The following is a 144,179-nucleotide window of genomic DNA, read 5'->3' on the forward strand; positions in this document are numbered from 1 at the left end:
GCAGATAATCGCCCGGCCGCCTTGTTTAGGGTGACTCGCTCCCTTCTTAATCAGGAGGTGAGGGAGGATCCCTTGCAGGGTCGTGCCGAGGAGTTTGGTCAACATCTGTCGGATAAAATCGCTCGGATTCGGACCGGTTTGGACTCCAGCTGGGCAGAGTCTGACGATCAGGACACGGGCGGTCTTGTCAATGTTATCTGGGAGGAGTTTGATTCTGTGACCCCTGATGAAGTGGACAGGATTATGGGGAAGCTGAGTTCCACCACATGTTTATTGGACCCGTGCCCTTCTTGGCTGGTTTATGCAGCTAGGGAGAGGACACGAGGCTGGCTCCAGGCGGTTATATCTGCTTCTTTGAGTGAGGGTTGTTTCCCCACCATCTTGAAGGAGGCGGTGGTGAGACCTCTCCTCAAGAAGCCTGCCTTGGACCCAGCTGTATTGAACAACTTTCGTCCAGTCTCCAACCTTCGCTTTCTTGCGAAGGTTGTTGAGAGTGTGGTGGCGCATCAGCTCCCTCTGGTCCTGGATGAAGCGGATTATCTGGACCCTTACCAATCGGGTTTCAGGCCCGGGCACAGCACGGAGACGGCATTGGTCGCTCTGGTGAATGATCTCTGGAGGGCTCGGGATAGGGGGTATTCCTCTGTCCTAGTCCTATTAGACCTCTCGGCGGCTTTCGATACCATCGACCATGGTATCCTGCTGCAGCGTCTCAGGGGATTGGGAGTGGGAGGCACGGTTTTTCAGTGGTTCTCCTCCTATCTCCTGGGACGCTCGCAGTCGGTGTTGGCAGGGGGGCAGAGGTCGACCCCTAGGACTCTCGCTTGTGGAGTTCCTCAGGGGTCGGTCCTCTCGCCTCTCCTGTTCAACATCTATATGAAACCGCTGGGTGAGATCATTCGTGGTTTTGGAGTTGGGTATCATCAATATGCTGATGATACCCAACTTTTTATTTCGACCCCAAACCACCCCAGTGATGCCCTCGCTGTGATGTCCCGTTGCCTGGAGGCGGTTCGGGTCTGGATGGGGAGGAACAGACTTCAACTCAACCCTGACAAGACTGAGTGGCTGTACATTCCGGCTTCCCGAGACACCTGGGATGTTCCACCTCTTTCTATGGGGGGTGAGCTTTTACCCCCTGTGGATAGGGCTCGCAACTTGGGAGTCCTCCTAGATTCACGACTCACTTTAGAGGATCACATAGTGGCCGTGACTAGGGGGGCTTTTGCCCAGGTTCGCCTGGTGCGCCAGTTGCGGCCCTATCTGGACCGGGAGGCCTTGTGTACGGTCACTCATGCGCTCGTGACCTCTCGCCTAGACTACTGTAACGCTCTCTACATGGGACTTCCCTTGAAGACTACTCGGAGGCTCCAACTGGTACAGAATGCGGCCGCGAGAGTTGTCTTGGGAGTTTCCCGGTACTCCCATGTTACACCTTTGCTCCGTGAGCTGCATTGGTTACCAGTTGTCTTCCGGGTAAGGTTCAAGGTTTTGGTTATGATCTTTAAGTCCCTACATGGCATGGGTCCGCGATACCTCGAGGACCACCTGCTGCCGGCGTCGACTCCCCTCCGCCCTGTGCGCGCCCACAGAGAGGGCCTCCTCAGGGTGCCTCCTGTCAAGGAATGTCGACTGGTGGCCCCCAGGGGGAGGGCCTTCTCTGTGGGTGCTCCGGCGTTATGGAACCAACTGCCGGTTGAGCTCCGGATGGCATCAGACCTCCGATCCTTCCGTCGCAGGTTGAAGACCCATTTATTCGAACTAGCGGGTCTGGCCTGATGGGGGTACTTGGGTTTTTTATAGGTTTGTTTTATTATTCTGGTTTTAACTTGGGCATTAATTTAATTATCTTTTAATGTTTGTACTGTTGTTTATATTTATGCCCTGTGAACCGCCCTGAGTCCCTTTGGGAGAAGGGCGGTATAAAAATCTCAATAAATCTTAAATCTTAAATCTTAAATGAATCAAGGATATACCAAGAAATTCCTTGTTTGCTAAATTTATCTGTCTTTTTCTTGCCTTTAATTGGTAACTTGCAGGATCCCGGGAGCTACCAATATTCATCAAAAACAGATTTCTGTAGAGCTAGGAAAGTAGCTAGAGAAATCCTACATTGCAATTTTTTTTAAAAAAAAAAACCTGCGGAGTAATTCAGAGAATTAAATGGAAAACTCAAAATTTTTACTATCAAGCGAATTATACTTATGATTGTCTAATAGTTTTATGGGCATCATGAAAGCACATTTTACTAATCCTAACTAATATTTAATAATATTGTGACAAAAATAGTAAACTTTCAGGGGTCTGGTAGCCAGTTCCTGGCGTTTCTTAAACAGATTTCCAGATATGTGCACTATATACTTGCAGAATATTTGCTCTCTATTGTAGAAGTAGAAATGTCTATTTGCAATGTGCTTATTTATTTTAAAATAAATACCACTGAACTCAGTGGGACCTTCTTCAAATGTAGAGGGTTGCATTGCTAGTTTCCTATGCAGAAAAAGAACTCTGAATATGATCCTTATCAACAGACTGGTGATTCTGTTGATGAAACTGATTTGCTTATTTCACTATTTTAAATATGTAATACTGTAGTCCCTAATTACAGTCTTTATACTTGCATATTTTAATTTTTAGTTTAAAAAGAGCCATATTACTGCCAAAATAGTTTATGTAATTTATGTATCAATTCTGAACTATTGTTCAGATTATAAATTAGCATTACAGCAATAAACTACTATTTTATTGTAAGTAACAAAGCTAGAACCTACATATTGCGGTTTCATAAGGATTTAAATCTAGGATACTGCATAGAGTACAAGATATATAGAAACTGGTCAGGTAAAAATGTAAAGAAAAAGGCTCCTAAACATTTTATTTACCAAGGGAAAATCTGTAACACCTGTATTTAAGCGCAGAGAAAAATATGGGCCATAAGATTTGGGTTGGCAGTAGAAATAGATTTGTTATTAGATTTAGGCAGCATCTCCTCCTTTATCCCACATACCATTACATCGATGAGGTTGCATTGTCCTAAAGAAACTCAGTGCATAACTCACATTTCTTGGACTCTTGGCTCCTGCCTGTGGCAGCTCTAACTAGTAGGCCCTTTGCACATTTTGGGTACTGACAGTCACTCATGCTCTTGTGACATCTTATCTGGATTACTCTACATGAGACTGCCCTTGAAGAGCACTTGGAAGCTTCAACTGGTGGAGAATGCACTTGCACAAGTGGTAAATGGTATCAGTTATTAGACACATATAACACCATTTCTTCGTGAGCTGTGTTGTCAGTGTGTTTCCAGATGCAATTCAAGAACGTTAAATTTAGAGTTTATTATTAAGAATTCAGTCCTTTATATGTTTATCTGAAGGGAAGTTTTACTAAAATTTTTTACAAAACTGCATTTGATTTCTACGTCAAGAGAATAATGGACATTTTAAATAGACATTGATAACATCACATTGATATCCACAGAGTTCAGTCTGCAGCAAAGACTTCTTTATTATTCCATAACATTGTTTCATATCCTAAAAGCAATCTTATAGTACTGATGAAGCCAAGCAATTAACCCAGAAAGTGCATACCCAACATTTGCCATCCATAGACAATTTAAAATTGGCACAAGACAGCAATTATTGGGGATTGTTGACAAATATAGTTATTGTCCATGAATTGAGAAGTATTTGGAAACTGATTCATGGGAGCTAATATGATCACTACCTTCATGAATAACATGTAGACATTCTTTTGTCATGCTTATGCTGTGTGCTTGTAAGGGGTGCTGAATCAAACCCAATCCTGACAAGCAGTCACAATTACTGTATGCTGTGAACCTTTAACACTACCAAGGATAGATTTGTCATTTTTAAAACTGTGTTCAACACTTTTGGAATACATTAAAATGGTTTCACTTTTTAAATTTAGATATTTGCCATTGTACATTATATTCTAATTTAGATTTCAACATGTTCATTACATTCTAATTCACATAGTCCCTGCAGTGATTTATAGTGATCAAAATTATTTAGTGTATAATCCTCTATCTACTACTACTACTGAGTTCAACAGAAGTTATTTGCAGTTGAATTTTCCAAACCTGTAACCATTTTCATTTGTTCAAAATGCCCAGCTTAGCGAGTGATGCTAACTAGAAGTCCTAGGTACTAAGTATCCAAAATAAGGAAGCCAACAGATGGTAAATCTGATGCATTGTGAGCTTACTTGCATAAAATTTGCATCCATTGAAGTAAAGGTACCCTATCTTCATTCAATTTTAATGGGCAGACTGCCATTTTTTAAAGTTTCAAACTATACAATTATATCCAGAACACTTGCATATTCAATGTTGAAATACTTATCTTTCATCTAGAAACATACACCTGCTTTATATAATTGTCACAGGGAAGTTACATCAGTTCAGGGGTACTCCATATTTTAAGTGAATATTTAATAAAATGGTCATATGTTCAATTTAAAATCTGACTGATAAAGGAGAATATTTGTAGCTTGGGTTTGAAATGAGGGGTCCGTGGTGATCTGTGAGCATCATTGTTTTCTTGAAGATGTTTCATTACCCAAACTAGGTAACATCATCAGTGCACATCAGCTCACCAATAATAAAGTTACCTTGTTTAGATAATGAAATGTCTGTAAGAAAACAACCAAACTCAGAGAGCACCAAAGACCCCTCAAAAACCTGATTAGATTTTTTAAAAAATTACATTCTCTCTACTGCTTTTTCTCTCTCTGAACTTTCTGTGGAACTTCCCTATTGTAACTTATGTAAGCTTCTAGCAGAAATCTACTTCCTTGACTTAGAAAAAAACTCCTTAGCCTAGTGGAATGACTTCTTTTTCCTCAGATGAGACTTATTTTGTGTTGGGTTAGGTCGGTGTATTTATAAAACTTTCAATAATATATTAACTATTACTCAGTGACCTAAAACAAAATAATTGTACTTTATTTATGGACTTTGTTTACTATACATTGAACACACTGAACACATTGTGAAAGAAATAGAATAATGTCTCTGAGGGAAAATTGCTTTATCCTGCATTGTGAAAATAAAGTATTATATGAATTGTTGTGACACAGTTTTTCCCATTTCTTACATTATCTATGATAGTAAGTGTTAAATTGATAACTTGGTTTACATCTGGCCAAACCTGAACATTGATGGAAAGCAAAAAAGGGCAGATTTTTCATGGTGTTTTAGTCTCCATTTCAACATGTATCTTATTGTATTATTTTGTATTAGTTTTCTGCCCTTTATCAATATTTTAAAATTTAGTTGTGTGTTATTAAACATTATTTTGAGCAAAATAATTCAAGAATACATACAGAGAATCTTCAATTTCTGGACCAACCCAAGAATAATTATTAATTTAGTGCAGATACAAAATAAGATGATTATCTCTATGAAAATATTTATCTTGACCTACATAGTGGGGGAAATAAGTGATAAGTTAACTATGATGTTGAAAAAGTAGACTCAAATAAATTCATGCTATGGTGAATGTATATGGTTATAGTGCATTATAATTCCAAGATCAATTTATCATGACCCTTCTTTGACTAATCCCTTAGGTTTTCCTTTCAACATTAAAGCATGTTTTTTATGGAATTTAATTTATGAGATTTATTATGATAGGCAACCAGAGGCTTTTCTTTCTATCTTCAGACAAACTGTTTAAGCCTAGCTTAGAATCAAATTTTGGATAATTCCATAGTGGAAAAAATGTTAATTAGATAGATGCTAAATATTGCAGAGTTTATAAATTAAAATACATTTCTGACACCCAAATCTGGCTGATATAAAAAAATATGTCAAGTTGTCTTCTGTGCTGCCAGTTGTCATCAACTGGCCATTTATGTTCTGTTTTCGCCAAACAATGAGAACTTCAAACTTCCATGAGCACTACAGGTGAAACTTGAAAAATTAGAATATCATGCAAAAGTTCATTTATTTCAGTAATGCAACTTAAAAGGGGAAACTAATATATGAGATAGACTCATTACATGCAAAGCAAGATAGTTCAAGCCGTGATTTGTCATAATTGTGATGATTATGGCTTACAGCTCATGAAAACCCCAAATCCACAATCTCAGAAAATTAGAATATTGTGAAAAGGTGCAATATTCCAGGCTCAAAGTGTCCCACTCTAATCATCTAATTAAGCCATAACACCTGCAAAGGGTTCTTGAGCCTTTAAATGGTCTCTCAGTCTGGTTCAGTAGGAATCACAATCACGGGGAAGACTGCTGACCTGACAGTTGTGCAGAAAACCATCATTGACACCCTCCATAAGGAGGGAAAGCCTCAAAAGGTAATTGCAAAAGAAGTTGGATGTTCCCAAAGTGCTGTATCAAAGCACATTAATAGAAAGTTATGTGGAAGGGGAAAGTGTGGAAGAAAAAGGTGCACAAGCAGCAGGGATGACCGCAGCCTGGAGAGGATTGTCAGGAAAAGGCCATTCAAAAGTGTTGGGGACTTTCACAAGGAGTGGATTGAGGCTGGAGTCAGTGCATCAAGAGCCACCACACACAGACGGATCCTGGACATGGGCTTCAAATGTCATATTCCTCTTGTCAAGCCGCTCCTGAACAACAAACGTCAGAAGCGTCTTACCTGGGCTAAAGAAAAACAGACCTGGTCTGTTGCTCAGTGGTCCAAAGTCCTCTTTTTTGATGAGAGCAACTTTTGCATCTCATTTGGAAACCAAGGACCCAGAGTCTGGAGGAAGAATGGAGAGGCACAAACTGCAAGATGCTTGAAGTCCATTGTGAAGTTTCCACAGTCTGTGTTGATTTGGGGAGCCATGTCATCTGCTGGTGTTGGTCCACTGTGCTTCATTAAGTCCAGGGTCAATGCAGCCGTCTACCAGGAGATTTTGGAGCACTTCATGCTTCCTTCCGCAGACGAGCTTTATGGGGATGCTGACTTCATTTTCCAGCAGGACTTGGCACCTGCTCACACTGCCAAAAGCAACAAAACCTGGTTCAATGACCGTGGGATTACTGTGCTTGATTGGCCAGCAAACTCGCCTGACCTGAACCCCATAGAGAATCTATGGGGCATTGCCAAGAGAAAGATGAGAGACATGAGACCGAACATTGCAGAAGAGCTGAAGGCCGCTATTGAAGCATCCTGGTCTTCCATAACACCTCAGCAGTGCCACAGGCTGATAGCTTCCATGCCAGGCCGCATTGAGGCAGTAATTGCTGCAAAAGGGGCCCAAACCAAGTACTGAGTACATATGCATGCTTATACTTTTCAGAGGTCCGATATTGTTCTATGCACACTCCTTGTTTTATTGATTGCATGTAATATTCTAATTTTTTGAGATTGTGGATTTGGGGTTTTCATGAGCTGTATGCCATAATCATCACAATTATGACAAATCAGGGCTTGAACTATCTTGCTTTGCATGTAATGAGTATCTCATATATTAGTTTCCCCTTTTAAGTTGCATTACTGAAATAAATGAACTTTTGCACGATATTCTAATTTTTCGTGTTTCACCTGTATATGTTTGCTGCTTTGGTTTCATTTCTTTAGGACAGAAATCATGGAGTGTTTATTGATGATGGATAATATGAGCATTTTATTTGCAAACATACAGTCTAAGCAGCGGAAATAGGGATACATCATACAAAATAGATAGCTGAAATATCATTGCTCTTATAATTTAGTGAGATGAAGAGTGCTTATTGGATCCAAATCCAGCCCTTTTTGCTCTGTTTCTCAGATGTTGATTTGCTATTTTTACTTAATTATCTAATCTTTGCCTGCATAGAGCTCTGTCTCTGGAATCTCCAAACAATCAACAAAACTGTTGTTAAAATCAATCTTAATCATAAACTCTATCAAATGATATTAGAGACAGCACAAGTTCAGCAAAATTCCAACCCCCCCCCCTCAATAACTACATATAGTGAATCTTAGCATAGCTGACACTTGCGCAGAGTTAGAAATTTACTCATCGTGAATTCTTCAAATCATAGGGTTGGAAAGGTTATCCCCCTGCCCAGAGCAGGAATTGTCAGATCATCCCAAACAATGTTGCAGAAGATTCCCTGGGTGTGTGACATACTACTCAGGAAGCAGCTTTCTAGTCTTTTATCCTTTCTGATGGAAAGGATCTTCAGATGCAGGTGAGCTTAATATGATTGGAATCACTATATGGAGCAAGTGGTAGGGAGGCCAAGAACTCTCCCAGCCCCCCAATTTTTGAAAGGGATATCTTGCATACATTCAGGAGGTAATGGAAAGCAAACTGCAAAAGCAAAGGTTCCCTCTTTCCCCCCCCCCAGCAAATTGTACTTACACCCATCTCTTACCTCTGTTTCCAGTTTATATGCTATGGGAAACTAAAACTAATAAGCCAACAACAGGTTGTGGCCACAGACCTCGGTTAAGACTTTAGCTTCAATTTCATCATGGTTCTGTACCCATATTTGGACATTCTCAAAGAATACCCCCATTGCAACCTGCATAGAGTAGTTGAGGATAGACCTTCCTCCATTTATAGCCATTTCCAGAAAGTGGCTCCTGCTGCTACCAATCTCCAAGTTTCTTTTTCAGAACCCAGATATATAGGTAGTCCTTGACTTACAACAATTAGTTAAGTGACTGTTCAAAGTTACAACGGCACTGAACGAAGTGACTCATGCCCCTTTCTTTACACTTATGACCACTGCTCCAGCCCCAGGGTCACTTGATCAAAATTCAGATGCTTGGCAACTGACTCATATTTACGACAGTCATAGTGTCCTGGGGTCATGTGATCGCCTTTTGCAACCTTCTCATAAGCAAAGTCAATGGGGAAGTCAGATTCACTTAACAACTGAGTTACTAACTGAACAACTGCAGAGATTCACTTAACAGCGAGGGTAAGAAAGGTCATAAAATAGGGCAAAACTCACTTGACAAATGTTAGCAACAGAAATTTTGGGCTCAGTTGTGGTTGTAAGTTGAGGACTACCTGTATTTTCTCTACTCTTGATTCAAAGGAGAGCTCACACTGCCATTTTCAATCTTCAGGGCTTTAGAACTCCCATAACAACTTTCTAAACAGTTATTTCCCTCTCTATTGTGGAAGAACATATACACGTATTCATGATTACAAAGTAGAGGATGACGTGCAAATTACCTCTCATTTGTATTTCTGCACCTTTTTCTCCCTGCTTGTTATGTTTACATGGAACACTACATTTCCAAAGGGCAATCTCCTGCACAGATGTTGCCTCAGGGCAAGATTCTACATTTGAACTCTGATGGGAAACATTGCAATACAAGCAATTTCTGCCAAATGAGAAAAAAGTATTTCTTGCTGAGTCACTTAAAACGTAGAACTGAAATATTAAGATGTGATAAACACTGTTTTCCCACATGTTACTTTACATCACATCTGGGGAGTCTTGTGTCATAAAATAGGTTTCAGAGCACAGATTCCATTAACCTTTATCACTACAATAGTTAAGCTGCTTAGGATATTGGGAGTTGTACATCAAGTTACCCAGAGGGCACAAGAATCAGGAAGACTATGTCTCTTCTCCACATGCAAAATATGAGAATAAATTCTTTATGGGAAGCCCTGATAGCTGTTCATTCAGCAATTGCTTTTTTCTAATTAAATAGCTGTATACTGGGAGGATGTAGAGTTACTAAATACTTCTTAACAGATTAAACTCCAAACCTCTACAGGAAATGCATTTTTTATTGTATGCAATGGGTTAAATTCAGAGATGGAAGGGAAGGCCACAAGAAAAAGTACTACCTGCAAATGGGAAGGGCAGGTAAATGCATTATGTGGGTGGAGCAAGATTTTATTCTGATTGCAGGAAGGAAAGAGTGGGGCTTGGCAGCCAGAGACAGTCCCTGGATGACCAAGTCATTCCCACCAGACTGTAGCTGCTGGCCCAGGCTGGTGAACTTCTTAAGCTTTTTTTGAGTAAGGAGCTTAAACCTAGCTGAGGTAAGGCATTGCTGAGCACACACACCTTGCTCCCACCCACAGGGTTTAGCTGAGTTTCTCTTTTGCTTTGGCAGGAGGTGCAAAGGCTTTGTGCCTGTTTTCCCCCCAACTTCCTGTAATTGCTCCTTTTCTTTGTTGGCATAGTGGAAGAAAGAAGAGCGTTGGAAGGTGAGTTCAATTCTGAATATTTCCTATATAACAAAGCAAATACTGTATGTGCTTGAGAGATGGAAAGTGTCTGTCTCTGCTTTTCCAGCTTTAAAATCTTTTGCCTTTCTGTCTCACATGCTTTTGTTTGATCTTCTGCAGAGCTTCTGATTACTGGTTATTTTAACCTTCCCATATTCTTTCAGAAAATGATCCAGGGCTGACAGGAGAAGAATTATCTGACTATTTTGAGATATTTAATTATTGTTGACTCACAGCATTAACAGCACCACTTAAACATTTGAATTTTAGTCCTTGCTTCCATGATACTGGCTTTGTGTCCTCAATTTATAGCACGGGTATTCCTTAACTTACAACCATTTGTTTAGCAACTGTTTAAAATTACAAAAGCACTGGGGGAAAAAGTGACTTATAACCAGTCTTTACACTTATGACCGGTGCAGCATCCCCACAGTCATATGATCGAAATTTGGATGTTTGGCAACCAATATGCATTTACAACAGATGCAGTATCCTGGGTTTACAGGATTGCCATTCCCTAACAAACAAAGTCGATGGGGGAAACTGAGTTGACTTAACAACCATGATAAAAAAAAGGTCATAAAATTGGGCACAACACAATAATTGCCCTAGTTGGCAATGCAAATTCTGATCCCAATTATGGGTGTACGCCGAGGACTGTCTGTAACCCAAGAAACCTATCAGTGTCATAACATTAATAAAACAGTGACATGTGCTTGAAATAACATGCAATACCTCAGCAGCTCATTCAATTCTTTTTAGCAGGGCTGGATTTCACAGGGTTTCTCTTTTATGGAAGGAAGCTGAGCACGACAAATAAAAGAATTCCAGTTACATTTGACTCTTAGACCAGAAAAGCTGTATTCATTGCTGTATTGGATCCATAAATCTCCCGTTACTAATGCCCTTTACAGAACCTGTAGTTCCTGATATTTTGGGCCACAGCCACTTTTCTTCCCTGTATGTGGTTACTTGGTTTCAATCATGGTTGTAGGTCACCACTGTAGGAAGAAAAGTCTCCATCATGGTTCCTCCAAGCGGGGAATAAACATGGCAACTGCTTTGGGAAGAAGGTTGTAGTTTATTGCAGAGGAAAGGCAGACAGAAAGATGGATCCAACAGGAAAAGAAGGGGTGAGCACATGTGGGTAGTGGGTTTTTATACCCCCTGGACTCTATTGTCTGGAGTTATTTCCTGTTTCAAGCTTTGTATTTCCTTTGTCATGTATTCTGTCCTGAGCCTAGGTGTACCACTCTAGGATTCTTGCTGGTTGTCTGTCCAAGCCCACCTCCCTGAGGCTGGGGTATGTAGATTTCAGAAGTCTTCTTAGCTTCAACCTTCTTGAATGGTTTACTTCTGCATTTCTATAGAGTTGGTTTCTGCTTGGGGGAGGGAGACTTGGGGCTATTAAGAAAACTGGGCGTGCTTTCCTGGTTCTTAAATATCTTTTTAGGAAATGTATTTTCCTGCCCTTTTAATATTTTCTTCTCTGGGGAGATGACTTCCCACACCACTTACCCAAATAATGAGAAATTGTTGAATGCTCGGTGGGCATAAATTTATGATAATGATAATATTCCAGTGATGATGCAACATGGTTTGGTACAATCCTATTCATAATTAACTAATTAAATTTATATGCTGCCTATCTCATTGATAAGAAATCTCTGGGCTATATGGAATTGATGTCCTTAAGTGCGACTGTCTAGAACAGGGCTTTTCAACCTTTTCACAGATTGTACCACTTTTAGGACATGACAATATTTGAGTACCACCAGTGCTTAGCAAGGTGTCAAAAACCTGATGACTAAAAAAAGCGGGGGGGGGGGGATTTTGGGTTTTACTGATTAGATACATTTGTTGTTATAGAAATGGCTAGTTTATAATATTATGGTAAAGTAAAAAGTTGAGGTTCAATGTTAATGCTTCCTTCTATTGCAACAGAGGAAGTCTGTTCTTTTTCCCTTCTCCCCCTCACTTTTCCCCCCTTTTTCCTCCCACTGTATCCTACTATTTGCTTTTGTATTTTTGTATTTTATTCTATATCTAATAAAATATTACAAACTAGAAAAAAGTAGAAAAAAGTAAAAAAGTACCGGTTTTAATTCTTCGGTGGCTGTTTTTTTGCTGAATCACTTTTCCTTTGCACTGACAAACGTATGATGAATTTGTTTATTAAAATGCACCACTACCTATTATGGGGCTGCCTTATTTTCAATAATCTCTGTGCTTCTTTCTGACTTGAATACATGTGTGTATTTGTATACAGTGGAATGGATCGCTACAGATATTTCATCTTCAACCAGAGAAGCATGTTGATATTAGGGCTATTTCAGATAGCTTGTGCCACAGTTTGTGTCATCAGTGGATTAATAGATGGTGTTGTCAGAAAGGAATCAGCATTGAGTAAATCTAAGATACCCATTTGGGCTGGAGTGGTAAGCTACATTTTCTATCTTTTTTTCCAGAATTTATTAAGAACGTATTGTTATTTCCAGGGAAGTTGCTGTTTCTTATTTCACATTCAAGCAAATAAGACCTAGATTTCATAGTAAGAAGCATAACTAAGTAGATAGCGTTTCATGGTGATGAGTATAAAGAAGAAAGATTCATTCAAAAAATTTCCACTTGCTTTAAAGTGGCAGATTGTTGCTTTCTAGGCTCCAAAATGTGCTTGTTGATTTGTAGAGGGTTTTTTATATAATACAGATCTTGCCAACTGGGATTCTGGGATTACTGATGTTTCTCAATACTGGATGCTTTTACCAACATCTCTCCTCAATAACCTTGCTGCCTGGATTGCTGAATTCACATCTAATATGTGCCTTTATAAGTAATTGATTAAAGAAAAGAACGGGTGTGAAAAGCTCTTCTGAATCCAGTTCTAGGGCCATCTAGTCCTGAATTTTCTGTCACAGAATGGCCCTTTGAATGCATCTGGGGAGCTTGCACAGGACTGTGAATGATCCCTTCCACTACTGCTTTCCAACAATTACGGTATAACATTTTGCTTATGATACAGGAGGGAGTAAACAGCAATAAAAAAATAGTAGCTAATGACAATCTGATCCTCCATGAGCCTATTCAAGATCCTTTTAAAACAGGGGTCTTCAAACTTGGCCCTTTTATGACTTGTGGACTTCAACTCCCAGAATTCCTCAACCAGGCTGGCTGAGGAATTCTGGGAGTTGAAGTCCACAAGTCATAAAAGGGCCAAGTTTGAAGAACCCTGTTTTAAAACTATCCCAACTGTCCCCTATTAGCAAAACTCTGGCAGCTAATGTGGAGTGTGGTGTCTGCCACATTTCAGCTGCTGGGATTGCTCATTTAAATAACTTCCTACCGTATTTTCCAGCATATAAGATGACTTTTTAACCCATGAAAATCATCTCAAAAGTTGGGGGGTCGTCTTATACGCCCAGCCGTCTTATACGCCGGAAAATAGTACATAAATCAATCGAGCGCCCCCGTTCTTGCAAAGCAACTTCAAGCCTCCTTAGTCCAGTCCCCCCTCCAACGTGACTCTCCCTTCCCACCCACAAGAGCCTCTCAGCCCCTTCCCCTCTCCCTTGCAAACGCCAGACCCCGGGAGCTCTTGCGTCGATTCCAAAGGGTGGGTGGAAGGAAAAGCCCCTTTCGGCTCCGGCTTGGCTGCAAGTCAGCGAGCCCGGGAAGGCACGCCCTCCCCTCTCACTGTGGAGGAAGCAGGGCAGGCTGGCGTCTGGCGGGAGCCGGCAGGGCAGTTCTGCGCACGCACGCGCTCCCCGGCTCCTAAGGAGTCCTCGGGGAGCCATGGCAGGCGCCTCACGCTCTTCCCTCTTGAAGCAGCATCGGCGGAGCCGTCCGGCGTCGGGTGGGAGCCGGCAGGGCAGTCCTGCACACGCGCGCACTCCTCGGCTGCTAAGGAGTGCTCCTTAACAGCCGGGGAGCGCGCGCGTGCGCAGAACTGCCCTGCCGGCTCCCGCCAGACGCCAGCCTGCCCTGCTTCCTCCACAGTGAGAGGGGAGGGCGTGCCTTCCCGGGCTCGCTGATTTTCCGGCGTATAAGACGAAAAATCTTGAAAATCATCTCAAAAGTTGGGGGGTCATCTTATACGCCCAGTCGTCTTATATGCCGGAAAATACGGTAGTTTTGATTTCTGAGTCCTGTATGAAGTGAGCTTTGAATGGGCATTAGAAAATAGTGTCATTTCTTGGTGTCAGCAAAGAGAATTTAATTCAACTGAATAACATTTATCTTTAATGAGGATTGATTTGTGGGTATTTATGTTTGAGTTTACTGCCTACCTCTGTCCTAGTTTGTGATCTTAAGGTATTTCCCTGACTCCATTTAGCTTATCATTTACCCCAGCTCCTTAAATGTCAAAGAGTAGCTTAAAATTAGGACAGGAGACTAATAAAGTTTATTGCAATTCATCATAGTATCTGATTTTTAACAATAGTATCCTATATATAAAGCTAAAGTTTCTTTTGAATCAAGCTTTGACTTCTATTCATTTACATGGCCATGAAGTTTTCTTGGCAACAATATGGAAATGATTTTTTTTATTAGCTTCTTCCATAGATTTCCCCCCCCCTCAATTTCCAATCTATCTTGAAGCAGTCCCATCCAACCAGATTACTAAGAATAGAATAGAGCTGGAAGGGACCTTGGAGGTCTTCTAGTCCAGCCCCTTGCTCAAGCAGGAGGACCTATACCATCTCAGACAAGTGACCATCTAGCCTCTTCTTAAAAATCTCCAGTGATGGAGCGCCCACGATTTCTGGAGGCAAGCTCTTCCACTGGTTAATTGTCCTCACTGTCAGGACATTTCACCTTAATTCCAGGTTGCTTCTCTCTTTGAACAGTTTCCAACCATTGTTTCTTGTCCTGCCCTCTGGTGCTGTGGTGAATAACATGACCCCCCTCTTCTTTGTGGCAGCCCCTCAAATACTGGAATACTGCTATCATGTCTCCCCTATTTCTTCTTTTCTTTAGACTAGCCAAACCCAACTGCTGCAGCTGTTCTTTATATGTTTTAGTCTCCAAGCCTTTAATCAAAATTCTCTGAATTTTTCCTAAACTCTCAACATCCTTTTTGTGATATGGTGACCAAAACTGGCTGCAGTATTCCAGGTGTGGTCTTACTAGGGTTTTATAAAGTGGTACTAATACTTCATGTGCTCTTGATTCTATGCCTCTGTTTATACAACCCAGGATTGTATTAGCTGCACACTGCTGGCTTATAATCAAGTGATTGCCCACTAGGTCTAGGACTCCAAAGCCCCTCTCATAGTTACTGTTTTTAAGCCAGGTCTCGCCCAGTCAGTATTTGTACCTTCGATTTTTTCCTGCCTAAATGTAAAACTTTGCTTTTCGCCACATTGAAACTCATTTTGTTGAATATGGCCCATTGTTCAAGTTTATCAAGATCTTTTTGGATCCTGAGTTTGTCTTCTGGGGTGTTGGCTATTCCTTTCAGTTTGGAGTCATCTGAAAATTTGATGAGTTCCCTTTCAATTCCCTCATCTAAGTCATTTATAAAGATATTGAAGAGTACTGGGCCTAAGATGGAATCTTATGGTTCCCCGCTGCTTACTTCTCTCCATGTGGATGTAATCCCATTGAGGACTACTTGTTGAGTACGGTTTGCCAGCCAGCTACAGATCCATCTAGTGGTGATGGTGTTTATTACACCTTTTTCTAGCTTACCAAGGAGTAGGTTGTGGTCTACTTTATCAAATGCCTTACTGAAAACTAAGTATACTATGTCCACATCATTTCGCTGATCTACTAGTTTAGTCACTAACCAGACGTGACCCCTCTTAACTTCTGTGTCCAAACAAGGACAGCAAGATGCTGGGACCTCTATCCATGGAATTACCTACTCCAATCAGCCAAGAGGGCTAATTCTATAATAATTCTAAATATGGAAATTATCTGTAGTTGCCTTTGTTGATAAAGAAGGCTCCATGGATGAAAAAGAACTTTTGAGAGGCTAAGTAATAAAATTAGGACTTTTCATCACTGTGTAATAGCTCATAAAGAATGTCTCTGGCTGACTATATTTTTGGGCAACTAAAGATTTACATTTGTGTGTTATATTTAATCATAATACAATTTTACAGTTTTTTTGCTATGTCTCTTACCCTGTCCCTATGCTTTCTGTGTTTTAGTTTATGAGCATTCCTGGAATTATGGCTTTAAATTCATCTCAGAGGAAGAATCCCATTCTGGTGAGTTCCTAGTGTTGTTGTTGTTTTGTTATTGTTTAAGAGCAGATTTCAAAACACAATGAATGTGTTATAATTTAATAATAATAATAATTTATTAAACTTGTATACTACCCAATTCTTAATGATTCTGGGTGGCTCACAACAGTCAAAGATATTACAATCAAATCAATAAAATGTAAAAGACAAAGATAAAAAATGCCACACACAATGAAGCAAAGGGTCTCCCTCTGCCTCCCCTAGGACTGGGTGAAAAGCCATTTAGCATTTATTTTTAGTAAGTGGTTTAGTGGTTAACTTTCCTTAAACAACTTTAGATTTATTTCCTTTTTGCACTTTCACATAGAATCAAATACATTAATTCATATTGAGATATTCAGTTACAGTGTGAAGATCTACATTTTGTCTTCCTTGAGGGAAATAAATAGATCAAATGAAATCTTAGGTTTTCTGTATTCCTTATACAGGTGAATGCCATGATAATCACTTCAGTATTTTCCTGTTTCACCACTTCAATTGTAATAATTTATGCCTCTATGACATTAGAGTATGGTGAAAAATATGAGGAGTGGTCCTCTCACCACTCAGCTATCGTAAGTAGCATATTTTGTGTCCAGTAAGTGCTTTAGATTATTTGAACTACAGGTCCTATAATGCACAGCTAGTGCATGATAAACAATGAAATCCAACCTATTTGGAAAGCATTCATTTGGACTGTTGAGGTTTACAATGCAAATCCAAATATTAGCATTATGTTATGCTACCAAATGGTATAGAGCAGGGGTGCTCAACCTTGGCAACTTTAAGACTTGCCAAGGTTGAAGATCCCTGGTATAGAGTACAGGTACTCTTTAACTTATGACTGGTCACTTAACGACTGTTCAGAGTTACAATGGACTTCCCCAGGGCTACGTATGACCCAGATTTAAAGTTTTGACTGATGCTGCTCCAGTCATCTGGTTGCATTTATGGTTGCTTGCAGATCCTGTGGTCAAATGACTATGTTTTACAACACTTTGTGCTGAAAGTGATATATATTTCTGATTTCTAATGGACAATGGATTTGCTTAATGATCACTACAAAAAAGATCATAAAATCAGGTGTGGTCACATAATGACCTGTGTAACGACCAGCATGACTTATGACTGTAATTCAGGGCTGAATTAAAGACATAGGTTGGGGACTACTTGTGGTCATAATGTGATTTTCTTCACTTGCTACTATTAATTACATAATAAATAGGAAAAAAACTGCATCTAATTGCCTCATCCATCAAGAGGGAACTAGACAGAATTAAATGTAAAGCTTGCAGGAGAGATGTGAATTCTGAGAATTCAGGCACATGGAGCACAACCAAAAGCAATTACCTTTGATTTATGCCCAGTCACTTCGTGACAATTCAGAGTTACGATGGACTTTCTCAGGACTACTTATGACCTGAATTTGAAATTCTGATGGCTAGTCACTCCCCCCACAGTCATGTGATCACATTTTGGCACACAGTAACTGGCCCACATTTACAACAATTTGCAGCATCCTGAGGTTACATGAACCAATGTACATTTTTGCTGAAATCAGAGTTCAGTTCCAGTTTCCAGCAAAATATGCCCATTGTGGACAATAGGCTTGGCTAATGACTGCAGTGTTCACTTAAGCACTATAAAACAGATTGTAAAATCGGATGTGGTCATTTGGTGTCCCGCTTAACAAATGACATGACTTATAACTGGAATGCAATTCAAACATTCCATCCCTTGCTTGAAAACCTGTAATACCTTTACTACACAGTATTAGGGGAAAAAAGCATCTAAGAATTTTGGATATATCCATTTCAATCTTTCTGTAGCTTTCACAGCATCAGTGTGGAAAGAGGAGATTCCTCCTCTCCCACATTCCTAAATCTTCTCCAGAGTGGTGAGAAACCTATCTATAGTACTTGTGTTGTTTCCTTTTATTTTGATAAAACATGCATGTGAATTTTCTGTATTTTGAGCTGCAGGTATTTGTTCTGGGTAAACTGGTTCAAGGAGCTAACATCACAATGATGATTTCATCAATTTTTAGTATATTTATTGTGCTGGTGATTGTGTATGTCAGCTGCCGAAGTGTTCCATGTTGTTCATGCTATGACAGTATCACTGGACTTGTAAGTATCAACATCATTAAGGAGGCTGTGTTCAGTCATGAATGCATCACATTGTAGCACCATTCAAATTAAATAACTGTAGATTTCAATCAGTCCCTAGATGGAGAAAGCTTATATCCTCTATAAATTATTATGACCTTTCCAAACATTAGATAATACATATATAAAAAGAGGTTTATTTTTCCTATGTGTGTGCTAGACACATTTTCATGTGTTACTTAAATTTAGAAAAAAAATTAACAATTCTGATGTTAAGGTTTATTGATTAGAAAGGCCTAATTCAATTCCAAGGGTGCCCTTTTATGGGATATATTGCAGTTTCCTGTAAATAGAAGCTTTGTACATTATTCAAACAATATTCTTTGTTGTTTCATTACACATTCCTCTTCTGGAAGGAATTCTTTTGCACAGCTTGTTACCAGGTTATTTATGTGAATGGTTTTCAAAAATACTCTTTTGAATTTGTCAGTATTCTATCTGTAAAGTAATTAAATATGATGTGATATATGATATTACCGTAGATATATTCATTTGTTCATATATCAGATTTGGAAATTACCCATTTCACAGAGTTACAGAGTAACTCTGTGTGGTGTCCAATTAAACAGAAAACCCATATAAATTTTGCATTCCAATAAGAGGCACTGGAATAAATAAGTTCAAAAGGTGGGGGAGATCCTTCAAGATGCTATCTAGCCCATGGTTGCATGCTTTTCTGCAGTCCTCGTGAGTTGGCAGAGCTAGGTCTATTCCAATAGATAAAATTGGTGGCTGCTTATTTAAATATATGCGATATCATTATCTAATTTTAGGATTGCATACAATAGCACAATGGCATAACCAAAAAACATATTTAAAATACCTGAGCAAATAAAATATGCTCTGAAAACCTTCTAAACAGATTCTTTGTTACATTCCAAAACTCAGGTGCTACCATGAACATTTCTTGTCTTTGTATAATTTTATTAGGCACTATGTTTAACACTTTAAAATTAGCAAGAGCTTGTAAATGATTCCTATGTTGCTATTTTATTTTGAATCTTGATTTTATTATGGTACACAGTTCAGCCACTTTTTTTAAGTGGTGTGCAATATAATAAAATCCTATGTTTATGGCTAAATTCTGATGTCAGTTTGATCCACATGCAAGCCTGTTTTAATATTTTCACATTCTAATTCTTAGGAGCATCTAAAAAATAATGAAGACCAGTTACAAGCTACAGAATTAGTTTGCCTTTCATGTGGTATGTAGGGTCTTCTTCTTTTTAGAATTTCAGTGTTAAATTATATTAAAAATGGAAGAAATGTTTGCCTTTTCTATTTGTGATGGGTTTATTATATTCTTCCATTATAGATCAAGCAGACAGAATTTTTAATTCTCCAGTAAAACTTCCACAACTAAACAAAGAAACAGATTACGAAATAAGTGACCCTCCTTCATACATCAGGCTGACCTAGAAACAAATTCTAGGGGGATGTCATGCAAGAGACCCTTAATAATTTTTAAAAGGTATTAAATGTGTGTAATTATTAAAGAAATTGAAAAATACTCTTGAACAGATGCTGAAAATAGAGGCGTTAACATTATTGTTTATCCTTCTGTCCACATGTACACCTTCAAATATATGACTTTACTAGTGTACAAAGTTTTATTACAAAAATGAATAAAAATTATATTTAAATTTCTTGCGTTAGAAATACTGATACTATGAAGATGACCTCCCAGATAGATTTCTTTCCTATGCTGAAAATCGGCTGCATAATCAGAAAGCAGATTCTGTGGCAAGCTTCATTTAAGCTTCCCATTTAACAACTGTGGTATGGAAAAGTTATATTGATGTTTCCCAGTTTTATTATTGCTAAAATTCTGGTTGCTAGTATCTGTCAATCTCAGATGCCTAGCTTGGGAAACACTGAGCTAGATGGAGTTGAAGTGTCCCCTCCCCTCTTGTTGCCTGTTCCCAATGTCTCAGGAAGCAAACAATCTCTGTTCTGGAGGTCGTTGCCCGGCAGTGCTGGAGGCAATTCCTGGGAATGGGGCTTTCGTGGGAATTTCAGATGGAAGAGGGCTTGTTAGAGGCAAATTTTACAAGAGGCAGCCATTTGGTTTATAGGTGGTCCTTGGGTTTAAGACGGTAATTGGGACCAAATTATTTAAAGTGAAACCTCACATGACCCCATTACTTAGTGATAGGCAATATTGTCCCCATTGCCATCAAATGAATTTCAGGGGTTGTTAGGCAAGGGCCAGCCCAGATCCAAGCCATTCTTGGCTTGATTATTCCCAGTCTTGAGTCTTGATAAGGGACTGCCCTCCTCTTGAACTCCTCCCACACACCTATCTCTCCCCCACCCATCTTTGCCCTTTTTGATGCCCTGACAGTGACTTTTTGGTGGCTATGGCAACACTAACGGCACCAAAGCTGAAGCAGACGCTCTGTGTGTTGTCTCATTCACCTACTGCTGTCCCCAGATATCTACTTCAGCCCCAATGCTGCCACCACTGCTAAGGAAGGTTACTGTGCAGGGTGGCCAAAAGGATAGAGTTGAGGGGAGGGGGAGAGAGCCAAATGGGAGGAGTTCAAGAGGCTGGGGAAAGTTGAAGCACCCCTGCTGTTGTAAGTACTGGTGGGCTACCAAGTGACTGAATTTTGATCATGTGACCACAGGGGCACCACAACTGCTGTGACTTCAGGGACCAGGCTGAAGTACCACCATAACTTTGTAACTTGCGTTTGTCCTGCAAGTAAGACATAGCAAAATAACGTTCAAATAATTTATCTTCTCCAATTACCCATTAGATTTCAGACGAAGAAAAATGAATACAAATTCCCAGTGGAAGCAGTGCTTTCAAAACTTGGATGTAAATTCAGAATCACAAGCTAAGATTTTCTGACTACTATATAAAAACGTGTGGTCTACAACAAGCTGTGCAATCTCCAGAATGTAGATCCCATTGCAAGAAACAAATGAATCTTCTTGGTAAACAAATCCATGATCCCCAAATGATTGTATATCTTTGGAATATAATGTGATCAAATCCAGAGAAATTGTCCTATGGGGAGGAGCAGCTGGGGCAAACTGATTGGTTTAGTCCTAGCCTCCTGACAGATGAAAGTCTTTGACATTTGCTCATGGTGAGCACATGTGTTCTGAATAGTCTCCAATGCCCAGCAATTCTTTTCAAAGTGGTAACATTTATTCACTGATAAGGACATATAAACAACTGTACTGCTAAGCTTGTAAGCCGCCCTGAGTCTTCGGAGAAGGGCGGGATATAAATGGAATTAAAAAAACAACTGTTGTGAAATAAGTGTCCTTGAGAGAAAGTATAAGACTCTGTCTATGGGTCTCCTTGGAGGTAGAAGCCAATCCTATTCAAGAGATGTACTGCCTGCCTCAGAGAAGCGAGGACCTTTAAAATTGTTATGCTTTAAGACCATAGTAGGGGAAGAGGGCCAGGCTCTCATGACATTGCAACTGACCAGAGGAACTGGATATTACACCCCTGCTTGTCGTTCTGGCAGCACAAGAGCATGTGAAGCAATAGTCCATGCTGACTGCTACCAGCCAGCTGATGTGTATAAAAACAAGCCATCTAAATATCTTTAAAACATTTTGGAGTAGTTTTAAACAAATCCTCATTGGACAGAATTTTCCATGGTTCGCAGCAGCAGGATGTTTTAATTTGCTTACTTAGCTAAGACACAGAAATCAAAGTGACTACTTCCAATTCTTTTCATTAGTGCCTCTTTAGAAGTTAAAATAGGCATTGACCTCTGTCACAGAAGCAGGAAATCAAGTCCTCAGAAAGAACAAGAAAAACCCACGCCAGCCAATACAAATTACTCTTCGCTATGAAGACTTTTTCTGTTGTTATAGGAGTTTATGAAGTATTGTTAACATTACTGCACAGAGTAAACAATTGTGGAAAAAATAAATAAAATCCCTTGCTCAACAATCAGCACAGCAAATGTTATCTGAAAAGCTTACACCAGGCAAAGAAATGTTACATAGTATACATATGTACGCAGACATGTGCAGAGAGCTTGACAGAACATACATGTTCAGCAGCACAAGATGGCAACTCATTAACATACAAAGCAACATAATCTTCAGTTATTTTATCATGTATGCTGAAAATTCAACCAAAATCAAATGAGGTGCTGCCGAGTGCCTCCAAACGTTAACCATGCCACCAACTTCAGTGCCATGCCACTCCATATAGCATGTGCTGTGCAAGCCACCATATTGATTGGGTAGTTGTTTGGTGTGCCAGTTATTTCATTGCTGTGTATGGGTTTTTGTAATTTATCATGTAGCCATTCCCCATCTACAAGTTGCATAGGCCTGGTCCAAACATGGAATGGCAAAGATGTAATTGATGGCTGCTGCTTTATACTGATTAAGCTGGAAAGTCTGCTTTTTAAAAAAAAGCAAACCAGTTTTTTGAAACAGCTAAATTTTGTTGCAAGCTCAATGCAAAGTCCTCAAAAATATATAGTCATTTCAAGGATGGAAGTTTCAACAAAAAAATATTATTCATATCTTTAATCTCTAATATTCACTGGTAGAGTAACGAACTGCTTATTTGCAATCAAACATAGTGAAAACAGACTACAGAAAAGGAATTTTATTTGGTAGCATTTATTGATTTAAAATGCTGTACTAGTTTGACAGGTGATCCTTCATTTAAAGGGGAAAGTAAAGCAAATTATGTTAGAGGGAAAAAAAACCTAAAAATCACTTGCATTAAAAACAGTATCTGTATGGTAATCCTATAAAAATAAATTGTCCTGAAATAATGTTATAAAGTTGAACTTTATCAATATTATGATACTGTTATTTATATTAGTTGAAAGTTAACAATTTCAAAGGTTTTTACTAAGAGGTAATGAAGCTCTTACATCAAGGGTGTTAAACTCCCGGGCCACAGGCCGGATGTGTCACACAGAAGCCACACCCACCCCAGCTCCGGCAAGGGGAAAAAAGTTGCAATACGTCGCAACACGTCATGTGATGTGGCTAGTTTGACCCCCGTCTTACATCATTAGTGAAACTTCTACACTTTTTAAAAACATGGATTATGCATATGAAGTAGGCGGGTAACTTCTCTAAAGTGTGATCTCATTTGAAAAATATTTTAAGAACATTTCATTAAAGCTCTTAAAAAAGTTTATTCCTGGACAGTATGTAAATCAAAACTATAATTAAGGCTTAAAGTGATTATTACAAAAATCCCTTATTTCAAGCATAAAAAGCCTTCCGTATTTGCTATGCAAATAAATAGTACACAAATGACGGGGGGGGGGGAGGAATCTAAAAATTCTGAACACAATCCATTTACACATTTGGCCAACCATGCAAATGTACTGCATTCTCTGTATTTTATTCTATTTAAGGTGCAATCAGCATATTTTCTAATCTGAAATGTTACAGTCTTATACAACAGTATATTAACTTGCAATAGAATACATATAATTTGACCACCTAATAGTATAACTATATTTAACTTTTGTAGTTACCCTAATGAGTACAAAAGATAAACACTTTTAAGAATTTTCATTGTTGAGGAACAGACATTACAAGTTAGTGATAATTAGGCCATTGTTCTTCTAAGCATTAATAAATAACACTGATACTATTTTCTTTCATTAAAATTCCATTGTCTCATGGCTTGTGCTCCCAAAACATTAATCTAACCCAAAATTGAACACAGGACAAGTGGAACATTACGCATAAATATAATACCCATTAAACATATTGAACAGACAGGAATAAATTGCTACACAATTCACATTCAGGTGGACCAATTAGTAAAATGTTATAATCATAACTAATTAATCAACATTTTGTTTCAAAGGATAGCTCCTCTCCCTGGGCCAAATTTCTATTGCTGTACTTGCTAACAGTTCAGATAATAAGCACTATTCCAATTATTAGCTGCTTTGGTTTTCCTTTCAAATTAAAGAAAAGTACAAATGCAAAATAATATATATAAATGGGTTTTTGTTTTCCCAAGAGTCAAGCACAGTGTGTTAGTGAGGCATCATAAACAACAATGAAATCCAATCGTATATTGCTACAGAGAGCAGCAGTGTCTAGTAAAGTTGCTGAGATGAGTTGGACCTTTCATTTGCCCAATGTGTCCTGCACAACATATCTCAAGCCTACTGAATGTCTAGGAACAGCTGTAGCCAGAAAAGAAACTGTCTAGCCATTGTTGGATTTCATCCAACAGAGAATGTCTTTTTCCTAGAATCGTTTTATGACTGTACAAAAATACAGAAATAAATCTAGCTAACCAATAAAAACTTATACAAATGGCTACTTTAAACAGAAAGTTGCTGATTATCTACCTATGATCTCTATAAAAATCCAAAGCTCTGCTTGAGCGGTGAGCTGAAAGCATGCACCATGATCTCTGCCTGCCAAAAGAGAAGAATTTAAAGTTGTGCAACTTATGCAATGATCATCAGATAGCCTGCTCATCTCTTCAGTCCTTCCCAGGAGGAGCATTTATCTGCAAAATCATTGAAGCCCCTTAAATCAATAACAAAGTTTTAAAGAGCCCTTTCAGAAATTTCTGAACATGAATTTTATATAGATTTCTTCTTTCCCCATTTTATGCTGTCCCTTACATATTTTAATTGTTAAATGATATAAGCATTGGTATCTTTGTAAGATGTTGCTGTTTAAAATAAATGGAAGGAAACAGAGAGTTTTGGCTAGCACTTGTTTATGATTCATTAAATATGCTATCAATTCTGCAATGTTAAATCCTTTAATTTGGAAGTCTATCTTCCATTTTTCATCTTCAAATCAAGGCTCATATTTTGGCTTGTTAGGAGGCACATAACATGTCTAATACTAGCAATACTGCAAAAAGCTTCTAATACAGTCTATTAATATAGGTGCCCTGCTAACCAGCGGTATACCGGTCCCTTACCGCCGCTTGGCTTGTTCCGCAGCCAGTTTCGGCCAGCCATGGCCATTTGCCACATCGCACCCAATGCAGCAATGTCATGAGGCTTGGCGGATCCCATCTGACCCATGCAAGGCCATAGCCAGGCCTCCCATGCATATGGTAACCCTAACCCTCACTCCCCCACAACCCTAACTGGAGAAGCCCTAGGAAAAAAACCAGAAAAAGTTGGGTGGGACAATTTTTATTTTTGGAAAAAAAAATTGGTTGGAATTGGTTGATTGACCTTCTCCCCCCCAAAAAAAGAAACTTTTGTTTTCCTGCACATGGCAGTGGAGGAGCATGAAAGAGAAACGGGACAAGGCTGGAAGTCAGGTAAATAAAGACCTGAAATTCCTGAGGTAAGCGAGGGCATCTGGGTGGTGGTGTGGCTAGCTCTGTAGCAGCAAAGAACTGCGATGGAGCTGCAAAACAGGTGGCAAGATCCCTCCCGGAGACTCTGGTGCTCCACCTGCCACTTCCGTCCTGGGCTGCCGCCTCCCCATTCACCTCTCAGATGGGTCCGGCCTGGCCAGGAAGGCGGCCTTCCCGGGGCAAAGGCCTCCCTGCTTCAGCCGGAGGAACGTCGCCCTGGCCACCCCCACCTCGGTGCCCTTCCCGCTGCTGCCCAGCACAGCCATCCTGGGCTGCAGGGACTGGACTGGCACGGGAAGGGCACGTGCCCCGCCCTCCCTGGTACTTGGTCCGCCACGTCTTGCCACATTGCTTCTCTACCCCATGCACAAGCCCCGCCCCATGCGCTCAAGGCCTGCTAGTACTGGTAAAAGTAAGCCCTACCCAAAAGTAAGCCCTAGTGCTTATTTCAGAGCTCAAAGGAAAGTAAGACTGGGTCTTACTTGTGGGGGAACACGATACTAGCTGTGCCTCTAGAGCAACGAAACCATCTTACAAGAAAATAAACTACAATTTTCAGTATTATTTCCAATAATATGCAGGAGATTCACATTCTTTTCCTCTTTATCTTGAAAAATATAACAATTATACGGAACACTATAGTGGGAATAACCAGTACTTGTTCCTGATTATATACAAAACAGAAAAAGTTTGGAACATTCAATACAAGCAATACAATCAGAAATTAAAATAGAAAAAAAATCACTGTATACATATTTCTAAAATTAATGAACTTAAAATTTTAAAAGGAAAGAAGTGAAGGGGAAAGATTTCTAATACTTTATTCATAATGAACCTTTCTTCTGCTGTATTTCATAAAACTATGTACCAAATAACTAGGATTATAATTTTAAACTGATTTTTGGGCCTCCATAGAAAAATAGTATTCTTAAACTGAACAATAAAGGCAGAGATCTGACTTAATACATTCTTAAATATCCACACTGTATTGGAGAAAAGCTCTAAAAACTAAGAGACCATTTTTTTCTGTAAAACAATCTATTTGTACAGATTAAAAAATTCCCTAAAAACAAAAAACAGTTCCCTAAACTTTGTCATTCATTTAGATGCTGCAGCTTACCAAGTGCACATACTAAACTTCTACATATGAAACGACTGAATAAAGTGCCTAGCAGAAGATAATTCTTATTAAATCAAAACATTGCATTCTTAAAGCACTGGCAAAGAGAATAATACAATGTTAAATGCAAATATACTGCAAGTTAACACCAACATGTCATTGTAGGTTTTGATGCTGGTTTCAAGTGAACTGTATTATCTGGTAACTGACTAAGCATGAGTGGCTTGTGGCTCTTTAGCTTATGAGCCAATGTCAAAAATATGGCTTCCACATGATCATTGTCATTTGGGTTTTTGGCAGAAGTTTCAAATAGTGGCATACCATAAGTGTCAGCAAATTTCTGAGCCACATCTGTAGGCACCTGAATCGCATTCCTCAGATCGCATTTGTTTCCAACCAAAATCCGGGGTATATCATTGGTGAACAAGTGTTGCTTGCACTCTTCAATCCACAGTGGCAAACTGTGAAAGCTAGCAATATTTGTCATATCATATACAAACACAACTGCATGTACATTCCTGTAATAATGCTGCACCATGCTCTTCCTAAAACGTTCCTGTCCTGCTGTATCCCAGAGCTGGATCTAGAGGTGAGAAATGGACAAACAGGAATAAGAGAAAGAACATAATACATACATATATACATCAATCACTCCAAACTTCAAATGAACAACTGATGATAGCATATTTACAGTACCTGCCTAAATAAAAACATATTTTCAATATAATTTATATTAATGTTTTAAGTTTTTAATATTTTTCTAAAGGTTGGGAATGATGGAATTGTCTGGAATTTTGGTAAGGGGCTGCCCAGAGCATCTGTGGCAAAGGAAACTTCAGCATCCCAACTTAAGGCAGACACATTGAATGAGTAAATGTCTATGGAGATTCTCAGTCATCCAGGTCATGGTTGTCCCATAGGTGCTTTCTTCACGAGGCAACTGGACTTTCTTGTTTTTCTTTGAAGACATTTCGCTTCTCATTCAAGAAGCTTCTTCAGCTCTGATTGGATGATGGGGAATGGCTGTCTGCAAGGAATATAAATCCTGCCATTCCCCACCATCCAGTCAGAGCTGAAGAAGCTTCTTGAATGAGAAGCAAAACATCTTCAAAGAAAAACAAGAAAGTCCAGTTGCCTTGTGAAAAAAGCACCTTTGGGACATTGAACGGGTAGGATCTAATTGAAGTACCGTATTTTTCAGACCATAAGACGCACTTTTTCCCCCCCAAAGTGGGGGGGAAAACAAGGGTGCGTCTTATGGTCCGAAGGTGATCCGTATGGCCAGCCCCAACCTCCGCAAGTGAAAGCAAGGGAGATTGCAATTGGCTCCTGCAATCTCCCTGCGGCTCGGCTTTCTCTTGCAGAAGGCAGGCTGAAATGGAGCAAGGAATGCGAATCAGCCGATCTCGCGCTCCTACGGTCTCCTTCGCTCAGTTTCAGCTTCTCTTGCTACAAGAGAAAGCAGGCTGAAACAAAGCAGCCTGCTTTCTCTTGTAGCAAGAGAAACTGAAACCGAGTGGAGGAGATCGTAGGAGCGCGAGATCGGCCAATTCGCATTCCTTGCTCCATTTCAGCCTGCCTTCTGCAAGAGAAAGCCGGGCCGCAGGGCTGCCTCCGGAGGTACTGCTCTAATGCGAAGAGGGAAGGACAAAGAGGGAGGGAAGGAGGAAAGAAGGAAGGAAGGAAAGAAGGAAGGGACAATGGGAGAGGGAGGGAGAGAGAGAGAGAGGGAGAAAGAGAAAAATAGAGAGAGAGAAAGGGAGAGGAGAGGGAGAAAGAAAGAGGGAGGGAAACAGAGGAAGAGGGAGAAATAGAGGGAAAGAGAAAAATAGAGAGGGAGAGAAAGAGGGAGAGAGAGAAGCAGAAAGAAAGGGAGGGAAATAGAGGGGGAGAGGGAAAGAGGGAGAGAAACAAAGGGAGAGACAAGGAGAAAGAAAGAGGGAGGGAAATAGAGGAAGAGGGAGAAAGAGAGGGAAAGAGAGGGAGAAAGGGAGAGAGAGAAGGAGAAAGGGAGGGAAATAGAGGGAGAGAAAGAGGGAGAGGGAAAGAGGGAGAGAAAGGGAGAGAGAGACAAGGAGAAAGAGGGAGGGAAATAGAGGAAGAGGGAGAAATAGAGGGAAAGAGGGAGAGAAAGAGGGAGAGAGAGAAGGAGAAAGGGAGGGAAATAGAGGGAGAGAGAGAAAGGGAAAGAAAGGGAGAGAGAGACAAGGAGAAAGAAAGAGGGAGGGAAAAAGAGGAAGAGGGAGAAATAGAGGGAAAGAGAAAAATAGAGAGGGAGAAGGAGAAAGAAAGGGAGGGAAACGGAGGGAGAGAAAGAGGGAGAAATAGAGAGAAAGAGAAAAATAGGGAAAGAAGGAAAGGGAGAGAAAGAAAGGAGAGGAGAAAGAAAGAGGGAGGGGGAGAGAGGGAGAGAAAGAGAAGGAGAGAGAGAAATTAAATTAGTAACATTATTGTTAAGTGAATCTGGTTTCCCCACTAACTTTGCTTGTCAGAAGGTTGCAAAAGGCAATCACATGACCCTGGAACAATGTGACCATCATAAATATGAATCGATTGCCAAGCATCCGAATGTAAATCACATGACCCTGGGGATGCTGCAATGGTCATAAATGTGAAAATGGTCATAAGTCACTTTTTTCAGTGTCGTAACTTTGAACGGTCACTAAGTGAATCATTGTAAGTCGAGGACTACCTGTACTTTATCATTTTTTTCCTTTTTGGGGGGGGTCATGTTTTTGACACGTTGCTGGGTGACATTGCCTTGTCCTAAAAGTGGTACAATGGATGAAAAGGTTGAAAAGCCCTGTTTTAGTATACTGGTACTATTTGGTTCAGAATATATTTTTTCTTGTTTTCCTGCTCTAAAAACTGGGTGCGTCTTATGGTCAGGTGCGTCTTATGGTCCGAAAAATACGGTAAGTGTTCCTGCAACTACCAGGATACAAAGCCAGATTAAATTAGCATTCTGAATTGTACAGAGAAGTCTACCTGTAGCCAATGCAGAGCCTGCAGTGCTGGGTTTACATTAGAATTACAACTTCTTCCTGCCAACAAATAATCTGCTGTATTTTGGACCAGCTAGAGTTTTGCTTCTCAAGGTAGCTCCATTAGAGCACACTGCAGTGACCTAACCAGGAATTGACAAGGGCATTGTTTGTTAGATTATATAAATTTAATGAGCCACTTAGGGTCATGCATGCGAGATGGCCAACTATATAAATTAAATAAAAATAAAGAATACACAATAGTAAATTTTAAAAATTGGAAATTGCTGATCTATGAATACCTTCGACCGAACTTGTAATTGCAAAAAGTTGTCTTTTGACAAGAAACCAGTTTCTAAGGTTGTAGGTCTTTATAAATTCCCCTTTATCCAGTAATTCCACCCATTGCTGCTGTGCATTCTTGGGGCAAATACAGTGGTAGGCAATGGAAGAGGGGGGCCCACGTTTAAGGCACTGTCAGTGGGGAAAAAAAGGTCGAAAACCACTGCATCAGGCAATCTCCATTTCCCAAGTAATACCGAATTTATCATTTTGTCTCTGTTGAAAATGACCACAAGGTAAGTCAAGGAAAAGGTGACTTTGTAATAATGTAATAATGAAATGTAATAATGCCGCTTGGGGTGTGTGTGTGAAAGCCCTAATAAGCAGGCATATACCTAGAATGAAGGCTACTGCTAAGCCAGCGTTTCCCAACCTTAGGAACTTGAAGATGCGTGGACTTCAACTCCCAGAATTCCCCAGCCAGCTATGCTGGCTGGGGAATTCTGGGAGTTGAAGTCCACGCATCTTCAAGTTCCTAAGGTTGGGAAACGCTGTGCTAAGCTTGTAAGCCGCCCTGAGTCTTCGGAGAAGGGATATAAATGGAATTAAAATAAAAAAAATAAATAAAAAAGGGCGAGACACAAGTAGAACCAATTGCCTTTCCTCTTCTACCACGTGACATAAACCTGTGCCATCCTCACCCACCGTAGCAGAATAAGGGTTACCATCAGCAGGATCGCTGGCTCCCATCTCAAGCTTTCCGCTCTTCGTTCCGCCAGCCAAGCCGAGGATTCTCCCGGCCCACCGGAACTTCTCCCGCCCCGAGTTTTATCCGCCCTGGCGAACCCGCGCCGACGGCGAGGCAAAAAAAAAGGAGAGCACCAGAAGCGGCCGCAGCCTCCGCTCACCTTGATTCTCTCGTCGTCGATGTCGACGGCTCGCTCGCGGAAATCTACCCCGATCGTCGCTTCCGTACGCTCGGGAAAGCGGCCCGCGCAGAAGCGGTAGGTGAGGCACGTCTTCCCCACGTTGGAGTCGCCGATCACGATGATCTTGAAAATGCGGGAGCGCGCGGGCGGCCAGGACCCGGCACCCGCGTAACTGCCCGACAGACTCAGCTCCAGCGACGCCTCCACGTCGGCCGCCATCGGACGCGGCGTCTCCCTCCCGCTCCCTCCGCGAGGCCCTCGGGCCCGCCCAGCGGAGAGGGGGGGAAAGCGGGAGGTTCAGAGAAACTCGGCCCGGGGCTGGAAGCTTTGCCTCAGCGATTGCCGCCACCGGCATCCACGCAGCCACCCAGGGGGCGGGGCGACGCTCCAGGCACTCCCTCCTCATCGGAAAAGCGGCCGCGACGAGCCTTAAGATACCGCGAGAGGAGGCGGAGGACGGGGGAGGGGTCCTTCGCCAGGAAGGCGGGGGCGCCGGGGTGGGCGAATCCCTGGTGGTCAGATGCGGGTTGTAGAGATTTAGCGCCTTTTCTCCCATCTGGTGCTGTAGAGCAAGGATCCCCAACCTTTCCGGAGGGGGGGGGCGGGGAAGGAGAGGAACCGGTTCTGTGTGAGCAGCGGGTGGCGCGCGTGCCGGCCACTCGCGTAAATGGGAGCTGGGCGCGCAAGCGCGCTCGTCTTCCGTCTCGCGGCCCGGTTCAAAGCGGGCTATGGCCCAGTATTGGGACTCGGGACTCTTGCTGTGCAATGCTACTAGTAAGCTCCTGCCGTTGAATTCGAGCAACGCGTAAATTTGGAGAAGCAAGAAATGGGTGTAAGGAAATAAAATTTGGAGGGAAGACGTTAGTAGTATTTGGGGGCTGGGATTAGGTGATCTTGGAGAGAGGGACTGCCGTATTCGTAGGGAGTGCTTCGTAGTGGTTACATCTATACCCTCGGATATTAGTTGTCGGCCGGCAGCAGCTTGTATTGCCTTAGGTTTTGTTTTTGACAAGATATCATAATCACAGTATTGATCCATAAAGTAGTAACTGCGAAAAGTATTGTACAGATTTAGCATGTGATATAAAGCTTATGGCGCACCAACACTAGAACAGTGGTGGAGCATTCTGGCAACAGTGATGCCAGAACAGTTCTGGCAATTTGTCACCAAGGACAGCAATCAGCTCCTATAATTATGAATTAGTCCTTGCATTTTTTCCTCCTCATTTGTTTCATTGCAGTAAGAGCAAAAACAAGATGCCTTCTTCCAATTATAATGTGTAATTTTAACATAGTTAATCTTTTAAGTAAAAACGGATTTCCTTTAAATTAAGCTTAATTCCTGGCGGCTTGTTTCTTGGCAACAACATAGTCCTTTGCCATTTCCTTTTGGGATACTCCTCTGAATATCAAACTTACCATAATTCACAGGGATTTCCTGATGGTCTTTATTCGTGTAGTGACCAACTCAGCCTAGCTTAAATGACCCATCCAATGGTAAGAGTGGATACTACCACCTGGATGGACAGGCAGCTCTTTCATTATTCAAATCTTAGAAGTGTAACAATCCAAAGTCTTAATCTTTTCATTATGATTTGCACATAGCCACAATGACAATATCTGTATTTATCAGAGCTGTAGCGCAAGAACCTAAAACTTAGAAAAGAATTTTATATTTGAACACCAGACCATTCCACTACACTTTATATACATACATTCTTATCAGTTGCATGTGAAAAAAAGTTAACTTTAAACTAGGGATTATTTTCCCTATGAAGGTGATTATACAAGCATTATCAAGAATGGAATTTTTCTTATATATACCTTATTTATCTGAGGAGATAACCTTGAATTTAATTCGATCTCTGGTTCCCAAGAATATTAAATAATTATGAGATGATTTATCTCAATTTTAATTTACTTTGGGAAATCTAATCTTCATTTCAAATAACAATATTGCAAATATTAGTATTTCTGCAAAATGGGAGGAAACAGCATATTTTTTGTAACTATAGTTTCTAGTTTTATAAAAAATGTTATGAATCCTTAGGAACCTTTTTTCTTTTAAAAAACTTAAAGACATTAAATTTGTTTTAAACTTACTGGAATTTTGTCTGTCTTGATGAAATTGTAGCCTATAAAAGCCTGGGCTATAATATACCCTTTATTGTAAGTATAAATGAAATGACAGCTTGGAAAGAGTTGCTACAGAATTTGAGATATCTGATCGTTTTAAATTATCAACTATCATTGGAGGAAGAAAAAGGGTTCAAATTAACCCTCATATAAAAACTTATCCTTTGTCAGTATGGTTTTTAGCTAAAAAATGCAGAATGCAGTGTGGTTTCATGGCTACAGGCAGTATTTGTTACTGTGAATTAACGGTAAATAACAAATTTGTATAATCAACCAATCAATAATAATAAGTTACCAAGGTTTTTGAAATGAGGCTTTACCCTTTGACTCTCATTTTGTATTAATATAGTTAATACAGTATCTTTTGGCTAATCATAGAGAAAATTTTGTCAGATATACTGGGCCCATGAAAATGAGGGAGCAATTAACCACAGGGTCCACACAGTTCTCTTAGATGCACATATATCAAAAGATGAAGGTTCTAGACGATGAATGATCAGTCAATACTTATCTTTTAAACTGTTCTTATCACAGAAAGAGTAATGATATCTCTAAAGAGATGTACAACAATGAAAATCACAAAGTGTTAGCTGTTTGATTTTTCATACTTGCATTTGTTTTTAACATTTCCTACACTGTACTTTAGATTTCTGATTGCAACTTTGTTAATTCATATAAATTAGCATTATCTTTGTGGGGATATATTTCACAGAGGTATTTACTAATTCAAGCACCCATGATTGCCAAGTTGCAAATTATTGTTCACAATGGCAGTCATTATGGTTAGCTTTATTGAAGGAAAGCAAAGGGGGGGAGTAGTGTCTCCAAACACTGTTGTATTATGCATTGTGGGATTTCACCAACACTAATATAAATCTTTTATGATAGTATGTTACCTTGAACTTGCACTACATCTCCTGACAGCAGTTTTCAAATTCTATAGTCACACAACTCTTTTTCAAAACATTTTATTGCATTATATTTGGTACCTTATATTTGACAAAGGAAATTACATCTGTAACTGCAGGGATAAGAAGCTGGTCTGTTATTGGAAAAAAAATCTTGGGCCCCTTAAAAGTTACAAAGTCATGGGCTTGCCTGAAATAACTGAGCAAGAAATATATTCTTAGAAATGTAGGGCTTCAAGTATTACAAACCTGTGACACTGTGGAAAAGTTTCAGAGGTATCTAAACTGCAGCACTTTTTTTTCCTGCATAACGTGAACAAGGCCTGCTGAGGTTTTAAACAATTAGTCTCTCAATCAGTCAAATTCAGTCAGGAGTTCGTCTCTTAAAAATTTCAGTCCATAGTTGAATGAATATCATTTATATTTTCACTGTACGTGAAAACTACATGCTGTCTTTCTAATGAGTTGGTGCCACATCACAGTGCATAATTCATCTGTTCTTGCATTACAGTTTTTTTAAGAAATCAGCCAACAATGTTGTCATTCTCATCTAAACATCAATTTTTTTCCCCAAAACTGAATTAAAAAAAATATATTCTAACCAGTTCCTTCATTTAAAAACTGTGGTGCAAGAACACCAAACTGATCATGTGCAGTGAATTTCGGAGACACAACAAGCTTACTGAACACCTTATGTTTCGTTATTTTGCTTCGTATTTTAAGTCCCAGTCTCTACAACTACATTAAATATGTGTTGCAGGTTTGTTTGCACATAGTGATTCACATTGCATACTTTCAAAGGGTAGAATCATCTCTGTATCAAAATCAGTCAGATGCTAAAGCCCCAACAACTTTTTGTGCTCAGTGAAAAGGATCCAGTGCTAAAACAGCATTTTTGCTGTCTGAGATACTTATCTCAACAAGACAAATTTAAAGTAATATTTCTGCCACACACCTGCTCCAGTGGGGTGTTAAGCCTTCAGATTCCATATAAATTAGTTTAAAAACCTGGGTATGTAGATAAGGGATACTTTTCAATTTTAGCAGTGCTTAGCTTTTCTTTAATTTTCTTTAATTGAGCCATCTATTTCCAGCCATACATTACTTTATATTATATACTTCGTCAGCAGGATAAAAAAAGTAAAACTTTGAAGGCAACTTTTTTTTCTCCTTCCATTCTCTGTAAGTTAGAACAATTCAGCAGGTGCGTGACAAAAATATTGTACACCAGATACAGTCCAAAATCATTCCACTCCTTTTAAAGTTCATATTTCATTGGCCAGTTCTTCAGTTTCTGCAGATATGTCTCCATTAACTGTGATCTTCATATCTTCTTCATATCCAGGAGGCATAAAAGCCAAAGCATATGGGAAAAGCTTATGACAATTTGCTCTGTACATTTCAATTGCTTCTTTACAGTCTCCTAGGCTACCATCATTCAATGCTTCCAATACCTCCATGCATGTCTAAAAGGAAAAAAAATACGTGTTTTAAAAGATCCTGTATTTCAACAACTGAGATAACTGCTAATTCTGTTAAGATGGTTGTGCATATTGTTATATGTAGAAAACGGCTAAATGTTAGTAGTTCCATGGGCTATTTTGTTTGAAATTTGAAAAGGCTGCCTGATAGGAAGACTATGTATCAAATTTACCTGAAGATTTCTGTTTGCTAGAGATTCATCAAGTGAAGTTGCCAGTTCCACAGCTCTTTTCTGGCTTGTAGAATCCAAATAGTATATCATTTTGGCAGCTAAAAGAAGAAACAAAAATACTTGTCCACAGACACATTTAGATAACACTGAAACATTCACTTTTATATTCGACCCTCTATGTTCTCACCAACTACAGGTTCTAAGCACACAGATCAGTCCACAAAGCCAATCTGTTTAAGATCAACAAAGGAATTACAAATCATGATCAAACACAAGAAAAGAAGTGCTGACTGATTTTTTCTTTCACCTCTATTTATAAAAGCCTAGGTGTAGATAAAAATGTCCTTTTCTGGGAATAGAAGGGCTTTAATTCATTGCAGCTCCCATTGTTAGAGCTGAGGCAGAGTGTGTTTGTTCAATTACGACCTCCATGTTTTTCCAGGAGATCCTGCAACCTTCCAGAGCTTTAGAGTGCAGATGCCGCGGTATTAAGGAAAAATGGATTAGGACTGGCTTTCCCTTTTGCCAGCAGAAATATCCAATGAACCAAACTCCAGTGAAAGTACTTTGGGCTAAAACCCAATACTCACCTTTCCATATAATGCATATATCATTCTGTAGATTACAAATCAGAATATATCTGTTATATTATTCTTGGGTACTGAATTCTCTCAACAGTTTACAATAAACACATAAAAGACTATTTTTTTCTGGCTGTCATATATATTTTGTACTATACTATTACTATTTTTAATTGTTTTATGACTGTTCGCTGCCCAGAGTTGCTTGTTTGAGTTGGGCGTCTATACAAATGGAATAAATCAATAAAAATTAAAACAAATTTATAATATTTTATTAAATGCCTAATCAAAAATGCATTTTATGGCCTCTTAAAGCCAAAGAAGAGGGCAATATAGGTAGTCTTTGTTTAATGACCACAATTGCGACCAGAGTCTTGGTCCTTCAGCAAAGTGGTCATAAGACACCTATCTCATCACTTCATTCAACAACTGCAATCCCAGCACTCCCTGTTGTGGCTGCTGAAATCCAGGTGGACACAAAGTTTAAAGTCCTTCTCTCCCTGCCTCTGTGGGGCTCTCTGGATCTGTGCATGTTTGGATTTTGGCTGCCGAGGGCCAAGCATTTTTAATTTAATTTTAATTTAATAACATTTATATACCGCCCTTCTCCCTGAGGACTCAGGGCGGTTCACAGGGCAGAATAAAATAGCAAATACAAACATTAAAAAAGATTAAACAATTGCCCTAGTTAAAAACAATATAAATACAACGCTAAAAACCCCCAGAAAAATTAAAAAGCGAAAGATAAAACAACCCCAACACACCCCCCTCAGGCTAGGCCGGCTTGTACAAACAGAAATGTCTTGAGATCGCGACGAAAGGAGCGAAGATCGGGCGCCGTCCGGAGCTCTACCGGTAGCTGATTCCACAGCTCCGGAGCGCCCACAGAGAAGGATCTCCCCCTGGGGGCCACCAATCGACATTCTCTGATCGGTGGCACCCTGAGGAGGCCCTCTCTGTGGGAACGCACAGGGCGTAGGGAGCTTGATGCCGGCAGCAGATGTTCCCTGAGGTACTCCGGCCCCATGCCATGGAGTGCTTTGAATACCGTTACCAGTACCTTGAATCTCACCCGGAAGACAACTGGCAACCAATGCAGCTCACGGAGCAGAGGTGTAACGTGGGAGTATCGGGAGACTCCCAACACCACTCTCGCGGCTGCATTCTGTACCAGTTGGAGCTTCCGAGTGGTCCTCAAGGGCAGCCCCATGTAGAGAGCGTTGCAGTAGTCCAGACGAGAGGACACGAGCGCATGAGTGACCGTGCATAGATCATCCCGGCTAAGATAGGGCCGCAACTGACGCACCAGGCGAACCTTCGCACCAGGCGAAGCATGCACACGGCCTTCTTTCCTCGCCTCTGTGAAGAGCTTCGCACAGGCGGGGAGAAAAAAAATTTAAAAGACCCATGCAACAGGTAGTCTTTGACTTATGACAGTTCATTTAGTGACCATTTGATGTTACATCACTGAAAAAGGGACTCGCACCCATTTTTCACACATGCAGCCATTACAGTACCCCCATAGTCATGCGATCAAAATTCAGATGCTTGGCAACTGACTCATATTTATGACAGTTGCAATAGCTCAGGGTCATGTGAGCTATGTGCAAAGTAAATGGGGTAGCCAGATTTACTTAACCACTTAATTTAACAAGTGCAGTGATTCACTTAACAATTGGGGCAAGACAGGTCGTAAAATGGGGCAAAACTCACTTTAACAAATGTCTCAAATGGGCTCAAGTGTGCTCATAAGTCGAGGACTACCTATTTTTGGATTTGAGCAGCCAGGATCCAGGAATGCACAGACTCCTCATCTCTGATAAAAGGGACTTAGAGCTTAAATGTTGGTAGCTAAGATCCAGGCCTGTGTGGAACCTGAGCTCTATCTCTCCCTCCCCGTTCCCCACCACCACCAATGGAGAGCTCTCCAGAGGCATGGAGTGAAGGATTTTAAGCTCTGTGCCTGCTTAGATTTTAGCTACGGAGACTCAAGCAGATATGGATCAACAGGGAGTTCTTTCAGAGATAAGAGGAAATCCTCTTGGCAGGCATCAGCACCTTGTAACCACTGCTGGTTTTCCTCACCGACTTTTTGGGAAGGCTGGCAGAGAAGTTTGCAAATGGTGATTGCAAATGGGGCAACTTGTGATAAGTGAACAGATTGCCAAGCACTCATATTGCAATCACATGACAGGGTAGGTTGCATGTGCAACACATTGGACAGTTGGCCGTGGTTTACAGCATAGCAACATATCAGTGTCTCATCCCTTTGTATATACATGACTTTCTACGTTGACTATTACTACTATCTTATCTCAAAATCTGGAAAAGGGTTCAATGCACATGGGAAATCGGATTTTTGCAAGGATACGAAAAATAGTTCTTAGCTTTGATGAAAAGAATAAAGTTATCCTAGCGGTAAGAGTCTCTCTTGTGCTAAATTTAAATCATCTTATAAGCCAATGTAAGCCTCTACTTAAAAAAACAGCCAATCTCTTGTACTTTATCAGAAATGTAAATTGACACAGAAATCAGTATCATTTATAACATGACTGAAACAATTCCCAAATTATTATTAGCACTTTATAGCTGGGAGAACAAAACATAGCTGCTCACTATTTCTTGGTAATGGTTCTTTTTAATCTTCACTAATTACAAACACGCCACAAATTTTGCTACTCTGAACTTCATTTTGAGGTTTTTTACAGCCTCCTTGGAAAGTTATACTTTCTCTTACAGTCTCTTTGGAAGGTTATCTATGAGGAAAGTTGATCAGAAATGATTTAACAGAAATATTATTTTAATACTTCAACTGAAATTTCACATTTCTGACTTCAGAATACTCTGCTAAACCTATGAAGCTGTAGCATTTGACAAACTATTTCTAAAAACCGTTCTTTAATTTTGCTGTTTTTGAATCAAGTTATTAGGCTATATGTCTTTTAGGATTTCAAAGAATCAATACGTTTCAATTCTAATATTAAGAAGAGATATGTGAACTAAACACTGGGTAACTTCTTTGCAGAGAACATGTTTAAATTTGAGACAGCATTCAAACATACGATTCTTCATTTGCACCCAAAAGAAATACTTATCAAAGTATGCATGATAATCATATGGTATATGTTTTATTATGATAAAATATTAGTATTAGAATATGATTATGATATTGTTTAAAAGTACCCAAAGCTGCTGGATTAGGAGTGGAGAAACCCACTCCTTTTAGTTCTCTCTCAGGCATGGAAGCCAGCTGACACTGGGCCAGTCATTCCTTTTCAGGCCCAAATTAGTGTCAGGCTCTGCAGCAAACTTTCTGATAAGCAATATCCCTCATCAAGTCATGCAGTCATAGCACTGCTGTCAGAACTAGATGAGCACAGTACAAAAATAAGCAGACCTGCAACCACATTGGACAAATAATAGGAAGAACAACGATTAAAGGTACCCAAGACATGACAGTAAATCATTCTAAAAATCCTAAAGCCAATTTAAATACAGAGTAAAGTACATACCAGACAATCTATGTGGTAGGGAATTATAGTGCTGTTTAAGGAAAGTTTCATTGACGTTCTTTGGATTAGTTGCCCCAAAAAGTCGGTTCATTTCTTGATTCAACACTGTCCTGACCGTTTCTTGTAGATCTTTACTTTCAGAAACTACAGTATTAAGAACATAGAATTTCAGAAAAATCTATCAGGCTTTAATATTTTAAGATTTATTACGTTATGCTGTTTCTCCTGTAATCCAGATTGTTCTGTGGTGCCCAATAATTCTACATCTTCATAACAGAATACAAGATATTAAATTGGCTGGCTTTATGTTGATAATTATAATGATATCAGCATAAAACTAGACTACAATGAGGCATATCATTCATTTAGCTACCCCAATATTGTTTATTCTGAAAAGAATTTGCTGGCCTGAATGTTACCTTTGCTTGCAACTCAAGATACAGTATCTTAAACAGGAGACAACATGTTGCTGAATATAAATTTCAAAGGGATTATGATCTCTTTGATTATGGGGAGAAATGTATATCTAGTGAGGATAAAAATATTGATAAATAATTGAGCAAGGAAACACAAAGTATAAGAATGAACTTCGACAAACATTTGGGAATATTTAAAATCTTTTAAATTGAGAACTGAAAAGGCATAGTAAAAAGTGCTGTCCAACAATCTACCTTCACAACTACCTAAGCTCAGGCCAACTGTTCTTTCTGTTAATATTCCTGTATTTCATCAAATATTTTAGTTCAGTAAACTGTTAAGTACTGCTTACCTGGATTTATAGAAAATAGTTTTGCAGATATAAAACTATTTTTTTTTAAAAATTGCCACATATTTCTTTATTTCAAAGGATATAAACTGAGTAACAGAGGCATTGGAAATATACACAGCAATAACAAATATTTAAATGAGCTTGTTACATTAAGTTATACATACATTTTTAATAGCCTAAAGTATATTTTATCATACTATGCAAATCCTATTGTCATTTTAAATAACCCAATAATTAGTAAAAAAAATTATATGTATCTGAATAAATCATTAATTTCCTTTATTAGCAAGAGCTAATTACATCTCTTCTAGACGTTTGACTACTAGGTAACATAAGATAGCTTCATACCACTGCTGAAGAGATGTATCATACACTCATGAAGCCATGGATGATTAGGATCAATAGCAAATGCTCTCTTCACAGATTGTAGCATAAGAAGAAATTTTTCTGTTTGAGACAAAATTACAAAATAATTTCCATAATCAGAAATGCAAACAGAATACCCAATTATGCTTTACAAGTATAAATACAATTTGAAATTAGAATTGGAATAAACATATACCGTATTTTTCGGACCATAAGACGCACCGGACCATAAGACGCACCCAGTTTTTAGAGCAGGAAAACAAGAAAAAAAATTCTTTCTCCTCTCTCTCTCCCTCTCTCTTTCTCTCCCTCCCTCTCCCATTGTCCCTTCCTTCCTTCCTTCCTTCCTTCCTTCCTTCCTTCCTTCCTTCCTTCCTTCCTTCCCTCTTTGTCCTTCCCTCTCTGCATTAGAGCAGTACCCGCGGAGGCGGCCCTGCAGCCCGGCTTTCTCTTGCAGAAAGCAAGCTGAAACGGAGTGAGGGAGATTGCCAGAAATGCGAATCGGCCGATCTCGCGCTCCTGCAAACTCCCTCGCTCGGTTTCAGCTTCCCTTGCTACAAGAGAAAGCAGGCTGAAACGGAGTGAGTAGATTGCCAGAAATGCGAATCGGCCGATCTCGCGCTCCTGCAAACTCCCTCGCTCGGTTTCAGCTTCCCTTGCTACAAGAGAAAGCAGGCTGAAATGGAGTGAGGAGATTGCCAGAAATGCGAATCGGCCGATCTCGCGCTCCTGCAAACTCCCTCGCTCGGTTTCAGCTTCCCTTGCTACAAGAGAAAGCAGGCTGAAATGGAGTGAGATTGCCAGAAATGCGAATCGGCCGATCTCGCGCTCCTGCAAACTCCCTCGCTCGGTTTCAGCTTCCCTTGCTACAAGAGAAAGCAGGCTGAAACGGAGTGAGATTGCCAGAAATGCGAATCGGCCGATCTCGCGCTCCTGCAAACTCCCTCGCTCGGTTTCAGCTTCCCTTGCTACAAGAGAAAGCAAGCTGAAATGAGGCAGATTGCAGCAGCGCGAGATCAGCCGATTCGCATTCCTGGCAATCTCCTCACTCCGTTTCAGCCTGCTTTCTCTTGTAGCAAGGGAAGCTGAAACCGAGCGAGGGAGAGTGCAGGAGCGTGAGATCGGCGTTTCTCAGCACGTGCCAATTCGTGCTCCACTTGCAGAGGTTGGGGCTGGTCATACGGATCACCTTCGGACCATAAGACGCACCCTCGTTTCCCCCCCCCACTTTTGGGAAAAAAAGTGCATCTTATGGTCCGAAAAATACGGTACATCCTGACCGTTTTCAGTATAGTACAGATCATATATATCATAGCTGGTGAGATGTGAACAACTTACAAGGTTGTCTCTGCAGAGCTCTTGGCTGGCACAGAATAAGGAGAACCTGCATATGGCAAAACTGGACTTTGTAGTTATGGCATATTGCCCAAAATGTACTTAACTTACAGGTATACTCTTATTATTTGCACTGAATTGCATATGGCATAGTTTTAACCGAGGCAAAGTTAAGGAAATCTTTATTCAAATAGCTCAGCAGGCATCTCAGACTGAATCAATAAAACACAGCTTTACATTAAAAATATTAACACTAAATGTTTTTAATATTATCAAAATCTTAAAGAGTCCATCAAATGTTACAGGATTTGGGGTGTTTTAATTTGGCTAGTCAGACTTTGACTAATTTTCCTATATATATTTTTTTACTTGTGAAAATTGCTGGTTCCTGCTTAAGCTGTAGTGACTAATGTACATAAAGTAATGCTTAAATAATAATACAGATTTTATTCAATTATCATATTTTCAAACTGAATGTAATTTTTAAATAGTTGGGACAGGTTTAACCAATGTACACATGCACATTTATATACCGTATATACTTGAGTATAAGCCGACTCGAGTATAAGCCGAGACCCCCAATTTCACCCCCCAAAACTGGAAAAAGTTGTTGACTCGAGTATAAGCCGATCCGCCGTTCTGCAAGCCTCCGCCACTGGCGGAGGCTGGATCCGCGCTCTGCAAGCCTCTGCCGCCAGCAGAGGCTCGATCCGCCATTTTGCAAGCCTGAATACACAGGAATACCCTGTGTGGCTGCGGCTCTCGGGGAAGCCCTGGCTGTCCGCTTCCTCGCTCCACGCTGCCATTCGGGGCCCGCGCGTTCCCCGGGCAAATCGCGGCGCCCAGCAGGCGAGGAAACACGCCCGCTCCAGTCGCCCCCCCTTCCCTCAGGAGACGCGAAGCAAGTGACCGCCCAGAGCTTACCGAGGACTTGCACGCGGCCGAGGCTTCGGTGCTTCCAGGATCGCGCGCACCTCTCCCAAGCCGCCGCCGTCCGGAGACCTGCCGAAGTTTGGGGAAGTTTGGGGAGGGCGCGGAGGTCTGCTTCTTTCCGCAGCGGAAAGAAGCAGGCAGGCAGGGCGCGGAGGTCTGCTTCTTTCCGCTGCGGAAAGAAGCAGGCAGGCAGGGCGCGGAGGTCTGCTTCTTTCCGCAGCGGAAAGAAGCAGGCAGGCAGGGCGCGGAGGTCTGCTTCTTTCCGCTGCGGAAAGAAGCAGGCAGGCAGGGCGCGGAGGTCTGCTTCTTTCCGCAGCGGAAAGAAGCAGGCAGGCAGGGCGCGGAGGTCTGCTTCCTTCCGCAGCGGAAAGAAGCAGGCAGGCAGGGCGCGGAGGTCTGCTTCTTTCCGCAGCGGAAAGAAGCAGGCAGGCAGGGCGCGGAGGTCTGCTTCTTTCCGCAGCGGAAAGAAGCAGGCAGGAAGGGCGCGGAGGTCTGCTTCTTTCCGCAGCGGAAAGAAGCAGGCAGGCAGGGCGCGGAGGTCTGCTTCTTTCCGCAGCGGAAAGAAGCAGGCAGGCAGGGCGCGGAGGTCTGCTTCTTTCCGCTGCGGAAAGAAGCAGGCAGGCAGGGCGCGGAGGTCTGCTTCTTTCCGCAGCGGAAAGAAGCAGGCAGGCAGGGCGCGGAGGTCCGGAGACCTGCCGACGTTTGGGGAGGTTTGGGGAGGTGCGCGCGCACCTCCCCAAACTTCGGCAGGTCTCCGGACGGCGGTGGCTTGGGAGAGGTGCGCGCGATCCCGGAAGCACCAAAGCCTCGGCCGCGCACAAGTCCTCGGTAAGTTTTTTTGTTGACTGGAGTATAAGCCGAAGTGGAATTTTTCAGCCCAAAAAGTGGGCTGAAAAATTCGGCTTATACTCAAGTATATACGGTACCAATAATTCAAGGCAAACAAAAAAAGTACAGAGTAAGGAAAACTGATAGATTCATGTTCTTACCAAATTGTGCATATGTCTCTTTAGAAAGATGACCTTACACCTGAAAATATACCACTGCTCATTCCTAGGCTGTAGTAATTTTCATTTACCTTTCCTGAAGTAAATTTCAAAGGCAAAAAGATGGGTTTCTATTTTGTTCTTCACCAAATTCTTCAACGGAGTTAAAAACTTAACCGCTTCCTCCAAAGGTGCTTCAACCTAAAATTGCGAAGAAAAATCTTTCAAAATTAAAAAAAAAAATCAAGGAGATCAAAATACTTATAGAGATCAATTATTCTATTAAATATATGCCAAAAGAAAATAAAATAAAAAGCCTAGAGCAGGGGTGTCAAACTCAATTTCATTGAGGGCCGCATCAGCATTGCGGTTGCCCTCAAGGGGCCGGGTGGGCGTGGCCTATTGGGTGGGCATGGCTAGAGTGCGTATGTCCTACTGGGTGGGCGTGGCCAGCTCTACATCGTTCGCATCAAGGGTGCCTATGGGGGCCTGGGCAGGAATGGGACAGATCTGAGGGTCTCTGGCAGAAGGAGGGTCTCTGGGCCAGGGCCAAGGCAGTGGGGGCCGTTCCCTCAATGTTTCCAGAATGGCTTCGCGGGCCACATGAAACCACTTTGCGAGCCGGATCCGGCCCCCGGGCCTTGTGTTTGACATGTCTGGCCTAGAGCCTCTAAATACCTAATGTCACCAAGCTGAAAAAACAGACCTAGTCACACTTCAAATCTACTCCTTTTTCCTTTTAAGTGATAACTGTCTTTCATTACTGTTGGGAAAAAGTAGTATGATAAGGGAAAAGTTGTAAATCTGTTAGAACTATCTTTGGTCCTACAGTACAGTGACTTAAAATGTGACCAGAGTTTAATATCCTATTACTAAGTACATCAGGTAAAACAATGCATAAAACACAATGTACTGTATCATGGTTTTACTGAATTATCTTGAGCCAACATCCATTATCTACTGGGGAAAAAATGATAAAGTCTCAAGATAATTGCCTCCTTTAAGAGTGACAGTTGTGTCAAATACTCCAACCAGTAACTAGCTGACATCAGGTGTAAATTTAAGAGGCCCTCCCTTTAAAAAAAAGAGTTGGTTGCCATCATCAGTCTCCTTTTCAGAATACATGATTATGGGGAAAAAACCCTCCCTGATCAAAATATATCTTTAGACCTCAGTACAGACTTTTGTTCCTCTAAGGACTACAAAACTAGTATCAAAGACTTAAACCTCTATCAGGCAGATAATTGAGAAAATATAACTTCATCTTTGGCTAAACATCACCTTGATCTAGCAGGCTAGAGGAAGTATTTTCTGTGGACAGATGACATGAGAGTGAACCTCTGGACATTAATGAGAAAGATTATGTTTGCGGAAAATGAAAAAAAAAGCATTTAAATAAAGGGATGTTATTCCAAGAGTGAAGCACAGCAGTGGGAATCTCAGGATCTGGACAGTTCAAATTCTGTATTGTGCTGGAAAATTCTACTGGAGAATTTTAGTGTATCTATCTGCAAGCCAAAATTTAACAAAGCTGCCTTGTGTTTATAACAACACATGCATCTACAGAATAATGGCCGAAGAGATAGAAATCTGACATTTTAGAATAGCCAAATAACAACCCTGACCTTCATGACCCAAACACCTTTAGAAAGATGAGCAGGATTAACAGGTACTAAAAATAGTTGGTTGAAGTAATTCTGCTAAAGGAAGTGACACCAATTATCATATTTAAAATTCCATGTACATTTTCTAATAAAGGCCATGAATGTTATTCAATGTTGTTAATACAGTATTTTGTGTTTTGCTTGTTTAATCAGAATCTTAACTATTAACAACTCAGATGAAGTTCACATCACAAGTTATAATACTGCACAATTGCAGAACCTTTTAAAGAGTTTACAAACTTTCACCATTGTAAGATGTTGCTTAATTCTTATGTTGTGGTGGAGAGAAAGATTTATTCTCTGGATACTTTCACTCCTAATGGAGCCAATTATCTTGGGGCTTTATCACTTTTTTTCCAGTGGATAATGGATGTTGGCTCAAGATTTTCAGTAAAACCATAATACAATACATTGTTTTATGCATTGTTTTACCTGATGTATTTAGTAATAATACATAAATAACAGATGATAAAATTTATAATATATACTATTCTCTCATACATTATCAACATTGTGCATATATAGTACAAATTTAGTGTTTATCTGTGCAGTAAATGATACAGCTGTAAGAATTCAGCTTATTTTATAAAAAAAACCAAAAATAATTTTATAAAAAATAAGCAAATCACATATATTATAATACTATGTTCATCCCCAGGAGAGAACCAGATTTTGATTAGGAAAGCATTAGCTGTTTGAGTATTCCAGAAAATTAACATTCATCATGCCTGTTCACAGTGAGGCCATTAATAAAAAAACAGAAGAGTCTATCTTAACAATCTGAAAGAGGTAGATAAGTGAAATTAATCCTGTTTAGATTTCTATTGCTTTTTTATTTATTATTTATTTTTATTTTAATCCCATTTATATCCCGCCCTTCTCTGAAGACTCAGGGCGGCTTACAATTTAAGCACAAACCAATGTGCTTAGCAATAAATTTTCAATAAATTCTTTCAAAAATAAAAATTAAAAAGCAGCTCCTACCAAGTCCTTAGCCTTCTAATCTTCTAACGATCTGACTCAGTAGCTTCTGTTAAATACAGCATGCTATTAGAAGTATACCTTTTTTTGAGGTCCCACACAGTCCCTTATTTTAACCTCAATATAAAAATATAAAAATCAGTGAAGGACAAACTTTGTGGCTTATCCTTATATTGGCCAAATATTTTTATATGAATATTCAAAACTGCTACTCTTCAGTTAATGATCTAATTTGTTAATTATCTCTTTAATACTAGGAAACTATATCAGATTCTACAAGAGCTCTGATATGCCTTGTTGCAAAAGCATGTGTCAAGATGTATACTGAAATTATTAACTCTAGCTGAGTGGCCATTCAAAAGTTTATTGAATAGTCACTCTTAAATGATATATATTGCAAAGTAATATTTTTTAATAATGAAACTTTAATTTAGCAGATATGGATACAACAAAACAAATTTCTATAGTAATTTACAGCATTTGCCTCATGACATTTGCACAATTAAGCCATTATATATATGATGTAAATCAGAGGTCCCCAATTTTTCTGGCTCCGCAGACCAGCAACGGTGGCAAGAGGGGCACAGACCAGTACTGGTCTGATGACCGGGGACTGCTGATTAAACCATGGTTCAGGGGTAGGCAACCTTGGCTCTTTTATGACTCATGGACTTCAACTCCCAGAATTCCTGAGTCAGCATAGCTGACTCAGGAATTCTGGGAGTTGAAGTCCATGAGTCATAAAAGAGCCAAGGTTGCCTACCCCTGAACCATGGCAATGACACAATTTCATACTTAACAGACATCGGTGAATAAACCATAATTAGTTTTTAACATGAGATTTAAATAGGGCTGTATAGAAATGTGTGAAGTCATTTAATATACTACAATCTGGTACCTTTGCCAATTTATCAGGAATAAGCTCTTCCTTTGGCCCTCCAATTTCTTCATCATCATCATCTTTTTTCTTTTTCTGGTTTCGTTGCTGCTTCTCTTTTTCAGCATTCTTTTTTTCTTCTTCCAGTTGAGCTTTTTTCTGAGCTCTCCTCTGTTTATTGCGTAGCTTCTTTAACTCTTTATCAGACATATTTGCTTTATAGAAAAACACACTTGGTTGTGTATCAAGAAAATCCACTTTTTATTTCTTTTTCAAATTAAGCATCTATTTAGGTTTTCTAGTTCAAATCTTTCCAGCTCAAAATTAAGTGACTTCTAAATACATATAACTCCCTAATTTGACCTTCTCCAAAGCACTTATATTGTTGCCCTCTAGTGTTGGCCTCTTTGAAAGAAGAACGGTTCTACTTATGTTGAAGGAAGCAAAAATACACCCCGTTACTAGAAGTCAGAGAACTTAATAGTCCAAGGAGACTTTTGCTCAGTCTTCAACCTTTCAAGGATACTTAAGGCCCTGCATGAAATACAACATCTGTATCATTTTAGTCAGTTTTCAGTACTGTGGCAGCATTTGCTTATACCTGTTCATGATCTCTGGCAAGGATGGTACAACCTTCATCTCACTACCTATGAGGATTGGAGGGGTCTGTGTGATTGTATTATATAGTGGTTCCCTTCCTATCTCTTGATTAATTCCAGTCATTTTTTAATGAAGAGGGAGGGTTGACAGATTGAGCCCAGAGCCTCTGAAGTGTGTAATTTCATGGAACTCTTGACCTCCTGTTTAACATTACGTGACACCAGTGGGGAAGGTTATCAGCCAGGTCAGATATCATGATACTGTTGTATAACTTGACCACATGCCAGGCACTTGATGTCAACTTCTTGCCTCAGTGTGTGGAAGTTGTGGAATAAGAGGGAAGACTCAGCTTAACTATTCTTAAAATAAAGTGGTTGTGAATATTTGGAGCAAGTCCAGAGATTTTTCATCTTTAGTCCTGAATGGGACTTATTTCCTTATTACAGACCAGTGCACAATTTGAGTTTTCTTTTGGACTTGCAGCTCCTATTCAAGGAGCAAGTGGCAGCTGTAGCTGGGATAGCACTTTCAGATTCATCTTGTATAGCATCTGGGCCTGTTCCTAGCCTGCGAGGCCTTTTAGACAGTCAACCCTCGATCACCTCATATGTGAACTACTGCAATATATTCTACATGGGGCTGCTCTTGAAGACCACACCAAGCTGCAATTGGTTTTCAAGAGCAGCTATGCAATCCCATAAGCAGTCAAGGGGATGCTATAATACGCTTATATAAGATATCTATTTCATAAGCTACACTGACTATCAGTTAGCTTCCAGGTGCAATTCAAAGTGTGGTTATTACCTATAAAGCCTTGCATTGCAAAGGGCCTGCCCATTCTATACAATTGGATGAACTTGCCATGCTTTGCTTTCTTTTAATCAATAATAGCATAATCTGATGGGAAACAGGAACACGCTCTTCTCTGTTGCAGAGAATGAACAGCGCCCCCCCCCTCAAAGATTTCTATAAATGCCTACCCTATCCTCATTTAAAAGGCCTCTAAAAACCCGACTCTTCCTCCAGGATCTGGGGTAGGATAGTAGCAAGCTTCTTATAGGAATGTTTTATGACCAGTTTGTTTTATTGCTTTTTTTTACATTTTAAAACATTCTGTTATATTGTTCTGAATCTGTTTTATTACTGTATATCACCCAGGGTCATTGTGAAATTAGAAATGTTAGACCCTAGAAATTTGATATATTTACAAATCCCCACTTTTAAGCTTTGTGCTGTTACATCAACTAAAGTGCTATTCATCTTTATGAATTTTTGCTGAGCTGACAAGTATAGTATGTATACAGTTTTTGACATTGTAGCTGATTTTAAAAACAATGTTTTAAAAACAATGAAGTATAAGATTTTTAGGAGTACAGATAATCCTTGACTTACAAGAATTTATTTAGTGAAATGGCACTGAAAAAAGTGACCATTTTTCACACTTACGAACCTTGAAGCATCGCCATGGTCAAAATTAAAATACTTGGCAAATGACTCATATTTATGATGATTGCAGTGTCCTGGGGTCACATGATCACCTCGTGACCTTCTGACAAGCAAAGTTAATGGAGAAAACAGATTCGCTTTACAACCATGTTGCTAATTTAACAACTGTAGTGATTCATTTAACAACTTTGGCAAGAAAGGTTGTAAAATGGGGCAAAACTCACTTAACAAATATCTCATTTAGCAACATAAATTTTAGGCTTAATTGTCATTGTAAGTGAAGGACTACCTGTATTGGATCCAACAATTCTGCCTCTTAAAACAGCAGGAATAGCAATCTGAAAAAGTTATATAGCATACATGCAAAAGAGGTTGTATGTTTTATACCTGTATCAGTTTCATGTTCTTTATTTTCATCTGTCAGAGGGTTATCATGGAGCTTCAGGTATATTTCTATTGCAATTCTTGCAGCTTTAAAATAAAATGGGTGCTGTCGAAGTACATCTTCTAGTTTTAATAAGTCTACATATGACCGAAGGGTAATTTTCCTCATACAGTATGTGTGGAAGTCAAACTGGTCATCTGTGATTTCTACAAAATGCTAACATAATATGTAATTATCTAGCAAGCATCCAATATTACAATAGTACAGACTTAACTTAGAAATGACTATTGAGGTTTTAAAACTGAACTTAGCACCATAAAGATGGATGCTGTTAATACAAGCGCACATAAGCAACAGTACCCAAAGTTTAGCATATAACACAGAAACAATTAAGCATCAGTTCCAGTCCTTGAAATTTGTAGTTTAAAAACAAGGCAGGGCAGAAATCTCTGCCTAAGAGTTAAACCCAACAGTCAAGTCATGAGGGCCAAGATCAGGTTTTAAAAATTGGCATGCTAATTATGAGGGGCCACTGGTAGTCCTTACTACTGACCATTCAGTGACCGTTCAAAGTTACAGTGGCGCTGAATCATTTGTGACGATAATCTTTGCTATATCTCTCTAGAGTCATTACAGTAAATACATGTTATATGTGCCTGACCTGTCTCTCTCTCTTCCCCCCCCCCCCCACCCAAGAGCAGGGTAATTGGAGACAAAAGTTTTGCAAGAAAGTAAGCTGTTTGCCTACAATGAAGCAATGAAACTGCACCAATTTTTGTAGACCAGGGATGTCAAACTGCCGGCCTATGGGCCGGTTTCATCATACCGAAGCCATGCCCACCTCATTGTCACCAATGCAAAGAGTCGCGATACATCGCAACACATCACGTGACGTGGCGAGTTTGACATCCGTGTTGTAGACAATTTCTCCTTTGTCTGAGTCTTTCCATTCCGGCAGAGCAGAAAAACTGGAGGGATTTCAACAGCGCAAACTGTTTGTTTTTCTATACATCAAAAGCCATGTGATTTGTGTCAGCAGCCTAGGGCTGGGAGGTGCAGCATGCTCACAAAAAACTCATAGTAATCACTTGAAATCTTTTCCTCTCCAGGCAGGCAGAGGGGTAGGAAAGGGTGAGACAAAGAAAAATTGCCTACAGAAATTATTTTTTTCTCTCCACACTTACAGACCACTAATTTAAACAGAAAAACACAGAAATATGTGATCTTACAAAGAAATAAAATAGTACTTCCCATTATTAAATAATATGAACGAAAACAAAAATATACCATACAACACAAATAAGGCCTTACAACCAAAATACTGTCTCAAACCTTATTCCTGAAAAATAAGACAAGAAGTATTAATGTGAAGTCATTAAATACCTACTCTCTCAATTTCATGACATTTTTTAAGTGCTTCTCCAAATTTATTCATTGTTTTATATGCTTGGGCATATTCTGTCTGGAACCACATACACTGCATTTCATTCAGGTTTTCCACTGCTGATGTTCCTTCCTAGAAAAAAAAACAGGAGTGTCAGACATTGTTATTTTTTAATTCTGAAGGGGTTTTTTTATAATGAGCAGCTCTTAGCACAAAAAAATATGCTGCTATGAAATGCAGCCACATACACCCATAGATCCAAATGCAAAAGATTCAGAATTCTATATGTTCCATTCCCACTAACAGTTAGGAGAGGAAGTTCATCATAAAAACATCAGACATACATTGATCAGGTAACAACTGGCTGCAACTAATCAAGAATATTGCTTTGTGAAAATGCAATATGTTAAAGAATTGGTTTTTTTTAAAAAAAAAACCCTTTAATTCCATACTGAAGTAGAAAATAGAAAGATATATAAAGTTTTGAGCAACCAAAACTCAGAAATGGTTGCAGCAACCTCTTAAATGAAAAGATTAAATCTGGAGTTCTTTAGCTTAGATAAACATAAAAGATCACAGACATAATATGATCTAAGAACCCTCACAATTGGTCTCTCCCAGATACTGGACCATATGGAAAAGTCTCAAGAGATATTAAAATTACTTTTTTTAAGCAAAGCATGAAAGATATGATATGCACTATCATAAGATGTACTGATATGTAACTAATTACTTTAAAAGTGGATTAAACAAATTTATGAAGGTAAAATGCTACGTATGGAGTCATCAAGAGTTAAGCTCAACTTAAACAGAACTCTAGCCTTTTATTTTTATTGTGTGTGTGTGTCTGTCTGTCTGTCTGTCTGTCTGTCTGTCTATCTATCTATCTATCTATCTATCTATCTATCTATCTATCTATCTATCTATCCATCCATCCATCCATCCATCCATCTATGTTAACCACCTACGTCAGAGGTCCCCAACTTTTTGGGCACCAGGGACTGGTTCCATGGAGAGAAGTTTTTCCGTGGACTGGAGGGGGCGTGGTTTCATGTTCTGCCTGCATCCCACAGATAGGGCTTTGCTTGTTTGCACGGACTGGATTCTGGCGTGCCGCAGCCCACTGCCAGTACATGGACTGGGGGTTGGGAACCCCCAACCTATGTAATGGCTGACACTCTTAACTGCCATATAAAAGCAAAAACAAAAAAACAAAAACAAACAAACGAGCTGAACAAACCCTGGTAAATTTAGAACACATTTCTTCAGCTTCTTTTATCAAGTTGGCTTTTAACATGTACTTTGCACATTTGGAGTTGATAAATCTATCCGCTGTGTCCAGTGCCTGAGCCTCATCCATCCACCTTGCAGCTTCTTTTATATTTCCAGCATGCTTAAATGACAGGAGAGAAACAAGTTAGATGTATAACATTAACTGCAGTTTGGCCCATCATTTTTTTGATATATTATAAAAATGTCAGGATAAAAAAAGACAGAGGTAACAATATTATGTTGCCCCATAAATTATTCTTTCAAAAATTAAATGTGGAAGCATAAAATGTATTTAGTCAGAAGTCCTATAGCTTAACATAATTTACTCCCAAGCAAATTTACATAAATTGTAACCTGAATAATTTTAGAGATATTTTGTTTATAATTTTGTAATTCTTCAAAAATATTATTTAAATTCTCCAAAATGTAAAGTTTAAAACAAAAGAAAAATACAGTAGACAGCTGGCCAATAGTCCCACAGAGAAAGCTGATTTCCAACACAATGGTACAACAAGGAAAATTTACCTTATAGACTTTAGCTTTCACAAGGAATAGTTCTATCAAGGTAGGCGTGCTTTCTATTGCAGCATTTATATAGTCTAGAGCTATGGATGGCTGCCCAATTTTGTCATAATGCTGTGCCAAGTAGTACTGGACCCAGAGTAGAGTTGTTGGAGGTTCTTCTTTACCATCATCTGTTTGGACAAAATGTTAGGTTTTTTTTTTTTTAAAAATAGGCTATATAACTAACATTACTTTTGATCACTAATCAAATATGAGGTAATTATCTAAGGTTAACCAAACAACACATTCCATTTTTTCTTTTAAGAATATTTCACGGACAACGTGCTGTATATTTCTGTTGAGTTTATATTTCATGAAAAGAATATATCAAAACTTAATATCATTTGGGAAAACTTTTTAAGGCCATAAATATCACACTAAAATGAAAATGGAGACCAGATCTGAATATTTGAATGATTAGTTCATCTACTGCTAAAATAATATTGATAATCCAAACTTGCCCCAATCATCTTATACAAAGGTATCATTAAAACATATCCTACGTTCAAGTTAATCCTGGTCCTGAATATATCTGCAGCTTATGGAAATAAGTAATGGAAATGGAGATATCAAAATTACATATTATAACTGCAAAAACTGCTTGATGATCCAAATCAGCGTATTTTTTTATGAAATAAGTGATTACTGTCAATACGAATACCACAGTGTCATAATACTTACCATTTGGATTAAATAGCCTGCAACTTTTCAGAGAAGTTTCATAACCCACCACCAGTTCCTCTATGCTTGCCACCTATGTGTAAATATATATGTATAAATATACATTTTAGTTCAATGGATTGTAGAACATATGCATTATTCTTTAGAAATCTAAAAACAAGTATGTAATGTATCTGTGTCACAATGTGATGGGGTTCATTTTGGACCAGAGGCGTTTCAAGTAAAGATGGCAATGGACACAGTAACTCATGACTGGGCACTTTTCACTCTTTCTTTACTATATACAGAAGGTATTTACAACAGGGTGAATAATGTTGCTTCCTACGTTCCTACCAGCAACTTTTCCCTCTTTACATCTCCTGCTTCCTTTTTTCTGTTCCCTCCTCCCTTTTTAGGCTTTTTTGTCCAGTTCCCCCCCCCCCAATACCAGGGTTATTGTTCTGGCAGCCAATTTCCCTCTCTGCTCTGTCCAGGACCTAGGATGAAGCTGCAGCTTGCAACCACTCCAGACTCCAGCCCTTCATGCTCCGAAATCTTGGGTGTGGAGTTCATCCATCTCAGTCGTCTTACATCAAACAGGAACTGAAGCTTGCCCTGTTCACCTCATTCTACTCTCCAGCTCTTCTCTGGCATCTCCCTTCCACTCCAGCAACAAATTTTTACTCTTCATTCCTTTCCTTCTCTTCAATTTTGGGTTATTCTGGCAGCATACTTACCAGCAACAGGGGGGGTAGGTATTCTCCCAGGCTCTAGTGTATCTATATACCTCAGTCTTTCAATAGGACTTAGAATATACCCACCAGTTCAACAAGGCCTCATGGCAGCTGCCTTTCAAGACCACAAGTGAGCTTCCCCCCCACCTTTTCCTTCACTCCCACGTCTGGCTCACACCAGCAAAATTGCAGCCATGATAGACTTCAAAATCCATATCCTATAATGTGTTTATATCTTTTTGGTCTGTTTATCTATTCATTCATCTATTTATCTCAGGTCAGAGGCAACAATTGCAGGTAGTTCTTGTTTCGTGACTGCAAAGGGTTCCAACATTTCAGTCATTAAGCAAAATGGCTAAGTGAACATGTGACTGACAGATACAGAGATATTGTGAAGATGACTAGTTGCTGCAGCCTCAGTCAGATAATGTTCTCTCTTGTAATGTCCTGTGCCTGAGCTTTTTGCCCTCCTGTTTTTGCCCTCTAGCTGCCTGAAACTGACCAGACCTTAATCATACTGAAAAGCTTTTGTTGTCCTATATGCATGCATTGGTTAGAAAATGAACTGCCATTTATTATGCTGAATTTGAAAAAAGTCACTATCTGACCCCGTTGCTAAATGAAGACTATGGTACTGGACGATCACATTATATCAGTGATGGCAGACCTTTTAGAGACCGAGTGCCCAAACTGCAACCCAAAACCAATTTATTTATCACCGGATGCTGAGTGGGTGTGGCCGACTGGGTGGGCGTGGCCACGGTGGTCACGGCTGACTGGATGGGCATGGCCACCTCGATGATGCTTGTGGGGAGGGACGCTTGTGGGGACTGGGGAGGGTTGGGGGAGATCCAGGAGGTCTCTGGTGTGTGAGGCAGTGGGCCAGAGGCTCGTCCTGCAGGGTGAGGCGAGGTGATGCAGGGCGGGTGTGCCAATTGCCGTGGGGCAAGGCAAGGCAGGGGCTTGACACCATCAGTCCATACACACAGAGGCCAGTGAGCGCATGGGGGCCTGCTGGCTGTCCTGCATCATAGCAGGGCAGAGATGGACCTGGGACAGCCGGAAAGGAGCCCTCACCCAGTGTGGGCCCTGTCTACATGGTGGCTTTGACGGGAGTGGTGGCTGCTCCTCCTGCTGCTGCTCCAAGCCCCTTGACCAGCAGAAGCCGCCCCCATCAGATGGGCTGTCTCTGCCCGTGCCGATGGGGCTCCGTGGCTAGTTCACATTTACAAAGGGCAAAACTTTAACCGATATGCAGAAATACTCATTGCCCATTACATGAATAGTTTTATAACAAAAATAATTACAGTTGGCATACTATTTGATTGAAAATTGTACTAGAAAACTGTCCAAATCATTAAAATACATGGCACAAACCTTTTCTTTATCCTTGTATAGTGACCGTAATGTATTGAAAACTGGCGGGCAGCCTTTGCTGAAATTCATCCTCAGAAATTTGTCCAAGCATTCCTTGAACTTGTCACCTAAAGAAAAATATGTGTGAATTCTGATGCAAATATGTTGTTTCAAACCAAACAAATGCTACACACTTTTCCAATGATGAACACCAAGAATTAGATGTACTGAATTAGAATTACAATTCTACACCCGGCTAGCATAGCTGGTCTGGTACTTTATAATGTCTATGCCAGGCTAAATAGAACATTACTGACATTTTAAAACCAAAGATAATGATAAAACAGCAAAATAATCCCTCTGTCTCTTTCAGAGATAGGTTGAAGTATCCAAACAAAACTTACCTGATAAAAAGTTTAATGGCAGTCGTCTTGGAACGAGTCCTCTTGGGTATTTAGTCCAGGCTTCTTCATAGATTTTAAACCTCTCTAACATATTAGCTAGAATAACAAAATCATGTTGTTATAGACTCACATCCAATCTAAGCTGCCAATCAAATCTTACATTAACTGCCACAGATTTTAAAATGTAACAGAAGCTATAGAATCGAAACAGAATTAATTTGGCTAAATATCAAAGTGATAATTCTTGAGTGCCAGTTATGACCAGCATTTTGGCAAAAATGATCATCATTATGTTTTCTTAAACAGCTGTAACTCAGGCCAAATGTTAAGCACAATTTTAAAAGCCTGATCCTGTGAATCTGATCTCAGCAATATTTTAATAAGCAAAGCACTGTTCTTATTGGATCACAGACATGCCACCTTCCTTTCATTGACTTATCACCCTAGTTTCCTATCTCCGCTACTCTGTTAGACAAGTCAAATCAGCTCTTTTTTAAAAAATCACACACAGAGGCACATACACATGTAATAACCAAAAGATATGATAAAGTTTAACCAAAAGTATAGCAGTGTAATAAAATCAGAAAAGAATGTATAGAATATATTGACATTCATAGAAGTGAATATTTGTAGAAACTAAAAGTATATCCATAAAATGTTAATACAGAACGAGCTCAATCTTCTTTTAAATCTGGGGGACATGAGAGGAGTCTCCTTGAAGATTGCGTTACTTTTCACAATCGGGTGTTCCTGGACAAGGGTGTTGTCACCGGCAAATCCTTTCAATCCAGAAGCACCCTTTGGTTAGCTTTGTAGATGCTTCTGATATGAATACAGATTAATGCCACATAAACCATTTATTATTCCATCTTCTCATTTTTAGTACAATATGTTATTTTGATACAGTATTTATGTAATATGCTTAGATTCTTAATATTCTATTATGTACTCTGGAGTAATAAATGTAGATAAAAGAAAAGAAAAAAGTGGATATTCTATTAGTATGAATTACAGTTTCAAACTTTAATGTTACAAGCATTATAATTATTTGGCTTTTTTCAAAATTAAATGCAATGAGCATATGGTAAAATAAATAAAATGAAGGAAAAGCATACATCATGGAATTTGCTTTACAATAATAGATTTGGTCTAAAGGTAAATTACTTATTAGCTTTCTCGTCCATGATCAAACAAGTTATGATTGGTCTATTTTATTTTGGATTCCGCTGGCATTACAGAGTAAGAACAGATTCATTCAAGAAAATAATTACTGCCCAGGGCCTGAAAGATGGCATAGCTACAGGAAAGGGAAATACTCCTAAATATTTTAATCTCATTTGTTTTGACCAGCTACCTGACAAAGCCAAATGTATTTCCCGGTATCACTGTGATTGTTTCCATAAATGAATGATGTAACATGTCATTTTAGAACTCCAGCATCAAAGCAGATAAAACTGTCAGGAATTCTTGGTATCTTACTACTTGCAAGGAATGAAACTGCGTGAGGTAAGAACCCATGGTTTCTGGGCTGGAGAGAACTGTTCTGAGAACACAGATCATGTGCATCCCAAGGCATTCTGCTTTGGAAAGGCACAGGAAAAAACCCTCTAATTTTGAGGATACAAAACACTTTGACTTCTATGCATTCTAGGGGGAGGGGGAGGGCAAATCTTTCATCTTTGTCTAAACCAGGGGTAGGCAACCTTGGCTCTTTTATGACTTGTGGACTTCAACTCACAGAATTCTGGGAGTTGAAGTCCACGAGTCATAAAAGAGCCAAGGTTGCCTACCCCCTGGTCTAAACAGACACTAATCTAGCAGAATTATCTCTGAAAGCCTTCTGTCAGTAAACCAAATCCTGAATAAGTTAAACATCTGGTGAACTAACATACTCAGCTGAGACCAGTGTGAAACTTAATACCATCTTCCAATCATTTTGGGTATATCCGCCAGGATGGCAACCAACATTCTTTGGCTATGATTTTCTAATGTTCCACTTTTAATCAGCAGATGAGGTGACATGAGGCTTAAACACCTCTCCTTTTTCCACATCTTACCCTGACTCTTACACAGGAATAACCATAAACTGCTTTATAGAGACACCTCCATATACAATACTACTAGAGGATGTGGCCTTGTCCTCATGTCATCTTGAGGTGGCTCTAAGGTGCAAGCTTTAGTAGTGTTATCTCAGGTTTCTGCCATATTCATAATACTGATATTATTTTTATTGAGGTATTTTCCAACTACAATGACCTTTTATTCAAACTCAACACCTGACAAGTAAAAGAGTAACATGTGCAAGTTTGAGGCGTTTTCATTGCTGTTTATAAGGACTAGCCGAAAAGATATTAACACATTTTCTTTATTTTTACTAATTCTTAATTTTTTACATATGAAAATGTGAGCTATTTACACCTATATAAACTAAAGCTTATCATTACCTGGTTTAAGTGCTTTTTCTAAACCTTTATAATAAGCCCAATTTTCAGGATTTCTTTCTTGCAATCCTCTATAAATCTCAGCTGCCTCTTCCAGCCTGCAGAGTTGTAACAGAAGTTCTCCTGTTAAAAATGCAGAGTTATCAATCAACCATGATAGGGTATTGTTTACATTTACCAATAAAATCAATGTTCTAATTTCCATTTGTGCCAAGTAACTCCTTATGAAAGAAAAAAAACATTTACATACATAGTTTACTTGCTTTAAACTCTAGCAACAAGCCAAGAAAAAAATTACTTAGATAAAACAGCAAAAAAGAATAGATAGATGCACTTGCTGAAACACTTATCTTTTATATATTAATAGAATTTATAAGATAGAATGTTCTGAAATTCTCTGGAACACTTCATTCACAGAAAGGTCTACTGATACCTTCATGAAAAACAATCAGAAGTGCAGAAATTCAGTGCTCTGATAAACTTTGATCTAGTCAACAAGTTTTTAAAAAAGCACAATTTATTGGTCGGAGAACCACACTTAAGTTTAGTTCGTTGACCAACTTAAATGACTTGTTGGGGCATGAGCAGAGCTAAGACAAAACTTAATATAATTTTGATTGTAACAATTTCCCTTTTCTGTCACTTTACAAATCACAACTTGGGAGGAACTCTTGAGTGTACTCCCAGATAAAAAGGAAACACCGTTCACTTTGAAGAACACTAGGTCCACAGAAATTTTTATTAAATAAATGAGTTTTATTCAATTCTTCCATAGCTATAGCAACTATTAAGGAAAAAAATCAACTTTGGGCAAGGATAGTGAAAGTGATGTTAAAAGCATGTAACATGCCTGTTCCTGTTAATATGTACTAGGACTACAAGGAGAACAAATACTGGAGGTATGGAGATTAGGAAACTAAGAAAACTGACGTTGGTAAGTCAAATTGAAGGGTCAGGTCCTGTTCAATTTTCAGAATATATACTGATGAAAGATTTTTGTAATATTTCCTAGTAAAACATTACTCCAATTGGAACTACTTTATAATATTTAAATTTGAGAAAGGTTCTTGCCAGCTTCATTCTTTCTAGTTATCAAACTATTAATAATTTGTCAGAACAAATGAGTAATTATTTCTATTACTCATGGAATAACATATAATCATATCGGTAGCACTGATTATATGGAGAACTGGCAGTGATTTTATTCCTCAGACATTTAAATCAATCTTACCACAAAGATTTGTAAAGAGTTTTAGATGCAGGAGAATTTGAACAGCCCAGTTACCTTTAGTTTCCTCAACGGCTAACTTGTCACAGATTTGCTTTTCATAGGTTCCAAGATGATCCAAAGCTTCTTTATAAAGACCTGCTTCTCGAAGAACTTGATTTTGATACAATAGCAACTCACTATACTCATAGTCTACTTTATCAGGAGAGGTCTACAAAGGCAAAAAAATAAAATAAAATCGTACTAATATCCCAAAGGTGTTTTTTTTTCTCGAAAGGCAACTGGATTTCCTTTGTTTAACTTCTCATCCAAGAAGCTTCTTCAGTACTATTCATATTTTTAATTTCAGTAACACAAATAATGAATTAACCCATAACTTAACTTCAATCCAACAGGGGATATCTATATTATGTTGAACATATATATGAGTTGTGCCTGATCTGATCCCCCTCCACCCAACAGTCCTGCTTTTTTCTGAATGGGAACTGGTAAAGTAAAAGCATCTGACACCACCCTTCACTTTCTGCAGATATGCAGATGTATTAATACAGTCTAAAGTTACATCCAACATTCCTAGATAAGAACTTTTCGTTTGATTTTAAGTTACCTACAGTACTTGGAAATATACAAATTTCTGTAAATATAAAATAACAAATTTACAGTTTTCATCAACAGCTCGTTGACTTACATATAAATCTATGTAATACCTGCTGGGTCTTCCTAAATTCCTCCAAAATCTTTGCTGCCATTTCATAGTCTTCCAGCAGATGGTAAGCTATAGCATAACCAATCCATGATGCTCTCTGTGCAGGTCTAAGCTGAAGTAACTGATACCTAGTTTCCTGTATAACAATAATAAATACCAAATTCATATTTTAGCCTTCTGTACTGAATTCTACAATATCTAGCAGAAATCCATACTGCTGTTATTTAACAAGTTATATCAAGTAAAAAAAATGAATATCTTTTAACTTTACTAATTGTGTTTAAATATTTTTATGTCAGAAAGTGGATACAATTTTGATTTACTTTTTAACAAGGCAGAGAGCCATTTTGCATCCCGATTTTGTGATATGGAAGACAGCTGATTATAACTGAGATAAAACAAAAGTTAGTCAACTGAAAATTTGGAATTATAAAGAGACAAGAGAAGAGAAGGAAGCCTTCTTACATGTTGTACTTTTATTTTTGTGACAGAAATACAAGATATTTGAAAGCAAAGTTACATATCTATTGCTGTAATAGGATAGGGTTATCCAACTGCTAATGAATATGTATGATTTTGTATATGGAAATCTTTGTAGATTTGGGAAGAGGATCACTTTAGAGCTAGAAACCTATTCTTTGAGTTTGGGGATAAAATGAGATCCCCATTTGCCTGTGAAAGATAATTAATGCATATACAGTCTCTAAAATGATTAAAGGTGGTCTTTGAATTACAACGGCAATCGGGACTGGAATTCCTATTGCTAAGCAATGAGGTCATGAAGAGTGACTGCATCACTTAGTGATGGCAATCCGGTTATCATCATTAATTGAATCCCACGGTTGTAAAGTGAAGTAACTTCCTCTTAGCCTCCCACAACATCAGTGTGAAAACTGGTAGGAAATGCAATTCCCAGGTGGATAACAGGCAGATAGGTGGCTGCTGTGTGTGTGGGGGGGAGTATGTGGATGCAGGGGAGGGTCAGGGATAGTGTGTGAAAGTTCATGGGAGACTGGGGGGAGTACAAGGGGATATGCAAGAGGCATGGGTCAGAAAGGGATGTGAGAGGGGCATGGGGTACATGAGTGGCGGGCCTGAGCGCAGAAGAGCTTGGGCAAGGTGCGTGGTGGTGGTTTACTCCAATGATTTGCAACTTTTCCCACCGTCCTCTCATTGATTTTCTGAAGAAGCCAGTAGGGAAGGTTGCAAATGCCAATCACATTATTACAGGGTGCTACAACTGTTGTTAGGGTAAACCAGTTGTCAAACATCCAGATCACAATCATGTGACTGCTGGATGCTGGGATAGCCAAAACTCAAAAGACCAATAGGTAATAGCCACAATTCTTTCAGCACCATAGTAATTTTGAACAGCTGTTGAAATAATAGTATAGACTGAGGACTACCTGTGCAAGTATTTCTTGATTTACAATCATAACTGAGCTCAGAATTTTGGTCTTAAGTCACTGCAATTGTTAAGTGGGGTCATCATGTGACCTGAATGAAAAACACCCTACAATGGGTGTTTTTTTATTCTTTTCTACTAGAAAATGTCAAAAAATGTCGCAAATTGCACTTGCAGGATGCTGCAACCATTCATAAATGTGAGCCGCTGACTACATAGGGTGTGAGTGTGCGTGTGCATAGCAATTATAACTTTGAGGACGGATTGTAAGTAACTTTTTTGAAGTCCACTATAACTTTGAAGGTCATTAAGCAATGAGTTGTTAAAAAAGAACTACATATCTATCACAGTCCCTGACAAATTATTCTCTGGAATCAGAACATATCCTCATTTTATGGAGAAATAGATGCAGATGCTAAATTATACATAAAATCTCATGTTGGATGCTTGTTCATTGTCCCACTAAACAAGAATTCTATCAAAAATTTCCTTGCATCTTATTTAAATAATGTAGTCACAATTCTGTGAGATGGTTGAGTGTAAATATGAGTGCTGGATGAGTAAGTAAATAACTAAGAAAAGCCATTTGTTATGAAACTTATAAAACGTTCTTGAGGTTTGCTCTTCACTCACCCTGTAACCTTCTAGATCTCTCATTTGAATTTGTAGCAGTGAAAGATCCCTCAAGATTTGGAGATTGTCCTTATCCCATTTCAGTGCATTTCTGTAACATTTGATGGCTTCATCATACTTCTTGTCTGATCTCTGAAGAAGACCATAGACATGCCAGCCTGGATACTCAGTTAAGGACTTACATTTTGAAGAAAATACAACAGACGTGACTGAACTCATTTCCAGAAAAAACAAAACACAACATTAGAAAACATGTCTCTTTGGAAAAGCCATCTGCTTATCAAAATAACAGGCACCTGTGCTACTTTGTTCCCCTCCCATTTGATACTAAACTCTCTTCTGCACCAGTAAGCAACGTTGCCAATAAAGCTGCAACCGTTAAAGGGGGGGGGGCAGGAAGACAATGGAAGAGGTGCATTATTTTGGAGCTCTGCAGCCACCAGCCAATATTGATGCATAACAGTAGTAGTATAGAGCATAGCATAATAACTTAAAGAGTAATAGGTTATAGTAATAATAATGGAATAGCAATTTTATGGAATATAGTACAAACATTTTGATAGTAATAGCAATTGAAGTGTAGTAGTGTACTGTAACAATAATTATCATAGTAATAGTATAGAGATAGCAATAGTACATAGGAAACACTGACATATTATTTTTATATATTTCTTTTTACAAAATAAAACCTCTCAAAATCCTTATAGTGAGATATAAACAACTTATCCAGGTTCCAGCATTTTTGTGTCTTGAGTCTATGCCATCTAAATGGTTACAATTTAAAAAAGATCCTGTGACTGTATTTGAATTGCAAGTTTTATCTAATAGGTTAGTATGCCACAAAATACTATCAAAACTATTGATGCAATTTCAATATAATTATGAATAAAATTTTATCAATATATCATCAATTTGTATTTATTTAAGCCACCAGTAAATATAAACAGTAAAGTAGATTGTTTATTTATTTATTAACTATAGATTACAGGTAGTTCTAGTAGAACAACCACTCATTCAGTGACTGTTCGAAGTTACACAACAACACTGAGAGAGATTTACGACAGTTACCTAATAACTGCAGTTATCTCAGCATTTTCACAATCATGTGGTTGGTATTCAAGCAATTGGCCACTTGCTCGCAATTATAACATTTGCAGCATACTATGGTGTTCAGTATCAAAGGGATCGCCACTTGCAATCTTCACTGTTAGCTTCCCACAGTCAACGGAGAGGCCACTAAGATGTCTCAAATAGCAATGACTGTGGGATGCTACAATTGTGTGGGATTCACCTAATGATAGCAGTTGTAAGTCAGCATGATCTATGATGTCACATTTTATAACTGTGTCACTTAGTAATGGAGTTCCTGGCTTATTAAAAGGGAGGATCACCCGTATAAGATTCTATACTGATTAGAATTCACCTAAATATTATGTAATCAAAGACAAAGCTGAGAAATGAAACAGTACTACTAGAGCTTAAATAAGTTTTATGGGAACTTAAGATAACAGACAAATATATATCCACTAAGGAAGTATTGGACTAAAGGCAAATATCTATGCTGAAGAATTTTGAACTTACAGTACTATTTACAAATTCTGAAGTTTAAAAAGTATTTACTTTAACTCTTCAGCTTAAAAAGAATAGGTAGGTAGCAGTCATATTTCCATATTTACTTTTGCAAATTTAATCTGTAACTTGAAAAGGATACAGACATGACTCTTCAAATCATTTCTTAACCCTCTTCGAACCAGTTCATATGCTTCCTCTTTTTTACCTAAGCAGTTTAATGTCAGTCCTTTCATAGCCAAGGTTTCTAAAACAAACACATAAATATAAATGATAAATACACTTTCTATTTAGAAATCACTATCAGCAGATACTAATTTTCAAGCTATTTGTTAAATACCTATTCAATGTGTAAGTAGGAAATAAGATATGTTGTTTCCTTAGCTCCAAAATAAAATCTTGTTCTTTAGAAAATGTTTTCAACTTGTTGAAATAAATTATTTTTTAAACAGACCTACTTAGATTCCAAAAAGGGCACTTAATGTAAATGATGTATATTCATTAAATCACATGTATGATCAATTAAATTTATTGTTATCATAGAGTACACAATATCAAATCACTAAACATAAATATCGTATTTTATAAAAGTATACTACAAATTTAAATTATATTTCCTCTTTTACACCTGACCTGCTATTGTGAATGGAACTTAACATATTTTTATGTGCAGGGCCTGCAGGTCAAATGTCTTATCATAGAATCTATTTGTGATTTGTTCTTCAAGTTATTCTTTTTTCCAAAAGGAAAGGTGAATCAGGGAAGAAAAAAATATTATTGAATGATTTGTCCTTTGTAAACAATGAAATGCTGAAATCAATTGGCATTAGGAAATCAGTGCGTGAACAAGTACATTGATTCTTCACCGGCCCAAACATTTCCTCAGAAAATATAGAATAGTTTGATTTTGCAGGATGAAACTACACATAAAAGTAGCAGACATTTGTCCCATATTCAGGACTTGACAATGAAAATAAATATGAGATGAATTAAAACTAGGTTATTGTTAGTAAACCTAAAAGATCATTTAAAATAAAAAATCACATACTTTTATTTGTAACAGCTGCATGTCTGGAATTTATAAACTTAAAAGTAACCCACTGCTTTTTGTCCTTCCCAAAATCAGAGAAGCTTTTAAAATTAATCTAAATTATTTATATTTAGGTGGGTGTTGATGGGTGGCATAATTTTGGTGGTGGTGAATATGGCTACATTCTTTTTATTAAGTGTTTAAATTCAGTGATAATATAGGTATATTAAAATATTGTTTATGATTGCTGAACTTTCAGGATAAAACATAATAGCAATATTATTATTAGTTTCAGAATCCAATTTAGCAACAATGCTAAGCATTATGCAGAAAATCTGAAAACTTACCCCCATGTTCTGCAAACTTTGGATTAGAAAGTATTTGTTTGCAAAATTTCAGACCGTTCCTGTACTGTTTGTGTTCATAGCACCTCTGTAAGGAGACAGAAGTCCAAACACTATAAATTCATCATATTACAAATATAAAAAACATGTAAAGCCATCAGTGTTCCTAATCATATCTAGCTATTATTTCTAATACAAATGTGCAGAAATATAAGAACTGTCAGAAAATATGGAATTTAATTTCAGTAAACCAGTGATCACAAATACAGTAATAAATAATAAGAACAAAAGTGTCATTTCCCGGAAACCATAAAATTCTTAGAATGCAATTATTTGTTAACAAAATTAATCAAACTGTTAATTTTTAAAATTTCTGACTTTTATTTTCTTGAAAATCTAGAATAACCTAATTAGAGTGGGGTGGCCTGTATACACTTTAGTTTAAAACTTTGGAATGAGGTTGGAAGAGATTAATCATTGCCAAAATCATAAATCAATTTTCTACACTATGAAATTTTTGCAACTCTTTATATGAAAAAGGTACAACTGAGTGAAAATATCAGACAAGAATGTACTTTATTAAAATTAAATGAGACATTCCTGATAATTATTTAAATAATTAACAGTCCTAAAGAATAATTAGCTTCACAATTTAAATCAATTTGGTTATATCAAGTATGCCCAATGGCGGAAAAATAATGTACTCTGATTTTTCCTTATGTTTCTTCCATGTTTATATCCATCAGTGCACACAGTCCATCACTGAACTTGAAATGCCAGAACAGCAAAAACCTGAATTAGGTTAAGAGATTTCAAAATTCTTTTAACTACACCATTCTATCAATGACTCTTGAAGGGTGTGCCCTAAAGTATCCTGCTAAGCTGGAATAACAATAGCATATTTTTAAATATATAGTATAGTACATTCAAGATGGAAAAACTAAACAGGTAAACAACTGACAAGCCATATAAGAACTAAGCGCCACAAAGGAATTATCTTTATGAAGTTTATAAACTTGCTTTACTATATAGGTAATAAAAAAGGTAAAAAGAACACAGATAAATTTGCCCCAAATATCAAATATAATTTCAATTTTATTTTATTTATGCATCAAATTTTATTCTGCTAACAGAAGGACCTCTTAGTTTTCAAAGTCTTTTAAGGGCCAACTTTAAAAAATGGAAGTATATAAATTAATATCTGTATTCAGAAGTAAGTCAAGACCCATATGGTACAATCAGATGACTATTTATAAAATATCTGCTATGCATCAGGGAGAACGGGGGAGAAGTGTATGATTTAAGCTCTTATCAACTAATTTTTCTCTGAACGCATTATGTCATCAATTTAGTATGACAATAATATTCCTATAGATCTACTACTGTATTTTGATGAGTCGTTTCTATTCTACAGATATTTTCACTGTAAGACACTGTGATATTTAAATATTAAAATTCACATTGATTTGTGCATTATAAGATAACAGTATTTCTGAAAAGTATTCCTGACACGGAATAATTGATAACATAGTCTGAAGACCATCATCTGAATATGTTGTAAAGCCCCCCAACTTAGATTGTTTAGATCGGACATGTCAAACTTGTGACATCACGTGATGTATCGGAACTTTTTCCCCATTGCCGGCAATGGAGTGGGCGCGGTTTTATTGTGATGCGTCCAGCCTGCGGGCTTGCAGTTTGACATCCTTGGTTTAGATGCTTAGTTTTTTTAACTCTTTTGTATATCTTCCAGAAGCACCTTCTGAATATTCCAAATGTCAAATTTATACAATCTTATTTAATGATCTTCTGCTATTACACCAAAGTAACGATACAGTAATTCTTGGGTTACAGTGGCAATTGGAACTAGAATTTCCATCAATAAGCAATGCGGCTGCAAAGTGCAATGTCACATGACCACATCCAATGTCACATGACCACATCCATTTATAGTGCTATAAATTATAAAATGAACCATGGTGCCAATATGTACATATCCCCAAAATACTTGTTTTGTATATTAAATATGCCAATTTATTTTTTAAAAATAAATAAATATAAATGGCCATTCTAATATGGTCTTCTCACACCTCAATTGATCATGTTGTAGAGCTCGATCACGTGTACATCCCACTTTGCAGACCATTGCTCTAGAGCACTTACATGTTGAACATTCCAAGTGCACATCTTTATTTTTTAACTCCCAATATTAAAACCAAAATAAATAAAAATCATAAAGTTTCACCCTGAAAGAGGAAATTGAACTCTTCACACAAACTGCAGCATCACACTTTTCTTTGTGTCAAAAGCAGTTTAAGTTCAAAACAAGAAAAAAATCCTAACATTCATTGCAGCAATTCTGATAAACAAAGAATACTTATTTAAATATAGAATATTAATTTACATATTATTTTTTTGAATTTATGGAAATGTGACTTTGGATTGAGATATTATAAAATCTATTAAGTTCCAAAATTGTAATTGCAAATAGTCATGGTTTCAATATACAATTTAATAGCTCTGAGCTGAACATGTTTTGTTTCAAAATTAACTTTATATTTTACAAAATTTATTTAACAGTTAAATGTATGCAAATCAGTACTATATCATTTTCACTTATGTTTCCTATGATCAAGAAATATTAAAGACAACCATTTCCCTGATGTAGCAACTAAACTTACGTTCATTCAAGCATTTTCAGTCCAGTTCAAATTACAGGTCAACAACAGCAGTTATCTTTTTGATACAGGGGGTAGCAAAATAATTGGTAGGATTTACTGAACCATACCGGGAAACCAACATATAAATGGGGCTAATTCTGCCTGCACAAGACCAAACCTTAAGAACAAATGTATACAAAATAAGTATTAAGAAGATAGCAACAAACAGCAAACACAGTGACAGCAAAGAAGCTGAAGAAACAGTGGACCACCTACTTAGCTGCTGCAAGATCACACACACACAGCATGACAAAGTAGAGACAATGGGGCATTGGAATATTTTCAAGTAATACTATTTGCCTGCAAGCAACAATTAGTGGGACCACAAAATATTAGAAAATGAAGAACTTAAAGTGCTCTGGAACTTTAGAACTCAAAATGATGTGCACCTGCCACCTTTCCCAGACTTAACAATTGTTGATAAGACAGACAAAACGTCTGGATAGTGGATATGGAGCACCTGAAGATAGCAGAATAGAAGAGAGTGGAGAAAATCACAAGATACAAAGACCTGCAAACAGCAAAAGGAATGAGTATGGTAAAAGAAAATCAAGATAGTACCAATAATAGGCACCTGGAGTGCAATTCCAAAACATCTGGACACCACTTGTCACCATTTTGGTGACAAAATTACCATCAGCCAACTGTGAAAGGCAATTTTATTTGCAACAGCTTACATCCTGCAATAATATTTCTAACACCATTAGCTTATTCCAGGTCCTGGGGAAGGACTCCACTATTCACTTATACATTACATCGATTATTCCTGCCCATAGAAATGGAGATAGAGTCAAACAGTTGAAGAAATGCTTACATTGGCTGATTAAGTAAAATACAGTAAAGAACAAGCATTGTTCTTTGATGCAAGTTAAAAATTGCACCATATACTGAATGTGCAGGAAACAAAATATTAATATCATAATATAATAAAAACATGAACAGAATGCTAGCAAAAGAAAGCATTATATCGTCAATTTTTAGAAAAGTTTGAGGGGAAAATGGATAGATAAACATGGCAAAGGTTAACATCTGGAACATTAAAAAAAACTGGACAGCTCAAGAGCAAACTATATGAACTAATGCAATAAAGGCCAGAATTGGGGAAAAAAACATCAAATAATTAAAAGTGCATACTGTGAAGAAGCAGAAGAAATTGTAGATCATACACACAACTCATACAAGAAAATTGCATAAACTTACAATAAATGACATAACACTGTTGTCAAAATGATTCACATCTGTGCAACTAATGAAATATTAGTAGGAATATAGTTGCAAAAAATAATAGAAAATGAGGAGGTTAATGTATTGTGGGGCATCTGAATACAAATCGATAGTCTTGTCTCATAAAGACCAGATATAACTATGGTTGAAAAGAAGAAAGGGTGGATAATAGATGTGGCAATGTCAGGGGATAGTAAAATAGAAGACAGAGAATCCAGATGCTACTGACAAGGCAAGCCACTATATATAAATAAAGAGCAAACCCCACTAACTAGCACTGAAGATGTTACCTAGTTGGATGATTAATGTCTGCAAGAAAACAACTAAGCTTAGAGAGCACCAAAGACTCCACAAGAGATTTCATTCATACAGGTAGTCCTTGTTTAGCAACTATCTTGTTTAGTCACCATTACAGTTATAACAGAGGTGAAAAAATAAGCGTGTGGCCAACCATTTATAACTCAAGACCCACTTATGTATCATTGGGTGCCATGGCTGCAGTAACGGCAGACTGGGTGGGACTAAAAAGTTCAATCAATCAATTCCAACGTTGCGAGATCTTTCTTTTCCCGCAAGAAGTTGAAATTGATTGAACCTTTTTTTTTTGTACACGGCAGAGGCCTAAAGCAAAAAGGTTTTATAAAACCCAGCTGAAGACCTAGGACTGGGGCGAGGACGTGTGTGCCCACAGAGAGGGGTCTGCGTGCCACCTGTGGCACGCATGCCATAGGTTCGCCACCACAGGACTATAGTCTCTCCTATTGATGAACTTTACTTAAAGCTAGAGTTTCTACTGTTTACAATTCTTTTGTTTTTATCCAGTTGGAGAAAATCCTGCATCAGAAATCTAACCAGATTCTATTCTATGTTATATAACATTTGTTATCTATTACAAGGCTTTTCAACCAGTGGTACGGGTACCACCTGTGATACATTGGCACCTGGCAGGTGCTATGCGACCATCCTAGAAAAGCGGTAGTGGGGGAGGGGAATGAGCTGAACTGGTGGCAGCACCGCACAAGCCTGAGTGAGACGGCTGGAGCTGCCGGGCTCTCAGGGCTCAGCGGAAGTGGCAGGATCAGTGCCAGGCTCCAGCTGGAGCTTGATGCTGATCCTGCCACTTCTGCTGAGCCCAGAAGAAGCACCAATCAGCTGGAATGTTGCAGGATCTCCAGGATCTTGTGATTTACATTCAGATGCTTGGCAACTGATTCATATTTATGATGGTCAGTGTCCCAGTCATGTAAAGTGACCAAAACCTGCTGCAACCACCCAGCGGGGGGGGGGGGATAAAAACCTCGGACAGGAGGAAGAGTGCTGCCAGGCGGGCAGGCAGGTGTCTTGCTCGGCTATGGCTTGGGGGGCACTTTTTTCAGTGCCATTGTAACTTCGAACAGTCACTAAGCCAATTGTTGTAAGTCGAGGACTACTTGTACTTCATCACTTTTTTCTTTTTTTTGGGGGGGCGGGTCATCAAATTTTTGACACCTTGCTGGGCGACTGGTGGTACTCGGACGTTGCCATTTCCTAAAAATGGTACAATGGGTGAAAAGGTTGAAAAGCCCTGATCTATTATACCAAAAAGATATGTATCTCAAAAGTAATGCATTTACTATGCACAATATGTATAATGAAAATGAGGTGAGGCTTGAATATAATTATTATGCACAATGAAGAATATACAAGCAGATGTGAATATGCACACATACACAAATAGCTTTTCAAACATCTGAAGGTGGATAAACGTAACAGGTAGTTCTCAGTTTACGGCCAAAATTGAAACCAGAATTTCAGTTGCTACGAGATGCAGTCATCAAGTGCAACTGCTTTGCTTAGTGGCAGCAATCCAGGTAACTCCAGTTGCTAATGTTAAGTGAATGCCCTGATTGTTAGCCAACACAACTTCCTGCGAGTTTCCCAAATCAAGTCAGTGGGGAAGCTGCAGTTAAAGCTCCAGGCCATGCCAGGTGGGGAAGGAAGCAAGGGAGAGCATCAGGGAGGGTGGGTGAGGGCCTCAGAACTGCTTGGATTTTCAGCCCCAGAGTCGAGAGGTTTCTGAAGCCTTTCCACTCTGCGGCTGAAAATCCTCTGTGACTGAAAATTGTGCCTGGATTTCACTACAGTCAGTTTTCAGGCTCCCTCTCATCTCTGGGGGTTGGCTAAAAAGGCTCCACACTGAAATCCAAGCAGAAATCCATTAAGAAATTTAAGCTGCCACTCTTCTTTCTCATCTTTGGGGATGAATGAAAAAGCTCAGTGCTGAAGGAGAATCTTCTCAACTTTGAGGGGCTGCCTGAAAATACTCCATATCAAAGCTTGAATTTCAGTATGGAGCTTTTCCAGCCAACTCCCAGAGCCTTCTAGGTAGGCTGCAATGGCTTGCGACCTTCCCTGCTGGCTTCCCCGCTGACCTTCTGGGGAAGCTTGCAGGGAAGACTGCAAATGTTGCTTACATCAAGGCTCTTCAACCAGTGGTACGGGTACCACCTGTGGTACATTGGTACCTGGCAGGTCGCTACGCGACCATCCGAGAAAAGTGTAGCGGAGGAGGGGGATGAGCTGAACCAGTGGCAGCACCGCACAAGCCTGAGCGAGAGATGGCTGGAGCTGCAGGGCTCAGTGGAAGCGCCAGGATCAGCACTTCTTTGGAGCTGTCAGGACTCAGCGGAAGCTCCAGGATCAGCGCCAGGCTCCAGCTGGAGCTTGCAGGGAAGACTGCAAATGTTGCTTACATCAGGGCTTCTCAACCAGTGGTACAGGTACCACCTGTGGTACATTGGTACCTGGCAGGTGCTATGCGACCATCCTAGAAAAGTGTAGCGGGGGAGGGGAATGAGCTGAACCGGTGGCAGCACCGCACAAGCCTGAGCGAGAGATGGCTAGAGCTGCAGGGCTGTCAGGGCTCAGTGGAAGCGCCAGGATCAGCACTTCTTCGGAGCTGTCAGGGCTCAGCAGAAGCTCCAGGATCAGCGCCAGGCTCCAGCTGGAGCTCGGTGCTAATCCTGGTGCTTCTGCTGAGCTCAGAAGACCACCAATCAGCTGGAATGTTGCAGCACCTCCAGGGTCTTGTGATTTACATTCAGATGCTTGGAAACTGATTCATATTTATGACGGTCACAATGTCCCGGGGTCATGTGAAGTGACCAAAACCTTCTGCAACCACCCAGAAGATGGCGGGGGGCTAAAAACCAAACACCCCCCACCCCACCCCCGCTGCCAATCCTCAACAGAAATGCTCACAACAATGAAAACCTCAGATAGGAGGAAGAGCACCACTGGGCAGGCAGGCAGGTGTCTTGCTGGACACTTTTTTCAGTGCCATTGTAACTTCGAACAGTCACTAAGCAAACTGTTGTAAGTTGAGGACTACCTGTACTTCGCCACTTTTTTCCTTTTTTTTTTTTGGTCATCAAGTTTTTGACACCTTGCTAGGCGACTGGTGGTACTCAGATGTTGCCATATCCTAAAAGTAGTACAATGGGTGAAAAGGTTGAAAAGCCCTGGCTTACATAATCATGGGTGCTTGGCAACCAGTTAGTTCTCAAGCACCCAGAATAGTTTGCCGAGGTCCCAGATCATAATCACCTGACTGCAGGGGTACTGCAATGGTTGTAACTTTGAGGAAGGCTCATAATTCCCTTAGTTCAGCATTACTGTGACTTTGAAGAGTCACTGAATGAATGGCCACAAGTCAAGGACTACCTGTACACATGCAAATAGGTAGAGAAAAAATATGGATCTTATTCCTACAGATACTTAAAAGTATGCTAGTTCACATATCTAACACCTAAAGCATTTTCTACTTCACAGAACTGTAAAGATACACGCCTTTCATTCATACATTTTGTACTGACATAGAGAAAGCACTACTAGGTTTAGTTGTCAAAATGAGCAAAACTATCTTAGTTCTGTATTTTAAAAAAGTGTTAAAAGTTCTACAAATTCAGATAAGTCATTAGATATACTTAGCATTTTCCGCAGAAAAATAAGAATTTATTACATGTGCTTAATAAACAGTTTAAATACCTGTTTATCTGCAAAACAGCATTAAAACATAGAAAATCAAGTTGGGACAAGAACACTAAAACAAGTTCCTTAAGTCTAACTGCCTGTTCCAAAACCATTCTTTCAACTTCTGTATTATAATTACTCTGTACAGTACCTTTACTATGAATATATGTATTTCTTATAATAATTCAGTTTGGAATTGGTTCCACCTGAACAAATTGCTACATTCAAATATGTCAGGAATTCTGATTTCTCAGAATATCAAAGTTTTATTCCACTTAATTTCTCTAGATATTCTCTGGTCAATAAAAAGACTTCAGAATATTTTAGTGTTATATTCAAATAAACTGGCATTCATAATCTAAAATGACTCATGATCTAAACCTGATGATCCTGGCTTATTTGGGCAAAGATATCAATTGGGATATAATAGTAAGTAATCGCTGACTTCTGTCTACTCATTTATGCACACAGATCATACATATGACAAAATTCTATGTTTACCAAAACTAAGTAAATAAGGCCCAATGTGAAAGCCTGAGTGGCACAACAAACATTCCACTTTAAACAAACTTGGCAAAACAGAATACAAGGATACATAAAAAAATCCTACATTAATTCACGTACACATTTTAAATTCTATATTCTAATATTCCACTTTTGTAAAATGTGAGGCTGCAACTAAAATATTTTAGCAATTTCATATTGCCATAATGTATCATATAAAGATCTTCTTGGAGACTACTATGCAGCATTCATGCAAATAAACTGTTGATCACACAAATATAAAACCTAACATCAAGGAAATATAGGCACTGTGCGTATTTAGGTATCTTCCAGTTACACAACTTGATCTTAAATATCTGCCCTATAGATGAATTATTTGCTTATTAATTATATCCACTTTTAACCTATTCAAGAATGATACAGCTTCTCTTTCTGAATATTCCTTTACTACAGATTGTTTCAGACAAGTTACTAGATATAAGACATTAATGGCCTCATCATTTCTGTCCATCCCAATTACTCATTCTGTAATTTACAGTTGCCATATTTTAAATGACTGTAATATTTTGGGTATAACATCCTCCTAAGAACATATTTATGTTCTTAAAAATAGATGATCATTAGATATCTAACACAGGATTGAGTTACATGGTGTAATGTGACATTTCTGTTTTGGCTTAACATTATACAATCATTGTCTACTAAGCCACAATTTGAAAATGCTGGAAAAATATCGTATACATTATACAATGTTCAAGACAGAAACCTATCTTAAGTTTAAGTAGATAAAATAGCAAACTTTAACAATTTGTCCATTTGGCGAATTGCTAGATTTACAAAGTGTTGCATTTCAAATAATTTAACTTCATCTGTTTTTAAAAAATAAAACTGATGAATTTTGTAGATCACTTTAATTCACTAATATCACATTAGGCAAACTTATTTTAGATCAGCAGAGTGTGTAACAATACTACAAGATAACACATACAGAACAGTTGATTTATGTGTGAAATAACCTTTGGTAACTGAAAGGCTGTTTTCAAAGCAATCAGACCAAAGAAAAGGTAAGAACGGTGGTCTGACTTTTAATTCTCTCCTTTAAATTAAAAAAAACACACCACAAAACCCAGATTTTTTACAACCTGCCTCTCACTGAACAAACTTTTTTTTTGGCTCTGTTCTCCCTATTGTTTCGCCCACCAAAGGCTTGTCTATCTATTACTTGCTTCTAAAAGCAGAAAATAGCCATTCTCAGCAACCAAATCCCTTCTAAGCTGGCCCTGGGGCGTGATGAAGTAAAGCATGCCCAACACATTCTACGGGCAGTTCTGGAACAAGAAACGCTGACACGGCCGAGAGATTTGTCAGCAGAGCTCAAACCAAAACGAAAGCGGGAGAGATTGTTTTTGACCCGGGAGTTGTTAAGCATCCCCTGGGGCCCCAGTTTCATGGAAAACTCCGCCGGGCGGGTGGGTAGGTAGGCAGGCTTAGACGAGGGCTTCTTTTACTCACCAGGATGCGCTTGAAGAGCGCGTTTTCCTTCGGCGGGAGGCTCACTGACGGCATTGTCTCTGCTACTGTTGTCGCCGCCGCCACCGCCTCCGCCCTTCTTGCTACGACCGGGCCGGTAAACCCGCTCCCTTCTACCGCTGTCTGATCACCACCCCTACCGCCGCCTCTCAGGAGGAACTCCACGCCAGGGCGTCGCTACCACCAGCACTGCCGTCGTTTGCTACGGCAACTCCCCCTTCTACTTTGTGCGGCTTCCCTTGCCGCCGGGATGCCTGTGCCCGGTTACCCCTGCTCCGCAGCAAGCCCCAGGCGGCGGCCGGTTCACGTGGTAACTGAGCAGGCCACAGAGAGGAGGCGCCGCCAAAATGGCCGCCAGTGTGGGGCTTCCCCAGCCGGGTCATCAGGCGTTGCGCGCATGCGTCATGACCCCTCTTCTTCCTGTCTTTTCTCCATAGACTTGAATGGCAGCAGCAGGGCAAGTCGGGAAATTAGATAGATCTTTAAGGTCTCGCAGCGTCTTGGGGCAGTGTTGCGCCTGCGCGTTTATTGAGCTCCGAGGCTGAGAAAGTGTCTAGACGTACGCGTGATGCTGTTGAATCCCTTCGAGATTTCAGAACTATACACGTGAATAAGGCTTGACTCATTCTTGCAAAAGGAAACCGAAGGACAAAAACTCATAGGAGCTATGGAGTTTGCATGGTCAGAGCAAACAGCCGTTGGTCGCAATGGCCCAGATGATGCCTGTATGAAGCCCAAAAAGCATTGGGAAAATAAGACTCCTGTCATTTCATATCTTTCTACACTTAAAGCTACACATCTCCACTATCGCAATAGCTATGAATCTAGATGTTAGTTATTTAAAAAGACAATAGTTGTCACTTTGGAATCTGTAGCACAAAATTCCAATTAAAAATTGGCTAGGAAAACAAGTTTGACATTAAGATTTCCTGCTTCTTTTCATCTCCAGTATGAAAGCATGCAATCAACTTCATACATACAAAGTCTTTTTACCACTTCTTACAAGTTTGTATTATTAATCTAAAAAAACTGGAAAAACCGGGGGTAAGACAGCATTCCTGAAACCTCTGAGGTTTGAAATTGGAGTCCAGCGTTATTAGTTATGAAACAGTATATGGGTTCTAAAATGATCAGCATTTTTCAAACTGAGGAACCACTTGATGCTGACAAGGATTGTAATCTTGTAACTCGTGAGAGTTCCGATTTCATTACAAATCATGTAAGTCCAACTTTATATCTGTTCTGTACTCAGTAATACGTTCAGGAATTTATGATTTGAAAACTTCATATTTATTCAGAAATCATATATGATTTTTTAAAATTAGTGCAACCTTTTAATTATGAAAACAACGTGATTAGAATAACATTATTTTCTGATTACTACAAATCACTTGTAAATCAGTAATTGTGATTACTACAATCCACTTTAACAGATTTATTTATTTATTTTATTGGATTTATATACCGCCCTTTCCCGAAGGACTCAGGGCGGTTTACAGGGTATTTAAAACAAAGATCGATACAAAAGTTAAAAACAATGAATTTAGAGCAGATGAACTTAGGACAATATATGAATTTAGGAGAACAGATGAATTTAGGAGACTGCTATCACAGCAGTGATTTCAAGGAAAGTTTGAACAACACCAGTTGTGTACATTTTAGTTCCCGAAATAAAAATCACAGCATAACATAACATCAAACAAACATCCAAAGCCGGCATTAATTAAAAACGAATGTCATCGCCGTGGGGATGAGCTTCTATTAGGCTGACTTGAGTTGTTCTGCCGAGTTGTCGATAGATGACGCCCCAAATCCTTTCCTTAGATCTTTTTAGCAGCCGCCCCTCTTACTCTTGGATTGGTGCGTTTGTCTCCTCGCTTCTCTTGAGAAGAAAAGTAACATGGCGGCGACCTTGCGGGCTGCGAAGCGGTTTTGGCAGATTCCAAGCAAGGTGACTCCAAGTGAGTTTTGTGGTCTCGGGTGGGACTTGTTTTCGGAACCTTGGCTCTTCAGAAGAAAACATTTAATTTGCATGAGTGTTCTGTTGCCCTACCCATCTTGACTGAATGTGTGAATGTTTCGCCTTACTAGACTGAATGTATAACCTTCAGCTGCAGTTGCCTTTCTCTCTTCGTTGACCATTTTGCTGAGGCCTCTGTGCATACAACAATTTTGCGGTGCCCCGTGTGGTCACATTAGGGCAGCGGGTTGAGTGTGTTTGTACATCAGTGGCATCTCTGTATCTGAGTGATGAGCATATGAACATATCCCTTTACTGCACGGGTTGTTACATTCCTCTTTTTTCTTACATCGAAAGCCTGATGGGTTACTTTGTGTAAGATACTTGTTTTTAGTGTTCTCCTAGGATTAGTTTGGAAGGGAAAACGGTCTTATCGTTGGAACCTCTTTAAGCGTTTTTCGGCCTGGGATTACACGCGAGCGTAGGAAAAAATCATTTTAAGTAGTAAAAAAATGGGGTACAGATTTGTGTAAAAACAAATTATTTTAAATTTCAAACGCAATTACTTCTTCCTGTTTGTTATAATATATGCTGTTTAAATGTCCTTTACAATAAACTGTATGATACTTGGGGTGGGTGGGATTTTGGGATGTATTGTAAAATCTTGTTTTTGTAAAACTCTTTAATAAAAAAAATAAATAAATAAACTGTATGATACTTTTCTTCTGGTATAACTAACCATACAATATATGAAAAGAATTGATCTTTACAAAATTCTAATTTCATCTAATAAGTGTATACTTATTCACAACTATGAACACTTCAGCTAAAATTGATTCCTATTTCTATCTTGTCTGTCTTATGAAAACATAACCTGAGACACAAATAATGTAATTTGAGGCTCAAATAATAAAACAAGTCATAATGTGACTTAATTGTTTTTGGTTAAATTGAGAAATGTATACCTAATTTATGAAGAATTATTTTTAAAAGCATTTTACATTCATTTCAGAACTAATGTACTTTGAAACTTCTTTATTTTAGCATTGTCACGGTCAGTATTCCAAATAGGAAGGGAAGATTCAAAAAATCCTAACTGGATAAAAGTTGGCCTAAGTCTTTCTTCAACGGTCCTATTATGGGTTATGGTAAGAATATGTGTGAAATTAATATTTGTAAAGTAACCTTTGATTATTTTTAAATCTTTTCCTGAGTTTTAATCAATTGACCATTTATATGGATCATTTTCCATAGTTACCCTTATATATGAGCCTGAATGTACTTCAAGGAGCTATATGAGATGTATTTCCTAGTTGATAGAATGCCATCAACAGGAAATGGTATATCGGCTCTAGATTAGATGTGCTAGGTTGCATAGAATTGTGGAAGAAGCTTACTTAAAACTGGATTTAATTGTGCTTACGGCAAACTAGCCACAGCCCAAACTGACTGCGATTTTAGGGAATATTGCATTCAACTTAGATAAGACTGAAGCTCTATGCTTTCTCTCTGTTAAAAGCATTATGGATATAGGTTGGAAACGTGTTATCTAGTTCTCCTTCAAAATATAGAAATAACATAATATAGAATTATCTTGCTACAGCTTTCCAAATAGGAAGGTACTGTTAGAATTGTTTCCAAAGATTATTTTAGACACAATTTTGGTGAATTAGCTGGGGACACTTGGCTTATGCATAATAATTTTGTTCTAGCTTACTGCAAACTTGTTATGGGTTAACATAGTGTATAAACGTAGCCCCAGGCTGAAAATTGGCAACATTAAATAATTTGAACTAATGTAGACTTTGAAAGGACATTAAAATCATCATTTGAATTCTATCGTTTTCTCAATATCACTTAAGAAAATGCTAATATTATAAATAAAATAAATGTATGTTAAATGTATAAGTTGTATTCAGGCCACTATAATGAAATAATAGAAGCTTATAAGGACATACTAACCTTTTGTGTTCCATGTATTTATCTATGATTATCGTTTAGCTTATCAAGCATCATAATTATGAAATGGCAGAATACGAAAGGAGAAAACAAGATTCTTAATGCCAATCTGATTGTTATGGTAAGTATGTAATTAAACCTCTGTATCCTTACTCTTTATGGTTTGATTTTTTCTATCTTATAAGTTTTAAAAATACTTCTGAACTCTTGTGTTGCTTTATGTAGCTTTTTCTATCATCATATTATAGACCTTGAGAAATTCAGTGTTCTGTATTCCATATTGAAGTGATAGACTCAGTGCCGGAACTCACACATGTCATACAACCCACCTTGCCTACCCTACAAGGTTCCATCCAAAAAAGGTGCCAGAACTCCGTTCTGAGCATTCTATGAGAAAAAAAGCCCTGGATAGACTTTACTCCATTCTTCTTTAGTCCACTTGGTTTTCAAATTCTGGGTCTTGCAAATTGAAAATTCAATTGCTTCACTCTGTCACTGGTCAAGGAGAAACATGATGGGGTGAAGATGGCAATGTATGCATGTTTATTAAACTGGTATGGAAGCTTAGTACATTATTGAAATGCAACCAAGGTGTTTTCACTTCCGTTTTAGCAGTACCATGATTAGCACAGTGTTTGAATTAAGCAATGGTTAATCTTAAATACTGATAATTGAAAAACTCCAACTTCAAACCATAAAGCTGGCTTGTTGCAACCAACAGTGATTGAGCCTGGGCATAGTTTTAGATTTGATATGATAAATTTTGATTAACTAAAACCTATGGCAGATGTTTTTGAAGAACTCAGAACTCCAGTGGACAGAATCTGGCTCATTTTCATAAAGAGAAAGCACCATTATATCTGAACTCAGTCTTTATGTATATTTTTTGATTAGCACTCAGAATTCTTGTTTCCCATTATAAATGGCAGAACAGAAAGGGAAGAGTGGAAAGCAGATTTCTCAGCATTAGTAATTGTTAAGTAATGATAGTAAGGTTTATTCTTGGCTTTGGTTTAGATCATCATCTACTGATTTTCTTGAGTAACACTTTCTAATATCATAAGAGAGAACAGCCATAACAGCAGCTAGATTTAAATTTGGGAGTTTGCAAATGCCAACTTTCATAACAGTGTTTTCACAAGTTTTTGTACAGTTATTTGTACTAAAAATTGCTTTGCATTAATTCAACATAGTTTCAAAAATGCTGATACCCAACATTGTAAATAGTAGCAGACTTAGAAAGCACTGCCCCATTTAATATTAAATCCTGTATTAAACCCAATATACCAATTCTGGGAATAATTCACCCATTATTTTTCTGTTAACTTCCTGAATTTAGACGAGTAATTTCAGCCTTCACTGTAACCAGTCTGGTTTAGTGGTTAAGGCACAAGGTTTGAAGCCTGGAAAGTGTTGGTTCTAGTCCTACCTTACGTACAAAGCCAGTTGAGTAACCTTGGGCAGTTACTCTCTCTCTCTCAGGCTGGAAATAGGCAATGACAAACAAATCTTGACAAGAGAATTGCAGGGATTAGTCCAGACATTTTCTAAGAGTAAAAAACTGACTCAAGTTTGCAAATGTACACACATACAATATACACTGAAACATTTCTAATTCCACATTACTCAGTTAACATTATGGTCTATCTGATTAGCAGTAGTAATTGTAACATATATACTGTTTTGTCACCATAACAACATAGAAAATTTACAAAGATTTGTCAAGAACTAGGTAATCATTTTATAATTTAATTCAAAATCTTTGAGACTATTATTTCTTTATAAGTAGACTGTAGATGGATATGACTTTAATCCTACTGTATTGTGGGATATACCATTATTAATGTTTTTTTTATTTTTTTTCTAGATTGAAGATATAGCTGACGCATATTCTGCAGTGAAATTATCAAAGCTGGATTTATTCCTAATTAATATTAATCTTCCTGAAATAAAACACTGATTAGTATGGAAGGAAACAATTTTTTTTTCATTTGACCTCTTGCAAGAGTTATGATAAAACATTCCAATTATACAAGAGCTTTATCACAGAAAATTTTTGTAAGTCAGCTAGGCAACTTTGGGTCCGTTGCTTTTTCTCACCTTAATCTATTTCACTGGGTTATGGGGAAAATAAGTTATGAGTTATGTATAAAAAGACAGGACAAAATACATCAATAACCACAAAGTTATTGACAAAATTGCCACCAGTCAATTGCAAAATGCAGCTTTACTTGGAACAACTAACACCCTGCGATACTGTTAACACCATAAACAACAACATCTGCCAATCTCAGATCCTTGGAAGGACTTGATAGATGAATAAATGTGAAACCCAGTCTAAACATCTGGCTAACTGTAACCCACCATAATAGCATGTGCCTATCCCAGGTCCTTGGGAAGGACTCTAGGTGGATAAAAATGCCAAATCCAGTCTGAAAATCAGGCTGACTGTGTGATGAACCATAGTAATAAGGTGTCATAAAATATATTGGAATGTTTATAGAAAACAAGCAGTGGAAGACCAGAATGGATGGTTGGAAATGAAAAATATGTACTTTGAAGAAAACAAATCTTGGTTATCAAACAGCAAAAATGGTAATAAAATGTCATTGTTGCTTTATATGGATGACCTGATGCTTCATAAAAAATTAGAAATTGAAATACAGCAATTGACAAATATGGTAAGACTTTGGGCTAGAGTAATGTGCCACAATAAAAATAAATTTGAATAAAATTACTGGAATGGAATTGAAATTTTGCATGGATAAACCATTAGGAGCTATTAAGATGAAGCCTACAAGTATCATCATTTTATCATTGAATAACATCAAACATGGGCAGGTTAAAAATGTGATTGGTAAATCATATCCAAAGAATCAGAAAAGTGCTAAAATCATAAATGGTGGGAACATTATGAAAGCCATCAATACCTGTGGCATACCTGTGATATGATATACTGCTAGAATGATTAATTGGACACAAGCTGAATTGGGAAAGTTTGGACCAACACCCCCCCCCCCAAAGCTTACATTTCCATAGTGATATTGATAGATTATATCTGCCCTGGAGAAATAGAAGTAGACATTAACTTCAAACAAACTCAAAGAAAAGCATGCACTGGCTGATTACATAAAAGACAGCCAAGAACAAGCATTAATGTAAATTAAAAATTGAAACTTACTGAATAAGCTGGAAAGAAAAGAAAATCAAAGTAATGTAATAAAACCAAGAACAAAATGCCATCAAGAAAAAACATTACAGGGTAAATTTTTGCAAATGATCAAAGGGAAAGTGGATAAAGATAAAACAGCAATGGCTTATAACATTTTTTTTAAAGGCTTAATTTTGGCTGCTCAAGAACAAGCTATTCGAACTAATGAAATCAGCTATTGCCAGGTTTATCCACTTAAGCTAAAACAAATCCTGGAATCCCTGATCAAGAGGCAATAATCTGGTGATAGAAAATCAGTCACACTAGAATGAAGGAGGGACAGAACCACTTTAAGTTGGGATTGTTATGGAAATAGATTTGAAAAACTTAGCCCTACATAGTAATTCTACATCACTACATAGTAATTCCAATAGAAAAGATTTGTAGTTCAGGGTTGAACTGGGGTTCTTGATGCTCCCTGAGTTTGGTTGTTTTCTTGCAAATGTTTTATTACCAGTCTAGGTAACATCATCGATGCTAAGGGGGAATAGGGTTTGGTCTGTTTATATATAAGTGGCTTGCTCTATTGGTGTTGAAAAAAAATAAGTTGGAGGAAGAGGTTATACCAGTGATGGCGAACCTTTTCGAGACCAAGTACCCAAACTGCAGCCTAAAACCCACTTATGTATCGTCAGGTGCCGGGTGGGCGTGGCCCATTGGGTGGGTGTGGCCCATTGGGTGGGCGTGGCTGCGGTAGTAACAGCAGACTGGGTGGGACTAAAAAGTTCAATTCCAACTGCGAGATTTTTTTTCCCCCGCGAGAAGTTAAAATTGATTGATTTAAACTTTTTTTTTTTTGCATTCGGCAGAGGCCTAAAGCGAAAAGGTTTTATAAAAACCCAGCTGGGACGGCGCATGTGCCCACAGAGAGGGCTCTGCGTGCCACCTGTGGCACGTGTGCCATAGGTTCGCCACCACGGGGTTATACAGTTCACTAGCCTCCCTGACTTATCCAAGCCATAACATGCAGAGAAAAACAATGGTGTGGAAGTGATCCACACTCTACTAACCACCTCAAAGCTCCTGCTATTGAAGCTGCTTATTGGCAAAGATGTCTAGAGAGAGGTGGGAATCACCTAGGAATTGTTTTTCAGGCTATTACCTCATAGAAGCCCCACATAAGTGGCAAGATAGCAAATATATCCAACACACCTTTCTCCTTTTGCTCATAACAACCCTGTGAGATGAGTTGGGCTGAGAATGATTGGTCCAAGGTCACCCAATTGACTTTCATGGCTAAGGCAGGACTAGAACTCATGATCTTCCACTTTCTAGCCTTGTGCTAGATTATTCTTCAAAAATTTAATTGTAATTTTATAGGATTTGTTTAATATCTGTACTTTGTAATTTTACATTAATTTTATCTTCACTTTTTTATTCTTATCAATATCAATCTTTATTTTCATTTCTATTTTAGCAAAATTATGTTATTAGTAACTTGCTGGTCTTTAAAAGCAATTTGATCGATTGAATAGTAATAATAATGCTCTTTGAGCATGGAATGCCCTCACTTCAAGCTCAGAGTGAATAGTAATAGTGTAAGTAAGACATGGTAGTTGTCTTATAAGTCATAATTGTCATAGTAATAGCATAGAGATAGCAATAGAACACAATATAGGAAGCATTCACATATTACTTCTATATGTGTGTTTTTACAAAATCAAACATATCCTCAATCATTAGAGGGAGATACAAAGAAATCATCTGTCCAGGGTTCAGTGATTTTGTATCTCTCTTGAATCAATCTAATTGGGCATGATTTAAAAAAGAACCTATCGCTACCTCTCATTACTGTGCTGAAGGCCTTCTTATTCCAAGCTCCTGTACTTCAGAGGTATTGCTATTGTGTGAGATCTAAAGGTGTAGAGATGTATGGAGAAGGGTTCTTTAGTAATCAAAGCAGAGTTATAAAAGATTGGAACATAAATGAAAAAATTACCAGACCAGCATATCATTTCCTTCCAATCACAATACAGAGAGATTCCAGAAATTTTGTTGAATTTTTTGGTTGTTTATGAAAATACATTATATAGTTCAGGGCTTGAAACTGCAGTCTTGGAACTGAAACAATGCCTGGTGAGTTCAGGGGGACTTTTCGGTAACTGTATATAGGAGTGCAGCATCCATTCAGCTTGTTGGTTTGCTGTGTTGTCTTCTTTATTCCTATACTAGAAAATCGGTTTGAAATTTTTCTGTCTTTTTACTTTTGCATTTTCAGAACTAAAGAAAGAAAAGTAAATGTCTTTCAAACCCAGTCAAATAGTGAGATTTCTTAAGTCAGACTATTTCAATGCTAAGAAATTACTGTTTTTAAACCCTATAAAAGGCAAACTTAACACCTTAAAGGCACTTGTTTGTTATTGTACTTTGTAATCACCCATCTAATAAGCAGTACTGAACTTTAATTTTGCTTGCCAATCTGCCTTTTATCTGAACAAAATCATTTTTGCTGAACATTTATTATGTTTTGAGAGATACAGTACTTAGATTCAGTGGTATGCAATTATATAAATATGATGATATACAGTAAACACTGAAGTTATTTTTTTACTTTTGCCTATATATTGGGGAGGGATTTAAAACCAGTAAAATACCTATTTCTCAATGCAAACTTGTATCTGTTGGAAACCTAATTCATCTGCCTTGCTATATGAAATACCGGTAAGTAATAAGGATTAAGAACGGAGTAATATTTCTTTCCTTAAGAAGCTTTAAGCTTCTTGTCTGAAACCATCTGAAACTTGCTTATAAAGTTGCTGTTCAAATTTCAATCTGTTCTTCCAGTCTGGTAATGATGCTAGCCAGGTTTGTGTGCATACTGGTTACCACAGACCTTCACAAGTGGATTGCCCTGCTTTGAGATTACATGCCCTCACAAAAGAAACCACCGTTTTGTCATTCTTTGCATCATTTGGGCTAGAAGAAAAAAATGGAAGATTTTTTATCAGTTTCACCTGTTTTCCTTTGTAAGGGGCCATCATCAGAATCCATTGGTGGACTTGTTTAAAAGCATCCATTGTTATAGCAGCCACTAGGAGGAGGGGGGGTCCTTTCTGAAGGTGGTCATAAGATAAGATAAGATAAGATCTTTATTGTCATTTTTTACTGTGGGCACAATGGCGCACATCAAAAATGAAATTTAGTTGCCCACTCTCAAAGTGAGGCACATACATGACACCCCTGGAAACATACTACATACAACTAAGGAGAAACTTCCTGACAGTTAGAACAATTAACCAGTGGAACAACCTGCCTCCAGAGGTGGTGAATGCTCCAACACTGGAGGTTTTTAAAGAAGAGACTGGACAGCCATTTGCCTGAAATGGTATAAGGTTTCCTGCCTGAGCAGGGGGTTGGACTAGATGACCTCCAAGGTCCCTTCCAACTTTATTATTATTATTATTATTATTATTATTATTATTATTATTATTATTATTATTATTATTATTATTATTATTATTATTATTATTATTATTATTATTAGTAGTAGTAGTAGTAGTAGTATAGACCACACTCCTACATATACATAACAATAAAATATTAAATACTGTCCAACTTGAATATATAATGGAAGGAGGAAGCCTGAGAGTTCAAAAGGTTAATGCTGTATGGTATGAAACTATGGTTGAATCTGGATGTTCTGCTATGGATACCACGAAACCTCCTCTCAGAAGGTAACAAGGAAAACAGGTCGTGAAGAGGATGAGTAGTGTCCCAGATAATCTTACGGACCCTGTTCAAACAACACTTATATGCTATGTCCTGGATGGAAGGGAGGGAACTGCCAATGATCTTTTCAGTCATCCTCACCATTCTCTGCACTGCCTTCCTGTCTGAAGCAGTGATGCTTCCAAACCAGACTGTGATGCTGTATGACAGGATGCTCTCAATCATCTCCCTGTAGAAAGTGGTCAGAGCAGGGGAAGGAAGATGAGCTTTTCTCATGCGATGCAGAAAGTGCAGGCGCTGCTGTGCCCGCTTCACCAGTTTCTCACTGTTGAGCGACAAAGCCTGCCTACTTGTTAGCTGCACACCCAGGAATTTGATGCTGGTAACCATCTCCACAGGTGAATCATTAATGCACAGCTGTGCCTGCCTTTTCTGAAATCGACAATGATTTCTTTGGTTTTACCAGTATTTAAAACTAAGCTGTTATCTTTACACCAGTTCACCAACCCCTCAACCTCCTTGCGATAAGCTTCCACATTGTCATCATGAATAAGGCCCACTAGTGTTGTATCATCTGGAAGAGGACAGCAACTTGTGGCTGGAAGATAGGGAGTTTCTTACCACAATGCACAGTAGTTGGCTGGAGTGGAGACATTTATCTACAACAAAATGAAGCATTGTTTGTAGCAGCCGAAGTTGGAAAACATTTAGCTTGACAAAAAAAAAAGTGGGGGGGGGGAGATAGGCTGGAGGCAGAGAAGCAGGAGTGGAAGTGCCCAGTGGGCTTGTTCGTTTATTGTAGTGATTTATAGGTAGCAACCAGCACCTTGAATAATTAACCCTGAAAGCAAACTGATAACCAATATAGCTTGCAAAGCAGAGGTGTTTAATGAAATGCTTGTCACTATCTCCTGGAAAGCATTTTATGCTGGAATATAATTCTAATTAACAAGGTTGACTCAGCCTTCCATCCTTCCGAGGTAGGTAAAATGAGGACCCAGATTGTTGGGGGCAATAAGCTGACTTTGTAATAATGCCGCTTGGGGGGGGACAAAAGCCCTAATAAGCAGGCATATACCGTACATAGAATGAAGGCTACTGCTAAGCTTGTAAGCCGCCCTGAGTCTTCGGAGAAGGGCAGGATATAAATGGGATTAAAATAAATAAATAAATAAATAAATAAATAAATAACAGCTCTAGAATTCTCAGGCGAATCTCCTTCCAAGTATTAATCAAGGTGGGTTCTTCATAGCTTTTAAAACCAGCCAAGGTAGCCTCATATTGCCATTTGCTGGGGCCTTTTGGCACTGTTAGTGAACGACTATGAATTTTAGAGAAGAAGTTTTCAAACTGCTTTCAGAACTTTTTAAAAACTAACATGAAAAAGTTTTAAAATGCCCGTTTTAGATAGTTACACTTCTGCTTGGCAAAACCTAGCTGGGTACTGAAAATGGGCAGAACCTAAAAGTCTAGATAAGTACAGAAATCTGTAAATTATACTAAAATACAGACTTGTTTCTTTAGAATTAACAATACATTTTAAACAGGAATATATTATATTACACTATATTAATCATTTGTGGGAGGATTAAAGCCATTTCAGGATTTACTGTGTAGGTCCTTATATCCAGGTTTCTAGTAGTGCTAGAGTACTTTAGTCCCTCTCAGTCTGGGACAGGAAAAAAGAGAATATATGTGGTTCCTTATTTTGGCGTCATCTAGCAATTTATTGATAGTTAACCACAGTTATTTATTCTTTCCTATCCCTATGCTGAAATGATATTTTCTGGCATTTTTTATTTTTGCTGATCCAAATGGTAAAATGCCTAAATTCTGCATTCTAATTATTTGCAATTTAATCAGTGTTTCCCTATTTTTATTTCAGGATTGATCCCTTTGCTTTTGTAAACATATGTGGGCAATCTCTTATCAATCAGCCTAAACAAGAATGAGCTCGTGGTCAGGGATGATTGGATTTATAGTTTAGGAATATTTGGAAAATCACAATTTTCTCATTAGCGGCTTAAAAATCTTAACCAGTTTATGATTTATGAATCTGAAAAATTGAATATTGCCTGTACATCACTTTTCTGTCTTGAACAACCTAAGTGAAATCACTTTCAATTGTACTTAATTCAGTTTGCTTAAAAATGCAGACAATTCAACAGTCATATTTAGATATGTTTTATTATGCTTTAGTAAAAAAACATATACATATACAGAAACCTTTAGTGAGCAGAAAATACTTGGAAACTGTATTTCATTTACAGTATCAAATTGGACTGTCAGTCAACACACAAAGATATGAAAGAAATTACACTTGTTCATCCTGGTCGAAGACCTCCAGGCAAATTCCAGTTGTGTTATGCTGGCTATATGCTATTATTTTAGCTTTACTGTTTTTATAAAGAAATACTTTTAGTAGTAATTGAATAGAACATTCTGCATTAGAAAGAATGTCTTGATGGTTTGTGTGGCTTATAAAATAAGTGAAACATGAAGTTCATAAACATATTGTATTCATCATCCACAGTGACTGCTTTTGAAACAAAGCTATTATACTTTAGGCAATGTAATTTTTTCTTCACATATGCATTGTTCTGGGAGATTTGTTTGTGGGCTTATGCGACAAAAACTTTACGGTTCTTACACTAAATTAGCAATTAAAACCTTTGACAAGTTAAATATCTTGTTCTATAATATATTTAAAAATGGGACATAAAATATTTCCATTTCATAATTTTCTACTTTTTAAAGGTTAATGCCTATTACAACTCTTTATCCAAGTTTATTTTTTTGGTGGGTTGAATGAAACTGACTTTATTTTCATTGGAAGTACAAAACATATATTGGAATAAATACAGTGTATTTGAAGTTTCATTTCTATCTATTTCCTAGGGTTTTTTTTTATTTAAAAAGTTTTACAATACATTTTAACTTTAATCCCCCCCTCCCCCACCCCCACCCAACCCTCCCTATCCCTTCCCCCCATTCCCTCCTCCCCCCCCCCGACTTCCCAGAGCTAAATACAGGGTATAAAATCAAAAAACAAACATAAGCACCCCTATGTTATCAGCAATAACCTATTAGTTCTATCTCCCTCTAGCTCATGTAAAATGAATACAAACAATATTAATATTACAAATAAAGTAAAAAAGAAAAAGAGAAAAACAAAAAAGAGCTTTACTCAGAATAGATTTTCTTAATCCCAGTCCTTATTCATATTAATTTCAAAGAAAAAAAATAAACAAATTCTCAGTTACGCGCCAAAAGCGCCTATCTATTAACCTTAATAATCTCCAACCAAACTAAACCATAATCAAAAATAATTCTTGCATGTATCACACCAAATGTGTTCAACACACACTTTTAGTCCATAACCCTAATATACTTTTCTAACAAGCAAATAACATCCATCTTAAATTGTGTTAAATATTAAAAAAAAACTTTCTTTCTCCTCTATGATAAATTTAATCCATTAAGATACTAATTTAAAAATTTAATCAGCAATCTTAACGCCCCAAAACTTTTGGAGCACGTCTGTCATGACCCCCAAAACTTCTTTGGACCGCGCCCCTCCCACATCTTCACTGTAAATACACTTTGGAGATTCCATAACTATCTGCTGGTCTTGCTCTTGCTCTCGTCTCACTCTTCTTAAGGCGGCACGCGTCTTCCTCTGGCCTCCTGCAACATCCAATGAAACTGTATCTTGATCCCCTCCAACACCATTGTCCTCTATCTGTCTGTCTGCAACATCTTGAAGCTTTCCCTCGCCGTATCCCTTAACAGCTTCCAAAAATGATAGGGGGGTTGCTTTTAACACATTGCTATAAAAATCACGTGCCTGGGCCACAGTAACCAGACGATGTCTTTTACCTTCATGCGTCACCACCAGTCCAACTGGAATCTCCCATCTAAACTTAATATCACATTTCTTAAGTTCCTGTACTAAAAATGCAAAATCTTTCCTTCTCCTTAAAATCTTCGGAGGAATCTCTTTTAAAACCAAGACTTCTTGCTCAGCCACTACCAGTTTAGTATCATAGGCAGCTTGAATAACTTCATCTCTAATTACTCTCTTTGTAAAATAGACCACCACATCTCTGGGTAACTTCCTTTGTCTTGCAATCCATGAATTTACACGAAAAATTTTGTCCATATTTCCCTCAATTTCAGATGCTGGCTGGCCCAATACCCCTTCCAGAGCCTCAGAAATCAGCTGCTTTAAATCTTCTTTACAGTTCTCCTTTAAACCCCTGATTCTAATAGCATACTGCATCTGATGATACTGAGCAAGGCTCAATTCTCCGTCCATTTTATCCCTTATATTTTCATTTTCTGATACCTTTGCTTCTAATATAGAGTTCTTTTGACTGAGATCCTTCACTTTTTCATCCAGCTGTTGCACACATTCAGCTACAGATTCAATCATAGACAACATGTCCACCCTCATTGCTCTAAACTTCTCTTCCATCTTCTTCTCCAGTTTCTCCTCCAACTTTTTCAGCTTTTCATCCATCATGTCAGACATCAATTGTGAATGCTTTCCAAGAGCATCTTGTAAATCCTTAAGCGTCAATGCCGGAGAAGGTGCAGGAGGAAGCAAAGCTTGCAATGAGGTCTGTTGCACCAGGGAAGACCCCGCACTCCGAAGAGCTTTAGAAGTTTTAGCTGCCATCTTCCCCCACTTTCACTTATTGCGCACTTTCACTTTAAAGCTATAAAATCCATTGAGCTAGAGAGTAAAGATAAGAGTCCACATCACCTTGACCTCCTGTACCGCTCTGCCTGCATCTTAACAATCAAAAGTATTTCCTTTTGGCAGGGGTGGTTGCTAACGCCTGGCTCTGCTCCATAAATCCCGGAGCAGGGGCGCTGCGCAGCTCGGAGCAACCCAGGCTTCGGGGGGGCTCAATCCTTCAGCCGCCCAAACTCTCAGCTCAGGCGGCCCCGGAGAGCTCAACCCCTACCTGGGGCCTCACCCCCTCCTCTTGTCTCAAGGAGGGGGCTTCAAATCCATCTAAACAGCTGATCGGCGCTGTTTACGATGGAAAAACACAGCTGCGGAGCGGGCAGCCCGAAAACGGCTGTCTTCGGCGTCGCGTCGCCACCGGAAGTCGGTGACTGCTTTTCTTGAACAATTTCCATCCCGACCGCATCCGGATCGGCATAGATCGGGATAGTGTTGTGATTCAGGGTCAGCCTGTGGGTTCGGCAGTTGGGTCGGACAACTCAGACAATTATCAGACAATTCCAGGGTTATAAACTAGATTGGGATGTTAATGTATACAACTATAGAAAGTCAGTTTGGTATAGTTGCTAATAAGCTGATGGTCTAGAAATTAAAAGACTCTGAATCTTACATGGAGGTTCTTAGTCATCCAGGCATGGTTGTCCCAAAGGTGATTTTTTTCAGGAGGCAACTGGACTTTCTTGTGTTTCTTTTGAGTTTCAGATAGCACAGACTCATCCTCAACAGCCTGTGCCTGTTTTCAACAGTGAAGGGACACAGGCCAGAAAACATCCTGCAACCAAGAAGGCTCCACACACATTTGCACTACTCAGGTGACCCTGAGGACACAGATAAACCTCCAAATGATTTCAAGGACTCTCTAAAAGAATGCAAATGCCCAGCTGTCTGCAAGCAACATAAATCCTTTCACTACCCACCATCTAGTCAGAGCTGAAGAAGCTTCTTGGATGAGAAGTAAAACGTCTTCAAAAGAAACACAAGAAAGTTCAGTTGCCTCCTGAAAAAAGCAACTTTGGGACTCTGAATTTTAGATGTGCCAATCACTCTCTCTTAGTCCAACCCACTTTACAAGCTAGTTCTTGTGGACAAAATAGGAGGCAGGAGTATGACTATGTTCACTGTCTTGACTTACAAACACAATTAAGTCCCAAATTTATGTTGCTAAGCAAGACATTTAAGTCAATTTTGCCCCATTTTATGACCTCTCTTGCCACTGTTATCAAATGACTAAATACAACTGTTAAGTTAGTAACACAGTTATTAAGTGAATTTGACTTCTCCATTGAGTTTGCTTGTCAGAAGGTCGCAAAAGGGGATCACATGAATTTGGGACACTCAGCTGTCATAAATATGGATCCATTGCCAAGCATTCAAATTTTTATCACATGACTATGAGGATGTTGCAATGGTTGTAAGTGTGAAAAGTCACTTTTTTCAGTGTTGTCGTAAATTTGAATGGTCACTAAATGAACTTTTGTAAGTCGAAAACTACCTGTATATTAAAAGCAGGATGAAAATATAATAGCTCCAAAGCTACAGTATATCTGTAACATTGCTAGGAAAACTACGTTGATGTATGCATGTGGTCATCAGAAATTAAACCTCTTTACATGTTGTTGTTGAACAAGTCAGTTAGTCCAGGATTGGATTAAGGCCAACTGATGCTCTGATCAGAGCCCAATAATGGTGCTCCTTGATGGAAGCAAAATTTTCACACCATGAGATGGAAACAAATACAATATCTTGTCAACACCTCCAAATCAAACTTAAACTTTAATCATTCACCATGCCAAAGAAAACATTTAAAAAAAACAATGCAGATTGTTAAACATAGCAAATAAGGACAATTATAAAAAGAAAAGACTAAAGAGTTAAGTATGGCAGTGAATAAGTTAAGGGCATGATAGCCAGGGGAAAAACTTTCTGATGCCCTCCTTCCCTTAATTTGCCACTGATTAATCCAGGATTAAGTTGGTTATACAATCACCTAACATGCTAAGGCACATCAGGCAAACTGCACTTTCACTTGACATGGTGCATAAAATGTGGGAAATCTGATGTAGCTATACTTTTAGTAATTATTACTAAACATGCAAGTAATTATTACTAAACAGAACATGCAAAGATGAAGTCAGGAAAGCAAAGGCTCAGAATGAACAAAGACTTGCAGAAATAAGGACAATAAAAAAAGTTTCTTTCAACATATTAATAACAAGAAAAAAGTCAAGGAAACTGCAGGTCCACTAAAGAGAGAAGATGGCAAGGAAGTAACAGGCAGCAAGGAGAAAGCAGAGCTGCTTAATTCATTCTTTGCATCAGGCTTCACACAAAAAGAAATTGTAGTCCAACATACCAAAAAAATTATTGCAAAAGACAAACTAGAAACAAAAACTAAAATAAGCAAGAAAATGGTAAGAGAACACCTATCCGACCTTGACGAGTATAAATCACCGGGACCCAACAGATAACATCCCAGAGTTCTGAAGGAGCTGGCAGATGTTATCTCAGAACCATTGCACTGTATATTTCAAAAATACTGAAGCACCAAGGAAGTACCTGAGGTTTGGAAAAGGGCTGATATGGTTCCTTTCTTCAAGAAAGGGGGGAAAAACAGACCCAGGTAACTACAAAGCAATCAGTCTAACTTCAATACCTGGGAAGATCCTGGAAAACATAATCAAAACACAGATCTGCGAACAACTAAAAGCAAATAAAATTATAACTAGCCAGCACAGGTTTGTTAAAAACAGATCATGCCAAACCAATCTTATTTCATTCTCATAAAGTGACTGAATTAGTAGACCAGCGAAATGCTGTTGACATAATTTATTTAGATTTCAGTAAGGCATTTGACAAAGTAGATCACAACCTACTTCTTGGTAAGCTAGAAAGAGGCGGAATAGACAACATCACCACCAGATGGATTTGTAGCTGGCTGACAAACCGTACTCAATGAGTCGCCCTCAATACTACATCCACATAGAGAGAAGTAAGCAGTGGGGTACTACAAGGTTCCATCTTAGGCCCAGTAATAATAATAATAATAATAATTTAATTTTTATACCGCCCTTCTCCCGAAGGACTCAGGGCGGTGTACAGGGCAATACAATAAAATACAATATATAAAAATTAAAAGAAATATTAAATACAATAGCCCAATTCAATAGATTAATACAAAACGTTAAAATACCCCTAAACCCATCAGACCAGGCTGGCTTGTTCAAATAAATATGTTTTTAGATCACGTCGGAAGGAGCGAAGGTCGGGAGCCATCCGGAGCTCCACCGGTAAACGGTTCCAAAGGTCTGGCGCACCCACAGAGAACGCCCTCCCCCTGGGGGCCGCCAGTCGACACTCTGACCGACGGCACCCTAAGGAGGCCCTCTCTGTGGGAGCACACTGGACGAAGGGAAGTTGATGCCGGCAGCAGATGCTCCCGTAAGTAACCCGGACCCATGCCATTTAGGGCTTTATAGGTCGTAACCAGCACCTTGAATCTTACCCGGAGGACAACCGGAAGCCAATGCAGCTCACGGAGTAGAGGTGTTACATGGGAGTATCGGGAAGCCCCCACCACCACTCTCGCGGCTGCATTCTGCACGAGCTGGAGCCTCCGAGTAGTCCTCAAGGGCAGCCCCATGTAGAGAGCATTGTAGTAGTCCAAACGGGAGGTCACGAGTGCATGAGTGACTGTGCGCAAGGTATCCCAGTCTAGATAGGGCCGCAACTGATGCACCAGGCGAACCTGAGCGAAGGCCCCCCTAGTACTGTTCAATATCTTCATAAATGACTTAGATGAGGGAATTGAAGGGGAACTCATCAAATCTGCAAATGACATTAATTAGCTAATTTTTTATGGCCTAGGCCCAGAAAGGACTTCTGGAAGCGGCATCCACACAGAGAACTGGTTGTTCACATATTTGAATCTCACCACTGGCCAACACCCCAGAAGACAAGCTCAGGATCCAAAAAGATCTTGACAGACTTGAACAATGGGCCCTATTCAACAAAATGAACTTTAATGTGGAGAAAAGCAAAGTTTTACATTTAGGCAGGAAAAACCAAAGGTATAAGTACAGATTAGGTGAGATCTGGCTCAAAAACAGTAACTGAGAGGGACCTTGGAGTTCTAGTGGACGATCACTGGAATATAAGCCAGCAGTGTGCAGCTGCTGCCAAAAAAGCTAATACAATCCTGCATTGTATAAACAGGGGCATAGAATCAAGATCATGCGAAGTATTAATACCACTTTATAAAACCCTAGTAAGACCACACCTGGTATACTGCAGCCAATTTTGGTCACTATACTCCAAAAAAGATTTTGAGACTTTGGAAAAAATTCAGAGAAGAGCAACTAAGATGATCTAAGACCTGGAGACTAAAACATGAAGAATGGCTGCAGGAACTGGATTTGGCTAGTCTAAAGAAAAGAAGAAATAGTGACATGATAGCAGTATTCCCGTATTGATGGGCTATCACAAAGAAGAGTGGGTCAAATTATTCTCCAAAGCACAAGAGGGCAGGACAAGAAACAATAGTTGGAAACTGATCAAAGCAGTGGTGGGATTCAAATACCTTAACATCCGGTTCTCTGTTTTGATGCAGTCCTGGGCCTCTAAGGCCTAGGACAGAATTCTGGAAATGACATTAATGCACTTCCGGTGGGCTGTTCTAGGCCTGGGAGACCTGCTCCAGGCCTCTGAGGTCTAGAACGGACTTCCAGAAGCAGCATGGGTTAAGCCAGTTCTCTGAACTGAACAAAATTTAGCTACTGGTTCTACTGAACCAGTGTGAACTGGCTGAATCCCACCACTGGATCAAAGAGAGAAGCAACCTGGAATTATGGAGAAACTTCCTAACAGTGAGGACAATTGTGGAACAGCTTGCCTTCAGAAATCATGGATGCTCCATCACTGGAGGTTTTTAAGAAGAGGCTAGACAGTCACTTTTCTGAGATGGTATAGGTTCTCCTGCTCGAGCAGGGGGGTGGATTAGAAGACCTCCATGGTTCTAATTCTATTCTATTCTATTCTATTCTATTCTATTCTATTCTATTCTGTTCTGTTCTGTTCTGTTCTATTCTAAATTTCTTTGTGATTTTGCCTCAGCATTCCCAAACATTTATTAATTGTATTCAGGGCTTTTTTTCTCATAGAACGCTCAGAACGGAGTTCCGGCACCTTTTTTGGATGGAACCTTGTAGAGTAGGCAAGGCGGGTTGTATGACGTGTGAGTTCTGGCACCTTTTTCTTTTACAAAAAAAGCAGATTGTATTCATCCCTACACTATATAGCCTATCAGCTATTCTTATCAGATTCCAAAGAGAAAAAAACTTATGAGAGATTGGTTTCCTTTCTCATTCTCTTCTCTGCTACGAAATATTCACAATACTGCTGGTACAGGTTAGTTCTCTCCAGCTTATCTGCGACCCCAGCCAGCATTAACAGTGATCAGAGGGAGGAACTGCATTCCAAAACACTAGAGGACACCAAGTTGGAAAAGGCTGTTTTATACAATAGCCTTTGAAGAGAAATGAAATGTCACTTTCTCTAAGTTTTATCACTCAAAAGTTCTTTGACCTCTCAATGAGACCTATATTCTGTTGCTTGAAGTTACTGCCTTGTGCTGCCTATGATCAGGAATCAGTTCCTGTGAAGGTCATCCAAATAAGTCCTTCCCAGAGTGAAGAGAACATATCTTTGCAGAACTGAGCTTTTCCAGTCTGAAAGCCAGAGAGACAAAGGTGTAAGGCAAACTCATACCTCTCAAATAGCAAGCTGAGATCAATTCTAAATCACGTCAACAGAAAAGCAAGACAGCATGATTAGCAGAATTGAAAATCCAAAATGCAAAAGTGAGGGGTGACAAAAACCTTTGAGATACATACTTGCTGTATAAAATCTGCTATCCATCTTTTGCCTACGTGCTTTTTGTTAGTCCTTGCAATATTAGTGTATCTTTTCTTGTTCTTTTATTAAAGGATATAGTTTTGCATTAGGGCACTAAATCAGACTTTGGGGTTGATGGAAACTATCAAATGAAAGTCATATAAGCTAGTATTAGATCTGACATTCAACAATAAGAGATGATAAAATTCATGTTTTATGTATTTTTCACTGGAGAAAAATGATTTGATTTTAAAAGGAATGTATTACTTTGAGAAAATGTAAAATAATACACACAGAGTTCTTACTATTTTTAAAATACCTCAGTTTTATATATCATTATCCTCTTTACTTTAATCTCCCTTCTAAGAGAGCTCAAGCTATTTTTTTATATGTGAGGCTCCTGTTAAAGAGGTAAAATGAAAACTAAATAAATTCTTTATCTAGCATGAGATAAATTTTTCTATTTGCCTCCACTTTGCAAAGGTCCCCAACCTTTTGAGCACCGGTTGGGACTGGTTCCGTGGAGAGAGGTTTTTCCGTGGACCGGAAGGGGCGTGGTTTTGTGTGCTGACAGCATACCGTGGATGGGGCTTTGCTTGTTTATGTGGACCGGTTTCTGGCATGCTGTGGCCCGGTGCTGGTCTACGGACTGGGGGTTGGGTACCCCTGCTCTATGGTTATTTTGGCTTAGGTTGCAGGAGAAACTGGACATTTGGTTTCTGAGAAGAATCCATCTATGTAAGGAGAACATAATGCCTATGCTTGCAAAGTGCCATTCAAAGGTTATGGGATTCCTTACGTACACTGGAATATCAATCATCTGGAAGACAATGCTAATCGTATTGACACATGCTCAGCATTCTTTCAAAATACTTACAGACCTGTATTTTAAAGTGTTGGTAGTTCAGTTTAACTAAGAAAGCGATGTGTTGATGGTCCTGTCCGACAGAAAAATTCATTAAAGATTTCCTGCTGTTCCTGCCAAAAGGAGGTTTTCCATGCTATGTTTTCTACTGTAATTACTTGGGTGGGAGGCATTGCCACTTTGCTTGCTATAACAATATTGCACATATTCCACAGGGCGCATCCAAGTGTTGTTGATGGTGGCCACTTACTACCTGTCCTGTCTTGGCTTGCAATCCTTACCTATTTTAAATATTTAAAAGTTGGGCAGCAAATGACAATAGTGTTGTCAATTTCTTATTCTAGCATGTGACAGAAAGCTGATAAAACTCTGTCCAGCTATCAGATTACTGGGTGAAGGATAGGCTAGGATGAAGTGGGAGAATACTTCCTCGACTCATGGCACAAGATAAAGTTCCTCTTGCTTTATCCTGCTCCATTCCCTGACACTGGGAGTGGGGAAGCAACACATTGCCAAATCTGTCCTTAATTTGTCCAAGAACAAAATCACTTGCAAAGCTCCTACTGAGGCAGATTAAAGAGGTCTATCAAGGCACTGCAAATTATGTCACTAGATTATTTGACAACTGAAAATGTTGAGGAAGGAATATTAATATCCCTGTGGAGAGCAGCCCATAGTGAGTGAGTGCATCATGTGCACATAGCCACTTAACCCAGTACAGGTAGTCCTTGACTTACAACAGTTCATTTAGTGACCATTCAGTTATGGTGACACTGGAAAAAGTGACAAGACCATTTTTCAGTTACCATCTTTGCAGCCTCTCCATGATCATGTGCTCAAAATTCAGATGCTTGGCAACTGATCATACTTATGACCATTGCTGTGTCCCAAGGTCATGTGATTACCTTTTGCAACCTTTTGACAAGCAAAGTTAATGGGGAAGCCAGATTCACTTAACAACCCAGGTACTAGCTTATCAACTGCAGTGATTCACTTAACAATTGTGGCTAGAAAAGTTCTAAAATGGGGCAAAACTCACTTAATAAATGTCTCACTTACAACATAAATTTTGGGCTCAGTTGTGATTGGAAGTCGAGGACTACCCCTATACCTCACTGAAATGTGAGAATACAGCATACGAAAGATGAACTTAGGCACATCTCTAGGCTAAAATCCCGATGGCCACTAAATGTAGCAAAGATGCAGAAAAAAAAATCCTTTGCCGCCGTCCAGTGGCCGCTCAGATTTTTGCTGCCGAGATACGACCTTAGAGAAAGACAGCACAGAAATGTAAAAGCCTTGCCAAAAGAGCCGAAAAAGTATCGATTCTCTTCCGTTATTAAACTGAACCGACCTCCAGAAATGTTACTATAATACTCTTCCTCCTCCTCCTCCTCGTGTCCTTTCCTCTATAGCAGCGTTTCCCAACCTTAGGAACTTGAAGATGCGTGGACTTCAACTCCCAGAATTCCCCAGCCAGCTATGCTGGCTGGGGAATTCTGGGAGTTGAAGTCCACGCATCTTCAAGTTCCTAAGGTTGGGAAACGCTGCTCTATAGCAACCGGCGAAGAGAAACTGACGGTTCTTTCACGTTCAGTTCCTCAACACGTAGTATACAATAAATCGGGATGTTAGCCGCCCTACTCCAGCAGTGGCAGCGGCGGCGCTTCTTTATGCAACGGAGAGCGCGGCTCTCGGGCTCCCGTGCCCGGCTCAGCGAAAGCGCTTCAGGTGCGCGAGCATGTGCAGAAACGGGAAACCGAGGCCCGGAGTCGCGTAATTCTCTCGGCAGCGAGTGGCAGGCCGGCGGGTGAATGAGGCAAGCGAAAGGGCCCAGCTCCCTCCCCAGTGTCTCCTCCCCCGCGTTGGGCGGCTGCTACTCTCGCCGCTGCTGTTCGCGAGGAGCCCTCCCTCGTCTTTCTCATCCCCGCCCGGAGCTGCTTCTCTCCAGGCGGTCGCTACCGGCTGTTTGCCTGCCTGCCTGCCTGCCTGCCGCCGCCGCCGCCGTTCGGCCTGCTGCGAGAGGGCGACGCTTCCCTTTGACACATAAAACAAGGTAAAGGGGAGGAGGGCAGGCGGAGCAGCTCCCTCGCGGCGTCCCGGTCCGCGCCGTCTGAGGCGACAGCCGGAGCCTTTTGGCCCAGAGAGAAATGGCAGCGGCTCTCCGGGGGCTGAAGCCGGCCTTGGCAGCAGCAGCGGCAGATTAAAGGCGAGCCCTCGCTTTAGTTTGGTCCCCCTTTCCGCGGGCCCGTGAATTGAGAAGCAGGGGGAAAAGATTCCGTTAGCAGGAATCGCCGCGGGGAAGAAGAGCCGATCTCGGTCTGAAACCGCCCCCCCATTTCCCTCTCCGTCCGTTGGCGAGTGTGTGATCTGGGTGACCGGAGCGGCCGGACGAGGTCGGTCTCAGGCTAGGGCTAGGCCAGGGGTCGGCAACCTTGGCTCTTTTATGACTCGCGGACTTCAACTCCCAGAATTCCCGAGCCAGCTATGCTGGCTCGGGAATTCTGGGAGTTGAAGTCCGCGAGTCATAAAAGAGCCAAGGTTGCCGACCCCTGGGCTAGGCGGTCCCACGGGGCTCGTGGAGGGGAAAGAGGGTTATCTCAGACAGGGAGGCGGGAGGGGGAAATCCAGCGTCCCTTGTATGAATCGGTTTACACGAGTGCTGGTGTGTATGTGGGAGCGATTAAGGAGGGAGAGTGACATCAACTGCCTCTGGAAAGTCTCTTCTTCCCCTCACCCCCACCCACTCCCGTCGGTCGAACTGTAATTTTCCTTCTCAGTTAAAAAAAAAAAACACAAAACACGATTGTGCAACTTTGTACAGAAGAATGTGTAGTGAAGGAAAGACGGTGACGGGCAGGCAAATCTGATCGAGCTAGCTGTGGGTTTCAACCCAGCGGAAGGTGGTTGGTTTTTTTTTTTTTGCCTTGACAGGTTTTTTTGTTTTGTTTGTTTGTTTTGGGGTGGAAAGGAAGCGGAGTCTCTTCGCTCCCCGGCCCTAGCCTCGAATCGGGATATTTACGACATTTGCGAAGCATGAAGGAGAAACAGAAGAGGTTCAAGGAACGGTCCTTAAAGCCTCAAAGGGGAAATCTTTGAAAATTATCTTCTTTTCCCCTCCCCTCCCCTCCCCCACCGCACCCCACCCCTCCCCACCCGGTGCAGGCTTGGCTTTGTTGATCGTCTCGGAAGGGGGGGGAAGTGCAAGTGGGTTAAGCGAGGCCCTCGTTGCCGGGAAATGAAGCCGCTTCGGCCGGTCTCGTCAATTGGGATGACATGACTCGCCTCCTAGCTCCCCTCCCTCCCCTCCCCTCCCCTCCCCAAGCCTTTACTTTCGGTTTCTCGTATTATTTCCCGGATGAGCATTGCATACGCGACTACTTGAAAAAGCCTTGCTTAGACCAGCGTTTCCCAACCTTAGGAACTTGAAGATGCGTGGACTTCAACTCCCAGAATTCCCCAGCCAGCTATGCTGGCTGGGGAATTCTGGGAGTTGAAGTCCACGCATCTTCAAGTTCCTAAGGTTGGGAAACGCTGGCTTAGACCGTCTTCTGGGTATTTGTGACAAGGCCTTCCCTCCCCCTCCCCCTCCCCCCTCCCTGTTAAATTGCAAAACAACAACATCGGAACCTTTGAGTATGCTTGGCCTAGTAATATTTTGCGACGTCTTATAAGACAGGCTACTACACAAGAAAGTTGTAACTTGCATCCCGACCAATTTCTCTTTACTGCTTGGCTCCTGTATTGTGGTGGTGTTTTTTTAGTCGTCTTTTGGATTGCTTGGAATATGGGAAAACCGAATGAGATGAACCCCACCCCCCCACCCCCTTCTAGTAGCACTGGTTATAAAAAAAGGTCAACCAAAAAAAAAAGGAAGCAGTTGCTGTTTTGTTTCTGAAAAGAGGGTTTGCCTTTTACGTTTATTTTTTGCATTGTTCATTTGATAACCTACCCTCTTTATAGAAGCTCAAGGCTCTTGCATGAAGACCTTCCTTCATCTTATCTCAACAACAACCTTATTGAGGTGGTTAATTTTTATCTCTCTACTCAACCTACTTGACAGAGTTATTATCATGGGGAAACATTTGAAAAGTGAGTGTTATGTTCCAAGTAAAGCTGGCTTTTGCAGTTGGCTGATGGTGATTTTGTCAATGCTGATGGTGTTCAAGTGGGGCTCCATATGTTTCGGGATTGTACCTAAGGCACCCATTAGTATTTGGTACCATCTTTGCTTTATTTCACTACAGTCATTCTATTTCTTTTTGCAGCTCTCTGTATTTTGTTATCTTCTCCAGTTCTTTCTTTTCTATTCTGCTGTCTCTGGGTAACACCATGTCCACTATCCAGACTTTTCTGTCTTTCAGAATATCAGCAGTTGTTTAATCTGGGGTGTTATGTGGCAGGTGCTTGTCTGTTTGAATTATAAAGTTCCAGAGCTTTGTCTATTATTATTATGGTTTGTCCAATAGTCAGTAGCTTTTAAACTAGATTTGGCATTTTTATCTACCTATCAAATCCTTTCCAAAGACCTGGGATAGGCAGATGTTGTTTGATGGTTTAATTATCATCACAAGATAAAATACACTGAGTGATGCTCCACATGTTTTGGGAATACAACCAAGATGCTTATTATTAGTACTATATTAGCTGTCTTTGGCCATAGTCCTTCTACTTCTACTTGCATATTTGTATTTTGTAATATTTCTGGCTCTTTCTCTTCTACTGTCTCCAGATTCTACCATGTTTCTCCAGTTCTCCATATGTAAGCCATATTTTCCTTTCTTCTCATTTTTAGTGTGTTAGTGTCTCATTTTTTAACATTATTTCATTAATTTGAATATAAATTTAGAGGAGTCAGTATAATTTCATATTGAACCATCCTGTCACTTCTCTTGCTTCATATATCCTGTATGTGCAGGATAGCTGTTTTTAGGGAAGGATTTCTTTTTATCTAGTTCATAAGTATAGCTTTATTTTGTTTTGTAACCTAGCATATGGCATCTGTCTAGCAATTTCATTTGTGAATTTTGAATCAGAGAAGAACCTGATTCTTATGAGAAGTCATAAATAACACTAAACTCACAATCTTAAGGATATAAAATGCAACATAGTTTAATAGTTTTCACATTAAAAATACTGTAATATGTCTTGCTTGATATATAAATCAAACAAAGTATAAATATGGAAGGGGACAAAGGTTAAATCTTTTTGGTTTAATTAGAGTGGGTTCTGAATGTTCTTTAACTTTGAATGGATTGTACTTTATCTTTTATTTAGTTTGCGTTAGTAGCAAACCACACCTTTAGTGAGATGTAATCTATGTATCATTTTGTTAGTAATACTTGTTAATAGACACAATATAAATGTCCATGTAAGGCAGACATGTCAAACTTGCAATGTCATATGACATTGTGCAAGGTATCGGGACTGTTTTGCCCTTGTGCGGCTTCTGTGTGATGCATCCAGCCCGTGGGCCAGCAGTTTGACACCCCTGATGTAAGGTGTCTAACCATGACTTTTACTTGATGACAAATGGGGCCAAATAGAATTTGAAAATGGGCATAGTAATATTTGTGGTAAATAAAAAATAATAATAAAAGGCTATATTTTAGCTTTGGCCTTAATAGCGTAGACCTTAGCAGTGCTTTGTAGAAGTGGAAGAAAAAGCTTAAAAAAGAAAACACTCAAGTAAAATATCCCCCAAATGTAATCACTATTATAGTATGGGTTACTCTTACCAGCTTTTCTTCATCCTTTTAAGATAATATTCATTGCATATGATAAAATAAGCTCAAATCTACAAATTATGCCACAGACACGGTGGCTCAGTGGGTTAGGACGCTGAGCTTGTCAATCAGAAGGTCGGCAGTTTGGCGGGTTGAATCCCGAGTGCCACGTGAGTGCCTGTTACTCGTCCCAGTTTCTGCCAACCTAGCAGTTCGAAAGCACGTAAAAATGCAAGTAGAAAAATAGGGACTACGGTGGGAAGGTAACAGCGTTCCATGCGCCTTTGGCGTTTAGTCATGCCAGCCACATGACCACGGAGACGTCCTCGGACAAGCGCTGGCTCTTCAGCTTTGAAACGGAGATGAGCACCGGCCCCTAGAGTCGGAAACGACTAGCACGCATGTGCGGAGGAACCTTTACCTTTACCTTTTTAAAATTACAGTTTTAATACTAAAAATGCTTCTTCCTGAATTCAAGTGGACCTTAGGATAGGCATGGAGGGATTGTACTGTAAGAGGTCAGAGGACTACCCCCTCCATAATATAGGCTTGCCCTCTGAAAATAATTACACTGTCATTTCATATGATACTATTCTTTTTTCTCTATATGCGGGCCATATTTTCCTTTCTTCTCATTTTTAGTGTCAGCTTGCTAATTCTAAAAAAAAGTTAACTTTGAAAACCCTATGCATATATTTAAGTGTCAATATTGCGATTGGATCATTATTTGATCAGTCTCCATCTTGGATTGTCACAGTGATTAGGTGTCCATTAGGATGGTACAACTAAAGATAATTACCTCACTTTTAATTTAGTGAAAACTGTTGAGAAATAATCAGAGTATTGATCTCCAGCAGCTCTGACTGAATCTGAGTGAACTTATCACAGAGTCCATTTGCAGACCTGTAGATAACCATAATGGTAGAAATCAAATCCTCTTTTTTTACCACAATTGCATTAATCCAGTTTTGCTGTTCTGGATGGTAAAGAGTGTTACAGCAATTAAATAATCTTTTTTGGAGGATGATCCATGAGTTAACCCTGCTGCGCTGTTCTTCCTCGATCTATCCACATTACCAACTGTTTCAAGTAAATTCATCACACTTCCTTTTTTGGAGGAGGGAAGGGAAAGATTTTAAGCAAAGATAAAATAGAAGAAATATTTAATGTCATTGCAATTCTGTCTGGAAGAAAGCTTCATGTTTAAATTTATTTTTTGTTTTAAAGATACAGAAGTCCTGACATAAAAAGTGATTACTGAGAGTTTCCTTTTGCTGGCTATCTTCTTACCAGGGTATTGTAATTATTGTGGGCTGCTTTGGGAGAGTTAGTAATTAGGTACCAATTGGAACATTCCTCTATTTGCCTGCATTCATCTTGCCACTGTCTCTCTGTTGTGCTGGCCACTAGTAATTGCTTGACTCAACTCATTCTCAAAAATACTTTAAAACCACCTGAGTCTGTGAATGATGCAAGATGGACTTCCTCATTTTTCTATGGAATGATCATTTTAATCTGATTTGGAGGCAATTATGGGTGCTCCTTATCTTTATATAGACATAATACATCTACTGTGCTTGACTTCCTACGCATATGACTTGATCAAAGAATTGAAAGTAATCTACAGATTGAGTGCAACATGTTTTTTTCAGTTCCTAGTAGAGGAATGGGTTTTAATTTTGGACAATTTGTATTTTCTCTGATGGATCACTACAGATGCTGAATCATGTTTTGTATCTTTTGGAAGCCTGAAACTAAGTTATCATTACAGTAATGTACTGACAGCTTTGATTAATTTAGAACAGCAGCCAGATTTTAAGTACTGAATGGTTAGGCAAATGAAATGGCTTTCAGTATGAGCAGGGCTTTTTTTCTCATAGAACGCTCAGAACGGAGTTCCGGCACCTTTTTTGGATGGAACCTTGTAGGGTAGGCAAGGCGGGTTGTATGACATGTGTGAGTTCCAGCACCTTTTTCTTTTACAAAAAAAGCACTGAGTATGAGTAAGACAGATATGAAACTAGTACCTTTTAGGAGCGGTATATTTTTTGTGATTGATTGGAGTTTAAATTCCTGGTGGCTTACAGTCTCATTTACAGAAAGTTTGAGCCATTTCTCCTGCTTGCTGGGGTTAGTTATTATTAAGCTGAATTTGAATTCTGGTGATTGAATGGGTAAATGCTTACTCTCCTGACTTGTCTTTAATAATAAATGATTGTTTTTAAAGGACATTCTAGCAATCTCTTTGATTCTGTTCATATTATCCATGGTCTCTCCCTCTTTCTACTTTTCTCAGCTTTCAAGCATATATTTTTTCTGCTCTATCATCTACTTATTGTTCACTGCCTTAAGAAAGCAATTACTCTTTATTTGGTCTGGGATTGAATGTTTCTTTTTTTAGTCTGCAGTACTCGCAGCAACCAAATGTGTGCACACCCATAATTTTCAGTGCAGTTTTCACAGGGATATATTATTAATGGAAGCACTATTACTTTTACCATTCTGATCTTTGTTGTACTTGAATTCTCTCTATGATTTTGTATAAGCTTGTACTGCTTCCATCTCTAGAGTATCTATCATCTTTACTTTTTGACTGTTGACTTTAAGTTCATTAAGTGTGCAGGTCAGTTGCTAATACATTACCTTTTTCTTTTTAACATTAATTCAGATTTTTTTACACCTAGTTTTACTTGTGTAATGCATTTTTTAAAATCTTCTTTACTTACAGCTAACCCAATAATGCTTGTCTGTCTATCTTATTTGTTACTGTTTTTACTTCTTACATTGATTTCAGCTGTCATCTCTTGCAGTCCGGGAATTCTTATAATGCATTTCTAGTGAAAGTTAAATATATATGGCAAGATACATACCTTTGTTTTACTAGCTTCACCATTCTGAAACATTCTGTTTCTCCAAATTCATTTTTTCTCTGGTTTGTTTATTATAAAGCTTCCTCAAGAATAATCAGGCATTATGGCATAACCAGTGCTCTTAACACTGTATGTTCTACATTCTGGTGTAATTTACACAAAGATCTTCTTATATTCAATGAAGGAAAGGTGAAACTGCTTCTTTTATTTTCTTGCTTTTTTATTTATCTTATGATAGCCATCTGATCTAATGTCCCTCTGTTTTTTTAATGGAACCTATAACTTTAGTTGGCATTTTTCCATATATGGCTATGTTAATCTTTGCAAAATCTTGAGCAAACCCTTGCTTGTGTGAGAATTAGTACAATGGTTCAATAAGTTCTACATGGTCTTGTATCTCTTTTCTTCATTGTAGGTATATTCACTGATCTTATTTCTAGGCTATTGAACTTTGGTTCATATTAGCTGACATAGAGCAGTAACTTCTCCTGCACCTTAATAACAATTAGCAGCTGGCATTTCATCTGCTCTAGATGCTTTCCTATATGAAAACTGGTCTGTTGTGTGTCATCTCTTTTTATAATGAGACTGATTCCTGAGTATATTCTCTTTATTAAAGTTTTTGTAATTATGCAGAATACTATTTCATTTTTAATTGAGATTTTCTTTCCCCACACTTTATTCTTTCTTGCTTGACCTTATAAATATTCATTCATTCATTCATTCATTCATTCATTCATTCATTCATTCATTCATTCATTGTACAACCTGTTTCTTCCCTAGGGGTCTCCTCCTTTGACTTTCTGTATCTAGGGATTTCACATCTCTACCAGAATGTGTCCTAGTTGACTATATTTGACAATTCTATCATTTTATTTTCTATTGGTATTTTCATTTTTATTCTGAAATAATCCATCTGGTAACATCCAGATGCCTTTTTTTGAGGATGAGGGTGGCACTGTCTGTCTCGAAGGAGGAAATGGTATGACCCCTTCTATTGTTTGTTTTCTGTTGGTCCGTAGTAGAAAGGTACAGTGATGATTGCAAGAGTAATTTTTTGAGTATGTCTAACCTACTTAAAGCTAATTATCTTTCCCTTTATATTTTAGTTCAACTTATATACTGTATAGTTGCTAGCCACTAAAGAGGTGTAAAATGTTCTGTGCACAGGCTATTCCATGCACAGAACACTGTTTCGAGTAGTCCATACGTATGGATCAGATCAAAGTATATGTTTGGTCCATTCTGAATAGAAGACAATGGTGAAAAGGCAAGACTGTTGGGCATAGCTAAGGGGAAGGAAGAAAGATAGGGTAGGAGCAATGAGCAAATGCAAGCAGTTAAAAGGAAAGAAGAGGGGGAAAGGATCAGAGGAACTTAGTGGGAATGCCACACTTGAATTCAAGCACAGGGAAGTAAGGGAAATAAGGGTGATTGGAAGACAGATAAGTTGGCATACATGCTGGTATACAGGCTAGAAGGAGAAGAAAGCACTGTGGTACTACTCTTGCCCTGTTTGTCTGAGAGGACTATCAGAACCACAGAAGGGATCCAGTTTCAATTTGTCCAGGTCTTAATATACCTATAATAGCAATAGCACTTAGACTTATATACCACTTCACAGTGCTTTACAGCCCCTCTCTAAGTGGTTTACAGAGTCAGCATATTGCCCCCAACAATCTGGGTCCTCATTTTACCAACCTTGGAAGAATGGAAGGCTGAGTCAAACTTGAGCTGGTGAAATGGTCTAGGCCAGGGGTAGGCAACCTTGGCTCTTTTATGACTCGTGGACTTCAACTCCCAGAATTCCTGAGCCAACATAGCTCAGGAATTCTGGGAGTTGAAGTCCATGAGTCATAAAAGAGCCAAGGTTGCCTACCCCTAGTCTAGGCAGACTTCCACACCACAGTGTACTCACTGTTTGGATGGAGCTATTCATCCACATTTCTGTAATTGAATTAAACACAAGAGGGAATAGTAGACATCCCTATTTAGACCTTCCTCAGATAAGAGAAAATGAAGAATTGTAATGATTTGTGCTTTCATAGTTTTATATAAAAATATTTTATGAAAATTATTGCCACGTGTAGAGACTTTTCCCCCCAGAAATAGTCTGTTTGCATGAAGACTTTTGGTAAATGCAGAGAGTTTATAGACAGGAAAATCGCATTAGCCCTTTTCTGATTCTTTTTTTTCCTGATTATTGAAGCAATTGTTTTATAAAAGGTATATCTTGAAATACTTTGATTTTCTGTATTATGCAGGAGATTGGGTTCAGTGGCCAAAATGGTCCCTTCCAGCGCTGTGATTATATAATGTGATTGTTTTATTGCCTATTATTATTCTGGTTTGTTGCACAAACAAATGTTCAGAATGGATTTGGCATTTTTATTCACCATCGAGTTCATCCCAAGTTTATTATTATCAAAATGATTTTGCTAATATCACTATATTTTCTTAGTTTTCCCATCATCATCCAGAGACCTTAAAGATAGAAGTATAGTTTTCACACACTATAGGAATTATTCTGAATGGTTGTAGCATTCTGTCAGAATGGCTGCTAACATCCTCAGGATCCTGTTGACCAATAGCATTTTATCAGTCATGGACACACAGCAAAAGGAAGACAGGAAAGCTATATTTTTACTGGCATTAACAATAGGAAACAAACATCCTTATAACTGTTTGAACAGTGCATACTTTTAGTATTATTATACATATGCATGTATATGTCTTCTGTATCTGTGTTTCTCTGTATGTGGTTTGAAGTCTTGACTCCTTGCGACTGCTTGGGCAAGTCCATTTATTTTCTTGGCAATATTTTCAGAAATAGTTTGCCATTGTTTTCTTCCTAAGGCAGAGACAGTGTGACTGGCCCAAGGTACCCCACTGGCTTTGTGATGGGTTGGATAGGAATTCACTGTCTCTTTGTTTCTAGTCTGGGCCTTTTAACCACTATAACAAAGTGGTTCTCTATCCTGTTTCCCACCCTATATGGATATATGTGTGAAAAGTTAGATTCCCCCCCCCCCAAATTAGAGTTGCTACTGATGCACTCAGAATATGATGGGATTAATCATAGAGCGCTTTGTTATTTCCTTTATTTCTTGTACTTCATTAATAAAATTGTTTAATATTACAGTTGGCATTAGAGAATTATTGTGACAGAAACTGAATTGAGCCACTTTAGCATTGTATATAAATATATAGCTACAGCAAATGCTTGTTCATAAGCAATGAATATTAATATTTTTAAATTAATTTAAATATCTCTAGGTTATTTTTTGAATTCATCTAGTGGTTTATAGTTTATTACTTTTGAATAGTAATATAACTTCTGAAGCAATATTAAAAATATTTTAAAGTAGCTGAAAATTTAAATAGATACATATGCTTGTGGATGACATGCAAACTTTAACAAAAGGGTGAGATGGCAAATCAATAATTTTTCAAATGTAGTTACTCCTTATTTAGCTATTGCCTTGGTAGCTCAGTGGTGACAATGCAGTATTGCAGGCTAATTCTGCTTACTGCCAGCAGTTTGATCCTCACTGGCCCAAGGTTGGTTCAGCTTTTCATCCTTCTAAGCAGTGGTGGGATTCAGCCGGTTCGCACTACTTCGGCAGAACCAGTAGCTAATATTTTGTTTCCCAGGCCCAGAATGGACTTTCGGAAGCGGCATCCACACAGAGAACCAGTTGTTCACATATTTGAATCCCACTACTGCTTCCAAGGTTGGTAAAATGATGGCCCAGATTGTTGGGGGCAATATGCTGACTCTGTAAACCTCTTACAGAGGGCTGTAAAGCACTATGAAGCAGAATATAAGTCTAACTGCTATTGCTATTGCCTTGTTTAATGATCCTTCGCAGTTAAAGTGGTGATGAAAATGTAACTTTACTTCACTATAACTTTCATAGATGTGTAAAGTGAAGGAAAGTTGAAGTAGGATCATAAGCACAATTGTGGTTTCACTTAACACTCACTTTTCTTAACCAAGTTGCCCATTTCAGTTGTGGCCACGTAACAAGGACTACTTGTAATGCAAATTACACCATTTAGGTATACTCAACATTGTACACCTTTTAGAAGCGTTAGCATATAAAACACTGAATAATCAATGCTTATGTTTTCTCTCAGGATCTCTTATTCCAGTACTGAGAATTTGAATTTTGGAAATATTCCCCCTGGTTTGTGGACCTCTTATACTTCACAGTGAGCATTGCGGTTCTTGAAAACTTAGCTGTTAGCCTTGCAGTACATCCAAGGAATGTACAATGACATCAGCAGTGGTTCACAATGGAAGTTCAAGCCTGGAATTTGACAGCAATGGAGTACAGATTCAGGTCAGAAAATAGGAGAAATTGTATGGTCTTCATGTAAATTCAAAATGTATTTTGGAAAGAAGATGAATCAAATGATAGTAGTAGTTAAGATATTGGGCTAGGACTGTGAGGGTGTCTTCCCTCACTCATGGGACAATTACTATCACTTAGTCCAGCTAATTTCACAGGCTTCATTCTGCAGAGAAAAAATAGAAGATAGGGTACTCTGTACGCTGCCTTGAATTTCCTGGGGAGAGGTAGAATATAAATCTAAAATACAATTTAATGAAAAACCAAAAATCTTGAATAAATTTAATTATCTCACTGAAATTAAAGAATTCTCTCTTGACCCAACCAACCTTACAGGGTTATTGTGGGGAAAACAGGAGTCAGGAGTGTGTTCACCAATATGAGTTGACCAAAATGTAATATAATGTAAAAATATTAACAGTATAAATTTGAACCATATTATTTTTTTCTATTCTGATTATTCTTTCACTAATGTACCTGGTCACTTCCAAGTTTATGAAAATAAAATGCTAGTACATGTAAAAATTATATGTTTTTCCAAGACTTGTTACACATCTAATGAGAAATTAATAATGCTTGCATGTTTTGTACACTGATGTATTTTCTCAAATTTATATCCAGATTGATTTGTAAAACTATATTAAAGACATAGATTTGCAAACAGAAAATGTTGCTTGGATTAAGATGGTGAAATTATAACTTATCTTTCTCACTGTTTTCCACAGGAGAATGAACCAGTTTCTGAATATCCAGCAGTGATTGTAGAGCCAGTACCGTGTGCCAAAGTAGAACAAGGATATGCTGCACAGATTTTTGTTTATGATGATGAAACTTACCTGCTACAAGATGTTGCAGAAGAACAAGAAATCGAGACTGAAACTGTGAAAACAGGTAGACCTTTAAATACTTTGCCACAAGTGAGAAACTTATTTGGTCTGTTTAACATTTTAATCACAGATTAAAATTTGCCCTGATCCATTTAATAGGAGCAATAAATAAAAACAAACAAAACTCTTATGAAATTTAAAACTTAATAATTTCACTGTTATATATGACACACCACATTCCAGCTCAATTATTTCTTGTGTAAGTTTTCAGTTTGTATTCCAAAATATAGATAGCTTTTGCTGAGATAGTTGCTGTTTTTGTTTCACTAATGGTGTTTTGCAAAACTAAATATATGGTGAATCCTAATTTATTTGGATGTAAAATTATTGTGGTGTTTTAATATAATGGTTACTTACTTTGCATTCTTAGGTGGCATGATAGGAAAATATGAAATATTACCTTTTTTAAACATTACTGGTAGTCCTCAACTTATGACCACATTTGGGACCAGAATTTCTGTTGCTTAGCAAGGCGATTGTAAAGTGAGTCACACCCAGTTTTGCAAACTTTTTTGCCACTGCAGTTGTTAAGTGAATTAAGTGGTTGTTAGGCGAATCCAGTTTCCCCATTTGCTTGTCAGAAGCCAGCTAAGAAGGTTGCAAATGGTGATCATATGACCTCAGGATGCTACAACCTTCAGAAATGCATGCTGGCTGCTGGGTGCCGAAATTTTGAACATGTGGCTGTGGAAGCTGTGACAGTTATAAGTGCAAGGACCAGTCATAAGTCACTTTTTTCAGTGCTGTTGTAACTTGGAACAGTTGCTTAACGAATAGTTCAGGACTACCTGTAAAATGGTAGTCTGCAATTTGATAAAGTAAAGCTGTAATTTCAAGATTTGTTACATCTCTTTTTTTAGTTTTTGCTCTGTGTAAGCAAGCCTTAAAAGAAGGTATTAGTCAATTAAATGTATTGCTTTAAAAATATTGCTACTTATGGTTCAAATAGGCTATGATTAACTGAGTGTTAATCATTCTGCAGGAAGTAATAAATTATAGTTTATAGATGAATAGTAACTAGATTCAGATTGCACACTAAATTGTACAACACACTACAGTAGTCAAAATCAAACATACATGATAATAAAACTTCAATTTAAAATGGCAAAAGGTATCCTTTATATCTGAAAAGATTTCAGTTTGCATCATTTGCACAATTATATCACTGACGTACTGTATATGACATCCATTTCTATATAATCCTGATATAATGGACAAACCCTCAATTTAATGGACAATAGTCTCATAAAAGGAGAAGTCTGAACAAAAAAGTTTTCCTTTGCTGAGATCCAATTAAATGGAAGTTCAATAAGCTGAGGTTTTACAGTACACTCACTGAGATTTGTATATGCATCTGTGAATTGGTTAATATTTTATCTTTGATAGCCTCAATAATTTTAGCATGAATAGCTGGTGAGAGCACAAAACATTAAATTAACTATGAACAGTTAAATAAACATTAAATATACTGTGTAATATGACCACACTTGAGCCCCAAATTTCTATTGCTAAGTGAGAAACTTGTTAAGTGAGTTTTACCCCATTTTATGACCTTTCTTGCCACAGATGTTAAGTGAATCATTGCAGTCGTTAAGTTACTAACATGATTGTTATGTGAGTCTGGCTTTCCCATTGATTTTGCTAGTCAGAAGGTTGCAAAAGGTGGTCACATGATCCTGGCTCACTGCAACTGTCATGAATACATGCCAGTTGCCAGCATCCAAATTTTGATCACGTGACCATGGGAATGCTGCCACGGTTGTTAAGTGTGAAAAACTCATGTCACTTTTTTCAGTACAATTATAACTTCGAGCGGTCACTAAACAGATGGTTGTAAGTCAAGGATTATCTGTAACTACCTCTCCATGGCATATTAAATTGAGGCTATATTGAATTTTTTGCAGAAGAAAGCTCTAATACAATTTATGGAAATTTATTTTTTGTGTTTTTAGTTAAGATATACCAAGAGATTGCTTTATTTATAAAATATTTGTCTGGCTTGTAAAGCAAATACTGCGACTTAATGTGCTGAGATTATATATTGACATTCATGGGATTTGGATCTGTGCTAATACAATATATATATTTAAATGCTTCCGTTAAGTCCTGTCTTTTAGGAACAGACTATGCTTTCAGATTTCAATTAAGTGGGTGATATGCAATTTTTTTTGAAAGATCAAACAAGTGCAATATTCCTTTTTATAGGTAAAGGTTCCCCCGCACATGTGTGCTAGTTGTTTCCAACTCTAGGGGCCGGAGCTCATCTCCGTTTCAAAGCCGAAGAGCCAGCGCTTGTCCGAGGACGTCTCCGTGGTCATGTGGCCGGCATGACTAGATGCCAAAGGCGCACAGAATGCTGTTACCTTCCCACCATAGTGGTCCCTATTTTTCTACTTGCATTTTTATGTGCTTTCGAACTGCTAGGTTGGCAGAAGGTGGGACGAGTAACAGGCGCTCACTCTGTTACGCGGCACTCGGGATTCGACCCGCCAAACTGCCGACCTTCTGATCGACAAACTCAGCATCCTAACCCACTAAGCCACCGCGTCCCTGCTTTTTATACATACAATATATTTATATTCCAAAGCCCCCAAAGTGTACTCATTTTAAGGAGCTTAATTATGTAATTAAAGCTTAAAGTTCACAAAAAGACAGTTATGGATTTTAATACACTGAGTTAAAATAAGTGATGGCTCAGCAGTTAAACGTTGAGTTTGTCAGCTAGAAAGCTGACAGCCTGGGTTTAAGACCTGAGTGATGTGCGATAGGGTGAGCTTCTGTTACGTGCCCCAGATCCTGCCCACCTAGCAGTTTGAAAGCATGCAAATGCAAGTAGATAAATAGGTACCACTTTGGTGGGAAGGTAAGAGTTTTCTGTGCGCCTCATTATATAGTCAGGCTTGCCACATGACCATGGAAGTGTCTTCAGATAATGCTGGCTCTTTTGGCTAAGAAATGGAGATGAGCACTGCTCCTAGAGTCGATCACAACTGGACGGGAAACTTTTTTAAAAATTCCTTAGTGTAGGATTTTGTACACGTAAGCTTATTAGATATTCAAGATAGCTTTGGGGCTTCTGAAATATCACTTCTCTGTGTCAAATTGCAGAGTACTTAGGAAATACAGCAAACTGTTTATATGCAAAAAATATTTGAAGGAAGTATCAACAATCCTATGGGATATGAACAGATTTGAGGGCGGCAGTGATGCTGGGCAGTTGGCCTATTTATTATTAAAATGTTAAAAAAGATATCTCACTAAATCTCTAATCTGCATTCATATAAATTTAGTGTTGAGGTAAGTATGGAAGCATCTTTTTCTGAAATAGGCTTTTTAAAAACAATACTTCAGTGTGAAACTGCAGTAGTTAGTGTTGTGAGTTATGGTAGTACTCATTTAGCAACACAATTTGGATTGGCAACTCAATTTCTAGATGGTGTAATCATTAAGTGGAAAATCATATGACCACAACTGTGTTTATGATTTTACTTCAGCTTTCCTTTTTCCTCATCCCAACCTCTAGAATACTCAATCCTACATTGGGGATAATTAATAAGAAAGAAATTAATGTTTGTATTTACATTCATTGGAGAGGAAGGGATTGCAAGAGTAAGCAGGCACACAAAAGCACACACCAAAAGGAATGCTTCCAGAAGCCATTTAGGAGGCAAACGAAAGCAGAAAGTATGAAAGTCATTAAAGTCTTCTCAGTTATAGGAAGCAGTTGCCAGCCAGCAAATTAAACTCACAGATCTGTGCTTGTTAACTTGGTTAGCATCTTTTGGGGAAGAGCTCTCCCCCACTCCCCGAGAAAAGCAGTTCAGGAAGAGATGGTTTAAGCAACCTTGGTCTTCTGAGTGTGAGTAAAATAAGAAAAAATGTGTCAGACACAGGACAACATATACTTACTGATTGTAATGATGATCGTGTGACTGTGATAGAGATGCTGCAAAGGTCGTGAACCCTCGTTGATTGCAATTTTATTTTTTCAGCACCTTTGTACCTTCAAATGATCACTGCACAAAGCATTTAGTAAGCAATGTTTATTTAGCAGTACATCCCCAAAGATTTGTTGCTATTAGAACTTTAATAATAAATAATGTTGACTTTTAAGATTAAGTTTGGGTTTTAGATAGAAGCAACAATTTATATTAATTACAGTATCTTTTAGTTAGTGAAAATCAAGCTTGTATAAAAGATGAGCTAATATTTCAATTAGGAACTTAGAATTTCATCTTGAGATTTTTTGAACAAAATTCTTGTTAATATAAACACTATAAACATTCTTCTCTTCTTTAGTACAGGAATTCTCAAAGTTTGTTTTACATGATCTCTTAGATTTTATTGTGAATACTTTATCATGAATAAAACTAAATAAATAAGTAAATTATATAAAGGTACTGTAATTAAACTACATATCTGACAGATGTGTGATTCCTATTTTAATACTTTGTGCTTTGAGTGAAAATAAATTTTATAGAAGTATTTTTTAGTGAGTTGGATCCAGAGTTCCTTCATAAGATAATTTTTTATTGATTTCTCCTTCCTCTTATTTTGTAGAAAAGAGAGATCTCCTAAAACTATAGAGGCAGTAGTACAGGGAAGGTGGTTCAAGATGAGTGACCAAAAATTGTTTCCTACTTTTCTCCAATGAGTTATTTCCATTGTTCCTTTATCAAAGCAAGAAGCCATCTCTTCAAAATAGGGACAAGATGGATCCAACCTACTATACTGCACCATGAACAATGTGTTCAAAGAAATATACATTTGAAATATTTCTCTTAATATCCATGTAAACGATTTATTCAGGTCTGAAACAGATAATATATAATGTTATTTTTTAAAAACACAGTTTAAATAAAAAATATGGTTTGATGATTGAAGAAATTCAGATAAAATGCAATTGTTAAAGTTTCCACTAATTCTTCCAGAATTTGTTATTTTCAGGATACCAGAGAAAGGTGTTTTTTATCTGATGATAGCATTAAATATTTGTCTCCTTTTCTGTGTTCTTTATATTGCATCAGAAATCCTCCCTGTGGCACAAATAAAGTTTTCTTTTAACTTTAAAATATTGTTGCCACAGGGAGGTAGAAGACCTTGATGAAACATGGATATTTAAACAATCCTCCTTGATTTACCTTATGGGAGGGGAAAAACTGCTCTGGAACAACATTGGTATGTATATGTTTTCCTAGTTGTCTATAACCATACATATTTAGTAAAACTATTCCCATTAATAAGAAATTATCAGGTATATTCTAAAACAAGTTTCTTTTTTTTCCAGACTGCTTATACTACTTAAAACTGTTACAAACTGAAAACAAATCCTACTCCAAACTTGCATTTCCTTATGAATGATCTAAATATAAATTTAGCATTCTTCCTCTGGATTTTTCAATTTGTTAAAATTAATTATAATTGTACTTTATGTAAATTATTTTTCTGAATATTAAATTTGATTCCAAATCACAAGTTTCGTAAAATAGCAATATTGTAAGATTACTGTTTTATCATTGATGTTTAATGACAATATTTAAAATGTTTTCATAGTCTATATACAACTGTGCTTTAAAATGTGTTAATAAGGAAATGAGAAATCTCTAAATGTATAATTTAATCTGAGTTTTAATTTTTGACAGATCTGACAGGTAGCTTTAACAAGTAATTCTTATTCAGTGGCAATGAAAAAATGATAGTGTTTTAGCAACCTTGCTTTCCTTGTCAGAGCTCAGAAGCTAAGCAGGTCTTGTCTGATTAGCCTTGGATGGTGAACTTTTGGTGAATATTAAGGCTGTAACTTAGACTGGGAAATGAAAAAAAACTATTCTGTTAGAAACCAGTGACAAACCGCTTCTGTATTTTTGCTAAGAAATCCCTGTGGACTTGCCCATGTAGTCACTAAGCTTGATTTGAGAGGAGACACATACAGAAGAGATGTTGCAAAGCACTGAGCTTGAATATGCCTCTCTTTTTCCTATGCTTTAGCAGGGGAAAAAAGTCAAAAGCTGAACTTGTTGTATCTTGCTTTGTCGTTATGAATGAATAGGAAGCTTGTTTAAAGTAAAACTAGCCAGTAAAATAAGTCAATATGAGTTCTGTAATTGGTTGTTATTTAACACATTGGAATGTTAAACCATGCTTACTGATTTATATTAATGAAAAAGAAATGGCTGAACACCCCCTTCCAACCATCCCAAATTCTAGTTTCTTTCAGCAGTATCTGCAGCAAGTGAGGCCATCACACCAATGCTGCAATTAAGAACCATGTCCAACATCTAACACAAGTAGGTAAATTGTGGCATCACACCAGTGGTGGGATTCAGATTCAGCTGGTTTGCAGAACCTGTAGCTAATTTTTTGTTGCCCAGGCCCAGAATGGACTTCCGGAAGTGGCATCCACAGAGAGAACCGGTTGTTCACATATTTGAATCCCACCACTGCATCACACAAATGTGATGTCTTTTGCTACCCTTGTCTGTTTGCAGGCACCCATTGTTCCTTTTGCACAAAAGAGAGTGCAATGGAGAAAATACTCAAGCTCATTGCTTTACACAGGCCTAGGTACTCTGTTTTAAAAGTTATATGCAAAGTTATGGAGTAGCCAAGGCAAGTCCAGGAAATCAGTGTTTTGATTTAAGCAATTAGTGGGTGTTTGTACTTTGTCCGGAAGTGAAATTATTGAAATAAATTAGCTTTAAAAACTATCAAAATTATCTTTATAAATTAAAGCTGCAATTCAATACATGTGTAATTGAGTGCAAGTCCCATTTGAGCATATTTGCATGGAACTTAAAAGCATTATTGTGAACATCTGAAATTTTTTCTAGGTCACTTGGGTGGAATAACATGCATGTTCACAAGGTATATAGGGTACCTTTGAAAATAGAAAAAATGTGGACACATTTTGGTGAGTCACTGGCTTCAGAGGATTCAGACTCAGTAAAAGCAGCTGTTTTCCCTTCTCTGCTAATGCTCCTTTTTCTGACAGTAGCCTTTTAATGTATATAATTGAATAGTAAAAAAGGAAAATTCTATAGAGCAAAGTATTTGATGCAAGAGCTTTGATAATTCTTGTAAGTCTTGTGGCATTAGTAATATTAGGTAAAAAAAACCATTAAACCAAATATAACTTGGGGCAATTCATGTTAAACCAGAAATTGGAAGAATCAGCAGTAGAAAACATGTGACTGATACTTTTGCAACCTGTGTATACTATAGTGTTTACAATAACATGTTATGGGCTGTACTAGTGGTTGAATTTTAGAAACAGGTCCACAGTCATTCTTGAATATAATTCCGTAATATTTCACTTCATCTATCAGTTTTGTGTCATAGGTAAAAACTACATGCAAGAAAACGTGCAAATTACGACATCCAGATTGTCTGCTGATGTAGATAAAAACTGGGCAGCAATGAGTTACAAACTGTTGTCAATAGTGGAGGGAATAAACACTTAAGTGGGTGAAGTGTGCTTGAAAATAAGTGGAATAACACAACCTTTGTAAATTGTTTGTTGTATTGACAGTTTATAATACTTTATTGTAATTCTATTCTTCCTTCTCACGGATACACAACAATTGCTCACATGGGTCAAAGAAACTTATCTGGAAAAAAAATATTTCTGCCTTGTCGTAAGCGTGCAGAACCGTGGGACTCATTAACACAAAATAGGGCATCGCACTCATGGTAATGCACCTCTTAATTCACAGCCTGCAGCGCTTTTAACAGAACTCGACTGTTTCAGGATTCCAGAACTCCGGACAATGTAGGGTGCAAGCTTGAACAACCGCCGACGATGCGAGCCGAGTGCCGCCTTGCAAAGAGACGGGAAGGAGCAGAAGGCAACCGTGCCAAAGAAGCTGCGACCACGCCGAAGGAAGAATGAAAAGTTGGCTCTTCATCTGTGGCCACGTCTTCCCATTCTCCACTCGTGAAGATGCGAAAAGTAAAGGAGAAGCGAGCAGCTACAAGCGTCGCGCTCCGCCGGGACCTGCTGAAATGGAAAGCTCCGCCGGGCAGTCTCGGGAGCAGGTGGATCCCTTCCCGCGGCGGTGAGCGGAGGACGCCGAAAGGCTGGCGGGACCGTTTCTTCTCCTCTTTCGCCAGCCTGACCCGCCGCGCTCGTTCCCTGCTTCTGGCTCCGGAGGGGAGGGCGCGAGCTGAGCGCCCGCCCGACACTTCCTGTCTGCGAGGCTGGCGGCGGAAGGATCGCGTGCGCCCTGCCTGAGAGGAAGCGCTTTTCCGCGGGCCCCGCTTGCCTCTCCACGCGGGAGGGCGAGAAGCGAGCCGAGCGCTGGCTTCTGCGTGGCTGGCCGGGAGCGAGCGTGCAGAGGAAGCTCCAGCCGAGCGAGGCCCCCGGTGACTGGTGTGGCGGCGAAGCGCGCGCGCGGGCGCGCGCGTCGTTTTAAGCGGGGCTGCGCGCGCGCGCCCGCGCCCGAGCGCCAGGAAGTCCCTGCGGGTCAATGCGAAGCCGCCGCCGCCGCTCGCTCCAGCGGCATAAACATGGCGACTTCCCTGCATGAGGGGCCCACGAATCAGCTCGATCTGCTCATCCGCGCCGGTAAGCGGCGACGTGATCCGGCGGGGCTCTCCGGCGGGGGCGGGTGGCCTAAAAGAAAGAAGCAAGCGAAGGGTGGGCCAGGCGAGAGGGAGGTTGCGCACGCTGCTCGCGGGCTCTTCTCGGGGGCGGCACTAGCGCTGGAGTAATGGAGGGAGGACGAATCCAGGAAGTGATCACCTTGGCGTGCTCTCTCCGCGTTAGCAACCTGACCGCGCTGCGCCCGCGAATGTGGGGCTTTTGCGTCCGTGCGCGTTTGGGGACGGCGCCGCCGCCGCCGCCGCTGTCGGGGCAAAGGAAGGGAGCGTGTAGCGTTGCCGCCGCCGCCGCCGCCGCTGCTTTGGAGCCTGAACCAGGAAGAGCGGCGCTTGCAGTTCCGCGCCCGCCATCCGTGCCAGGCTGCTCAGGAATGGAAAAGCGCCTTCCTTGCAGCGTCTCTTGGGCGGAAGCCTCCTCTTTCCCCCTCCTCCCGTTGTATGATTAAGGCAGCGTTTTCCAACCTTAGGAACTTGAAGATGCGTGGACTTCAACTCCCAGAATTCCCCAGCCAGCTATGCTGGCTGGGGAATTCTGGGAGTTGAAGTCCACGCATCTTCAAGTTCCTAAGGTTGGAAAACGCTGGATTAAGAGCCGCTGCGAGCGCGCTCGGAGACTTCGAAGTCTTCCCTCTCCTAGGTCCTGCCCGCCTGCTAAACTTTTCTTTCTTTCGGGGAGGATGTGGGAACCCGCCTGAGGCCACGGGATGGCAGGGGCACAGGCGGCGGTGCCGGGAGTCCGGCTTTCGGGGGTGCGAAGGGTGTGCGATTATCTTTATTGAGGAGACCAAATCCATTTCCCCCTTTCTTTCTCCCCCCCCCCAATAGCGGAAGCGCGGAGCTCCCTCAGGAGCCCCTGGACACTGGATAAGGGGAGGGAGAGACGGGCTCGTCGACCTATCGTCTGTCAAGGATGTTCGAAATCTGAATGCTGAAGTGTTTCTTGGGCGGGGCTGTCGTCTGTCAGGCCAATAGGCACGGAGAAAGAATTGAGTGGCGGCTCTCTGTGCGCTGACAATGCAAGCACGGAATTGGAGGGAAGAGGAAGGATTGTAAATACGGAAGCGAGGGCGGGGCTCGTGTGACTGAAGAAGCGGGATAGAGGCGGATAATTGGAGTGGTTTTCTAGCTAATCGTAATTCTGTATGCAGATTAAAATGTAGCTCCGTAACGTGTTGTTGGTCCATCCTTGTTCAGTTTTTTTATATTTTGATTTCGTTCGGTAGAGAATAAACTTCAGTGATTGTTACTCCATTACTTTCTGACTCCTTTTAAATTTTTGAAGTGTTTATAAGTCTTGTAACAAGTTTTTCGGTTGTATCATCCTGCATATGAATTAACTATTGACATTAGGCATTCTTTTCTTGCCTATTTTTTGTTTATTTGTTGTGGGTTGCTTATTTATGAGCTTCTACAGGGCAAAATACTTCCGATGAGTCCTGTTTTTAAAAGACCAGTGCAAAGGGAATATTGTAATTAGGTGTTTCTTGCCTAGGGCTTGTACATGACTGCCTCCTGCCTGATGCCCTAAAACAAAACGGAGTGCATGGCTGTTTTAGGAATGGTGTAATGCCAATCCCCTCCTCATAAAAAAAAATCTGCACAGCAAAACCACTTATTGCAATAGAGAATGGTATTAAATACCTGTTATTTCACTTTGACTGAGTTGCTAAGGATTTAATTCATTGGCTGATTTACTGTGATGTTATTAAAACTTTATAAATACTCGAATTACTAGAGAAAAAGTATATATTGAAAAATACAGTTAAGAGTTAGAGGGCAAGGAGACCCAGTGTAGTACAGTAGTTAAAGCGTTAAATTAAGCTCAAGTTCATCCTAAGCCATGGAAATTCACTAGCTGACTTTGGCCTACACATTCTCTCCCAGTTTAGAGTTGTTTTGAGTGAATAAAGCGAAGGGAGATTCCCAGTTCTGTATAAAAGGCAGCATATAAATCTTAGAAGAGAAGCTTTGCAGAAATGGTTGCCCATAATATAAGTGTCCATGTGCTGTTAAAAGAGAAAATGATAGAAACGTATTTAAAACAAAGTAGTAAAAAGACTGGTTTTTCATAGAAAGGATATAAGAAGTAGGTGGAGAAAGAAACAAAAAAGAGTAATAACAAAAGGAGGAGGAAGAGAGCCTAGATGAAATATAACATTAAAAAGCCAAGAAAACTGAATGATTTGGGAAAGGTATAGACTGGCTACAAAATGATAGTGTCAGAAACAAGTAGTAAAACTGAATTTTAACACCGATTTCAAATGTTAGTTATTCATTTGAATGTTTAGAATTATTTTAGCTTATGTACTCCATTTTAATGTCTTTAATTTATTAATCATGAGCAAGAGACATTAAAATGCTAGTTTAATTGAATTCACATTTTCTTGCTCATTAGGATTTTAAACCTGTGATTATAATTATTTTAGAAGAGTTATTTCCCATTTAAAATGGGTATGTGCACTGAAATGAATTTCTGTGCCTCCATAGAATCATAGAAGTAATGATATTAATCTGTTTTTATTTTTGTTTAACTTTCATAATTGCCTTTCCTGTACATTGCAAATGGAGCAGTGAATGCAAACATTCAGTTCCAACTATGCAAAACAGCTAGTGAATTAGACACAATTGCATGCATGCTACTGGTCTTTAGAAAACTCATGGTGGGGAAGATACAGTCAGGTTGCTTGGGAGACGGTCTTCTCTTACTCTGATGTTTAATATATTTTAGGACTGGAGTTTAAATTTCTGCTGTCTTTTCAGTACAAATCCTAGTTCTTAGTATGATTAGTACCTACTAATCCTAGAATTCCTGATCCTAGTACTTCAGGATTTTTGTATTGATACATTTAATGATTTTAGCCTTATCCAATTCACAAACCTGGAGTGATATCCAAAAGAGTAAAAATAAAGAATAAAAACAGAAAGACAATATAATTAATAGAAATTCCTGAAATGTATCTAGAAACATTGGTTAAAAACACAGGGGAATTGTGTTATTTTAACAGCTTTATAGAATTCATGAAGTAAGGGAATGCTTAAACTTCCAGAGGAAAGAATTTGCAAAATGCAGGTGTTTGTGTCAGAGAGCCTGCCCCCTAGTCCCTGTTCCCCTCACCTTAAGAATGGATTTCTATTTTATTTTTTTACTGTTTGCTTTCAGGAACTATTGTTCCTTTGTCTTCTTTCCCCTGTAAAACCCCTCTCTTATGAGCCTTGTAAACATAGCGTTTAGGACACACATAAGTTACAAATGTTGCCTTAATTAAAAGCTTATAAGCCTCCCCAACCCCTGGATACTGGTCCATGGCCGATTGGCAACTGATCTGTGCAAGCAGTTGGCAAGCATGTAAAGTTTTATTTGCACATGTGCAGGATTAGGTTGTGCATGCAAAAGCATCTCCTCCTCAACTGCTGTTGTCTGTGGAGCCAAAAAGGTTGGCGACCACTGCTGCAAGGTGTTTCATATCCATTTCTTGCAAAATATGTATCTATTTAACTTTAAAGATAGCTTGGTAACATGAGTCATTAAAAGAGGGAAAAAGTGAGAGACTGTGGGTGAAAATAATACATTAAGACAGTACAGGTACTCCTCAGTGACTGCCTTATTTAGCAAGTTTGCAGCAAAGTTTACAACTTTCCTAGGTCTGTAAAGTAAACAAAAATTAAAGTAAAATCATGTTTCCTTAACTTGTTTAATGACCAAGTTGCCAGTCACTATTTTGGTCATTAAACAAGGACTGTGTTTAATGTGAATTGTACATAGATTATATGTCAAAATAGAACTAAGCCCTAATTTTGGATATACAGTTCCATGTATTGTAGTCTAGACAGGATTTCCAGATAGATTTGAATTCTACATCAGATTTACTTTACATGTTGAAGCAAATTCCCACAATTTGATTAGCATATAAATCCTGAAGCTGTATACTAACGCCAATTCAACATATTATGAACGTATGTATTACAGTACTGGTGAAATTTAATATAAATTATTCAGGATTAAAACTTTCAAAAATTGTTCCATTCTGAGATGTATAATTTACAATATTGTTGAACTTTATAATGATGTCATATATGGAGGAAGAATCCAATCTATATTTCTGCCATTTTTCGGAAAAAGTATTCGTTTTAGCAATCAAGACTGAAGTGATATATCAGTGATAAAACATACCAGTTCTCTCTGAATATAATATTCGGGGTAAATCTAATATTCAATTGTGCTAACAAACACTCAGTATTATGTGGTATAAGATTTTCAATTTTGGTTAGACGTTTTGCTTTGTTATTGGATGTTTCCACAAAGATGACAGCATTAAGAATTTGTTCAAAAAGGCTCAGAGCAACTTGCTTAGATTCCAAGATTATATTGTTAATATGACAAAGTTTAGTTCTTTCAATCCACAATACTCATTTACTCTTAATTGGTTCCTCTAGTTTCAAATAAACATTACAACAACGAAAGAATTATGGAAACAAAGAGGAATATTGGGGGGAAAAATTACGGTAAATTGGTTATTTCTGGATTCATGTTTAGTTGTGGGAGTATTGTTTTATATCAGCAATAGCAATGGAGATAACAGTATCAAAGTTTTAAAAACATTTTAGTGGCTTGTCAGTAATTAATCAAGCAGATTATATTTGTACTTTCTTGTTCCCCTTATTCAAGTATACAGGTAGATCTCAAGGTAATATGCAGTGATTAAAACATGCAATATGGTATAATTCATAGGATGCATATGGGCATCAATTTAAATATATGATTTAAAGTTTTTTAAAAATTGTCCTGTATCTTTGAATTTAATTATTGTGGTAATAGAATAATATCTCCTGAAAAATGCATGTATTATACAAATTATATTGATATGAATTTTAGATATTTATATTGGAAAATGTATTCTTTGAACTTTTTCTTGTTTGTAAACTGCAGCTACAATACTCTAGTTACTAATTATACTGCAGTTAATAGGCTATTATAATTAACATATTGCTGGCAAAGTATCAGTATTAATTTGAGATTAAAGTCTAAAATAGTAGCTAAAAGCTGGCCTACACTTTACTAATTGATTTTTCAGATACCATTTGTCTTAAATTTGTAGCCTAAAACAGGCTATCTATCAGCCTTGGTCCCTTGTGGTAAATTGAGGGATAACATTGGTTGACTCTACAAGTATAAATTATTGAAATTTATATATAATGCTAAGCCGTACTATTGTGTATTTAATATATATATCATTATTAGAGTTATTTGATATTTCACTTAATATCATTAATATGCCTTGTAGTGGATGAGAATACAGTATCAATTGACAAGGAGGGTGAAAATACCTGCTGTTTAGAGACAATTAATTAGACTGCTTACTTTGTTCAAGCATACATTAGAGGAGAACACACCACGCATTGATTCCAAATCAAATAATTTATTTCAAATTGAAAGTAGTGACTCTTGCATAAGTCTAAGTGTTCACCTTAACTTTTTTTGTGGAGGGACACAATTTAATATGGATTAATCAGTTCCAAAGGGTGGGTACCCTGACAGTACAGACTCTCCTCTTGAGTAAATGCCAGTTTTCAGCAAACATGTTGTAAAATGCAATCATTTGACTGTGGGATGCTGCCAACAGATGTAAATGTGGATCAGTTGCTGAATGCCTGACATGTAATCATGGGGAATCCTGGCCATTGGCATTTCAAAACTGGGTCGTAAGTACCTCTGAGACGGTCCCTCGTAACTTTGAATGGTCTCTGTTAGTGACCTTTGTAAGTTCAGGACCATCTGTAAAAAATGGGAAAATTCAGTTAATTATAGTTTCTCGTTACATCCAAATCAGAAGCTACCAAACAGCTTCCAAATAAATCAAATATGGATTGTGCTAAATGCTATTTATTTTATTTTATTGTGGCTTAGAATGCATTATAAATACAGTCAACTATGGCTTTATTTAATAAGTGTGGTTAAAATGAACCTGACAGATCAATGATTCAACCCATTCTCCATTTTTTGTAATTCTGGTTCTCTGTGGTGAGTGAACAAGAAAGATTTGAACATGTGTGATTAATTCATGGCAATCATTTAGCTCTCATTTTGAGGAATACAAAGAAAATCTACATTTTTCTGCTAGTTAGGCATTAAATGTTTCTGTGGTAAAATGATAATATATTTGTGCTTTAGGTTTTTTTTGATTGACTTCCTAATTCTTATTAGTTCCTTTTCATAATTTTTGCCATTCAATTATGTGAGATTTGGCCAAGTTTGTACAGATTTCTTTATGTAGAATTTAGTTGCATTGGTACATTATTTATTTATTTATTTTATTAGATTTATATACCGCCCCTCTCCAAGGACTCGGGGCGGTGTACAGGGCAATTAAAACGCTAACAACACACAAGGTATAAAAATTAAAATAAGATTAAATCAATAGCCCTAAGTAATAAATACATTCTAAAATTGGAATTTGGAATAAGCAGAGTAATCTTGGCTAGTGTAATGTTTTCAAAAAGTTATTTATAAATATTGGTAATACTGTCTAGAATAATCAACACCTTCCCAAATGCTAAATGGTAGGCTTTGGAAGAGTACATTGAGAACTTTTTCTTGAAAATGTTATGCTTTTTTCCTAGTAACTAATTCTAGAATTGATTGATTCTCCTTTTCGATAAGGATGGAAGGCTATTCATTTCCCTATAAGCTCTTTTATATTTGGTGAATAATATTATTTATAGTTAGCTAACAGAAAACTCCACTGAATATTATAAAGCTCAATTTGCGGTTTGTATGATTATTGAGTTATTTCTAGCTGCTACTTAGAGATAAATCTCTTGAAACAGTATCTGAGGTAATAATCATAATGCCTGCTGAAAGCCATCTCATCCTAAATATTTGAAAAGAATGGCAGTTTTGCATGCATTAGGTCTGTCCTTTTCCATTTTTCATAATGATTATTTGCCTTCATCTTCACTGTTGTGACTGGGTAGCTTTTTTTTAATGACTGATATCATAAGCTGTTTTAGAAAAACTGGGGCTGTTTATTGAAATATTCTTCCATAATTCCTTCTGAGGCAGCTTTCTTACATGATTTATATCTGAAAAGACAATGAGTAAAAGATTTTTTCCTTGTCTAATATTCCTTTTAGAATTTTGAAGTTAACAGAATAGATCTTTTGAAGTTCCAGCAATGAAGCACCAGTTGAATCCTCATTAGTTTCTCCAGCACTGTTGATAAGTGATCCAGCTTATTCTAAAGATATCTTTAGATGCTGACAGCTCAGCTGGAAGGATTTAGCTTTGAATAGATTTCCATAAATGGAAAGAGCAAGTGGAGAGAGAAGGAGATTGTGAATGTGTTTGTGTACACCTTCCTGTGTATAGATAATATGCAGCAGGTGGTATTATCTGCTGCTGATTTTAACAGTTTCCACTGATATAAGACCAAAACTGTCTTATGTGTTTTTTATGTATTGGTTGTTCAATATCACCATATTTAATAAAGTAAGGTGTTTTTAGTAAAACAGGACCTTAAACATTAGCCATCAACTATTTCCCCTTTTTAAGTAAGCAAACAAAATATTATAGTATAAACAGAATACTGAGGCAAATGTTAATTTTTTTTAAAAAAGGTCTGAATTTAGTGAAAAATCAGTTTTAAAATAATAATTGAAGGTACATGTTACAAATTTTCTTGAAATAATTGTAAGGATTTAAAGATATAAGGCTAATATAAACTAAGAAAATATAGAAAGTAAAGAAAAAGAAATACAAAAAGATTGAAAAAAGAAAATAAAATGTAAGCAATAAATATTTATAAAAGATAACTTCCCCTCCTCTCCAGATAAGTATAAATGATTCCAGTAACTTAACACCTTCTCTAATATTTCAATAGGTATCTTACCATATCTTATCCTTTACTAATAATATACAGGTAATCCTTGACTTACAACAGTTCATTTAGTGACTGTTCAAAGTTACAATAACACTGAAAAAAGTGACCTATGACAATTTTTCACACTTACGATCACTGCAGTATCCCCATGGTCACATGATCAAAATTCAGACACTTGGAAACTGGTTCATATTTATGACAATTGCCATGTCCTGGGGTCACGTGATCAGCTTTTGCAAACTTCTGACAAGCAAAGTCAGTGGAGAAGCTAGATTCATTTAATAACCGTGGTACTAACAACTGCAATGTTTAACTTAACTGTGGAAAGAAAAGTTGTAAAATAGGGCAAAATTCACTTAACAAATGTCTCACTTAGCAACATAAATTTTGGGGTCAATTGTGGTTGTAAGTCGAGGACTGCCTGTAATAGTCATCATTCAATTATAAACAAGAGTCTGATAAGATCTACTAGAAATTGTAACATACTACATTTTAACCTTAATCTAATAAGTCTTATTTTGTACTCTAATTTATCACTTCCTACTTATAAACAGATTTTTAAAATCTTGTCATTCAGTGCTTATTAAAAAGAAATTCCATTAATAACTATCAGAAATCACAATATATTAACCCTGATCAAATAGGTCCACTTCAAATTCCTTTTGTTTATTTTTTCTTAATCTTTAAACCTATCAGATAATATTCCACAAGTTGATTTCTTACTTTGTCTCCTTTCAGGACAACTTCATTAGTTTAATACTTTTTTTTTGTAAATCCAACATAAGCCTTTCCTATCACTCTTCTGATTTATTATTTGTAGGTGCTTTTATTTGTAAATCCATTGTGGCATCTTTTTCCATATCGCTCTTCTGATATTTTTAAATCCATTTTCAGGTCTACAACTTCTTTTTTTCCATATCCCCTTTATAATCTGGCTTTTTAAAAATAAATAAATAAATAAATCCACATTCAAATTGGCATCGGTTTCTGTTTTATCCAATAAGATACATTGTTCTATATCCTCTGTTATAGTATCAGTCAATCTTGTAAGTAATTTTGAGTTCATTGTTTGTAAACAGCCGTAGATTCTTCTAGTCAAATAGATCTATTGTATTAATGGTCTGCTTCTTCTTTAATTGTAATTGTTAGCTTTCTCTGGTTCCCTGTAGTCAACTTTCAAGTTATCTCTTACCAGTTGTTTATTTTCCAGTCAACAAAACCTTTCCACGTAAGGATTTCTGACAATTTCAAAATCTTCATATATTCTTTTATAACATTTTGAAACACCTCACAGGAAATATTCTTTCAAGTGAATCTATCCCTTTAACTTTTCAAAATCAACATTCTGGTCTCCCTTTTGCTGTTTTTCAAAAATTAAAGGTTTTTTTTCTCTTTTTAATCCCTAAATTTACATAGAACTTCTTTCTTCCAAGGAAGGAGAGTCTCCTGTTCTAATGTAACGTGTCCTTCACCTGCCTTCCAGAAGGTTCTTCATAAGGAAATAAAGTAATTAAGAGAGAACATCCTGTGTTCCTTTGAAGGAAGGTACTGAATCGTACCTCAGGCAAGATGGCTAACTCCCAGAGCTCTCAAACCTGCTGGAAATATTTCTCTCTGCAGGGAAATTCTGTGTGGAGCAAACTGGTGGTTGATCCTTATTCTCTCCTTGATCTGGAGAAAAATTCCAAGGAGCCAATCCATTCACTAACTCCTCTTTTCACTGCAGTTGTCAGCTCCGCATTGGTTTCCCCAGAAGTTGCTACGTTACAGGTTTCTCAATGAAAGTTAGGGTACAACTTTACATTTCTTGTGTGTGTGTCTCTTAGGGCATTGATTGAACTGTCTTATTTTTTTATTATTTGACATCACTATTATGATTTTGTACTCCACATCATATGTTATATACTACTGGCACATCTTCTTGGACTACATCTATAAATATACCGTATATACTTGAGTATAAGCCGAATTTTTCAGCCCACTTTTTGGGCTGAAAAATTCCACTTCGGCTTATACTCCAGTCAACAAAAAAACTTACCGAGGACTTGTGCGCGGCCGAGGCTTTGGTGCTTCCGGGATCGCGCGCACCTCTCCCAAGCCACCGCCGTCCGAGACCTGCCGAAGTTTGGGGAGGTTTGGGGAGGTGCGCGCGCACCTCCCCAAACATCGGCAGGTCTCCGTTCCTCCGCGCCCTGCCTGCCTGCTTCTTTCCGCAGCGGAAAGAAGCAGGCAGGCAGGGCCCGGAGGAACGGAGACCTGCCGATGTTTGGGGAGGTTTGGGCGCCTCCCCAAACCTCCCCAGGTCTCCGTTCCTCCGCGCAGACCTGCCGACGTTTGGGGAGGTTTGGGCGCCTCCCCAAACCTCCCCAAACGTCGGCAGGTCTCCGTTCCTCCTGCCGACGTTTGGGGAGGTTTGGGCACCTCCCCAAACCTCCCCAGGTCTCCGTTCCTCCGCGCAGACCTGCCGACGTTTGGGGAGGTTTGGGCGCCTCCCCAAACCTCCCCAGGTCTCCGTTCCTCCTGCCGACGTTTGGGGAGGTTTGGGCGCCTCCCCAAACCTCCCCAGGTCTCCGTTCCTCCGCGCAGACCTGCCGACGTTTGGGGAGGTTTGGGCGCCTCCCCAAACCTCCCCAGGTCTCCGTTCCTCCTGCCGACGTTTGGGGAGGTTTGGGCACCTCCCCAGGTCTCCGTTCCTCCGCGCAGACCTGCCGACGTTTGGGGAGGTTTGGGCGCCTCCCCAAACCTCCCCAAACGTCGGCAGGTCTCCGTTCCTCCTGCCGACGTTTGGGGAGGTTTGGGCGCCTCCCCAAACCTCCCCAGGTCTCCGTTCCTCCGCGCAGACCTGCCGACGTTTGGGGAGGTTTGGGCGCCTCCCCAAACCTCCCCAGGTCTCCGTTCCTCCTGCCGACGTTTGGGGAGGTTTGGGCACCTCCCCAAACCTCCCCAGGTCTCCGTTCCTCCGCGCAGACCTGCCGACGTTTGGGCACCTCCCCAAACCTCCCCAAACGTCGCGCAGACCTGCCGACGTTTGGGGAGGCGCCCAAACCTTCCCAAACGTCGGCAGGTCTGCGCGGAGGAACGGAGACCTGGGGAGGTTTGGGGAGGCGCCCAAACCTCCCCAAACGTCGGCAGGAGGAACGGAGACCTGCCGACGTTTGGGGAGGTTTGGGGAGGCGCCCAAACCTCCCCAAACGTCGGCAGGTCTGCGCGGAGGAACGGAGACCTGGGGAGGTTTGGGGAGGTGCCCAAACCTCCCCAAACGTCGGCAGGAGGAACGGAGACCTGGGGAGGTTTGGGGAGGCGCCCAAACCTCCCCAAACGTCGGCAGGTCTGCGCGGAGGAACGGAGACCTGGGGAGGTTTGGGGAGGCGCCCAAACCTCCCCAAACGTCGGCAGGTCTGCGCGGAGGAACGGAGACCTGGGGAGGTTTGGGGAGGTGCCCAAACCTCCCCAAACGTCGGCAGGAGGAACGGAGACCTGGGGAGGTTTGGGGAGGCGCCCAAACCTCCCCAAACGTCGGCAGGTCTGCGCGGAGGAACGGAGACCTGGGGAGGTTTGGGGAGGCGCCCAAACCTCCCCAAACGTTGGCAGGTCTGCGCGGAGGAACGGAGACCTGGGGAGGTTTGGGGAGGCGCCCAAACCTCCCCAAACGTCGGCAGGAGGAACGGAGACCTGCCGACGTTTGGGGAGGTTTGGGGAGGCGCCCAAACCTCCCCAAACGTCGGCAGGTCTGTGCGGAGGAACGGAGACCTGGGGAGGTTTGGGGAGGTGCCCAAACCTCCCCAAACGTCGGCAGGAGGAACGGAGACCTGCCGATGTTTGGGGAGGTTTGGGGAGGTGCCCAAACCTCCCCAAACGTCGGCAGGTCTGTGCGGAGGAACGGAGACCTGGGGAGGTTTGGGGAGGTGCCCAAACCTCCCCAAACGTCGGCAGGAGGAACGGAGACCTGCCGACGTTTGGGGAGGTTTGGGGAGGCGCCCAAACCTCCCCAAACGTCGGCAGGTCTGCGCGGAGGAACGGAGACCTGGGGAGGTTTGGGGAGGCGCCCAAACCTCCCCAAACGTCGGCAGGAGGAACGGAGACCTGCCGACGTTTGGGGAGGTTTGGGGAGGTGCCCAAACCTCCCCAAACGTCGGCAGGTCTGTGCGGAGGAACGGAGACCTGGGGAGGTTTGGGGAGGTGCCCAAACCTCCCCAAACGTCGGCAGGAGGAACGGAGACCTGGGGAGGTTTGGGGAGGCGCCCAAACCTCCCCAAACGTCGGCAGGTCTGCGCGGAGGAACGTAGACCTGGGGAGGTTTGGGGAGGCGCCCAAACCTCCCCAAACGTCGGCAGGTCTGCGCGGAGGAACGGAGACCTGGGGAGGTTTGGGGAGGCGCCCAAACCTCCCCAAACGTCGGCAGGAGGAACGGAGACCTGCCGACGTTTGGGGAGGTTTGGGGAGGCGCCCAAACCTCCCCAAACGTCGGCAGGTCTGCGCGGAGGAACGGAGACCTGCCGACGTTTGGGGAGGTTTGGGGAGGTGCGCGCGCACCTCCCCAAACTTCGGCAGGTCTCCGGACGGCGGCGGCTTGGGAGAGGTGTGCGCGATCCTGGAAGCACCGAAGCCTCGGCCGCGCGCAAGTCCTCGGTAAGCTCCGGGCGGTCACTTGCTTCGCGTCTCCTGAGGGAAGGGGGGGCGACTGGAGCGGGCGTGTTTCCTCGCCTGCTGGGCGCCGCGATTTGCCCGGGGAACGCGCGGGCCCCGAATGGCAGCGTGGAGCGAGGAAGCGGACAGCCAGGGCTTCCCTGAGAGCCGCGGCCACACAGGGTATTCCTGTGTATTCAGGCTTGCAAAATGGCGGATCGAGCCTCTGCTGGCGGCAGAGGCTTGCAGAGCGCGGATCGGCTTATACTCGAGTCAACAACTTTTCCCAGTTTTTGGGGGTGAAATTGGGGGTCTCGGCTTATACTCGAGTCGGCTTATACTCAAGTATATACGGTACTTGTATATTCTTGTGGATTGAATGTTGGACATAACAGTTGACTGCAAAAGTCTAGACATCCCAGTCAAGGTATATGTTTGTAACATGCATAAGTTATGGCAGCTTCTGCTCTTTTAGGGTTTCATTAAAGCATACAATTTGATCAGGAATGGTTCAACCTTTTCATACAGTTGCACAGTATGCTAACTAAATTTTTTGGTTGTTCATTTATTCTGGAGGAGACTGAATGAAGTAGGCTGTTCTTGAATAATGAACTTTATGCAGAATTTTATGTACATTTTATGTACATTTTTGTCTAATTTTCTGGAACTAAGTAAACTAGTTTTCTACTTCTCTAAGCCATAATGTGTTTGACTTGGTTTTGGCTTAGTATGATAACTACTAGGTTTTAGATTTTGAGGTTTGTAAAAGAAAGTAATACACTCCCATCTTAAAAAATGAGAATATATATCTAATGTATATTTTTGTCTAATACCATGTGTATAAATAACATATGGCATATGAAACTTGTGGCTCACAATATCTGTCAAACAAATATCTTATTTTTTACAGTGGAAGCATCTGTTCATGGCAGCAATGTGCACTGTTCAGATAAGACAATTGAAGCAGCAGAAGCCTTGCTTCATATGGAATCTCCAACCTGCTTAAGAGATGCTAGAAGTCCAGGTATGTGAATCATACCAGTTGAATGTCTTATCCTTTTTACAATATAGCTAACCCCTAGGTAATGTTCAGTATAAACAGTTTCCAGACCTTCAAGTTACCTTAATTCAGATGAGAAGGGTGGAATATTAATTGGTTATATTTAATTATGCTTTTCTGCTCATAGGGCATAAGTAATTTTGTTCCTAAAACTCGTCTACAAATTATATACTGCATGTGATATGTAATGTTACCTAGTGCAATATTGCATTACTGTATGAAAACAATTTACTGTAATTCATAATTGCTGTATGAATTATAGATGTTTGGAACATATACTGCACATTTTCTGTTTCCAGAAAATTCCATATAATAAGAATCTTTTTAGATTGATCTATACATCAATTAATAAATCTATCTCAAGTTTTCTTAACTGAAGCCAGTAGAAAAAATATTTTATTATATCTTGGTTTTAATTTTCTTTGTTTGTATCATCAAATTAAAATTATCCATATTCATTGTAGGTTTCATTATTATCTTAACAAGCAATTTGTGGTTTGTATTTAGTGATAATGTCACAGTTTATAAAATGTAAGGAAATGATATCTAATGAGGAACAAACTAGACTATAACATCCAAGAATTAGCTGAGATGAAATATTTAACCAACAATTGTGGTTCATTTCAATAGAAAATCCTAATTCTCTCAATTTATAAAATAAATGTCACATAAAGCAGAGGTCCCCAACCGTTTGGGCACCAGGGACTGGTTTTGTGGAGAGAGGTTTTTTCGCGGACCAGAGGAGGTGTAATTTTACGTGTTGCCTGCATCCTGCTGATGGGGCTTCACTTGTTTGCATGGACCGGTTTCTGGCATGCCAAGGACCGGTCTGTGGGTTGGGGACCTCTGACATAGAGCATAGTTATTTCCAGACTGTAATGTATACAAACATTCCAGTACTGAAAACAATTACTTTTTGATTTAAAAAAGTGCAGATCAGGCCCATGTATCATATAACAAAGTCAGAATACCCAGTATTGGGTATTCTAGCAACTGAATGCAGATGAATGATGAAAAAATTTTATTTTGTATTTGGCACCTTTGGGGAATGCTTCCAAAATTTGTAATAGATTTAGCTCATTTGTAACTTGAAAAATCTGGATTTGTTCAAAAAAATTTTTTCTTATTTATTTATTTATTTATTTATTTGCTTTCTTTAGTGGAAGTTTTTGTTCCACCTTGTGTGTCAACTCCAGAGTTCATCCATGCTGCAATGAGACCAGATGTAATTACAGAAACTGTTGTGGAAGTATCTACTGAGGAATCTGAACCAATGGATACATCTCCTTCACGAACTTCTCCAGAAATCCATGAGCCCATGAAAAAAAAGAAAGGTATTTTGTGTATGTTTGTATGACAATTAAAATAACAAGAAAAAAGCAGCAGAACAGTTCAATGGCCCATAGCATATTTTCTATACGATCATTTGCCTAGATAGAAAGTCTATTCATATTGATATTTTATATCAATATGAATATATTTTATTGAAGTAGTAAGCTTTCCACTGATTAGTATTTTGTTGGAAAAGGTTAAAGATTTGAGTTGCCAGTAAACAATTGTAAATGCTTACTTAAAAAGAAATATTTTCACGTTGAGGCTTAATGGTCTTTGATTGACTGAATATGTCAATTAATTTTACTTTGAAATGACAAGTGTGATTACAATTATGGTTGCACTTGTGTTCTACTGTTTTCCTGCTCTGCTGGAATAGTGCTCTAGATTGCAAGTAGGACATATTAACCTTTCTGCTTCAGAATTGGTAAAGCTGCATAAGATAAGCCTTGATGATTTATTTTTGTTAAACTGAGAAAGAATCAAACTATTTTTTATGATTGTTTCATTCTAATAAACTGTTCTCTGCAGCTGGCCGTAAGCCAAAATCTCAAGCACCATCAACCATTTCCAGTTCATCTCCGGACTTGGGTATAAAAAAGAAGCCAAGAGAGGGCAAAGGTAATACGCTAATTATGTTTTATTTTAAATATTGTGAAATATTTAGCAAAACATATTTCCCATAACATTAATGGCTAACAATAAAGGTCTATTGCAGCCAGTCTTTTAGAGTTTTGAAGCTCTTTCCCCCCCCCCCCCCCCCCCATCAACTAAGTTACTGCTAGAGTTTTGATTTCTGGTTTATCTTTCTATTTATACATAGATTGGGCAATGTGATTTTTTTTTCAGTTGAAATTTTGATCCTTCTGCTGAAGATTTACAGTATCATTTAGCATATTTACAGAGTATTTATTACTATTGATCAGTGTCTCCTTTTCTTCAGAAGCACAGTATAATGTACATAGCAACTCCTTCCTCAGTTTTATTCTACAACAACAGAGTAAGTTCAGGTGAGAGAAAATGACTTGCTCAAAGTCACTTAGGGGCCCTCAGTGCTTGAGGATGGATTTGAACCAGTGTCTTTTCAGTTCTAGTAAAAAAAATAACCACCACATCCCACTAATTCTCCGCAAAGTTTTCTTGCGGTCTCCTTTTCATTCCAGTAGAATGAGGTTGTTTCATGATCTCTAAAATGGAGAGGCTAAACTTAGATTGAGATTGTAAATTAGGGGTATTAAAGCTCTTTTCCCTTCCCTATCCTGATCATCATATGCTTAATAAAATTATTTCCTTATTGCTATTAATTCTGTCAAAGATGAGCATAAGGGGTACAATCAAATAAAAAACCTAGAAAATATATCAGTCTACATAATTATTATTATAAAAAGCTAAAAGAATATAAAATAGAATTTATTTAAAAATCAAAAGTCTAAAAGAAATCTAAATGGAAGGGTAGCATTAGATGGGTGTAGCAGAGCCTAAAGGTGTGGCAGACTAAATCTAACACAAAACAGAGCACTCTGGTATGATGTACTAGGTATTCATTAAGACTGTTTTATGGTACAAGTCTGATGGATTTTAAGCACTGCTGTGCAGAACCTGATGGCATTATAGGTTATCGCAGGGGAGGTGTAAAGCAGTAGGGAGGTGTAAAATTGTCATGTGGGCCTTGGATATGTAAGCAACAGTGGTGAGATGAAGCTAGTATGAATGTCTCTGTAATACAGGCACTGGAGAAGCACATGTTTCTGTGTATCCAGAGTCACAAGGGCATTATCTCTCCAGGTAAGAAATCTTCCTGTCTTGGCCTTCAAGGACATTTGAGGGGAAGGTACTGCTGTTAGTTGTATTCCTGGAGAGTGACAGCGTCTTGTTTAATCTTGAAAAGCTAAGTAGAACTGGATTTATTTAGTGTTTGAAGGGAGATTCCCAAGAAATATGAGGACTGTAAGACCAGAATAAGAAGTTAAAAAAATACAGCTGAAAGCAGACCTGTTCTGCACTTTGCCCAAAAGTGATAGGCATCTGTCCATGGATTCACCAGTCTGTCCGTAATAAGACCTCCCTTTTGCTTAGTAGTTAGAGAGAGATTACTGGTCAGTTCATTTTAAGCACCTATGGGAGTCTACGTATTGGCTTTTTGTTGTTGCATACAGGTTGCATATCTGTGCATTAGCTTTATTCGGTTGCTCATTGTATTTACTTCGTCTCATCATCTATCTGTCTGTAATAAAGTTGTTTAAGATTGTAATATTTGTTTTAATGTTTTTTGATGGTTGAACAAGTTATGGGCGATACATTCCATTAGGTAGATGAGAGGAAGACACATTACTGGCCACAAAGTTTATTCTAATTTCCCTGGTTAGCATTTGCAAATTTTGATATATTAAAATAATATTTTGCTAATGGGTCTTTATATAGTGTATTTATTAAAAATAAGTGGTTCATATATGTAGATATGTGTTGACTTGTATATTATATATTACATTACATATATTACATTACATACTTAGACCTTTATCTTGTCTAATAAACATTAGTTATTTAGAGAATAGCCTGTATCCTCCCTGCCCCTGCTCTCAAATTCATAGTAGCATTAAGACACATACGTGTTTGGCTGTTTCTTAATATAGCCATATATATTCTGAATAGGAGCTTTTTAAAAAAAAGATCTGAGAATGACTTTCATTTTGGCTTGCTGCTTAGAAATCTTGCTAAAAATGAGTTGGATTTCTTTCTTTCTTTCTTTCTTTCTTTCTTTCTTTCTTTCTTTCTTTTGCTGATATAAGAATAGATTATATAGCTTTGAAGAAAATTTGATAACTTAATCTTGAAGTTATTAGTATTAGATATTCTTGGGAAATACATAAGCTTTTTAAATAATGTATACTTTTGATACATATTTCTGATAAAGGTTTTAATAAATTTGATGCTAATTAGTTTGCTATTTTGGCCAGGAGAGGACATCTTTTAAATAACATCAAATTTCAACATTTACTCTTTATTATAATTTGATTATTTATGTATAAAAGTATTTTAAATGAAATTAATTAATAATGCTTTCATTCCAAATGTAAAAATATGGGATGTTCATTTAGGAAATTACAAATGCATTTGTTAGATGATTGGAAAAATACTAAAAATTACATAGCGAATTCTTACTCTAGAAAGCTTTCAGTGGATATTTCTGCCTTATCATTTTAAATAAGTAAAACAAAACTAGTTTTAAGTATGTTCTTCAAAAAATTGGTTTCTGCCCACTTTAAAATATATTTAATATATGCCTAGCTTTCATAAAAAATACTATGTAACATAGCAATTAAATGCTATTCCAATAATTGGCTCTATTATTTGCATGATTTTGTTTGTTTAGAGGTAATTAGCTCTTTGATTTGCTGAAATATATGTTTTGCAAATAGGAAATACAACCTATTTGTGGGAATTCCTTCTGGATTTACTTCAAGATAAAAATACGTGCCCTCGATATATCAAATGGACTCAGCGAGAAAAAGGCATTTTTAAACTTGTGGACTCAAAAGCAGTTTCCAAGTTGTGGGGAAAACACAAGAACAAGCCTGATATGAACTATGAGACAATGGGAAGAGCCCTGAGGTAAAGAAAAAAAAAGTGATATTGAAATAGTTTTTTTTTTAACTAATGGGTATCATGCTTTCTCTACAACCTTTTTAATGTTCTTAAACTAATATTCCTTTTTTTCATTCCTAAGAAAAATATTATTTCATTTGTCTTCTAAAATTAAGTACTGATACGCAATTTTAGGTAGAAAAAATTGAGGTAACACTTTTATGAACAAAAGAGCTCAAAGGTTAAAAACCTAATGGAAGTACTTTATTTAGATTAATGTTTTATGCTTTTGTACTTCTTTCAGATACTATTATCAAAGAGGAATTCTAGCAAAAGTTGAAGGACAAAGGCTAGTATATCAATTCAAGGAAATGCCCAAAAATATTGTTGTTATTGATGACAAAAGTGAGTGCGGCGGTGAAGATTTAGCCATGTCCACTGATGAGAAATCATTGGAACGTGTATCACTGTCTGCAGAAAACCTCTTAAAAACAGCAAGTTCTGCTCGCACTGGAAAAAGCACTTCTCAGTTGACCTGCACAAGATCAGAGAAATCTGTTGCCAGAGTGAGTATCTCCTCACCTGGACATGATATGTCATCTTGTTCTCCCACCACAACTACCGTTTCAGCAACAACTGCTCCCAGGTTAGTGCTATATGATTTACATACTGAGTAGTCTAGGTCAGTGTTTCTCAACCTCAGCAGTTTTAAAATATGTAGATTTCAACTTTCAGAATTCCCCAGCTAGTTGAAGTCCATGCATCAAAAGTTATTGTTGAGAAACACTGGTCTAGATCAAGATCCATACGTTATGCTAAATTGGGGCAAAAATTAATTTTAAGATTTGTTTATTTTTAAAAAATCAAATATGTTACATAATTGTTTCCAGGGATATTTTTATTTTTTTGCTTTTTTGATATTGTTCAAAGTTCTTACACAGGTAGTCATTAACTTAGGTAAAGGTAAAGGTTCCCCCGCACATGCGTGCTAGTCGTTTCCGACTCTAGGGGCCGGTGCTCATCTCCGTTTCAAAGCCGAAGAGCCAGCGCTTGTCCGAGGACGTCTCCGTGGTCATGTGGCTGGCATGACTAGACGCCAAAGGCACACGGAACGCTGTTACTTTCCCACCATAGTGGTCCCTATTTTTCTACTTGCATTTTTACGTGCTTTCGAACTGCTAGGTTGGCAGAAGCTGGGACGAGTAACAGGCGCTCACTCTGTTACGCGGCACTCGGGATTCGACCCGCCAAACTGCTGACCTTCTGATCGACAAGCTCAGCGTCCTAACCCACTGAGCCACCGCGTCCCTTAGTCATTAACTTAAACAACCACAATTAGGACCAGAATCTTGGTTGTTGAGCAAAGCAGTCATTAAGACATCAGGTGACCCTTTCACCCAACAACTGCAATTCCAGCATTCCTGGTTATGGTTGTTAAGCAATCTCATAGGCTGTTAAATGGAGCCTCAGGCAAGATGTGCTTGGTGCTTTGGGTTGGTGGAGATCATGGGAGGCCTGATGCAGGCCATGTTTGAGTCTCTATCTGTTCAGGGGCTGAAAATCTTCCCTACCATACATCACGCTTGCTTCCTGTGCTGAGCCTCCTCTTACCTTAACTGCTGTCTCTCTGCTCCGGTGCTGAAAATCCTCCCTTCTGAAACGCAAGCATGCTAAACCTCCACACATGCTTAGGAATGACAGGAATTTGCTAGAATGAGTTTGGAAAGGAACCCCATTTCCCAGCAGAGAAACAGTTGAGACAGTTGCTTTTTCCAAGAGTCCAGCTGCCACTGTTGGAAGGTACCAACTCCCCCCCCCCAAAAAAAAAAGAATAGCATGTAGGCCTTTGGCCCAGATGGCAGGAAAGGGATGGCAGAGCTGGAGGAAGCCCAAGAGTGACAAAGGGTGACACTCCCTTCCCCTCCCCCTTCCTTTTCCTACCCTTTTTCTCTTTGGCGTCCAGTTAGTCTTCCTCTTCCCCGCCTTCTTTCCCCTCTGTATTCAGCTATTGTTGCTCACTCCCAATTCATCCCTTCTCTTTCACACACACACGTGCATGTAATCTCTTCCCACTTTCTGCCTTTTCTTTCCCCTACGTGTGTGTATGCTTTTACACCCATTCGCCTTCCTGAGCTGAGCCTTTCTCTCTGTTCTGCAGGGAGGATTTTCAGTGTTATAGTGGAGAGACAGCAATAAGGTAAGAACTCTGGGTGGAGCCCTGGGAGGCCCAATGCAGGCTACACACGAGTATCTCTCTATTCGTGGGCTGAAAGTTTTCTCCCTGCTGAAATTGAAATGGAAAGCATTGAGTTTCTGGGAAAGATTGTAAATAGTGATCGAATGATTGTTGGGCACTTGGCAATCGGTCATTAAGTGCAGACGGGTTGCCAAGTGCCCAGTTCACAATCCTGTGACTGTGTGGCAGAGGAGTCACAAATTTTTTTTTGACAGTTGGAAGTGCTTTACAAGTCATGAAGCACTTTTCCCAAGACTATTGTAACTTTAAACAATTGTTACATGGACTGGTCATAAGTCGAGGATTCCCTGGAGCAATTTTGGGAGGGCTTTAGGCCCCTATCTATAATTTTGAAGAGCTATGTGTGGTTCTGGGCCTCAGGTAAAGCTGTTTTGGCAAATGGTTTTTAACTGTAGCCTTTGTCTGTCTGTCTGTATCTATAACAAATTTATAATACTAGGGGTTTGTCAGCTTAAAATAAAAACTGCTGGGGGTAATCTAAAATGACAGTGTTTTGTTCTGCTTTGTTCTGTTATTTATTAGATTTACATCCTATCTTTATTTTAGTAGCAATAAGGAGTGATAAAGTAAGTTCTGAAACTTCAAAGAATTCAGTTTGGAATTGGAGTAGGGAAAGAAACCTTTGTCTTTACTTCAGATTTATAGAATATGATAATTGTTTTTTTTTATTTAAAAAGATCTTTTGTTTAGTTACAGCATGTATCTAGGTCACAGATTTCTGGTTTTAATGTAGTGTTTATCTTCATCTATTTAACAGAACTGTTCGGGTGGCTATGCAAGTGCCTGTTGTAATGACATCTCTGGGACAGAAAATATCAACTGTTGCAGTGCAGTCAGTAAATGCAGGGTCACCATTGATTACCAGCACAAGCCCAACAGCAACAACCCCAAAGGTAGTTATCCAAACAATCCCTACAATGATGCCATCATCTGCTGAAAATGGAGAGAAAATCACAATGCAGCCTACAAAAATAATCACCATCCCTGCTACACAACTTGCGCAATGCCAGTTGCAAACAAAAACTGGTTTGCCAGGGACAGGAAGTATTAACATAGTTGGAACACCTCTGGCTGTGAGAGCACTTACTCCAGTATCTTTAGCCCACGGGACACCAGTGATGAGATTATCAATGCCTGCCCAGCAGGCAAGTAGCCATACTCCACCCAGGGTAATTAGTGCTGTTATAAAAAGTCCAGAGGTCAAATCTGAAGCAGTGGCTTTAAAGCAGGAACGGGAGATTAAGACCCTGCAACTAGTACAAGAAGAGAAACCAGCAGATGGAACCAAAACAGTCACTCATGTTGTCGTCGTTAGTACACCCTCAGCTATTGCCCTACCTGTACAAGTGAAAACAGAAGGAATAGTAACATGCGAAAAATGAAAAAAAGCAGCTGTGAACATTAATGACGTAGACCATTGTGGAATTAAGCAAACTGACACATAGGAAGCCAGGGAATTGGACACAAACAAGAAGTGAAAGAACTGATTTTTTAAAAAATTGTTAATAGTTATGCAGATATTAGAAATTTACTGGAAGCAAAATAATGTCCCATGTTTCAGTGGGAATTGAACTAGATCTACACACTGACACAATTGCCTCTTGTAAATTGGGGTTAAGCTGATGAAGAAAGAAAATTCCTGGAGCCGGAGGGAATAGCGGGTGTGCACTCAGGAGGCTCACTGCATTACCAGTTACACTAAGACATGGAACACTAAACTAGTTCTGTGCGAGATTCTTGGCTTATGTAGATGGAGGGGGCATCTAGAAGAGGCTCACTGTTACACAAGACACATTTGATGCATTTGAATATGCATACCAGCAATTACTACTGTGTACTCACAGTGTTCAACTGGTGCTATGTGAAAAACTCTGCTACTAGGTATTCTTGAATGTGAATAAGGAAAGAATTAGAGCTTCTTACAAGAAGTTGAAGACTTAGAGAATTTTTTTGTCCCATGCAGCTTAAGCAGATTTTAAAACAAAAGCCTTAGACTGATTTTCAGTTACCTTTGTTGAAATAAGCTAACGGCTTGTTTGTGTAAAGCGTTTTTTATTAAAACAATTTTTTAAAAAAAATCTTATACCTAGCACAGTATTGTTATAGAATTACCTGTAACATATTTTGTATGGTAATCAAGTCTGTTGGTTTCTTAATTGTGGTCAGAGTGGCCAGAGGTTGTTTAGCCTCTTGCTGCTTGGATCATCCACTTCGCCTGGACATCTCTGCATACATTTCAATTTCAGCTTTTACTCTGTCACATGAAAGGTCACGCTTGGCATGAACTCTTGTCAGGTAGATTAAAAGCCTGTATATTTTTTAGTTGAAGTTAGAGGAAAGTACCAGTGTTCAGAATGAACTATAATAGTTTGTATATTCAACATTTAAAGTATATTCTATTTTGTTGTACTCTTGTTTCAAAGTGTATTCAAGTAGGTTTTACTGAAATACAGATATGAAATTTAAAATTGGTGTCTCTTTTTTCCAAGCCTTAATGTACCTCTGGTGTTTATCCAGATCAATGGTGCTACGTAGTTTTCTACTTCAGGTCTCAAAATGTAGTTTCAGAAATAGCATAGAATTGGAAATATACCAAAGAATTAAGTTAATTATGTCATTTATTCTACTGAATGTAAGAGAAATATAACACAGTATAAAGG

General features: G+C 39.0%; 4 protein-coding genes across 14 annotated transcripts; 2 read left to right on the forward strand and 2 right to left on the reverse strand.

Moving 5' to 3' along the window:
- Positions 1-9,921: 9,921 nt before the first annotated feature.
- On the forward strand, positions 9,922-20,139 carry LOC308671248 (uncharacterized protein). The gene is made up of 7 exons (XM_081333347.1): positions 9,922-10,151; positions 12,442-12,610; positions 16,328-16,387; positions 16,852-16,977; positions 18,385-18,531; positions 19,715-19,775; positions 19,886-20,139. Exons 2-7 carry the CDS (start codon positions 12,446-12,448, stop codon positions 19,987-19,989), a joined length of 663 nt encoding a protein of 220 aa, XP_081189473.1. The 5' UTR covers positions 9,922-10,151; positions 12,442-12,445; the 3' UTR covers positions 19,990-20,139.
- Positions 20,140-22,199: 2,060 nt separating this feature from the next.
- On the reverse strand, positions 22,200-31,557 carry RAB33B (RAB33B, member RAS oncogene family). Its single transcript, XM_081332722.1, has 2 exons — positions 31,165-31,557; positions 22,200-27,573 (listed from the first exon to the last, which is right to left on the reverse strand). The coding sequence occupies exons 1-2, from the start codon at positions 31,402-31,404 to the stop codon at positions 27,133-27,135; spliced, it is 681 nt and encodes a 226-aa protein (XP_081188848.1). The 5' UTR covers positions 31,405-31,557; the 3' UTR covers positions 22,200-27,132.
- Positions 31,558-32,568: 1,011 nt separating this feature from the next.
- NAA15 (N-alpha-acetyltransferase 15, NatA auxiliary subunit) lies at positions 32,569-76,410 on the reverse strand. Of its 2 annotated transcripts, XM_081332239.1 has the most exons (20): positions 76,020-76,410; positions 66,052-66,136; positions 64,817-64,921; positions 63,106-63,263; positions 61,069-61,203; positions 60,419-60,572; positions 59,137-59,256; positions 56,693-56,788; positions 56,310-56,416; positions 54,220-54,292; positions 53,500-53,669; positions 52,943-53,095; positions 51,706-51,834; positions 50,321-50,534; positions 47,909-48,102; positions 44,458-44,566; positions 41,094-41,192; positions 39,977-40,120; positions 35,884-35,981; positions 32,569-35,695 (listed from the first exon to the last, which is right to left on the reverse strand). In XM_081332239.1, exons 1-20 carry the CDS (start codon positions 76,071-76,073, stop codon positions 35,495-35,497), a joined length of 2,598 nt encoding a protein of 865 aa, XP_081188365.1. In that variant the 5' UTR covers positions 76,074-76,410; the 3' UTR covers positions 32,569-35,494. The 2 variants fall into 2 exon arrangements, with proteins under 2 accessions (XP_081188365.1, XP_081188366.1); XM_081332240.1 differs by lacking the exons at positions 64,817-64,921; positions 66,052-66,136; positions 76,020-76,410 and having other exon boundaries at positions 32,571-35,695; positions 61,050-61,203.
- Positions 76,411-100,255: 23,845 nt separating this feature from the next.
- Positions 100,256-143,987, forward strand: ELF2 (E74 like ETS transcription factor 2). Of its 10 annotated transcripts, none has more exons than XM_081333280.1 (10): positions 100,256-100,402; positions 111,083-111,288; positions 112,023-112,188; positions 134,196-134,309; positions 135,506-135,679; positions 136,209-136,298; positions 139,097-139,289; positions 139,567-139,908; positions 141,421-141,459; positions 142,277-143,987. In XM_081333280.1, exons 2-10 carry the CDS (start codon positions 111,220-111,222, stop codon positions 142,899-142,901), a joined length of 1,812 nt encoding a protein of 603 aa, XP_081189406.1. In that variant the 5' UTR covers positions 100,256-100,402; positions 111,083-111,219; the 3' UTR covers positions 142,902-143,987. The 10 variants fall into 10 exon arrangements, with proteins under 10 accessions (XP_081189406.1, XP_081189412.1, XP_081189410.1 ...); XM_081333284.1 differs by having other exon boundaries at positions 100,268-100,402; positions 111,159-111,288; XM_081333285.1 differs by lacking the exon at positions 100,256-100,402 and adding an exon at positions 101,832-102,438 and having other exon boundaries at positions 111,159-111,288.
- Positions 143,988-144,179: the final 192 nt, after the last annotated feature.

Source organism: Vipera berus, assembly GCF_964194415.1.
Source record: "Vipera berus genome assembly, chromosome: 7".
NCBI lineage: Eukaryota > Metazoa > Chordata > Lepidosauria > Squamata > Viperidae > Vipera > Vipera berus.

Bases quoted from the DNA above. Each gene is read 5' to 3' on its own strand.
- LOC308671248 (XM_081333347.1), top strand. From the start codon at position 12,446: ATGGATCGCTACAGATATTTCATCTTCAACCAGAGAAGCATGTTGATA. The intron at 18,532-19,714 runs GTAAGTATCAAC...TCTAATTCTTAG, and splicing joins ATGACAGTATCACTGGACTT to GAGCATCTAAAAAATAATGA. The intron at 19,776-19,885 runs GTATGTAGGGTC...CTTCCATTATAG, and splicing joins ATTAGTTTGCCTTTCATGTG to ATCAAGCAGACAGAATTTTT.
- ELF2 (XM_081333280.1), top strand. From the start codon at position 111,220: ATGACATCAGCAGTGGTTCACAATGGAAGTTCAAGCCTGGAATTTGAC. The intron at 134,310-135,505 runs GTATGTGAATCA...TGCTTTCTTTAG, and splicing joins AAGAGATGCTAGAAGTCCAG to TGGAAGTTTTTGTTCCACCT. The intron at 141,460-142,276 runs GTAAGAACTCTG...TCTATTTAACAG, and splicing joins AGTGGAGAGACAGCAATAAG to AACTGTTCGGGTGGCTATGC.
- NAA15 (XM_081332239.1), bottom strand. From the start codon at position 76,073: ATGCCGTCAGTGAGCCTCCCGCCGAAGGAAAACGCGCTCTTCAAGCGC. The intron at 50,535-51,705 runs GTAGGTATTTAA...ATATTATGTTAG, and splicing joins AATGTCATGAAATTGAGAGA to CATTTTGTAGAAATCACAGA. The intron at 40,121-41,093 runs GTATGAAGCTAT...TTAATACTGTAG, and splicing joins GATACATCTCTTCAGCAGTG to TTTCTGAAAGTAAAGATCTA.
- RAB33B (XM_081332722.1), bottom strand. From the start codon at position 31,404: ATGGCGGCCGACGTGGAGGCGTCGCTGGAGCTGAGTCTGTCGGGCAGT. The intron at 27,574-31,164 runs GTGAGCGGAGGC...TCTCACCTCTAG, and splicing joins TCGACGACGAGAGAATCAAG to ATCCAGCTCTGGGATACAGC.